Consider the following 122,500-nt stretch of genomic DNA (forward strand, 5'->3'; position numbering starts at 1 on the left):
AAATATATTTTAGATTCTTCAAAGTAGCCAGTTGATAACAGCTTTGCAAAATCTTTTGCATTCTCTCAACCAGCTTCACCTGGAATGCTTTTCCAACAGTCTTGAAGGAGTTCCCACATATGCTGAGAACTTGATGGCTGCTTTTCCTTCACTCCACGGTCCAACTCCCAAACAATCTCAATTGGGTTGAGGTCAGGTGATTGTGGAGGCCAGGTCATCTGATGCAGCACTCAATCACTCTCCTTCTTGGTCAAATAGCCCTGACACAGCCTGGAGGTGTGTTGGGTCATTGTCCTGTTGAAAAACAAGTCCCACTAAGCGCAAACCAGATGGGAAGGCGTATCACTGCAGAATGCTGTGGTAGCCTTGCTGGTTAAGTGTGCCTTGAATTCTAAATAAATCACTGACAGTGTCATGAGCAAAGCACCCCCACACCACAACACCACCTCCTCCATGCTTCATAGTGGGAACCACACAGGCGGAGATCATTCGTTCACCTACTCTGCGTCTCACAAAGACACGGTGGTTGGAACCAAAAGTCTCAAATTTGGACTCATCAGACCAAAGAACAGATTTCCACCGGTCTAATGTCCATTTCTCGTGTTTCTTGGCCCAAGTCTCTTCTGATTTCTTTGCAGCAATTCGACCATGAATGCCTGATTCTCCTCTGAGTCTCCTCTGAGTAGTTGATGTTGAGATGTCTGTTACTTGAACTCTGTGAAGCATTTATTTGGGCTGCAATTTCTGAGGCTGATAACTCTAATGAACTTATCCTCTGCAGCAGAGGTAACTCTGGGTATTCCTTTCCTGTGGCGGTCCTCATGAGAGCCAGTTTCAACATATTGCCTGATGGTTTTTGCGACTGCACTTGAAGAAACATTCAAAGTTCTTTACATTTTCCGGATTGATTGACTTTCATGTCTTAAAGTAATGATGGACCGTCGTTTCTCTTAGCTTATTTGAGAGCTTCTTGCCATAATATGGACTTGGTCTTTTACCAAATAGGGCTATCTTCTGTATACCACCCCTACCTTGTCACAACACAACTGATTTGCTTAAACGCATTAAGAAGGAAATAAATCCACAAATTAACTTTTAACATAGCACACCTGTTAATTTAAATGCATTCCAGGTGACTACCTCATGAAACTGGTTGAGAGAATGCCAAGAGTGTGCAAAGCTGTCATCAAGGCAAAGGGTGGCTACTGTAACGGTCGTCGTATGTAATGGACCAAGGTGCAGCGGGTTGAGTGCTCATTTTAACTTTTATTGAATACTTGAAAAATAAAACAAGAGAACGAACGAACGAACGAACGAACGAACGAACGAACGAACGAACGAACGAACGAACGAACGAACGAACGAACGAACGAACGAACGAACGAACAGTAATGCAGGCTACACACACAGCAGTGCAAAAACAACTTCCCACAAATCCCATGACAAAAACACCCCTCTTAAATAAGACCTTCAATTAGAAGCAATGAAGAGCAGCTGCTTCCAATTGAAGGTCAAGCCCATCAACTAAACATAGAAATAGAAAGACTAGACTAGAACATAGAAATATACTAACAGAACGTTAACCAAAACCCCGGAACACTCTAAACAAACACCCCTCTACATAAACACATATCCCAACAAACCCCAAACCACATAAAACAAAAACCCCTGCCACATCCTGACCAAACTACAATAACAAATAACCCCTTTACTGGTCAGAACGTGACAGCTACTTTGAAGAATGTCATGACTTCTACCAAAGTCGGTGACTCTCCTTGTTCGGGCGGTGTTCGGCGGTCGACGTCGCCGGTCTTCTAGCCATCGCTGATCCATTTTTCATTTTCCATTTGTTTTGTCTTGTTTTCCCACACATCTGGTTTTCAGTCCCTCATTACGTGTTGTGTATTTAACCCTCTGTTCCCCCCATGTCTGTGTGTGGTACTGTTTGTTGTAAGTGCTTGTGCACATTTGTTTGAATGGTGCACGTCGGGTTATTGTGCCCATATTTTGTATTTCTAATGCCGTTGGTTTTACTATTAAACTGCTCCGGCTATTATCAAGTTCTACTCTCCTGCGTCTGACTTCCCTGCCACCAGTTACGCACCCCTTGACAAAGAATCTCAAATATAAAATATATTTTGAGTTGTTTAACACTTTGGTTACTACATATGTGTTATTTCATAGTTTTGATGTCTTCATTATTATTCCACAATGTAGAAAATAGTATAAAGAAAGAAAACCCCTGGAATTAGTAGGTGTGTACAATCTTTTGACTGGTACAGTATGAAAATGTGATATTTCAGTTTTGAATTTTTTATACATTTGCGAAAATCATTATGGGGTATTGTGTGTAGAATGATGAGAAAAAAATATATACAATCTATTTTAGAATAAAGCTGTAACGTAACAAAATGTGGAAAAAGTCAAGGTGTCTGAATTCTTGCCGAATGCACTCTACGTATTAAGAGTTTAATTCCAAAAAGCTATATCTCAATTTTTTTAAATGTTGTAATTAGCTTTTATTTTTTTGATGCATTTTAAAAGAGATTGGTGTGTTTTTTCACTATCTAATCATAGTATGGGGTTGTTCAATGACAGATATGTATTTGTTTAAAATCTTGATGGTTTCACTTCATTGAAACAAATAATTATGTTTTTTACTAAATACTACATATCCACCTCCCTCTCAGATAAATAAGTAGTACTGCTAGATTTTACACTGTCAAATGAAGGTACCCATAAGCAATCATTTCTGACGAAAAAACAAAATGTGTGGGGATAGCATTTTGGAAGTAAACTCTTCTGTTACACATAATGCTGCACTCTATGGCTTAGCCCTTGACCCTTGACCCCCGGAACGTGCAAACTGCCTCCGAGGAATATTCCTAGGAGGGACTGCAAAAATATGCCACTCCCCCCATCCCCCCACACCTCCAACCCAACCCCACCCTACCACCACCTCCTCTTTCTCTCAGTGCCTGCCTGTTTTTTTCTGCAGTGAAGGGACATGTGTGTTCGATTAAGGTTGGCTCTAAGTATTTGTTTATTGAGGACTCTTTCGCTCGCTCGCCGTCTCAGGAATTCTGGTTCTCTAAACGTACAAGTTAGAAAATCCCTTTTTCGAGTTCAACAGGATAACTGTATTACTTGAGATTTGAGTCAAGGGATGAGAAGAAGAAACAAGTATTACACTCCCCTCCATATTTATTTGGACGGTGAAGCAAACATGTGTACATGTGTCTCTATATTCCAGCATTTTGGAGATCAAATGTTTCATAACAGTACAGAATGTCACCTTTTATTTGAGGGTATTTTCATACATATCTGTTTTGCCCTTTAGAAATTAAAGCACTTTATGTATCTAGACCCCCCATTTGAAGGAGTTTTATTTCCATAAGTGCTAACCTCTCACCATGAACAATAACAGGGAAGGTTAGCATGTCTTGGGGGTATGATCTTTGTTCCTCTGTAACTTTCTCACTCATCATTATTCATGATTAATTCATGATTATCCATACACACATTCACACGCACACACAAACAACTTGCTCTCACAGTCTCACTTCAGAATAATACGTTGATCCATGTTTCTCAAACGTCAAATTTCGAAGTTCTTCCAAATGTCAAAGTGTTTAAGGTTAAGTTTAGGCATTAACTCTGAAACTTTAAGCTTAGTCATTCATTAACTCCACATGGTTAAGGTAAAGGCTAAGGTTTGGGATAGTCTTATAAAAATGATAAAACATTTCTTTCTATAGCTGGATTCAAACTTTCAACCTTTGGAATTAGAGGCTCACACACATCAGTCAACCTGTCCACAACCCCATAGCAAAACCAAAACCTACTTGAATGTAACAACGCTCACTGTTGCCCATAGTGTCCGGTTTCCACGGCATCTCCCGACATCCTCAGGCATGCATGGATGTCGAATATTGACTTGTATCTCGGGTGACCTGGCTGCACACAAACACATACACACACATACACAAGGTGCTCTGAACCGACTGTAATGTCAGCCTCTGTTGGTTGAAAGCACTACTCTTTCCGTCATGTATGTGTGTTTATCATATACGGGTCACACAATGGAAAACGTAATACAACCTTTTGCAACAGAAATGAAAATGAGTCCCTCTCTGTTTCAGTACAAATGTTCAATTTGGTGCCTAATGAACATGGTCCAGGACTTGGTGCCTAATGAACATGGTCCAGGACTTGGTGCCTAATGAACATGGTCCAGGACTTGGTGCCTAATGAACATGGTCCAGGACTTGGTGCCTAATGAACATGGTCCAGGACTTGGTGCCTAATGAACATGGTCCAGGACTTGGTGCCTAATGAACATGGTCCAGGACTTGGTGCCTAATGAACATGGTCCAGGACTTGGTGCCTAATGAACATGGTCCATGTGTCTTTTCAGTGTAGATAAGAGCAAGAGCTTTAATATTGCAACTAGATATGGAGTTCTATCAATTTAACCGTTTGTATTATTTCTAATCCCCTTTTGTTTTTTATCCAGATGTCCACATCTTTCCCAGTATAATAAAATGTTTATATTTCCTTTTGCAATACATCCCTCCATTTTACTGTGATGTCTTACGGCAATTAACTTAACATGCCTGCATGAAATTAAGCCATAAGGCCAATGAAATCAGGTACTTGATGCGTAACAAATCGGAAGAGAATAAAATCTTCCAAACTACAAAACTATAGATGTAATCTGATGCTTTATTATGTAATAAAACAACTCACTGACTTGTTCTGAACAAAAGCCACAGAGAGGACCCCAAGCTTGGTGCAAGAGCAGAAAGCACCACAGGGCCAAGTTTTCAGTTCTCCTCTATGAGAGAGATGGCTAGGCGAGGCTGGGGTCTTTTAGGCCTCTGTGGCCTTCCACAACCCTCTCAAGCTATGGGAAACATTACTCTGTCTCACTCCTCAAGCTACACTCCTCAAGCTACAATGTTGTGAGTCCTAACCATGTGCTTAAACTGGTTCTCCAGGATCTAGGTAAACACAGTGAGAACAGTCTCCCTCCCTCCCTACCTGCCTCCCTCCACCTTTCTCTCTGTCTCCCTCCATCTTTCTCTATCTTCCTCTCTCTCTCCCTCCCTCCATCTTTCTCTCTCTCTCCCTCTCTCTGTCTCACACACACACACACACACACACACACACACACACACACACACACACACACACACACACACACACACACACACACACACACACACACACACACACACACACACACACACACACACACACACACACACACACACACTCTCTCACTCGCACGCTCTCCTCAAACTCACACACACTCACAACACCTTCTTTCTCGCCCTCTACCTTTCTCTCTCTGTCTCTCCCTCCCCCTATCCTGCTCTCTCTCTATCTCTCTCACACACAGGCCCTACAGTTCCTGTTTAATATGAAGGAGATATGGGGAAGTATTGAAACTACAAGGACCTACACTACACAGCAAGGGCTGTGGAGGTTCTCAAGCAGAATGGTAGGGTGATTTCTTAGAGAGGGTACAAGCAGCATTGTAGGGTGATTTCTTAGAGAGGGTACAAGCAGCATGGTAGGGTGATTTCTTAGAGAGGGTACAAGTAGCATGGTAGGGTGATTTCTTAGAGAGGGTACAAGCAGCATGGTAGGGTGATTTCTTAGAGAGGGTACAAGCAGCATGGTAGGGTGATTTCTTAGAGAGGGTACAAGGAAAAGTGCTTGTTGGGAAAGAGTGTTCTCAATCTCCTGGGTCTCTCTTTACTGCTTCTCTGACAAGACTTCAGGGGCCACACAACTACAAGCAGAGACTCTTCCTCCAATGCTGACATGGTGAATATGAAGGGGGTAGAGATTCGACGTGCTGCTTGTATCTAGAGACCTGTGCCATGTACTGTAGATCTCTATCCAGAAATGTGGCATATCTCATCAAACAGACTTCTCAACATTTACTGCCACTTGAATGATATAGATTGAAGTCACTATGATAGAAAATGTGTGTACATATTCACACATGCACGCAAAAAGTATGTGTGTATGTGTGTGTTTGTGCACGCGTGTGTGTGGCTGTGTGTGTGTCTGTGTGTTCTGCATGCATGTGTGTATGGACCTTTATGCAGTCATTCATATGTACAAATACGCTGTCAGTTTGGTCAATTCATGGTCATCAAATTGGTGTGCTGCTTTCAGGAACTGTGGTTTAATATGTGAGATCACGTTCTGCTGTTTGATCACGTTCTGCTGTGTGATCACGTTCTACTGTGAGATCACGTTCTACTGTGAGATCACGTTCTACTGTGAGATCACGTTCTACTGTGAGATTACGTTCTACTGTGGGATCACGTTCTGCTGTTTGAGTAGGGAGTGGGATGAGGTGGACGTGAAGCATGTGACTGTAATGTTGCATTCACTTTTTAGATGAAGTTCCTCAAGGAACACACCCTTTTGGAACATATATGTAACAATCCTGTACTGAAACCTAGGTCCCACTTTACATTACAGTGCCCATATTACAGTGTAATTTGTCATGCAATTGAAGTGTATTTTAATAACTCATTGTTACTATACTTACAGGTTGGTTTAGGGCCAGGCCAATCCAGGGATAGCGGTACTGCTGTTAATATATTGTAACAAAGCAATATTACAAGAGTTATAACACTGTGTTCCCAGGAATAATTACACACAAGAACAGCACTCATGTAAAGTGTATCCGATGTGGTATCCGATGTGGTGATTGACAATGTTCCCTCTCAATTGCTACAGTGATATAGATAGATTACTTGTTGTAACTATAGCAGTGTTTTGGGGCTGTGCCTGTACTCCAATCTGGTCTAAGAAAAGTGTTTTCTTCCTGATATGAGATAAGTTGTTTCATAATGAGTCTGGTCCTGACTTTAGAACCAGAAGTAGGACGACATCCTATTGGTTGGTTGGTTGCTAAGTTCCTGAATGTTGCTGAACTACTTTTAACCTTGTTCACCCTGCTGTTGACTGTGTGGGTTTGATCTTGTATGCCAGACGATGCCTAACACTTAAAATGTGTTTGCTATTGAAAGTGTGATCCCTGCAATTCTAATCAGGATATGTTTTCTACACAAGGTTTACTTGTAGGTCACTATACATTGCATTACATTACATTGAATTGACACCAGTTATACAAGTAACTCATTTGAAACAGAATTTGATTCATTTCCGTTTATTACAATGTATTCATTATTCTATGTACGTAACTGCAATAACTGTACATTGACTTCATTCCAGTTACCTCAGTAGTTATAGAGTAACTACTTGAGGTACATAAAGGTGGTCGAAATCCCTGAGGCCCAATAGGACCACACACTCAAGAGTGTGGCCATATCTGGACTGTTTCAGAAAAATTATGAATCTCTAACAGTTTCAAAAAAATAATGTGAGATTCTATAAGAACCCGAACTAACAATTGTTAAGACAATTACTGACCATGTTTGTGGGGAAATTGTTTTACTCTGTTGCTTTCATTGTAAATAAGAATTTGTTCTTAACTAACTTGCCTTGTTAAATAAAGGTTAAATAAAAAATACAAATGTTGCTTTCATTAGGCCTATCAATAACACCACGACTGAGGAATAAAAACACACCAACCCACTTGAATCTAGTCGAAAAGGTTAGACTGTCTCTCGGGTGTCATCAATGTGCTATCTGAAAGCCTTCCTTCACAGCTCAGAATACGTCCTTTCTGTGCATGGCAAATCCCAGGCATAAGCATGATGTCTGACCGTGAGGCACTGGCTCCATCTCAATTCCTCTTTCCTCGCCTCCTATCTCCTGGCCGCTTATCTCCTTGCCCCCTTCTGAACCATATTGGAGGAGAAGGTCCAAGGTCTCTCCCCTCAGACCTTGTTATCCAATGTGTTTTGTGAAGGAGGCAAGGAAAAGGAAAGACGGATTGAGAAAGAGCCATTATTCACCAACACTTAGCGAATTAGGAGTACAGAAAAAAGGGTTCCAAAAGGTTTCTTCGGCTGTCCCCATAGAATAACCCTTTTTGGTTCCACGTAGAACTCTTTTGGGTTCCAAAAGGGAACCGAAAAATCTTCGACCTGGAACCAAAAATATTTCTTCAAAGGGTTCTCCTATGGGGACAGCCGTAGAACTGTTTTAGGTTCTAGATAGCACCTTTTTTCTAAGAGTGTACGTTGGAGTTAGCCATTAGTCAGAAGGTCAGAACCTTCTGCGGCTAAGTTGTATCGTTCTTGGTCTTAATTAGACAAAGTGATTTCATTAAGATGATTAAACACCCCCTAATGGGTTGCTAGAGTGCTTGGGACATATGATAGCATTGTGCTAAACGTGAGGGTTTTCCACTCAATGAGCGCCAGAGGTTGTCTTTAGCTTAGATGCTAACCCGAATGAGCCACATTCATTTATAGAGTAGGGCAGGTTCACTTTAAGAGACGTAGGAGGCATGAAATCAGGTGAGACATTGAAAATGGTTAAAATAGAGATGGTATGTGTAGAACTGACATGATTCCAGGATATGTGGTCTAGAATATTGTGTGCAATCCTGTACGAACAATTTTTATCTGCAATAATCTCTATTGCTTACCTAACGTGTAGGTCTATATACCTCACATCTGGTGATTCAGACACAGGTATGACACATAGTATTGTCCAAAATCTGTAGCAAACCAAGATCACGTTATGTACAATACACCAAAGAAATGTTGATAGATAAAACCCAAATCTATAGAAGTAGCAATTCAACTAAATAAGCATGAGATATGAAGTTGGGTGCAGGTTTTAGGAATTTACCCTCACAGTGTACTTGAAAAAGATACATTTATTCACAAAACCTTCAGTCACATACAGGTTTTTAATCACACAAAAATATTAGTTATTAAATAGTAAAACATTTATTAAATTGTAGATGTTGGGCAACAATGCATTGGGAATTTGAAAAAGTATATTGACATCAGCACATGTTTACTCTTTTCTCCACTTCCTTTTATAGTCACCTAACTAGTTTATGGACCACATCTGGGGAGCCAATCAGAAAGCAGCATATGACCCACTGTTGACACATCACCAAGAAGAACAAGCAGGAAGAGTGAAGAAAAACACAGATGGTTGATGCTTGTAGGTACAGTGCTAATTATCACAGTTACATACAGTGCATTCGGAAAGTATTCAGACACCTTGACTTTTTCCACATTTTGTTACATTACAGCCTTATTCTAAAATTGATTTTTTTTTAAATCCATCAAACTTTTTCCACATTATCTATACCTGATAATGACAAGCAAAAACTGATTTTTAGATATTTTTGCAAATTCAGACCCTTTACTCAGCACTTTGTGGAAGCACCTTTGGCAGCGATTACAGCCACAAGTCTTCTTGGGTATGAAGCTACAAGCTTGGCACAACTGTATTTGGAGAGTTTTTCCCATTCTTCTCTGCAGATCCTCTCAAGTTCTGTCAGGGGCTTGTCGCTGCACAGCTATTTTCAGGTCTCTCTAGAGATGTTCGATCGGGTTCAAGTCTGGGCTCTGCCTGGGCCACTCAAGGATATTTAGAGACTTGTCCCGAAGCCAATCCTGCATTGTCTTGACTGTGTGCTTAGGGTCATTGTCCTGTTGGAAGGTGAACCTTCACCCCAGTCTGAGGTCCTGAGCGCTCTGGAGCAGGTTTGCATCAAAGATCTCTCTATACTTTTCTCCGTTCATCTTTACCTCGATCCTGACTAGTCTCCCAGACCCAGCCGCTGAAAAACATCCCCATAGCATGATGCTGCCACCACCATGCTTCACCGTAGGGATGGTACCAGGTTTCCTCCAGACGTGACGCTTGGCATTCAGGCCAAAGAGTTCAACCTTGGTTTCATCAGACCAGAGAATCTTGTTTCTCATGGTCTGAGAGTCCTTAAGGTGCCTTTTGGCAAACTCCAAGCGGGCTGTCATGTGCCGTTTACTGAGGAGTGGCTTCCGTCTGGCCACTCTATCATAAAGACCTAATTGGTGGAATGCTGCAGAGATGCTTGTCCTTCTGGAAGGTTGTCCCATCTCCACAGAGGAACTCTGGAGCTCTGTCAAAGTGACCATCGGGTTCTTGGTCACCTCCCTGACCAAGGCCCTTCTCCCCCGATTGCTCAGTTTGGCTGGGCGTCCAGTTCTAGGAAGGGTCTTGGTGGTTCCAAACATCTTCCTTTTAAGAATAATGGAGGCCACTGTTTTCTTGGGGACCTTCAATGCTGCAGAAATGTTTTGGTACCCTTCCCCAGATCTGTGCCTAGACACAATCCTGTCTCAGGGCTCTACAGATAATTCCTTTGTCCTCACGGCTTGGTTTTTACTCTGACGTGCACTGTCAATTGTGGGACCTTATATAGACAGGTGTGTGCCTTTCCAAATCATGTCCAATCAAATGAATTTACCACAGGTGGACTCCAATCAAGTTGTAGAAACATCTCAAAGATAATTAATAGAAACAGGAAGCACCTGAGCTCAATTTCAAGTCTCATAGCAAAGGGTCTGAATACTTATGTAAGTAAAGTATCTGTTTTTTATGTTTAATACATTTGCAAAAATGTATAAAAACATGTTTTCGCTTTGTCATTATGGGGTGTTGTGTGTAGATTGATGAGGAAAAACATTTATTTAATCAATTTTAAAATAAGGCTGTAACGTAACAAAATGTGGACAAAGTCAAGGGTTCTGAATACTTTTCCAAATGCACCGTATACTTTAAGATCAAAATAAGTTAAAGTCCTTGGTAATTGACGGTGTTCTTATGACTGAGAAGAAACATACAAGATACTGAGTTTACTCTGCCTTTCTGCAGTGTCTCATTCATTGGCTTGGAAAGGTTGAGCAACAGTGGTGAATGGCACTACTTTCTCCCAGTTCAGCCCCTACTTCTCAGCAGAAGAAAAACAGCTTGCGTGGCGAACGCAACCCGTGTTCTCTGCTGTCACTGTGTGTAGTGTTGACATGGGCGGCCTGCGCATGCTTAGATTAAAGATGCTCAAGATAAAGAGATCAACTAACTCCACCGTGAGTTTGTTTCCCAGAACTTTCTTTATATTGGGGCTACACTAGTGCTCTTTTGGAGACAGGACAACATGTGTCATGTTTATAAAGGGGTTGGAACATGGCAGCCTGTCACGTTCATCGTAATGATTGGACCAAGGCGCAGCATGAGTAGCGTTCCACATCTTATTATAATGTGAAACTTCAGCAAAATATAAAAACAATAAATGAACAAACAAACCGTGAAGACAGTGAAGTGCAAATAGGCACCTACACAAAACAAGATCCCACAAACACAGGTGGGAAAAATAACTACTTAAATATGATCCCCAATTAGAGACAACGATTACCAGCTGCCTCTAATTGGGAATCATACAAATCACCAACATAGAAATAGTAATCTAGAACCCCACATAGAAATAATAAACTAGAATATCCTCCAGTCACGCCCTGACCTACTTCACCATAGAGAAACAATGGCTCTCTATGGTCAGGGCATGACACAGCCTACTTACCATAATCTCTTATAAAGATAAATAAATAAAAACTGTTCAAGTACTCCATTACTGCACTTACTGACCGGTTACTGGTTACTTTATCATTTACTTTGCATGTGTTTACATTCCAGATGGATGTACGATAAGTACATTTAAATGAAACAGACATAACACATTATCATGATCATTGCAGGAAAATCCTAAAAAAAAAGTTTGCACTGCCAGCAAAAAAGCACAGTGTTATTAAAAATCAGTTAAGTATCATAAGTAATTTTGCATTAGTAAGGCTGACAAACGTGAATGTTGAGTGCTCACAATACGATGGTTATAAAAATGCTGTTACACTGGTTTAAGGCTGAATACAGTAGTCTGCATGTGCTATCATTTCCACTCTCCTTCATTCCTTAAATGACAATACATGGCAGGTTAGTGTTTTTCCTCCAATTCATACTGGAAGTCTAAGCCCTTAGATCATGTCTACTAAGCTAACATATAAAATTGTTTTAACATGGTCATAAAATGTATCATTTAGCCATTTAAAAAAAATTTTAGGACCCAGTATGTATAAAAAAACATTCAAATCTAACATTTATTTTATGAAACATTGAATTTGGCAGATGATTTCGTGACTAATTTCTTGTCCGGATCCTATCATGTGTAGAAAAAGGCCGCTTTCACAAGCCCCATGTCATTAAATAAGCGGAAAGAGGGGTTTGAGCTGCAACCACTACAAGACACGATAAGTCTCTAGCATAAACACAAGGGGAGCTATTCAATATTCAAATGATGTCACCATGTGACGCACTGGTGCGTCAATCGACTCTAGAGGGCATATTAACTGACATGCAGTGCACACATTGTGTGTGTGTGCGCGTGCGCATGAGAGAGAGTGAGAGAGAACAAACAAGCAGCCAATCCACATTTTTCTGCCTCTCTAAATCAAATCAAATCAAAGTTTATTGGTCACAGTTCAGCAGATGTTGTAGCGGGTGCAGCAATATGCTTATGTTACAAGCGCCTAACAATGTAGTAAAATGTCAAACGCATACACAAATAATTAAACAAATACAAGAAAAATAAACAAGAAATCAAGAAATGTCGTAATGAATCCAACTAACATCCCAAATAGCACTGTAACAGTAATCCAAATGCAATCTACAGGTATATACACCGGATGAATTTACACCCCCCCCCCCCCACTCTATTTCCCTCACTCCCACAACCCCCTCGCCCCTCCCTCACTCACTTATCCTCCTGTTTTCTCTATCCCCCCCCCCTCTCTCTCTGGCTGATTTTCAGTTGTGGGCGGGCCGCTGCCTACAACACACCCCCAGTTGCAGACAGACAGTCAGACAGACAAACAGGCAGGCAGGCAGACAGACAGACAGACAATCAGATAGACAGGGAGGCAGACAGACAGATGAACAGGCAGGCATGTAGATGAGTCTGAACAGGTCACAGGAAAATAAAACCACATTCCATCCTGGCCGCTGCCTGCCTGCCTGGGAAAGTAGCGAACACAGGAGAGCACTGTGGAGCATGACACTAACACTACACGAGAACAAAGAAATAAACACACAAACATACACACAAACACACACACACACAGAAACACAAACATACACACACAAACATAAACACACAAACAAACACACACACACACACACACGAACATACACACACACACACACAGAAACAAACACACACACAGAAACACAAACATACACACACAAACATAAACACAAACACACACACACAGAAACACAAACATACACACACAAACATAAACACACAAACAAACACACACACACACACAGACACACACAAATTGCATAGCGATATATGCACAAACAAACAAGTATGCACACATACACACGGACATACACACGGACACACACACGGACACACACACGGACACACACATGGACACACACTGACATACAATATAAAACAGAGGAGTCACACACACACACAAACACACACAATTAAAGTGTATGTATGTTGTTCACTGCTACACAACTACTATCCAGTTTAGAGTAATGATAACATACATCTATAGCGTAGCTGTACTATGCACATCCAATTGGGTTACAGTAGTACTATGCACAAGGTTAGGAAAAGGGTGAGCGAAAATGCTCTCCTAACCTGCTACGAAAAGTCACTTCCAGATGTAGCTGTATCGAAGTGGCGTGTTTTTTAAGGGAGTCCCATTCGGATAATGGTAGGAGAAAACGTATTTCTGACCATTGCCTCCTAGACCCACTTTACGGGAATGGGAACATGTTTGCGGCTAGAGACATCTCCATGGAAACTAATCCATTGCCGGAGGGGGGTGGAGGGGATGTGGAGGGATATGGAGAGGTCAAGACGTGCTGTTTCCTTGGAAACTGTGCACATAGCTCAAGCCGTGAGCCCGCCCTTTCCCTGACTGGCGCTCACGAGGGGGGGTCAGGATTTTTTAATTGGCTGGAATTCTGCCTCTAGGCTTGACACCTCCTCCATGACAGGGTCTCCAGCTCTTAAAGGGGAAAGGAGAGACAATCCTATATCCAATTCATTGGGCGAGTTTGAGTGATAAAGCTAAAGCAACCGACTGTAGATGAAAAGTCGAGGAGTGGAGTTGGAGGAGGTGCATCTGCGACAGTGAAAGTCAGACACTAATGCAGTTTTCAACAGCAAGGCTCAGATCAATGTCGAAATAAAGAAGTATCCTAATACCACACACACACACTAACTGAAATAATAATATAATGTGTGTACGTCACAGTTGGGCTCAATCCGCATTGAAGTCTCCTTTTCAGTTTACTGAGAGGTCATTGAAAATAGATGCCCTTTTATCAATCATTGAATTGGAATTTCAGTTTACTTCCTGAGCCCAACCCTGGTGTACATTGTACAATCACTTAGTGAGAGAGAGCCTCAAATATCACATTTATTTGTATATGTCCACTGTACACATAAATCGAGGAAAATTGGTTCCTGATTGGTTGACAATAGAGCCTCCCACAATGCAGGCGATGGCTGCAGGATGAAGTTGGTAAAGAGCAAGTGCAGAAACTTGCAGTCAAAACTTCATGACCTTCGTTCAAATATTTTTTTTCAAGTTGCAGTTGACATGTAGGTGCAAGTCAAACCATTTTTATCCCCAGAATGCATCACACTTTAAGCTGCAATATGTAACTTTTTGGCCAACGCCACCAAACTCACACAGAAATGTGAGTTATAGATCTGTCATTATCATTGAAAGCAAGTCTAAGAAGCATTATATCTATGCTTCCCATTCTTACATTTTTTTCTTTGTATCTTTTACTTTGGGTTTTATACACCAGCTTCAAACAGCTGAAACAACAATATTTGTCGGTTATGGAAAATATAATTCACAGAGGTTTAGATGGTACAATGATTATCGCCACTATACTTGCTTGTTTTGTCACATAAACTGAAATTAGGCAAACTATTAGCATTTTAGCAACCAGGAAATGGTGGAGCGATTTCTGCATAGCGCATCTTTAATAGGCAGTGACCAACGATGGTCAATGACTTGACAAAAGTGATCTGCTCAAACGCGCCTATTAAATTCGTGATTCTGTGCCACTTCACCAAGCACAAATATTAAAGTCGGTGTAGTTCCTTTAATGGTTCCTATTGGTTGTTTTATGGAGTTTGCATGGACTAAAATAATGTAAAAACAAACCCCTTTCAAGCTATGTATGCTGTAGTTTAGCTCCCTACACAAAGTATCTTTCCCAATAATCCATTGAAAAGAGACAATATAAGGTTATTATTTTTCCTTGATCATGTTGTGGGTATTTATTTAATCATAAACCTAGGTAGCATATTAAAAGTATATTAATGCATGTGATAAATCGGCAATATGTCACAGCTGGGATTGTACAAGGCAAAGCCTTATCAATCAACAAGCATAACGCATCATATGGTTTATACGCTAACAAAAGAGCTCATTGGGAGATTTTTAAATTCAGAAATCACAAGACGAGGATATACATTGCACAACATATATTTATTTATCTAGAGGACTCTTGCAATAAAACATGAATTGTTCGATAAAGACAGAGGATAGAACCTTACCGTAAGGTTACAACACATCATCGTCATAGGCTACGACGCATCGGCTAAAGGCTATCTACATCTAACCAAAAACAATCAAAGAACTGTGCTATTTGGGTCAATAACGTTACTTTTATCTGACCTATCCAAAATCAGTCACATAGATACCAGATACAGGTCGAGGGAAAATAGGCTTCTTCTCTGCAAACACGGTTCGCCCTGTGGAAGTTTCCTGTCCAAAATGACCCGAAATAAACTGAACGGAGGCTGACAGCACTATGAACCAGCAACTGCCGATTTATATTTAAGTTGATTACTTTGCCTTTAAGTTCAGAAAACATCTATCTGCCAAGCACCGCCCCTGATATTTTACCTTGAAGTCATCCTGCCATCGGTGTGCCTGCGAGTGTCCAGGGTAAGACAAATCACAACTTCAATTCCCACAATGCTTTCATGTGAGGTTTCCTAAAATTGACCGACCATAAAGCGGGACTTGTAGTTTTCTGACTGTTAATTTTGGGGGCTTTTGACGAATGAGGCGTCATATCGCACTAATATTCCATGTTGCGTCACTTGCAAGAGTTTGAGTTCACGCGTTATGTTATTTCAGCGCATTTGTTATGTCTGGAGTTATGGTTAAAAAACAAGCATGCATATGATGCAGGAATTCTATAAGTAGTTAATCTTATATAAAAGCATTTAATAATATTTCATTATGAAATCGATGAACAAGTATTTAGCTCCATGTTACCTCCAAACAGTTTATCTGCACAGTTGTGCATGATTTGTGCATGAAAACGTTACATTGAGTAATATGTTATAGTCATAAAAATGTTTAAGACTACATTCTTGCAAGACAGGTGTCATGTATGAAAGACACACGTGTGAAAACATGGCTGCTGTATTGTCAATAAACAATCGACTGACGTGATGCGTAAAGACGCATGTCAAAAAGTCCATTGCACATTCTAAACCCAGGCAAGTCAACTCATAGTAAGCTAGTCCCACACTAATTTAGAATGTCTCTGAAATAGATTTATATTTCAACAGAAATTCACGGTTAACATGCATGGGTGATCACAAATACATAGCCAATTTCTAGACTATTTATATGCAACTAACCAAAAAGACTAAGGTTCCATGAATTACAGGACTGGGTTGACAAACTGATGTAGCCCACATTTCCGATTGATGCTGTGCCAAGAGTACATGAGATCATGTGTTTATAGGTGTTATGTAGACTTAATTTGAGCCCGTTAGCTACAGCAAGAAAATTATCCTGCAGCAACAGGAAATGTGAATTATTGTTTGGATTATAATTAATTGATATTTTTTAGGGGTTGATTCATTTTTCGTAAGGTAAAATCAAGTCTGAAATTTTAAAGTGGAAATTACAACTTCAGAAGCCTTATTAAACTTCAAATATACTACACGTTTTACATTAAGATCTGTACAAATTTTCAGGATGGTCACCCGTGATACAAGTCAGTATTCGACGTCTATCCATGTCCGAGGACGGGCATAGTCATCTGCCTCTGATTCCAAAGATTGCAAGTTTGAATCCAGCGACAGGAGGTTTTTGATATTTTTGCTTTAAGCCTATCCCTTACCTTAACCATTCGGAGTTAATGTCTAACCTTAAGAATTCTGAGTTAATTCCTGAACTTAATACTAGCCTTAAACGTAACCTTAAACACTTAAAAATGTGATGTTTTGAACAACATCGAAATTTGATGTTTGAGAAGCATGGATGAACATCTTATTTTGACGTGAGAAAGTGAGAGCTGGATGAAATAAATGTGACATTTATTATAATCGGTCTACCAAAAGGCCTCATGCAGGGACAGGGGCTGGGATTAAAAAGAATTTCAAAAATAAAATACTAAAAAAATATTATTGAGGACAAAACACACATCATGAAAAGAGAGACAACACTACATAAAGAGAGACCTAAGACAACAACATAGCATGGCAGCAACACATGAAAACACAGCATGGTAGCAACACAACATGACAACAACATGGTATCAACACAACATGGCAGCAGCACAAATCATGATATAAACATTATTGGGTAGGGACTACAGCACAAAGGGAAAGAAGGTAGAGACAACAATACATCACGCAAAGCAGTCCACTGTCCAAAGTGGAAAAAGGTTGCATGAAGGTTGCACAAATGGGGTAAAAACATTTAATACAATTGTAGAAGAAGATAGGTAGACAAATAGAGCCATTTCCTGTGAGCAGCACCATGGAATTGATGATGAAATGGTTGGCAATCAGAATTATTCAGATTAGTGTGTTCCAAACACAAAACAGAACAATGAACTTATAACATTTGCCTCACTTGGTTGGTTGACAAACATTTAGACATTTGAGAGAGAAATGTAATCATGTCTTATTTACCTCAGAAAAATAGCATTATAGTACGGTGGAGTTATTCAGAACAGACAGAAATAGAAGGGAATGTAGACAGGATTGGAGAGAATAGTGTTGTTGTGTAGAGCTGTGCGTCCCAAATGGCACCCTATTCCCTGTTTAGTTCACTACTTTTGACCAGGGCCCATAGGGTAGTGCACTAGGCCCATAAGGCTCTGGTCAAAAAGTAGTGCACTAATAGTTAAAGGGGTGCCATTTGGAATGCAAGGTTGTTATAATCAATCTCAAGGGTGCCAGCAATTAGTTTCAACAGTACAATTCATAGATTTGTGAAAGGTGCAGATATCTGAAACAACTTACTTTTTCAACTTATTTCGTATAGAGTGGCATCTGAGGAGGTCAAGCACTAATAACATTAAATGTACAGAACAAAGCGGTTTGGACCTCTTGGCATAACGGTTTAGGTGTTGTGTTAACAGTTGACAGTTCCACTGCAAAAGTAGAAGTGTGCAGTTTGGTATAGTAAAAACATGCAATCTTCCGAAGGGAATACTTTGGAGCAATTTAAAAGGAATATTTAATAGCAACAAGAAAACAGTGACTATCTTCATGTTTCCAAATAACTGACAGTCACATGGCAGGTTATTATTTGTTGTTTTCAAATATGGTATGTTATCAATGTAGCCTGTTAACCTTGACAGTAAAGGATGACACTAGGTATATTTCATATACATTCATTAGGCCTTATTAGAACACCTACAGTAAAGTGGTACTGTTTTTCTAACACTATACATTCATTAGGCCTTATTAGAACACCTACAGTAAAGTGGTACTGTTTATCTGACACTATACATTCATTAGGCCTTATTAGAACACATACAGTAAAGCGGTACTGTTTATCTGACACTATACATTCATTAGGCCTTATTAGAACACATACAGTAAAGCGGTACTGTTTATCTGACACTATACATTCATTAGGCCTTATTAGAACACCTACAGTAAAGTGGTACTGTTTATCTGACACTATACATTCATTAGGCCTTATTAGAACACCTACAGTAAAGCGGTACTGTTTATCTGACACTATACATTCATTAGGCCTTATTAGAACACCTACAGTAAAGCGGTAATGTTTATCTGACACTATACATTCATTAGGCCTTATTAGAACACCTACAGTAAAGTGGTACTGTTTTTCTAACACTATACATTCATTAGGCCTTATTAGATCACCTATAGTAAAGTGGTACTGTTTTTCTAACACTATACATTCATTAGGCCTTATTAGAACACCTACAGTAAAGTGGTACTGTTTATCTGACACTATACATTCATTAGGCCTTATTAGATCACCTATAGTAAAGTGGTACTGTTTTTCTAACACTATACATTCATTAGGCCTTATTAGAACACCTACAGTAAAGTGGTACTGTTTATCTGACACTATACATTCATTAGGCCTTATTAGAACACCTACAGTAAAGTGGTACTGTTTATCTGACACTATACATTAAGTTGCTATTATAAACTGGGTGGTTCGAGCCCTGAATGCTGATTGGCTGAAAGCAGTGTTATATCAGACTGTATACCATGGGTATGACAAAACACGACGTTGCGTCGTGCCTAAGAACAGCCCTTAGCCGTGGTATATTGGCCATATACCACACCTTCTCAGGCCTTATTGCTTAATTATACCTGTGTAGTAACAATGTAATTACACAAGTAACAAAATGTAATTAAAGTTTTGTTGTATAAGTCTAAAGCAAATAGACTTTGGCCATGTCCAGAAACAAGCCTGACCACTACCCCTTTAGATTGGATAGGTGTGTGAACATCATGGCAAAATAGTATCTGGCCTATCAGAGAGCAAAGTGGAGCTACATCCATAATGCTTACACCTATCCAATTATTTCAGATCTACATGGAGTACCTGTGGTGCAGGGACTGGGGATATGGGTTGTTTCTGCTTATACAACGTGGGTCTAATCCTGAATGCTGATTGGTTATTAAAACCCCCTTCCACATGGTGTGTATTCCACAAGTTACCACCGGCTAAATCTATGACGTTAAAATGCCTATTTACTCTGTTCCATCTGACTGCGCAATCCACTGTCTCATCAGCCCAGCCAGGCAATGTATAAACTTGATAAACTTGAACCACCATAAATTAAAAATATAATAATCCTGATAATTGATATTATTTGAAGATGGATATGCTTTGGCAACACTTTGTAACATTGTCGTGAGCTTATAATGTCATATTATGATCTCATAATGCTCCTGACTTAATAGTAGCCATTTTGACTGAGTCACAAGACATTATAGATGCTTATAACATATCATAGTGCATTATACCCATTATACCCATTATAAGTAAAGTGTTACAGATTCTTTCCCTAAGGATCATGTTATTGAGCTGCAACACTGCCAACAAAAAGCTATGATATCAGTTATTACAACACCTCAAATAATCACCAGAAATACATTGATGTGTGTGTGTGTCTGTGTGTGTGTGTGTGTGTGCGTGTGTGTGTATTGGGTCAGTGTAGTGGTGTTGTGTAGAGAAGTGTTGGCAAGGTGTGATAATTGTACACTTTCTGTGATGGATTCCGTATCGAAAACACACCTTTCAAAACACATACCTTGTTCAATAAGGGCCAGCAGGGAAATGCTTCACCCCCCCTCCCCACACTCTCTGTCTCTCTCTCTCCCCCCTCCCCCCCAAACACACTCTGTCTCCCCCCCCCCACACACTCTCTGTCTCTCTCTCTCCCCCCTCCCCCTCAAACACACTCTGTCTCCCCCCCACACACCCACACTCTCTGTCTCTCTCTCTCCCCCACACTCTCTGTCTCCCCCCCACACTCTCTGTCTCTCTCTCTCCCCCCTCCCCCCCAAACACACTCTGTCTCCCCCCCACACACTCTGTCTCCCCCCACACTCTCTGTCTCTCTCTCTCCCCCCCTCCCCCCCAAACACACTCTGTCTCCCCCCCACACACCCACACTCTCTGTCTCTCTCTCTCCCCCACACTCTCTGTCTCCCCCCCACACTCTCTGTCTCTCTCTCCCCCCTCCCCCCCAAACACACTCTGTCTCCCCCCCCACACACTCTGTCTCCCCCCCACACTCTCTGTCTCTCTCTCTCCCCCCCTCCCCCCCAAACACACTCAGTCTCCCCCCCACACACTCTGTCTCCCCCCCACACTCTGTCTCTCTCTCCCCCCACACACACACTCTGTCTCTCTCTCTCCCCCACACTCCCTGTCTCTCTCTCTCCCCCCACACACTCTGTTTCCCCCCCACACACTCTGTCTCTCTCTCCCCCCACACACCCACACTCTCTGTCTCTCTCTCTCCCCCCACACACTCTGTCTCTCTCTCCCCCCCACACTCTGTCTCTCTCTCCCCCCACACACACACTCTGTCTCTCTCTCTCCCCCACACTCCCTGTCTCTCTCTCTCCCCCCACACACTCTGTTTCCCCCCCACACACTCTGTCTCTCTCTCCCCCCACACACCCACACTCTCTGTCTCTCTCTCTCCCCCCACACACTCTGTCTCTCTCCCCCCCCCACACTCTGTCTCTCTCTCTCCCCCCACACACTCTGTCTCTCTCTCCCCCCCACACTCTGTCTCTCTCTCTCCCCCCACACTCTGTCTCTCTCTCTCCCCCCACACTCTCTGTCTCTCTCTCTCCCCCCACACTCTCTGTCTCTCTCTCTCCCCCACACTCCCTGTCTCTCTCTCTCCCCCCACACACTCTGTTTCCCCCCCACACACTCTGTCTCCCTCTCCCCCCACACACCCACACTCTCTGTCTCTCTCTCTCCCCCCACACACTCTGTCTCTCTCTCCCCCCCACACTCTGTCTCTCTCTCTCCCCCCACACTCTGTCTCTCTCTCTCCCCCCACACTCTCTGTCTCTCTCTCTCCCCCCACACTCTCTGTCTCTCTCTCTCCCCCCCACACTCTCTGTCTCTCTCTCTCCCCCTCACACACACTTTGTCTCTCTCTCTCCCCCCCACACACTCTCTCTCCCCCCCACACTCTGTCTCTCTCTCTCCCCCTCACACACACTCTGTCTCTCTCTCTCTCTCTCCCCCCACACTCTCTGTCTCTCTCTCTCCCCCCACACTCTCTGTCTCTCTCTCTCCCCCCACACTCTCTGTCTCTCTCTCTCCCCCCACACACTCTGTCTCTCCCCCCTCACACTCTGTCTCTCTCTCTCCCCCCACACTCTCTGTCTCTCTCTCCCCCCCACACTCTCTGTCTCTCTCTCCCCCCACACTCTCTGTCTCTCTCTCTCCCCCACACTCTCTGTCTCTCTCTCTCCCCCCACACACTCTGTCTCTCTCTCTCCCCCCACACTCTCTGTCTCTCTCTCTCCCCCCACACACCCACACTCTCTGTCTCTCTCTCTCCCCCCACACTCTCTGTCTCTCTCTCTCCCCCCATGCACTCTGTCTCTCTCTCTCCCCCCACACTCTCTGTCTCTCTCTCTCCCCCCACACTCTCTGTCTCTCTCTCTCCCCCCACACTCTCTGTCTCTCTCTCTCTCTCCCCCACACACCCACACTCTCTGTCTCTCTCTCTCCCCCCACACTCTCTGTCTCTCTCTCTCCCCCCCACACACCCACACTCTCTGTCTTTCTCCCCCCACACTCTCTGTCTCTCTCTCTCCCCCCACACTCTCTGTCTCTCTCTCTCCCCCCACACACTCTGTCTCTCTCTCTCCCCCCACACACTCTGTCTCTCTCTCTCCCCCCACACACTCTGTCTCTCTCTCTCCCCCTCATACCCACACTCTGTCTCTCTCTCCCCCCCACACACCCACTCTCTGTCTCTCTCTCTCCCCCCACACACTCTGTCTCTCTCTATCCCCCCACACTCTCTGTCTCTCTCCCCCTCACACACACACTCTGTCTCTCTCTCTCTCTCTCCCCTCACAACCTCTGTCTCTCTCTCTCTTCCCCAAACACACACACACTGTCTCTCTCTCTCTCCCCCACACAAACTCTCTCTCCCCCACACACGCTCTCTCTCTCTCCCCCCCCACACACACACTGTTTCTTTCTCTCTCTCCCCCCACACATGCTCTCTCTCCCTCTCTCTCCCCCACACACGCTCTCCCCCCACACATGCTCTTTCTCTCACCCCCATACACACACACTCTGTCTCTCTCTCCCCCCACACACACTCTCTCTCTCTCTCTCCCCAACACACACGCTCTCTCTCTCTCTCTCCCCCACACACACTCTGTCTCTCTCTCCCCCACACACGTGCTCTCTCCCCCCCACTCAAGCTCTCTCTCCCCCCACACACGCTCTCTCTCTCCCTCCACACACACACACTCTGTCTCTTTCTCTCCCACCACACACGCGCTCTCTCTCCCCCCACTCACGCTCTCTCTCCCCCCACACGCTCTCTCTCTCTCTAACCCCCCTACACACACTCTGTCTCTCTCCCCACACACACTCTCTCTCTCTCTCTCCCCCACACACGCTCTCTCTCTCCCCCTACACACGCTCTCTCCCCCCCACACACGCTCTCTCTCTCCCCCACACACACACTCTGTCTCTCTCTCTCCCCCCACACATGCTCTCTCTCTCTTTCTCTCCCCAACACACACTCTCTCTCTCTCTCTCCCCCACACACACACACACTCTGTCTCTCTACCCCCACACACACATGCTATCGCTCTCTCTCTCACACACACACTCTCTCCTCCACACACTCTCTCTCTCCCTCACACACTCTCCCCCACACACACTCTCTCTCCCCCACACACACTCTCTCTCTCACACACACACACACACACACACACACACACACACACACACACACACACACACACACACACACACACACACACTCTCTCTTACCCCCACACACACACTCTCTCTCTCCCACACACACACTCACCACACATACCCCATCCCATTGTGGTTGGTAGGCTTATCACCATTCCAATTTGGTAGTCTGTCTTAGTTACACATGCAGTTATTGATTTCTTCCCACCCTCCCCTATCTCAATGCATAGCTAAGAGAAGAGAAAGGCCCTGGGTTCTCAAGCATTGTTAAGATGCAGTGGCGTTACTCTCTCTGTCTGAGGAGGAGGAGCTGAGCAGGAGCACCATCGGAGGCAGCGCTGCAATAGATCTGCTGTATCTGCATGATTCCCCCATCACTCCCTCTGCCCTTCCACGCCACTTCCAAGCTGAGGGAGGGAGGGAGATAAGAGGTAGCTGGGTGAGGTGTGTCTAGGGGGGTAGGGGGAGGTGCTATGTGTGTGTGTGAGAAAGAGAGAGAGAGAGAGAGAGAGAGAGAGAGAGAGAGAGAGAGAGAGAGAGAGAGAGAGAGAGAGAGAGAGAGAGAGAGAGTAGGTGTCTGAGGTGTGGATAAGGTGGGTCATTTTGAATTGAATTCTGATATTGGGTAACACTATGTTACAGGTGTCACTGTTTGATATCGTCATTAATAAGCTATGAAGCCTTTATACAAAAAAATGTGGGTCATGACCCTATTCATTGTCCAGGTGGGTTGTAGGCCTTTTTAAATGCCCACTGTTCAAATGAAAAATCCTATTTCTTTAAAAATAAATATGTTTGACATGAATGGGATGCAATACATAATATACAGCTTTCTGGTTTGATGATCAGACATGCACTACCTTGGATAGACGTGCACTACATCACATGCATGTTTTAACATGAGATACATTGGCCAGACATGCATGTTTTAACATGAGATACATTGGCCAGACATGCATGTTTTAACATGAGATACATTAGCCAGACATGCATGTTTCAACATGAGATACATTGGCCAGACATGCATGAGACACAGAGATAATTAAGGTCACACCACATCTAAGGCTAATGTAAGGATAGTGTAAACAGAAAAGTTGTATATTTGATATTGAAGAAAGGCAGATCTTACTGCACATATCTTATTAATGTAAAGATAGCCAAAGACTGTGAGAAAAGATTCTCATTCTATAAAATAGAAAAGTATAGAATATTACAGTATAGAAAATAATATAATAAAATAGAATGGAACAACTCTACTTTCTACTTCCCTCTGATATAACTATTCTTAATACATGTCAATATATAAACTGAGATGGTACGCAAATAATAATATAATAAGTAAGTAGAAATTGAATGTAGGCTGTCTGTCAGTCTGCGGTTATCTGAATCTTTATTGGCTTGTTTTTTTTTTAATGCACAGAGGTGGCTTGCAACATTATAATATTCATTATCATTTTATAAAAGCCATTTCAACGGCATGTACCATTATTTATTATAAGCTGGGTGGTTCGAGCCCTGAATGCTGATTGGCTGAAAGCCGTGGTATATCAGACTGTATACCATGGGTATGACAAAACATATATTTTTACTGCTCTAATTACATTGCTAACCAGTTTATAATAGCAATAAGGCACCTCGGGGTTTGTGATATATGGCCAATATACCACGGCTATGGGCCTTATTGCTATTATAACATTATAATAGAGATGCAGTATCACATGCATAGGGAAAAACAAAGTAATAATACAAATGAAAACAGATCATTTAACAATGAATGAATCAATCAGATTAGAAATGAATTATTTTATTATTCTAAACACTCATGTTAAGTTGCCTAGACTTTATTCTTTGTTTGTGGCAGAATTAAGATCTGAAACGAATTCATTATTTAAGATTCATGTACTATATATTACTGGCATTTTTTTGTTTAGATGAATCTATCAGAAAAGTTGAATTCTCATGTAGGCTTGTCACAGAGACACACACGTACGCTACTATTTGACCAGGCGCTCTAGCCCAGTGAGTCTCATGAGAGCATTCCAGTTTGGTAGTCAGTTTGGAATTTGAATAGCACAGAAGAACCGCCTCTGTCTGATTGGCCCTGAGCACCACATATGGGTGGAGTTTGCATGTCAATCAATAGGGAGGCCGGGTCCTCATTGGCGCAAGCGGAGATGGGCCGACTCCTCCTCGAAATATATATACTCTGGCTAAGTACCCCTAGCAAATGATTGCTTGCTCGCATACAGAGGGAAGCGGACAGCCGTGTTCAATGTTTCACTACCGAGCTGACTTAAGCCTTCGCCCCCGAACGAAATATCGTGACTTCCACTGAGAGAAAGTCGCTTTTCTGAGTCGGAGAGGAGCGAAAACGACTATATCACCACCATGATCAACACGATGGAGTGTGCAGTGGATGCACAAAGTCTAATCTCAATTTCCTTACGGAAGATTCACAACTCCAGGACGCAGAGAGGAGGCATCAAGCTGCACAAAAACCTCCTGGTCTCCTATGTACTGAGGAACGCCAGACAGGTTTACATGAACGAGAAGTACGCGGAGATCTACAGGATGCAGCAGTACGAGGAGGTGATGACCGTCTGCAACGAGATCCAGGAGTTAAACCCGCTGGATTTGGCCGAGGACTGCGAGGAGCAGAGCGGGGATTGCTGCGGCAACGACGGGGTGAGCGAACCGGCGAGTCTCTGCTGTGCGCTGCTGCCAGTAAGCCACCTAACAGCAGTGCAGTCAACGCATATCCAAGCCCCATCCGCCTGCTCCGCGCCTCTCTCTCTCCAAAGCGACGAGGTCTGCAAGGAGACAGAGCCCTCGTTCTACCGGAGCTGTTGTGCGGAGGCTTACCCTGTATCGAATTGTGACTTTTCCACGGTGAACAACAACCTACACTGCAACAAAACGACAGTGCTCGATCTGGACACGCACGTAGTGACCACTGTGGAGAATGGGTACCTTCACCAGGACTGCTGCGCGTCGTTCCAACAGTGCTGCCAGGGCGCACAGTCCCCAGCCAAGAAACGCAAGGTTGACTTTGAATATTATATATCCGATATTGAGGATGTACCGGATTTTACGCCATGTAAAAGGGCGAAATTCGAGGACTGTTCCTACGCAAATTCGGAACACTTGGACACGTCAAACATTTCCAATCTGATCTCGATTTTCGGCTCGGGGTTTTCGGGGCTGGTGAGCAGACAGGCGGACTTTGAGCAAGCCTTGAACGGACAGTTCTGTAGCAAACAAGCCCTAGCGAGCCTAGGGGCATGGACTAGAGCTATTGTAGCTTTTTGACTCCATGGTCAACTAGAATCAAACACTTTATGAAATTGTACAAAGTCTAAATCAAATTGACTTTATTTTTGCAAGAAATGCTATTTAAACATTGAACAGTTTTTGTTTGTTAACTCGTTTTTACGGAGAGATGGTTGTGCTACATGATGTGCAGGCGTTTCCTTTTAAACCGAACATGTCTACATAACACATTTTTACATGGTAGTTGTGAATTTTATCTAACGAAGTTGATTTCGTTGCCTTAAACCCAACGCATACTACTGCTAGCTATTGTTGCAAACATTGAAAGTGGTTGAATGTCTCGCTCGCGGATTGTTTTGATTTGATCTCTCCTACAGAACACTTTTGAACACAATGTATCGTTTTTAAGACGCTCCACAAGTATTGTGACTGAATAGCAAGCATTTAATGTAGCCTCGGCTCCAGGCTAAATAGAAAAGTGTGTCCATTGATGGCTTTGCAACATGCTTTTGTTGTGCGTAGTGGTTTAATACGGTAAACAACTAACAAAAAGTTAAACATATGCTACACAAGTACTGTTGTGTTGTACTTGGTTTAATATCTTGTATTTCTGGGTTGATATTTAAACCTTGGATATCGAAACTCATTCTTAAGAGTCGGACACCAGTAGTATGCTATGTTACATGGAAACTACATGGCACATTCTGACCACACATAAATTGACAGGTGAAGGCGCAATGGCTCAGACTTAAATTTCCCTCTCAAACTCGTGGGTGCATTAACTGAACCAGCTTGCTGCGTCTCTCTATTGATGTACTTGTTGTAGGCTACCCAACTTCCCACCTCATCTCTGATCAGAACCATTAATTCCTCCAAATCCCAGAATGCACGTGTAATCGAATCAATCCAGGTATTTTTTTGACAGTTCGATCTGTTGAGCGTTCCCCCTGAACCTATAACAAAAAGTTACTGATCAAGCCTTCACAGTAATTCATGATGCCAACATGGCTTGGTTTTGTGAGTTTTGTTTTCAAAAATGTTAAGACCTTTTGTTCTAAAAAGGCAAGCTCATAATTTTGCCATACATCCACACATTATAAGCACTATGTGTACTGAAATAAAGATGTCTTTCACTCGTCCTCTCCATATTTTGTTGCTATTCTTGTATTTTTGTGCATATTAAATTGTATATCACCGGGTAAAACTGTTTTAGAACATATTTGTTAAGAATTTATAATCTTAATAAAAATTTTAAAACAAATCCACTCCTTCCTTGATTTATTGTTTGAATGGTATGCTGCCCAAACTGTGTTGGAAGTCATATTTTGTCTCATATGTTTATTATTCCCTGAAACTACAGTCAGAGCCATAATCACCTGATGTTTGAGGGATTCTGTCCCTATTGAGACAGTCAATCACATGCTGCAATAAGGGAGAGATGTAGGCCTATTCTGTAACCAGTGTTACAAAATAGGATTGGGGGCCTTCATTCTTATGTTGCATACACCATTCAGTTCCTCTCCTCATACCACTGTGGGTAACTTAATAGATATGCAGATGTATCAACGGCAATTTTTAACACTTCCGCTAGATCAGAAAGGCCTGGTTATCAACACAAAGACATCCATGACATTTATTATGTATTTGGGGCTACTACATTTCATTTCATGAGCCTCGTAGTCTAAAGACTGTCTACGAGGCCTCTGCTTTTTGGACTAGGCTATTAACTTCAGGTTATTGATAAATGGGGGGACGGGGGGGGGGGGGGGGGACGGTGTAAATCCAAAACAAAAGTAGCCTGTGAGTTTTGATACCATTTGAACGAATTGGTTGTTAGAATCATGTGGAGTGCAGCATTGTAACAATGCAGGATATATTTTGTTTCTAATAGAGATTGTGTTTAAAGCTGGTCCATTTGAGAAAAGGCAGTGGTTCATTTCTAGTCCAAACTCACATATGACTGACTGTCTACGTGTGCTTGGTTGCAGTGCACACTCTTGCTGACTGGGATTTTGCTGTGTGCTCTGAGCTTTTTTTGCCAGGCATTCCCCCCCAAAACTTGCAGTCGTGTTATCTCCGCTATATGCCACTTGGTGGTGTTCTTCAAAATCAATGAATGAAGGTATTAGAAAGCCTATGTAGCGGCACCTCAGGCTGACCTCGGCTTCGCTGCTCCCTCCCTCGCCACCCTCCCCAACCTCATCCCTCCTCATTCATTCCGCTTCCCATCCCTCCTCCTCTCTCCCTGTCTCCCTCGTTTTTATTCCAACCCGAAACCTCTCGACTCCTCTCAATTTGAGATAGCGCAGTAGGCTACGTCCAACACATAAACGCAGCTATACCTTTAGCCTAGGCTACTCTTTCAAGTCTCGGTTGCCGGCGCTGTTTTCCATTTGCCGTTGTGCATAATAATTTGGTATAGGTAGGTCGTAAGTAGAAAGCATCACTATGCGCGTCAGTTTTATTAGATTAGACTACTGTTTAGCATGATTTTAGGATACTACGACTAATAAAGATCAGAATGCGTTTTATATAGGTTACAATTAATGTAGCCATTTTAGCCAAACGGGTAATGGAGATCTGATTGTGCTTTTTTAATTATCTCTCTATTTCGATTATTATTTGGATAATTTGGTCGTGGTTTCATCTCCAAAAAGCGATCTAGAAAATATTTTTTATATAAAGCTTTAAAATGAGAGCGTTCTCCTCCCACTGTGACAAATGTTGTGGATTATGGTTCGTTTAGTGGTGTAGAGCGAGCTCCTCCGCGTGGATTCGAAATGAATAGCATCGGTCCCACAAATAATTCCAAAGACTGGTGCAGTCGGGAGAATGTGGTTTCACGTTACAATTTTGTAACAACACTCATGTATAGTGACACAACTGGCTTTACTACAATAGTCGTATAACAAACACATAGAAAATGGGTAACGTACGTAGTGTGCACTGGCCCTTGGCAAAATGTTGAGCAGTTGCTCTTGTCATACACGCAAGTGCCTCTGTTCAGGCGGTTTCGTTCGTTTTGAGAAGTTTATATCCTATCATCACTAAGAGTATGCGTGTAGTTTCTTTTAACCCATTGGAGTGACAGAATGTTGCTTTACCCGCGCGCATGGTCTAAGAGCCCCTCCACCATCCCCATCCTTATCTGCGTCGCCAGCGGTTGATGATCACAACACAGCAGTCACTCCACGCATTTAAATAGGTGGGGGCTGGGATGAATATAGGGTGATTCCGACCGATATGCTCAGTCTCCTCTCCTCCCTTTAATTATGCAGCAGCAAGCGGCACTTTCAGGGGCCACTTTTTTTTGGAACGCGCACTACCGACAGTGACGAGGCAGAAATTAAGAATGGAATTTGCGTGGAGAATTCGGATCTACTGCAGAGAGAGGGAGAGACAGAGCCCTATGCGTGTTTACATTTAACTATGACATTATGAATGCCTGGATCTATCTATTGATAGGCCTATACAGTTGAAGTCAGAAGTTTACATACACTTAGGTTGGAGTCATCGTTTTTCAACCACTCCACAAATTTCTTGTTAACAAACTATAGTTTTGGCAAGTCGGTTAGGACATCTACTTTGTGCATGACACAAGTCATTTTTCCAACAATTGTTTACAGATTACTTCACTTATAATTCACTGAATCACAATTCCAATGGGTCAGAAGTTTACATACACTAAGTTGACTGTGCCTTTAAACAGCTTGAAAAATTCCAGAAAATGATGTCATGGCTTTAGAATCTTCTGATAGGCTAATTGACATCATTTGAGTCAATTGGAGGTGTACTTGTGGATGTTTTTCAAGGCCTACCTTCAAACTCAGTGCTTGACATCATGGGAAAATCTAAAGAAATCAGCCAAGACCTCAGAAAAAAAATTGTAGACCTCCACAAGTCTGATTCATCCTTGGGAGCAATTTCCAAACACCCAAAGGCACCACGTTCATCTGTACAAACAATAGTATGCAACTATAAACACCATGGGACCATGCAGCCGTCATACCGCCCAGGAAGGAGACACGTTCTGTCTCCTGGAGAGGAACGTACTTTGGTTCAAAAAGTGCAAATCAATCCCAGAACAGCAGCAAGGATCTTGTTTAATCCAGCATCTTCACAGGTACAAAAGTATCTATATCCACAGTAAAACGAGTCCTATAATCGACATAACCTGAAAGGCCGCTCAGCAAGGAAGAAGCCACTGCTCCAAAACAGCCATAGAAAAGCCAGACTATGTTTTGCAACTGCACATGGGGACAAATATCATACTTTTTGGAGAAATGTCCTCTGGTCTGATGAAACAAAAATATAACTGTTTGGCCATAATGACCATCATAATAACCAAGCCGAAGAACACCATCCCAACTGTGAAGAACAGCGATGGCAGCATCATGTTGTGGGGGTGCTTTGCTGCAGGAGGGACTGGTGCACTTCACAAAATAGATGGCATCATGATGAAGGAAAATTATGTGGATGGAAAGTTATGTGGATATATTGAAACATCTCAAGACATCAGTCAGGAAGTTAAAGCTTGGTCGCAAATGGGTCTTCCAAATGGACAATGACCCCAAGCATACTTCCAAAGTTGTGGCAAAATGGCTTAAGGACAACAAAGTCAAGGTATTGGAGTGGCCATCACAAAGCCCTGATCTCAATCCCATAGACAATTTGTGGGCAGAACTGAATAAGCATGTGCGCGCAAGGAGGCCTACAAACCTGACTCAGTTACACCAGCTCTGTCAGGAGGAATGGGCCAAAATTCACCCAACTTATTGTGGGAAGCTTGTGGAAGGCTACCCGAAACGTTTGACCCAAGGTAAACAATTTAAAGCCAATGCTACCAAATACTAATCGAGTGTACGTAAACTTCTGACCCACTGGGAATGTGATGAAAGAAATAAAAGTTGAAATAAATCATTCTCTACTATTATTCTGACATTTCACGTTCTTAAAATAAAGTGGTGAGCCTAATTTAACTAAAACAGGGAATTTTTACTAGGATTAAAGGTCAGGAATTGTGAGAAACTGAGTTTAAATGTATTTGGCTAAGGTGTATGTAAACTTCCGACTTTAACTGGAGATCCTTTGTGGTACCTGGCCGTCCATAGGGACAAAAGGTTGGGTTTACAAACTAAGCTCATCCTATCAGCACATTGACGACAGGATTTCACCTTATGTAAAATGTGCTCCACAAGGTGTACATTTCCGGTTATTCTCCACTACCAGGAAGAAAAATAACCAGTACTCCAGATCTGTGTGTTCAAATTGAAATATCCTATAGCTTCCACTGAGTAAGCCCCACCTCTTCTTAACTTATCAATCATGTGTGTTGTTACTGGTGACCTACTGAGCCCCAATATACCAAAGTCTGGTTGATAATTGTGTACCATCAGTGGTATGACTATAACCCTTTTAACAATACTGAGCAGACCCATACCCAAGCTGAGAGGAGCTGTACTGCTCTGGCATGGTTACACATCCACCATGGTTGCTGGAACAGGGTTGGAAAAGACAAGGCCTATGTGAAAGAAAGATGACCAAGCCAGCACGGTACAGTTCAGGTTGGTACAATAGTGTCAAAAGGGTATATTCACATTGTTTTAATGTTTAATTTCTAACCCTATTTCATTAGAATAAGTTCTTTGAGAACGTTGACATTTTCAAAACCAACCACCAGCTTCAACGAAATAATGACCAAACACCAAAATTAACAAATTATTATAATATGACTTACAACTTGGATGTTCATACAGGCAATAATGACAGACATTATGCAACAAAACTGAAAACAGTTGGCCAAAACATTAGTGGACACTCAAAACAAAAATCAGAACTGCTAAAGAAATTAGAATATCTCAAATAATCAGAGAAACACATTTATATCACAACTCGTTGTAATGAAGAATCAAAAAAAATAAAAAACAGCTCTGTATCAAGGACTCAAGAGTCCAGTATGGGGTAGGAGCTATACACATCAGGCCACTCACAGTAAAGCCAAGCTCTTGTCTCGGCAATGTTTATCCAACAAGGCTAACCTATCCCCGCTACACCAGGGGCGTGTTCATCAGAGCACACAATGGAAAACGTTCCAAAATATTACGCAACAGAAAACAAAAAATGTGTTACTTATTGGACAAGTTCAGGTAGTCCCCTCTTTCAGTCCATTTTCTTCCATTTGGTGCCTAATGAACACGACCCTGGTCAGCATTCGTACATTTATAGAAATAAATAAATAGACACACTAGTAAAGGTGTACACACTCTCAGTATTGCATTGAGAATGACTGACAGCTTTCCATAACACGCTTACTCACAGAGACACACACAAAAACGCTTCAATCTTCAGGGGGATAGAAAGACAAAACAAAACGGAATTGAGTCACTGATGATCGTGGTGCCGTCATTGGCAATTTGGGGAGGGTATTTTTTGTCTCTTTATTTTGGGGTTGGTGTCTGTGCTAATATTAGGGATGAAGTTGGGGATCTTTCTTGGGTGAGGATCGGGCGTTCATCCTCAAGGGATGTTGGGAGTTTGGTCTCTCCGTCACACACATGGTTTCTTTGGATGGCCGTCAGGGCTTCACAGGCTGGATGGAGATGAGACTGCCAAACTTGAAGTGCTGAATAACAGGGAACTTCTCCAAGCACTAGGAATAGACAAGGAGAAAGAGAGAAGGGAGGGAATTTACAAGGATGAAGGGAGATAAAAAGATGGTCAAAGAGAGGGAAAGATAAGGAAGAGATTTGGGGGGTTAAAAAGAAAGAGGGAGACAGGAAAGAAAGAGATGGGGTATCAGAGATGAGAAACATTTGAGATATTTGTTTAACCTATGAGAAATAGACAAAGCGAATAGAGGACCGGTGGTGAAGAACAGAAATGGTACAATTTGACGCTTGCTTTACTTCATCTAGTGCAAACTTGGTTTAGCATCATCCATACACACCAACCAAAGCCAAAGCTATGGACTTGTCTAGAACAAGCAACTTCGTGCAATTCACATAAGGTGGTCTATGTCCTGAAATAAAGCAAAAATCTCCACTTATGGATGTTTCTTCCAAACAGCCTCTAAAAAAGCAAGTTGGTGGATTTGTTATCCAGCAAGGTGTCAAAGCTTGCTAGCAAGAGCTTCCAATCACTGATGGTTATCACAAATTTGCATCGCTGATAATTTGCTTAAATGTTCAACTTTCCCGGCTCTAGCATAATACAAGGGAAGCTTCAGAGACTGGAGCTACCACAGGACAGCTAGCATTAACCCTTATCAGGTCATCTTTCATCTCATCCACAGCTGCCAGTCCTGGCTCAGTTACCTCTGGCTGTGACAATTTGGTCACATTTACATTCGTCTAAACATTGAGAGTTGTATCTGCCTTTCGTATGGCTAGCTAGCCACTTCCAGACCCGACATTGCTATTTATACTCTCCATGGACGTCTCAAAATGAGGGCTGTTGTACGAAACAAATTCATCATTGGATCGTCTCTAACCAATCAGAGTATCAAAGCCAATGATGGCTCTGGCACAACCCATCGGAATCTTGGGCCAATTAGAAGAGTCAGAATGTGTTTGCATTCTACAAGGCGTCAGGTAGGAAAACTAATCCAGACTCATTGTGGAGAAGAAACACGACTGGGCGTGGCATTGGGCAGCAGCGAACCAGCTAACTTCACACTCAGATCGCAGGCATATGAAACTTTGATAAATAAAATGGGAGTTTTTGAGTACAGTCATTGTTGGCCTCAAATCCATGCCTGTTTCTACGATCGTGTGATCGCCATTAAAAACAATTAAATGGAGACGGCCGCACCTGGCAGGTAGTTCACACTCCTAGAGGTGATAGACTGTTGGGGTGATTGAGTTGCCCAGTTCCAAATTGAACACTAGTCCCTAGTCAAAATAAATAAATATATCAATAAAATATATATAAATAAAAAGAAACACCTTGACCTCTCACAGATGACTAACATTGCTTCTGCTTACTACTTTGTAATACCACATTGCCAAAATCTCTGTGGGTGTATCTTCAGAACAGCCTGTAAAACTGGTCTAAAACTAGTCTATCAAGCAATGTGTCAAAGCTTGCTAGCGAGAGCTTCCTTCCACAGATTGTTAACGCAATGTTGCGTCGCTGATCATTTGCAGCCCTGAAGAATGCACAGTGTGCCGAAGTGTTTGTTTACCATTAAAATGTTGGGAACATATACAGTGTGACTTTTTTTCTTTTTATACACTACATCTCTAGCTGCCAAGAGTGAAATGATTCAATGTCTCCTTGTGCCTCCGTCCATTGAAAATGACTGATATACGGTAGTTCAGTGGCTCAAAGTAATAAACAATGTGAATCAACAGCAAATGCTAAAGATTTAGATGTGTGGAGTCAAAATTATTATTGCGCAACCTTGGGTAACACTTTACAGTATTTACCTAGTATTAGTGCTCACCGATTGACTGTTCTTTAAACAAGTAATTGACTGAAGTCGGTTCAATTATTAGAATTCCATTTCGTTTTTCTGTGAGCTCCATGCGCATTTTCTCACTGCAGTTTCTCTAGCAATAGATCAAGCCCGAACTGTGCAATGTAGTAGGGAGTTATAGTTTCCAAAAGCCCAATATTAAACATAATTACCACGTTTTCTGTGCTAAACTAACTACAATGACCATAATCCATTGCGTGTCTACTTGTTTGGTCTGTGTGGGGCAGAGACAGAGAAGAACAGGGGATGTATCTCTACCTGAAAATGCATGATCTAAGTGATCAATAGTTAGTATTCAGAAGTCATAAAATATGCCTTTTTTACTTTGAAGAACTACTAAAACAGTGATTTTGTCAGACAGCATAGGCCTAGTTAAATAAAGGTTAAATAAAACATGTAAATAAATAGAGATGATATGAGTTGGAATGAAATAAAAGCCATCAAACAAATGTAATATACACAACTGAAATATTTGATTAAGTAATGTGAATAAATAATGGTTAAGTGATAAGCAGTAAAAATAATAAAAAATGAACTGTTATTTTTTGTCATTACATGGTAATAGCATAACACCCAATAATAACTATTTTAGTTGATTTGTGGTTCATACAACAGGCACCTTGACATACTACACTGGTATCAAGTATCAGAGGTCTCTAAAAAAGGTAAGTACTTCTTCAATCCGCATTTGTTCAGTCTTTGTCAATTGACTTTATAACGTCTGTAAATTAACTCCCCCAAAAAAGTCCACACCAGGGTCAGGATAAACATTTGAACAGAACGGCTTTTCTGAGAGTTGCATATTTTGTTGTTGTGCCCTAGCAGAAGTGGAGAAATTGCGAAAGGGCTGAGGAGGGAAGCAAGCAGCAGGCTAGAGGCAGGACAGCGGTAGAGAGAACCAGAGAAAAGAGGGAGCGAGACAGAGCACAGAGCTGATTCCCTATGTGGGGCCGGGGGAGGGAGAGTGGAATGCGAGCCTGGGAAGGATGGGGGGGGGGGGGGATGGGTGGGTGGGTGTTAGCAGACAGCTTGGCCCCTCAGCTCTGGGAAGACTAGCAGGCCCACTCTTGAAAACACAGGATGTGGGCTCAGGCAGGAGAAGGGGGTGGGGCCAGCAATACTCTCTCACACACAGACACTGTTCCGCTCTCTCAGTTCCTCTCTCGTTTAACCCTTGCCTGCCTCTAACTCTTCAATAGAATCATTAGCCTACTCGCTCTTCAGAACACATTTACAGTTATAGTCACACTTCAAGATAGGAAATGACATAACGCTAAGTTATATTTGAGTATTAATAAACAAGATTTTTATTTATAAGTCTCTTTCTTCCGTTCCACTTGGGAGGACTACACTTCTGTTTGAATGACCTTGTAAACATTAATGATTAAACTACTTTCATTACCCCTGACATGAAATTGAATCCCTACTCTGTAGTACCTCAAACGGCCACTGGGGAAATCCAGATAACAGAATTCATCTTTAAAAAGCACAGTCTGATTTCAACTAATGAAATTTACCCCTTGATTTGGGAGAGTATGACTCATTAATATCTTAATGGGATAAGTACAACTACCTTGTAACCTGACTGACCTATGACTCCACTGTTTATGTCTTGGTTGTCATAGGATACTGTGTTAACTAAAATATATACATCTTCAAAACGTGTTAGAAACCAAGTGCAATTTAACTGTTAATGGGACACATTTTCTTTATCGTTTACCTTTATTTTAGGGGGACCCACTGTCAAGGTTCATCATACACTTTTAAGTGTAGATTTAGATTGTTCTCACTCTATGGGGTGTCTCTCCTCTTACCTCTGCCTTGTACATTCGGATCAGGCCCTGGTTGACTTTGGACCAGGTGGGGACAGCACTGATGTTCCACAGCTGATTGGAGTGCTCAGCAAACGGACCAGTTTTCATCTGGGGGGAGGGGAGAGAGAGTGTGGGGTGGGGGGGTAATACAGAAAGAGAGAGGGGGGAGGGGGAAGAGCGTGAAATATATGTTAAATTCATCCATTAGCTAACCAGCCAATAAGGAATATATAAGCCTAAAACATTACAAGACATAATGACAGGCAGGTCAACAGTTGTCCCACTGTCCATCTCATACTTTTTGGGGTGCCAGTGAGGAGAGTGCATTTCTTTCTTTGTGTGTGTGTGTGTGTGTGTGTGTGTGTGTGTGTGTGTGTGTGTGTGTGTGTGTGTGTGTGTGTGTGCCCTTATATTAACCCCAAGGGAAGAAAGAGAGACAGACAGAGACAAAGAGAGTAAGAGGGGCCCTGAATGAATGTAGTGGTAGTGTTTGGACACTGTCTCCCTCCACAGCACCTCCCCCCCACCAAAACCCAGAGGACGGCTTGTGACCAGGGCAGGAACCCAACCCTAGCCCCTGGCTTCCCCCGGGCCTCCACCAGAGAGGGGGAGGGAGAGAGGGATGGGGGTGGGGTCTAGTGAGGGTACCCTGAAGGAAGGAGTGACTCACAACAGCATGTGGGGAAGGAAATGACTCTGGTGAGTTTAGTACACTACACACAACCTCCCAGAGAGGCTGAGACTGTGTATATATATGCACATTTGTGTATCAGCATGTGAGTGTTCGCACGTGAGAGAGAGAAAATATGCAAGCAGAACAACGGTTTGTCTGAGAGACCTTACAACACACACACAAACAGGAGAGAGAGAGAGAGAAATGTGCTTAAGGCACACATCCATACGCAAAATAAACCTGCATACATCTCCCCCCTCCTCCAGGGGGACAAACATTATCTGGAGGTGACTGTATTTCCTCCCAAATATGCCCTCCAAGACGAAACAACCAACAAAAACTCCTGCAGATCTGTCGCACGCTGGGTCTGTACATAGTCAATGGTAAGCTTTGAGGAGACTCCTATGGTAGGTACACCTACAGCTCATCCCTTGGCAGTAGTACTGTGTTCCCAGAGTCTCAGAGCGTTCACAGTCTACTTGAACGGAGCAACTCTCAATCATGAGGCGTCAAACGACACAATATTAAGAAATGCTATAGATGAAGACCTACCAACCAACCGAGACAACTTCCTGGACAAAACATTTCAGTGTAATAGTGAAAGTGTAAACTCCGCAGTAAAAAGCCTATCCAACCAAAAACAGAGACCTAGAAAACCTGAGCCTACGTCTTCACTATGGTGAATCACTAAAACAATACAGAAAAAGAACAGCACGTCAGCTCAATGTAATTGAAGAACCCATATAATCTAACCACAGTTATCTATCCAAAACAGAGATGTATGGATAAACCACTTCCCCAATCTTTCTGGCTCTATAACAAAGAACAAAAACATATACATGATCAATTACAAATCTTAGACTCAGCTATTAAAGACTACCAGAACCCACTGGATTAACCAATTACCTTGAATGAATTAAAGGACATAATGCAACCCTTCAACCCCAAAAGGCTTGTGGTGTTGATGGTATCCTCAATTAAATGAAATGATCAAATATACAGACCACAAATTCCAATTGGCTAAACTTAAACATCCTCCTCAGCTCTGGCATCTTCCCCAGTATTTGGAACCAAGGAGTGATCACCCCAATCCACAGAAGTGGCGACAAATTTGACCCCAATAACCAGATATGCGTCAACAGCAACCTTGGGAAAATCCTATGAATTATCATTAACAGCAGACTCGTGCATTTCCTCAGTGAAAACAATGTACTGAGCAAATGTCAAATTGGCTTTTTAACAAATTACCATATGACAAGCCAAAACAAAGCCAAAGTCTTCTCATGCTTTGTTTATTTCAAAAAAGCTTGACTCAATTTGGCATGAGGGTCTGCTATTCAAATTGATGGAAAGTGGTATTGGGAGAAAAAAAAAAACATTAAAAAAATCAATGTTCACAAACAACAAGTGTGCAGTTAAAATTGGCAATAAACACACAGATTTCTTTCCACAGGGCCGTGGGGTGAGACAGGGATGCAGCTTGAGCACCACCCTCTTCAACATATATATCAACGAATTGGCGCGGGCACTAGAACAGTCTGCAGCACCCGGCCTCACCATACTAGAATCTGAAGTCAAATGTCTACTGATGATCTTGTGCTTTTGTCCCCAACCAAGGAGGGCCTACAGCAGCACCTAGATATTCTGCACAGATTCTGTCAGACCTTGGCCCTGATAGTAAATCTCAGTAAGACAAAAATAATGGTGTTCCAAAAAAGGTCCAGTTTCCAGGACCACAAATACAAATTCCATCTAGACACCGTTGCCCTAGAGCACACAAAAAAACAATACATACCTCAGCCTAAACATCAGCACCACATGTAACTTCCACAAAGCTGTGCACGATCTGAGAGACAAGGCAAGAAGGGCCTTCTATGCCATGAAAAGGAACATAAAATTCAACATACCAATCAGGATCTGGCTAAAAATACTTGAATCAGTTATAGAACTCATTGCCCTTTATGGTTGTGAGCTCCGGGGTCCATTCACCAACCAAGAATTCACAAAACGGGACAAACACTAAATTGGCACTCTGCATGCAGAATTCTGCAAAAACATTCTCAGTGTACAACGTGAAACACCAAATAATGCACGCAGAGCAGAATTAAGCCAATACGCACTAATTATCAAATTAAGAAAAGCTGTGTTAACTTCAACAACCACCTAAAAAGGAAGCAATTCCTAAACCTTCCTTAACAAAGCCATCGCCCACAGAGAGATTAACCTAGGGAAGAGTCCCTTAAGCAAGCTGATCCTGGGGCTCTGTTCACAAACACAAACAGACCCCCAGGACAGCAACACAATCAGACCCAACCAAACAAAAAGAGAATTACTTGACACATTGGAAATAATTTATTTTAAAAAAACAGAGCAAACTAGAATGCTATTTGGCCCTAAACAGAGAGTACACAGTGGCAGAATACCTGACCACTGTGACTGACCCAAACTTAAGGAAAGCTTTGACTATGTACAGACTCAGTGAGTATAGCCTTGCTATTGAGAAAGGCAGCCGAAAACAGACCTGGCTCTCAAGAGAAGACAGGCTATATGCACACTGCCCATAAAATGAGGTAGAAACTGAGCTGTACTTCTTAACATCCTGCCAAATGTATGACCATATTAGTGACACATATTTCCCTCAAATTACACAGACACCAAAAAGAAATAGAAAACAAACTCAATTTTGATAAACTCCCATATCTATTAGGTGAAATACCACAGTGTGCAATCACAGCAGAAAGATGTGTGACCTGCTGCCACAAGAAAAGGGCAACCAGTGAAGAACAAACACAATTGTAAATACAACCCATATTTATGTTTACTTCTTTTCCCTTTTGTACTTTAACTATTTGCACATCGTTATAACACTGTATATATGAATAATATGACATTTGAAATGTCTCTAGTCCTTTGAACATTTTGTGAGTGTAATGTTTACTGTTAATTTTGTATTGTTTATTATCTATTTCACTTGCTTTGACAATGTAAACATATGTTTCCCATGCCAATAAAGCCCTTTGAATTGAATTGAATTGAGAGAAAAAGTGAAAGAGAGAAAGAGATCGGGAGAGGGAGGAAGGGAGGGAGGTCCCCGCAGCTGCAGCAGCTTTTTGCCTTTCGGGGGAAGGAACAGGACATAGCAACACCTCCTCCCTTCCCCTCCTTTTCTGCCACAGTCTCAAAATCACATTCCCCTCTCTCTGCCACTCCACCCAACACACCCTCTTCTGGTCAGGTTTCCTGGCTCACTTATGGGCTACTGTCTGTGTGTGTGAGTATCTTGTCGGTGGAATGGCTTACACAAATCAGTTCTTACTTTTCTTGCATTAACACTGGCCTTATGACTTAACACTGAATTTGCTTATAGCTGCTTTAGTCGCTATGGCTGAGATGTGGTTGTCGTACCTAGCTACCTTAAGATGGATGCACTACCTGTAAGTCGCTCTGCTAAATGACTAAAATATATTTAAAAAATACATAAGTCCAATTCCTCTGTCTCACAAAATGATGATCAGAGTTGTGAACCAAAATTCAGTCAACTCAATTCAATGATTGAATGAACACATCAGAAATCCCCATAGAATGCAATAGGGAGAAAATATCAATTCACGACCCGCATCACACACAATTCATTGTGTGTATGCACTGAACTGCGGTGGCATGGACACTGAACCCTGCGGAACACCCATTTTCTGTTTTTCCTTCTGCCTAAATGTCCCTCTCACCTCATTAATGAATTTGATGCACTCCAGAAACATGTAGTCGTGGTGATTCTCGTTGACCACTTTCTCATCGACAAAGTGCTTGGGCTCCAATGTGGGGTGGTCTGGGACAAAGGGAGGAGGAAGCAGAGGACAAAAAAGAAAAAAAACGAATTAGACACACCGACCACTGGGTGTCACTCTTTCCCTTGCCACACTGCAGTATAGCCTTTATAACTATCAAATATGCATGACACATATTTTCAAATACTGTCGCTGTGCATGGGTGAAGTAGGCTTTGCCTGGGCTAGTGGAGTAGGCCTCTTACCTACAAACTGGGAGCTGCCCCATATGAAAGGTAGAAATTGGAAATCGTCCAACCCCCAGACCCCCTGGCTGCCAGCAGGCTCCATTCTGTAGGTTTTCTGAAGCTTGCGCATGACCACCAGATACCTGGTGTGGTTTTAAAAAGAAAGTTGTAGTTTCATTTATAGTCCATACGAGGCACATACAATCGTTTACAGATTGTGCACACACACACACAAAACAGTGCCTGTCTCACCTGTCAAACACCTTGAAAATGATGGCCAACTGGTCATCTACCCGGAGAGCTCCGATCTTGCAGAGACAGCAGAGGAAGATGGCAAAGGCAGCCTCATGACCTGGCAACACAACAACCTGTGTCATTCATGGACAGTCACACACACATATGTGATAAATATAAGTATCTCCAATTGTTACTAATAGAGTTGTAGTGGGCAATACCAAAGTCAAAGGCAGAATATATTTGTAAAGGACAGCGTTCTGAAGAGGGAAAGAATGGGATTTGTGTTTCAACAGTGCCCTCTAGTGGGCATATGAAACAGGGACACACACACACATTAAGGATGTGTCTGTCTGCGTGTGTTACCTGTTCCATAGTCTATCCTGGTGGAGTTGCCCACCGCCTCCTTCAAATACACAGCTATCTCTGGGGCCGCAGCTGCCTTGTCTTCTGGGATGACTGCTGCAACCAGGCCCTCTGCTTCCTACACACACCATTTTTTACATTTGTGTCATTTAGCAGAAACTCAGAGCGACTGAATATCACAACAAAACCTTTCACATACAAACAATTTCAATTCTATCTATTTTATTAAAACACTTCTGGATAGTGTAAACCCTTTGTGTGTGTGTGTGTGTGTTTACCTGGTCGAGCTTGGCGTACCAAGTCCTGTAGGCCTTGTTGCCGAAGCGAGAGGGCTGGTCTTCAGGAGGGGTCTCATCTATCCAGCGGTCCAGAGTCCCCAACAGAACCAAAAGCTTCTCTATGGTCTGAAATGAGAACAGACACACAGAAATATTCACAAAAACCCTGCTAACATATTTAACTGTTATTTGGATACAAATGATTCTTATTAGCACTTCAGCAATTTTGCCAAGAAGGATAGTTCATTATTATTGAGGTGACATGAAAGTTAGTGAAGACCTATACAAAAAGACTCAAAACTGTAATTGTTGCCTAAGGTGCTTCCCCCATGTATTGACTCGGGTAGGCGCTATACTTCAATATGATCAAGATATGTTTTCATTTCAAATTAATTCATATATTTGCCATCAATTGTTACTTCAAGGCTTTAAGGGAAATAAATGTGAAAAGAACACAAAGAGGGTGAATTATTTTTGTTTGTGTACCAACAACAGCAACAAAGGGGTTGCCCATCTTTCACACTGACTGACAGCCAGCTTCGCTGTAGATGGCCCTCCCCTTTCACCTCCCAAACTACTCCATAAGTCATGAAAAGGAGGGACAGTAGTAGTCCGTGTATGTGATGCTACCAAAGGCAAGAATACAATATAATGGATTTCCATGTATTTTTTACGCATGGAATTAGCGCCTGTTCGGGTGGGATGGAGGTTTTGACAGACTGCATAACATCACAATCTGAATAGTCTGACCAACGACCAGTCACCTTTTATTTTCATATGCATCTTCCTACTTTGTAGGGGTAAGTGGGGTAGGCTCTAGAGAACGGGGTAGCAGGTAGCCTAGCGGTTAAGAGCGTTGGGCCATTAAACCAAAAGGTCGCTGAATGAATCCCTGAGCTGACAAGGTGGTAAAATGTGCCGTTCTGCCCTTGAGCAAAGCAGTTAACCTCCAACAACAACTGCTCCTCGGGTGCAGATGACGTGGACGTCGATTAAGGCAGCCCCTCGCACCTCTCTGATTCAGAGGTTTTGGGTTAAATGCGGAAGCCACATTTCGGTTGAATGCCTTAAGTTTTGCAACTGACTAGTTATCCCCCTTTCCCTTCGTGTCTAGACGATCCTATCTGCCAATCTGGGCCGTGTATGTAAATATATTTAAATTTGTATCAACACACCCACACGATCAGATTGAGCATTTTAATGGCTAAAGGAGGCTCAAAGGGAAACAAATTATTTAAAATATACAGTGCCTTAAGAAAGCATTCAGACCCCTTGAATTTTTCCACATTGTTACGTTACAGCCTTATTCTAAAATTGATTAAATAAAAAAAATCCTCAGCAATCTACACATAATGACAAAGCGAAAACAGGGTAGAAATTTTGAATATTTATTACAAATAAAAATGGAAATACCTTAATTACAAGTAATCAGACCCTTTGCTTTGAGACTCGAAATTGAGCACAGGTGCATCCTGTTTTCATTGATCATCCTTGAGATGTTTCTACAACTTGATTGGAGTCCACCTGTGGTAAATTCAACTGATTGGACATGATTTGGAAAGACACACACCTGTCTATATAAGGTCCCACTGTTGACAGTGCATGTCACAGCAAAAACCATGCCATGAGGTTGAACGAATTGCCCGTAGAGCTCCAAGACAGGATTGTGTCGTGGCACAGATGTAGGGAAGGGTACGAAAACATTTCTGCAGCATTGAAGGTCCCCAAGAACACAATGGCCTCCATCATTCTTAAATGGAAGAAGTTTGGAACCACCAAGACTCTTCCTAGAGCTGGCCACCAGGCCAAACTGAGCAATTGGGGGAGAAGGGCCTTGGTCAGGGAGGTGACCAAGAACCCGATGGTCACTGACAGAGCTCTAGAGTTGCTCTCTGGAGATGGGAGAACCTTCCAGAAGGACAACCATCTCTGCAACATGCCAACAACCAGGCCTTTATGTTACAGTGGCCAGACAGAAGCCACTCCTCAGTAAAAGGCACATGATAACCTGCTTGGAGTTTCCCAAAAGGCGCCTAAAGACTCTCAGACCATGAGAAACAAGATTCTCTGGTCTGATGAAACCAAGATATAACTCTTTGGCCTGAATGCCAAGCGTCACGTCGAAGGAAACCTGGCACTATCCCTACGGTGAAGCGTGGCGGTGGCAGCATCATGCTGTGGGGATGTTTTTCAGCTGCAGGGACTGGGAAACTAGTCAGGGTCGAGGTAAAGATGAACGGAGCAAAGTACAGAGAGATCCTTGATGAAAACCTGCTAAGGACCTCAGACTAGGGTGATGGTTCACCTTCCAACAGGACAATGACCATAAGCACATAGCCAAGACAGAGCAGGAGTGGCTTCGGGACAAGACTCTGAATGTGCTTGAGTGGCCCAGCCAGAGCCCGGACTTAAACACTATCAAACATCTCTGGAGAGCTGAAAATAGCTGTGCAGCAACGCTCCCCATCCAACCTGACAGAGCTTGAGAGGATCTGCAGAGAAAAATGGGACAAACTCCCCAAATACAGGTGTGCCAAGCTTGTAGCATCATACCCAAGAAGAATCAAGGCTGAAATCACTGCCAACGGTGCTTCATCAAGGTACTGAATACAGGATCTGAATACTTATGTAAATGTCATTTGAGAATTTAAAAAATAAATAATTATCCCCCAAAAATGTCCCTTGTTTTTGCATTGTCATGAGGTAGTGTGTAAATTGACGAGGAGAGAAAAAAACAATTTCTTCAATTGTAACAAAATGTGGAAAAAGTCAAGGGGTCTGAATACTTTCCAAAGGCACTGTATATACAAAAAAATTGTTTATAGAACATAGCTATTTTCATTAAATAAACAGTGATTTAGACACAGTGATGATTTAAACAGACTGCATGGGGGCTTTAAATGAGCGGTGTGTGTGTATCAATACACATGTAATAAGAAACATTGTTTCCATCTGAAGGGATATGTCACTACATACCTCAGACACTTTGTATTCACATGTAAGTTTCTTCCCCTTCACTCCCTCGTTCAGCGTCAGAATGAATCCCATGTAATCAGCATACGCCTTTGAGGAAGAGAGTGAAAGATGGTTAGTACTCAATGGAGGACCTGACTTTTCTAGTTCTCCAATGCTGTCATTACAGGTTATATATACCCTTTGTATATTCGGTTGGGATAATAAAGACTAATCTACTTGAACATGACTACCTGGGTTGAGGCATGCCGACTACCTGGGTTGAGGCATGCCGACTACCTGGGTTGAGGCATGCCGACTACCTGGGTTGAGGCATGCCGACTACCTGGGTTGAGGCATGCCGACTACCTGGGTTGAGGCATGCCGACTACCTGGGTTGAGGCATGCCGACTACCTGGGTTGAGGCATGCCGACTACCTGGGTTGAGGCATGCCGACTACCTGGGTTGTATTCATTAGACTACACAACAGAATACTTTTTAAAAGCTTTTACAATGGAAAACTAAAGAGTTTGTCCCAGTAGTCCCTCCCTGTTAAGTCAATTTTCTTCCATTTGGTGCCTAATGAACAGGCCCCTGGAGTGTTTCCATTTCCATGTAGTGGGTGTCTAAACCCTCTGGGCTATAGATAGGTTTAGAATTAAACCCATCATAGGTGTGGCGTACCTGGGAACGTTTCCACTTCCCCATATCAGGAAACATGCTGATCTCCTTTTTGGGCACCATGAAGTTCTGACAGACAGGGATCGGTGGAGTGTCATCTTCGGGGGAGGAGCCTGAAGAGTAGACGGGGAAACTAGTCATGGCATGTCAGCTGTGTCCCAATAGCTTGAGTTGCATGCTAGCTGTTCCAGTCATTGCACCATTAGCAATGGCTTGCGAAATTACCATCAACTTCCTTCAAACTGCACGCAGAGACATACAAATGGTATCCATGGGTTCATCTGACTCTGGGTAAGTAGAAAAATAGCTAAATTGCCAAAAACTTGCACTATCCCTTTAACCAGATTACCATATCCAAACTCTGACCATGTAGGAGCAACATCTGCTACTAATTCTAATGCTGCACTGTGTTAGAGGCCTGATTCTGAGACATAATACAATACTGTCCGCTTGAGTAATCCCTCTGGAATAAATAAACATTTAAGAATAACCACACACAAAAATACATGACACACAGTACACATGCACTTTAAATTATTTCATGTTCTGGGTTTCTAACTTAAGGCATAACAAGCTTGTTTTTTTCCACCCAGCAAAGTGACAGGGCAAAATAAACAATCTAACATTGTAGAGTGCAGGGGAGTTTTCCAGTTGCAACCAAATACACAAAAAATATTTCAAGGACTTAAGGCCTACAGTGACACACCTACACCATGCAGCCTATATATGGGATACACCTCAAGCATTGGAACGCCATCCATACAGATTTTTCGTCATCACTGAGCAGCACATGAACTCATTGATATAGTCTAACTAATGTCAGTGTGCCCTGTATAAACTATGGCACCATGTATGACACAGCCTGACATCGAAAGGCGGGGACAATATTGCCTTTTTTCCATCCATTGACTTCATGCCCAAATGGCTATCTAGTGGCAGTGCATTAGCACATTCTACCAATAGCTAGCTAGCTATTGCAAATTACATAGCTAGTGTAACAGTCATTTGCCATTAATTGGCTCATGCTGATTGTACAAAATGAAAGTAGCTAGCAAGCATCTATATCACGGGTGGGTCTAATCCTGATTGGTTAAAACCCCATTCCAGCCGGTGTCTATTCCACAAATTACCACCAGCTAAATTTACAACGTTAAAATGCCTATTTACTCTGTTCCATCTGACTGCGCAATCTGCTGGATCATCAGCCCAGCCAGGCAATTCATAAAATTGATCTCATTATAAAAAGCATCTAGACATTCTCACATTTCTTTTAGACTAACATTAGGTTTTCAACAGCAGAGATTTGTATAAACCTTGCTGTCTGTCTCAATGACATTTGCAACATTGTTTCAATATTCAAATTCGATCTCCAGCTGTCCCATTGTAATGAATGTGTCAGGAGTTGGGACAAGACAGACGGGCAGTGTCTCAGCCAGTCGAAATCCTGAATCAGCTGGCATAATTTTTATGGATATATACAAAGAAATGTCAATTGAAAAAAGGTACAACGAAATTAAGTGCAGATATTTTGCAGACTTTCCAGCTTAAGTGATTTATTTAACTAGGCAAGTCAGTTAAGAGCTAATTATTTATAATGCTGGCCTACCCCGGCCAACCCCTAACGACTCTGGGCCAACTGTGCGCCGCCCTATGGGACTCCCAATCACGGCCGGTTGTGATACAGCCTGGAATCAAACCAGGGTCTGTACCAGGAACAGCGGCTCTAGCACTGCCTTAGACCGCTGCGCCAATCGGGTGCCCTGATTGTGTTAGCTGTGTTGTTGGCTAGCTCCTCTGAACAACAGCGTCCTGACGAGTGAGCACATTTTCTATGCCAGGCGTAATCGCACCTCATTAGCTCATTGTTAAGATATATCCAAATTAGTGTCACCAGAAAACAGCTTCAACAAATGCAAATACGTTGTTGTTATTCTGGGTGCATATTTCGACGTGACTAAGTTAGCCGTAGTTGGCTAGCTATCAAGCAAGGGATAATAACGTTGCCAGCCAGTATGACAATAGAACATTTAGAACGTCGAATCCATAGAGACTAGGTCGCTTCTCTAGCAACCAAACTGATAGACCAGCCGGCTTGGGTAGCAACCCTAGATGTGTCGGGCCAAACACCCATACAAATATATCCTCCAAAGACTGGCTTCTCGGGCATTATCACTTAATTATACCACGGGTGGTTCTAATCTTGAATGCTGATTGGTTAAAACCGCATTCCTGGCGGTGACTATTCCACAAATGACCACCTGCTAAATCTATGACGTTAAAATGTCTATTTAATCGGTTCCATTTCACTGTGCAGTCCACTGTCTCCGGTGGTAATTTGTGGAATAGAAACCGATTGGAATGTGTTTTAACCAATCAGCATTCAGGATTAGACCCATCAGTTTTATAAATTATGAAAACAGTCATTAATGAGCAGCACATGAACACATTGACATAGTCTAACTAATGTCTGTGTGCCCTGTATAAACTACGGCACCATGTATGACACAGCCTGACATCGAAAGGCGGGGACAATATTGCCTTTTTCCATCCATTGACTTCATGCCCAAATGGCTATCTAGTGGCAGTGCATTAGCACATTCTACCAATAGCTTCTATCTAGGTTAGCATGTTGCATTGCTAGTGTAACAGTCATTAGCCATTAATTAACTCATGCTGATTGTACAAAATGTATTTAACTAGCTATCATCTATATCATGCAATAGATGATACAAGGTTCTATAATTTGCTCATTACTAGCTAGCGCCTCGAATTAGATAGCTACTTAACCACGAACAAATAGTCTAGCTAGCTACATTGCTAACCAGGACCCATTCATTGGCTCACGAAAAGTTACGAGCAGCATTGTTCCACATGGGGAATCTCCTTCTACTTCTTTCTTATGAGCAACCATTGCATTCATTTTAATATTACAGAAAACTCAGCATTAAACGATTAAATCAGCTACCTGAATGGTGTTCAGTCTCCGCCATGTTTACAAGAGTTGCCGTACAACCAGATATCTCACCGGATGTATAAATGTGAATCATCCGGTTGGCGTTTCCACTCACTACCAAATATGGTGATGAGAGGAAGCTAATGGAGAAGATGGCGCGAGATTGATTTTGGCCGACATTCTGCGAAAATTTTCTCATCGATGAAAGATTTAATCTCAATACAGTTTTCTGTTTCCAAAAATAGACTCAGACTAAGTTTTGTAGACTTTACCCTTTGGCAAAGGTTTTTTTTATTGCGCACGCGCACTTCACATAGTAGGCGTTCCAGAACGTTCACAGAACGCGCCAATAGGATCTCGCTAGCTCGTGCTTGGCTCTGCCCACCTCCTTGCTTGTTCTCCCCACTATGATTAATTTGCTCCCATTGGAAACTACACGTTGTTGTCTATCTTGGGGAAGTTATACACATCTTTGGTTTAGGTTTTGACAACATCAGTCACCTTTCAACTTTCACCCTAGTCTCGAGCGTCTTTTGCAGCGCCCTCGTGCGTTGTTGCGGTGCCCTGCAGCGACTAGCGCGTAGGCACCATAGATGTAGATATAATCGGATTTTTGTCCTCTATTTATCATATGTATCGAATATAACAGGTGTAGTCTTTACAGTGAACTGCTTACTTATGAGCACTTTCCCAACAATGCAGAGCTAAAAACGAAGAAAATATTTGCCAAAAAAAAGGAAATATGAACACAATAAAATAACAATAATGAGGCTATATAGGAGTACCAGTACCGAGTCAATGTGAAGGGGTATGAGGTAGTTTAGGTCATTAACATTACATCTGCATGTGGGTAGGGGTAAAAGTGTCAAGGAAATCAGGATAGAAAATAAACAAGAGTAGCAGCAGACTCGTCTTTATATCTGTGCCATTATAGCATCTGTGACAGCATGGGCAGCGCCATTGAGGCTACAACCCATAGGAATCCCCACCCAGTTGACTACTCCAAAATGGCAGAAGCATGGTGGAAGCCCTCAACGGCCCTGCACATGCTAAATTGGCCATTTGGCCACTAGAGGCCTTTATTGGTCTCCTGAGTGGTGCAGTGGTCTAAGGCACTGCATCTCAGTGCTAGAAGTGTCACTACAGACCCTAGTTCGAATCCAGGCTGTATCACAACTGGCCGTGATTGGGAGTCCATTGGGCGGCGAACAATTGGCCCAGCATCGTCTGGGTTAGGCCGTCATTGTAACTGACTTGCCTAGTTAAATAAAGGTTAACATTGTATTTATTTATTTACAAATGGTAGCGTAATTTTCTACAAACTCTTGGTGCTTTCAAGACAACTTGCAACTCCGGAAAAAAAGGAGGTTTTCAAATCATGACATCAGTGATCTTCAAGTCGGAGCTCTAGAATGACGCCAGTTTCCGACTTGGAAACAGAGTTGGATGACCATTCAAAACTATTTTTTCCCAGTCGGAGCTCGTTTTTCACCGAGTTCCTAATTGTCTTGAACGAACTGAACTCGGAAGTCAGAGATTTTCTAGGTCGCGGTTGTTTTGAACGCATACTTAATGCAGACGCAAGATTCGGAGTGTTGTAATGTCGTTTTTCGTCACAAAAGGGGCGGCTCCTTGTAGATCCGGCACTCGATATATTTTTTTACTACCTGAAAATTGAGATACGCCGTATCATTCCTTCCGCAGCATGGGGGCAGTGTTGTCACTTAGTGTTTTGATCTGATCTACGCCACTCGGGAGCATAAACCACGTTTCCATCCAGTTTTTATGCGAGTGAAGTCATACCATAATAAAACAAATCACTACAGCTGTGAAGAAAACAACACCTTTCGGTACAATTGTATAAATGCCGACAGATTAGTTCGACATGGTGGGATCTTTTTTGTGTTGGTAAAATGTTTTATGCGAGAAATGGCGGTGGAAATGCCTTTATGCACAAATATTGATAAAACTACCATCATATCGAAGTAAACTTGGACTAGTCACGCCATGACATGGTGCGTGGTCCCCCCACTACGACTTGGGAAACAGTTTGTTAACATATTAAATAATAAGGTATTATGAACTTCATAGGGTGGTGAAAGTGCACGGTGATCTTGATGCTTCTTTCATGACATGATGATCGATGCTTGACTGCCGTTTGACAAATAAATATATTGCCACTCTTTCCCATAATAATCTGTAATGGAAATTATATGATTAAAGGTTTGACTAAATTATTTCACTCAGAAACCATATAACCTGTTGAAATGTATTAGACAATTATAAGGCTATAATAATATGTTAACTATAATCGAATACTGTGTGTGAGTAGATGGGTTAAGACTAAGACACTGTTACCACTTCAAAATAAACAGGGCAGAGTTGATAAGACGACCTTGGGAAGGGAACAGGAGAAGAAGCCTCCCTAAATTAGGGAGAGAAACAACGGCCTGGGAACGGCTTAGTTGGCAGGAGATTAGAAGACAGGTGGCAAGGTTGATAAGGAATGTATGTGTACTGTGGAAAAATACAGCCGCCTAAAGTGGGGTGGAGTTCTCTACTGATGTAAGTTTATGTGTGTGTTTAATATAAAATACTTTGTACATTGTAAGGATTTCAGAGCTCTCATAAATAAACGCTGGTTCTCCGTCTGCTTCATTCAACCAGAATCTTACACACTCTGGGGGGGGGGGGGGGGGCAGACTGAGTAGTTTAATTGAAGTTCGGTTTAAGAACATTGATAACTTAATTCTCATAACATAATCTCATAATGTACTCTAGACTACCCGCACTGTATCTACAAGCCGTTAGCTAGAGCGCACTTGTCAAGACCTGAGTAGGCACATTTGCTATTTAACGCAAAAACAAGAATTGAAAATGCTATGGAAACACATTGAACTTGAGCTAAAACGTAAGTATTGTGCGCACTAGGTCATCACGCAACAAGTCCGTTTGGTGGAAACACCACTGGTTGGAAAACGCGCATATTTTCTTTATGCGGATTTTACAAAGTTCGCATGAAAATATTTCGCCAATTGGATGGAAACCTAGCTATAGACTGACTAGGTGAATCCAAGTGAAAGCTATGATCTCTTATTGATGTCACCTTTTAAATCCACTTCAATAATTGTAGATGATGGGGAGAAGACAGGTTAAATTTGGATGTTTAAGCCTTGAGACATGATTGTGTGCCATTCAGAGGGTGAATGGGCAAGACAAAACGGGGTATGGTTGGTAGTAGGTGCCAGGCACCCGGTTTGTGTGTCAAGAACTACAACGCAGCTGGGTTTTTTACGCTCAACAGTTCCCCATGTGTATCAATGGTCCACCACCCAAAAGACATCCAGCCAATTTGACACAACTGTGGGAAGCATTGGAGTCAACATGGGCCAGCAACCCTGTGGAACGCTTTAGACACCTTGTAGAGTCCATGCCCAGACTAAATGAGGCTGTTTTGAGGACAAATTGGGCTGTAACTCAATATTAGGAAGGCGCTTCTAATGTTTTATACACTCAGTGTATAGGCTATGAGAATTAACGTAACAGGTTAGGAGACTGATTGACATCATCATTCAACTAAAATATAACTTCATTTACATTGAACATTTTGCAAAAGTAAATCGTGCATCTATTTATCTGAAACCCACAACATGAACGATTCAGAGTAGCTTTGCGTTCCTAACAGTGTTGTCCACATTATCCTGCTTTTTATTCCCATGTTCTTTGTCCTATTTCTGTCTTAAAGTTCACAGGCAACAACTGCCGTTTAGATATTTTTGTGATCTAACTGCGCCACAATCCAAAGTAATAGTCTATCAAAGTAATTACACCAATTATTTTACTAAATTTAACGTTTACTATATGTAAGTGCTTTGCTTTGAATAGTAAAGTAAACCCTTTAAGAGCTAAAGAACAACATCTAGTTTATAATTATACATCTGATTATTTCACAAACGTTTAGCTAACCAAAGCAACTTGTGAATGGAACTGGGACCGGCGAGGAGATCATGTTACCAAAACGTGTCAACGTAGTGAAGCTGTAACTGCGCAGCTAGTACTATCTTTGGCGTAGCTGTCTTAACGATGGCAGAGTTGTTGTTTTGAAGGGTGTTCCTGAAGTAACTATTCGCCCTTGAATACGCTTTGTGGTCCGTTCATTGGAGTTGAACTGGGAATGAGAAACCGATTCATTCCTGTACTTTGAGCACCGGGCATTTGTGGGCGGATCTTTCCGAATCATCCAGAATGTTGGGCATTTTAGCCAGGACGATGGTGAGTACACAATCAACCATGTTAGCTACAATAGCTCCCTTGTAGCCCGCAAAAGGGTTTAGCAAGGAAAAACAAGTGTTCTTGGGGTGTGTTCTAGTTAGCTAGTTCTATATCGAAAACAATGGGCATTGAGTCAAACTCTAGCTAGCTAACGTTACGCAGTTACAGCCTCGCTGCGTGTCAAGCAATGTGTAACACGTTAACTATTCGGGGCAAAGTCAAGCTGGAGATTTGCCTTACTGATATCGTTGCTGTGGTGTAGTTAAAATTATATTACATATTCACTTTGCTCGTTAATACCAATTAAACAAAATGCGCAAGAATGGTATAAATGACATTCTGAATCAGCTGACTATAGCGAACAAGTAACACCCCTTGTTTTTGCACTTCGGTTTCGTTTTTAGTTTTTGGGGTCAAAATGTCAAACCGTTGCTCTCCGCTGACGCTTAACGCGGGACCGTCTTAACACTGCAACGCCTACTTTTGCGTGTTAATAAAACATGTCTATAGCTTCACAACCACATAAAATATCGCTCTCAAATCAATTTGACATTGTTCAGAGACTTCTCTCGAATCCACTGCAAATTGTTTTTTGTTGTTGTTATTTTACGTCATTTTTTTTTATTCCCTTTACAGAGAAATGCTTCCACCTTATAGGACTTACATGAATACAAACAACTGTGATTAGTTCAGAGACCTCGCAATTACTTTAGTATTTCCCAAAAAACTTTGGCTGTTTTTCAATGAATACATTAAAAAAAGAAAATAATGAAAACTTCAACAGCTTCCACCCCATGTCACTTGCATGAATTCAACCAACTGTTATTGGTTCAGGGACCTCATCAATACAACTTAAGGCAAATGCTTTTGTATTTTTAGAATTTGGCTATCTTCAATTAATTGAAATTGAACTTGCATAAATATGTCCATAACTTCAATAGCGTCCACCCCATATGACTCATGAATACAACCAACTGCTATTGTTTGAGGGACCTATTCCCCAATCCACGCCAATTACTTTTGGGCTTTTTGGCTTAATTAAAAAAAAAAAGTCTATGTTAATTGTATTTACATGACATACTTCCTTCAATTACTTCCACCGTATGACTTGAATGAATGGAACAATTACAGTCCAGCTTTTGCTCCACTGGCTGTTTCAGAGCAGTGTGTCACCATTTGGCTATCTAAAGAGGGTCATAGTTACTCCCGCCCTTTATTGAATGATAGAGCTCTGGAGGGCCATGGAGTGCTGGGGTTCCAGATGGCCCCACTCCATCCAGCCAGCCCCCTGCCCCAGGGACATTTGGGAGAAGGCCAAGGAGAGCTGAGGCCTACCCAGGGAGAGGGGACCGACCTGTGACCTCCAGGGGCCACCACTCAGTCCAGCCAGCTCTCTGCCACCAGGGACATTTGGGAGAGGGGACTGACCTGCAGCCTCCAGGGGCTGCCACTCAGTCCAGCCAGCTCTCTGCCCCAGCAAAAGGATCAGGGAGGGCTGGCCCACTCACAAACCTTCTCCCTGGGGCCTACCTGACCTCCAGGCAGCCACTGGTGATGTCTCCCCCACTCAAGGCACTCCTGTCTGGTGCTTACTCCTACTTCACCTTCTCTGGAGCGCCACGCCTTACACTGCAGCTCCACAGCCTAAGTCCAGACCTCTAGACCTACACTCCCTGCCTGCACTGCCTGCCTACCTGCCCTCTCCCTTGGCTAGTCCAGCTTATTCCTACCCATGGAGCTCCACTTTTTCCTCTCCACAGCCTGTCCAGACCTCCAGGCCTCTAGGTCTGCTCTCCCTGCCCTGTCTGCCCTCTCCCTGAGTCCAGCTTACTCCCAGGGCCTCCAGACTTACTCCCTACTCTCCCTACCCAGGCAACATCCCTCTCCCTGGGCATCACCCATCACCACGTCCCGGCCAGGGCTCACCCACCTCCAGAACCTCGCAAACCAGGGAACCCGCACTTAACCACCCCCAACCCCCCAATCAGACCTTTATAGCTCCTCTCCCAGGAACCACAGGCACCTGGTGACCCAAACCCATTCTCTGCACCTGATAAACCACTCAGCAGGTAAAGTTCAGCCATGCATCTGGTGGCTGCGCTCCAGCACAGCATCAGAGACTAAGCCCAAACATTAAGGGTAGGGGGTCCTGCCCCTGTCCGAGTCTGGCTGCCCTTGCCCAGACTCTGAGCACCCCTTTACTTTACATTCAATGTAAAGTAAATTGAAATGTATAAAATCTATACGCCCAAAAGTAATTGCTGTGGATTAGAGGGAAGAAGTCCCCGAATCAATATTAGTTGGTTGTGTTCATGAAAGTCATATGGGGTGGAAGCTATTGAAGTTTTAACCAAGTACAGTGCCTTCAAAAAGTATTTATACCCCTTGACTTATTCCACATTTTTCTGTGTTAATTAAGGCCTTAATTCAAAATGGATTAAATATTTTTTTCTTTCTCACCCATCTACCCTTATGACGAAGTGAAAACATGTTTTTAGACATTTTTGCAAATTTATTGAACATGAAATACAGAAATATCTGATTTAAATAAGTATTCACAACCCTGAGTCAATACTTTGTAGATGCACCCACCATTGGCAGCGATTGCAGCCGTGAGCTCTCTGGGTAAGTCTCTAAGAGTGTTCCACACCTGGATTGTACAACATTTGCCCATTTTTATTGTTTTCAAAATTCTTCAAGATCTGTCCATTTGGTTGTTGATCATTGCTGGACAAGCATTTTCAGGTCTTGCCATAGATCTTCAAGTAGATTTAAGTCAAAACTGTAACTCGGCCACTCAGGAATATTCACTGTCTTCTTGGTAAGCAACTCCAGTGTAGATTTGGCCTTGTGTTGTAGGTTATTGTCCTGATGAAATGTGAATTCATCTCCCAGTATCTAATGGAAAGCAGACTGAACTAGGTTTTAATCTAGGATTCTGCCTGTGCTTAGCTCCATTCCATTTATTTTCATTATGAAAAACTCCCCAGTTCTTAACGATTACAAGCATACCCGTAACATGATGCAGCCACCACAATGCTTGAAAATATGGAGTAATGTGTTGTATTGGATTTTCCGCAAACATAACACTATGTATTCAGGACAAAAAGTTGTTGCTTTGCCACATTTATTGCAGTATTCCTTTAGTGCCTTGTTGCAAACAGTATGTATGTTTTGGAATATGTTTATTCTGTGCAGCAGTATTTCCCAAACTCGGTCCTGGGACCTCAAGGGGTGCACGTTTAGTTTTTTGCACTAACACTAGATAGCTGATTCAAATAATCAAAGCTTGATGATTACTTGATTATTTAAATCAGCGGTGTGGTGCTAGGACAAACAAAACGTGCACACCTTGGGGCCCCGGGAACCAAGTTTCGGGAAACGCTACTCTCCTTTTCACTCTGTCATTTCAAATCAAATTTTATTTGTCACATGCACCGAATACAACTGGTGTAGACCTTACTGTGAAATGCTTACTTACAAGCCCTTAACCAACAATGCAGTTCAAGAAATAGAGTTTTAAGAAAATATTTACTAAATAAACTAAAGTAAACAATAAAATAACAATGAGGCTATATTCAGGGGTACCGGTACTCAGTCAGTGTATGGGGGTACAAGTTAGTCGAGGTAATTTCTACATGGAGGTAGGGGTAAAGTAACTGCACAGATAATAAACAGCGAGTAGCAGCAGTGTACAAAACAAGTGGAAGGAAAGGGGGTCTATGTAAATAGTCTGGGTGGCCATTTGATTAATTGTTCAGCAGTCTTATGGCTTGGCGGTAGAAGCTAAGGAGCCTTAAGTTAAGGAGCTTTTTGGACCTAGACTTGGCGCTCCAGTACCGCTTGCCGTGCGGTAGCAGAGAGAATAGTCTATGACTAGGGTGGCTGAAGTCTTTGACCATTTTTGGAGCCTTCCTCTGACACCGCCTACTATATATAGGTCCTGGATGGCAGGAAGCTTGTCCCCAGTGATGTACTGGGCTGTACACACTACCCTCTGTGGCGCCTTACGGTTGGATGCCGAGCAGTTGCCATACCAGGCGGTGATGCAACTGGTCAGGATGCTCTCGATTGTGCAGCTGTAGAACTTTTTGAGGATCTGGGGACCCATGCCATATATTTTCAGACTCCTGAGGGGGAATAGGTGTTGTTGTGCCCTCTTCACAACTCTTTTGGTGTGTTTGGACCATGATAGTTTGTTGGTGATGTGGACACTAAGGAACTTAACTCACCACCTGCTCCACTACAGCCCCGACGACATTAATGGGGGCCTGTTCGGCCCACTTTTTCCTGTAGTCCACGATCAGCTCCTTTGTCTTGCTCACATTGAGGGAGAGGTTGTTGTCCTGGCACCACACTGCCAGGTCTCTGACCTCCTCCCTAAAGGCTGTCTCATTGTTGTCAGTGATCATGTCTACCACTGTTGTCGTCAGCAAACTTAATGATGGTGTTGGAATCGTGCTTGGCCACGCAGTCGTGGGTGAACAGGGAGTACAGGAGGGGACTAAGCACCCACCCCTGAGGGGCCCCCGTGTTGAGGATCAGCGAGGCAGATGTGTTGTTACCTACCCTTACCGCCTGGGGGCGGCCTGTCAGGAAGTCCAGGATCCAGTTGCAGAGGGAGGTGTTTAGTCCCAGGGTCCTTAGCTTAGTGATGAGCTTTGTGGGCACTATGGTGGATGCTGAGCTGTCCATGAACAGCATTCTCACATTGGTGTTCCTTTTGTCCAGTTAGGAAAGGGCAGTGTGATTGAGTTTAGTATTGTAACTAAAATGTTGTTGATCCATCCTCAGTTTTCTCCTACCACAGCCATTAAACACGGCAACTGTTTTAAAGTCACCATTGGCCTCATGGTGAAATCCCTGAGCAGTTTCCTTCCTATCCGGCAAATAAGTTAGGAAGGACGACTGGGTCTATTGATAAAGTGTAATTCCTAACTTCACCATGCTCAAAGGGATATTCAATGTCTGCTTTTTTTTTTTAAGTGTCTACCTTCCTTTGCGAGGCACTGGTAAACCTCCCTTGTCTTTGTGGTTGAATCTGTGTTTGAAATTCACTGCTTGACTTAGGGACCTTACAGTTATCTGTATGTGTGGGGTACAGAGATGAGGTAGTCATTCAAAAATCATGTTAAACATTATTATTGCACACAGTGACTTATTATGTGACTTGTTAAGCAGATCTTTACTCCTGAACTTATTTAGGCTTGCCATAACAAAGGGGTTGAATACTTAGTTACTCAAGACATTTCCGCTTTTCCTTCTTAATTCATTTGTAAAAATGTCTATACACAATTCCTCTTAGACATGAGGTATTGTCTGTAGGCCAGTGACAAAAAACAAATATATATTACATTCGGGCTGTAACAGAACAAAAAGTGAAAGTCAAGGGGTGTGAATACTTTCTGAAGACACTGTATTTTTTTTAAGACGGTCAAAAAATACAAAAGTAATTGCCGTACATTGTGCAAACAAGGTCCCTGAACCAAAAATAGTAGGTTGTATTCATGCAAGTGATATGCCGTGGAAGCTATTGAAGATTTAAGGAAGTATTTTAGACATGTGATCCACCATCTCTTTTCAGTCATATGCTTCACATTGGATAAAAGTACACACCCAGAGCTTCACAATGGCATGTCATACACTGTAGTTTAAGGAAACATGGGGAAGTAATGCTGCTTTAAAAGTTGATACATTTATAATCCCATTTAGGAGAAAAGGGCATTCAAATTTTTTTGCTGTGATTTTCACTCTTGCTCTACATTAATCCTTGGGAAACATATATTTATAAAAGGAATACTTGCACCAAATTGCCAAAAATGATTATCTGAACATTATCTCACCAACCTTTTCAACATGCATCTGCAAAATGATAGTCAAGAAACTAAAGCTTTTGGTTGTCTTTCTCTCAGGCTTCCATGTCTTCTCCCTGGACCTCCTCAATGTCCACCTCTTGAACATCAGACTCTGACACCTCATCTTCACTGTCACTTTCCAACCTTGTTGAGGATGGCTCGTTGACAGGCTCAAAAAGCCTCAAATTTGCCCGGATGGCCAACAATCTTTCAACTCTTGTATTGGTCAGCCTGTTGCGTGCTTTGGTGTGTGTGTGTGTGTGTGTGTGTTCCCAAAGAAGGACCGGTTGCGCTCTGAGGCGGCTGATGTTGGTGGGATTTGGAGGATTGAGGCAACAGGGGAAAGAGCCTCAGATCCACAAAAGTCCTTTCCACCAGGTGGCTGATGAGATATTGCATCTCCATCCCAAAGCCTTTGCTTGGAAGTGTACTTCACCAGACTGCCAAGAACCTTGCCCTCATGCAGGCCAAGGTGGCGAGACACGGTAGTGATGACACCATAGGCCTTGTTGATCTCTGCACCAGACAGGATGCTCTTGCCAGCATACTTGGGGTCCAACATGTACGCTACGGTGTGTATGGGCTTCAGGTAGAAGTCTTCATGCTTTTTGATGTATTTCAGAACTGCAGTTTCCTCTGCTTGGAGCAACGGTAAAGTGGGCAGGGCAGTACGGATTTCTCTTACATCTGCAACAGAGTCTGAACATCAGACGAGATAGCATTGTCTCCCTCAATCCGTGCATTGCCTACTGCTACAGGTTTCAGGCTGCTTACCACTCTCTCCCAAAATGCATCATCCAGGAGGATCCTCTTGACGGGGCTGTCCGTATCGGCAGACTGTGATATGGCCATTTTTTGGAGAGACTCCTTCCCCTCCAGGAGACTGTCAAACATGATGACAACACCACCCCAACAGCTTCAATGTGATGCTCTTATTCTTCTCACTTTGCTTGGTGAGGTAGATTGCTGCTATAACTTGATGACCCTTCACATACTAACGATTTCCTTGGCTCTCTTGTAGAGTGTATCCATTGTTTTCAGTGCCATGATGTCCTTGAGGAACAGATTCAATGCATGAGCAGCACAGCCAATGGGTGTGATGTGAGGGTAGGACTCATCCACTTTTGACCAAGGAGCCTTCATGTTCGCAGCATTGTCTGTCACCAGTGCAAATACCTTCTGTGGTCCAAGATCATTGATGACTGCCTTCAGCTCATCTGCAATGTCGAGACCAGTGTGTCTGTTGTCCCTTGTGTCTGTGCTCTTGTAGAATACTGGTTGAGGGGTGGAAATGATGTAGTTAACCTCTCTGGGAAATGTGGGACGCTCCACCCGCGGGACACACTATTCAACAAAACTCAGAAATAACATTATAAATATTCACTTACCTTTGATGATCTTCGTCGGAATGCACTCCCAGGAATCCCAGTTCCCCAATAAATGTTCATTTGTTTCGATAAAGTCCATATATATGTCCAAATACCTCCTTTTTGTTCGCGCGTTTGGTAGAGTACTCCAAATGCACTGTGCTCGCGCAGTTAAGTTCAGACAAAGTCAAAAAAGTTATATTACAGACGATGTATAGAATGTCAAACGATGTATAGAATCAATCTTTAGGATGTTTTTATCATAAATCTTCCATAATATTCCAACCGGATGATTCCTTTGTCTTCAAAAAAGAAAAGGAACACAGCTAACTCTCACGGGAGTGCGCGCCACTGAGCTCATGTCATTTTCTCACTCATCTACTTCCAGGAGCTCTTATTCTCTCCCTATTCACAGTAGAAGCATGAAACAACGTTCTAAAGACTGTTGACATCTAGTGGAAGCCTTAGGAAGTGCAAAATGTACCCTAAGTCACTGTATACTGGATAGGGAATCACTTGAAAAACTACAAACCTCAAATTTCCACACTTCCTGGTTGGATATTTCTCAGGTTTTTGCCTGCCATATGAGTTCTGTTATACACACAGACATCATTCAAACCGTTTTAGAAACTTCAGAGTGTTTTCTATCCAAATCTACTAATAATATGCATATCCTACCTTCTGGGCCCGAGTAGCACGCAGTTTAATTTGGGCACGTCATTCATCTGAATTTCCGAATACTGCCCCGTCACTAAAAAGTTAACTTCCTAGAGAAAGTTTCCGACCCTTTGCAACCCTAGTCATAAGCCCATCTTTCTGTAACGGGTCACATATGACATTTCATTTAAAATAGCGGGGAAAAAATGGAAAAAAAATGTAATTACCATAGATTAAACAGACAAGATCCACAAACCAATAACAGTTGGTTGGATTCATGCAAGTGATGGGTTGGATTCATGCAAGTGATAGCTTCAACCCCTATCTGACAGCACAGCAACAATTGTATTTGGCTAATTCATTGGTTTACCTAATTCCTGGCTAAAGCTAGCCTTTCGCAATTTGCTGTTTTTATATGTTGAATGTCTCTGACAGCTCTGACATGTTATGTGACGTCTCACAATTACATTTTTTTCATATCACTTTCTCTTCACCTTTCACCATTCTTTCCTTCATTGGTTTGTTGGGGAGTGTATTAGCCAATGAATATTGCCTATGACAACCAGTAGGTAGTCATGACGTCTTCACAGAGCTAAATTCTTCGATACCAACTTTAGTAGTCAACATGTAATTACTGCAGAATACCTAGCTACTAGTCATACAGTATTACAGGCTAAAGAGAACGTGTTTTCATGTCTGCATAGCTACAGAATACAATATAACTAACTATATTACAGTAATTGATCCTCAGGCTCTGACCAGTATTTCCCCCACCTCACTCTCTATTTCCCAGGCTAAGGACCTATGGTACAAGGTGAAACCTTGTGGCCGCCTGGTTAGGCCTGTGGCGCCCACGCGCATACCCGGGCGCTACCTGAGCCACCAGGAGGGCCTCCCCAAGCTCCCAGTGCCCTCCCTCCAGCAGACGTGCGAGCGCTACCTGGCCATCCTGGAGCCCATCGTGGATGAGGAGGAGTTGAGCCACACCAAGGAGCTGTTGGCAGAGTTCCAGAAGGCTGGGGGGGTTGGGGAGAGGCTGCAGAAGGGCCTGGAGAGAAGGGCCCGCAAGACTGAGAACTGGGTGAGTTGGCTGAAATCAAACCCTAACCCTGTATTAAGATACAGTGATATGATAGTTTGGCCATATCGCCCAGCCCTACTCAAAGGCAAGACTAGCAATTTGGTGTTGTTGTACAAGTGGCCTATGGTTATAGTGTCAGAGACTGCTATTGTTAAAATAAAATCGAATGCCACTTTTATCTATGATTAGAAACCTGTACCATGGATTAATTCCACAAACTGAACAGAGATACATTGTTATTAAACAGGAACATTCTTTAGACAAGACCAGATTACAATAAAAACGTGTCAAGGGCAAAGTTGAGAATGGTTCACTCTTATTTTGTATTTTCTTTTATGCATCTCTTCATTTGGCCATTCTTTCTCTCTCCGTCTCTCCCCAGCTGTCAGACTGGTGGCTGACTACAGCCTATCTGGACTACCGGATGCCCGTAGTGGTCCACTCTAGTCCCGGGGTGGTCTTACCCCGCCTGGAGTTCAGCGACCGCCAGGGACAGATGAGGTGAGATGTACCAAGCCCTCCCCACATAGACGCCAGTAGGGACAAACATAACACTCAACTTTGTACAAATTCCTCACTACTACCGCTACATCGTTACCATCTTTACCATTAGAAACACCTTTGCTACAGAATCCTTGTATGTACTGTATCTAGTCAAATGGCTACCCAGACTATTCACATTGCCCCCCCCCCCTCTCCACACCACTGCCACTCTCTGTTGTCATCTATGCATAGTCACTTTAATTATCTCTACCTACATGTACATATTACCTCAACTAACCGGTGCCCCCGCACATTGACTCTGTACCGGCACCCCCCTCTATATATATATATATATTTTTTTACTGCTCCTCTTTAATTACTTGTTACTTTTATCCCTTATTCTTATCCATATTTTTTTAACCGGCACTGTCGGTTAGGGGCTCGTAAGTAAGCATTTCACTGTAAGGTCTACACCTGTTGTATTCGGGGCCTGTGACTAATAAAATTTGATTTGATCTATCGGTAGTCACAATCTAGCAATTACTATGTTGTGTATATGCTGTCTCCTGCAGCTATACTTTAGGTAACTTAGGGTGCATTTGTAAATTCACTCTGGAGTATCAGAGTGCCCTCTGGGCATTCGTAAATTCAGAGCGTTGTCAGATTGTCCGTAAATTCAGAGCGTTTCACTCTCGGCGCATTCAGAGCGCACACTGGATGCTCTGGTTGAGAAGTAGGGTTGATCCGAGCGTTCTGGCCTCACAATGGCAGTCAAGCACCCAAGCTAACTGGCTAACGTTGGCTGGCTTGCAAGCTACTTCCAGACACAAATGAGAGAGCTGGTTAGGCTGTTTTCTTGTTATCTAGAGCATTGGTGATTATCTGTGCTGCTAGAAACAATTTAATTACGCTTTTTTGCCAACGCTTAATGACACCGGCCATATTCAACTGGTGTTGAGCTTCCGTAAATGAATCAGTTATTCTGCGCTCTGGCACACTCAGACGAGAGTGCTCTGAAATCGGAGTAGATAGCCAGAGTGAATTAACGAACGCACCCTTACTGTCATGTAAATACAGTCCTCTCTTGCACTGCTGTCGTGTGTTAGCAGTCATTGCTAGTCATTACTCCTGTGTTACAACCTTCACACTTTCTCTAACACCATTTCTACTCACATATAAACTCGTGTGTATTTTCATGTAACAGACATGTCACCATGACACAAAACCGGGCCCTGTGTCATTCACCTGCTAATGTGTACTCAAGCTACCATTCACCTTTCCAGTACATTGTTGCCAATTGGGTGACATTTCACTATGGGGTCAGCTGAGATTCATAAGACCTTTGTACACACTACCCTTCAGACTGCACCCCCCCCCCCCCCCCCTCTCGCTCTCTCTCTGAAAATATATATAAATAAAAGTGCAGTAGAGGATCACTGAAGTAAGCACTGCAGCACATGGGCCCCTGTTGACATGGGTTACATGTATAAAGGATTTAGATGGCCTACTGACATGGCAGAGAAATGGCTTGTTGTCTGACCTAAGACCATGTTGTTTTCACCTCATTGATCACGCTAATAATCCCCTGGGGGGTTTTACCAAATGTATTAGGCCGGACAAAGTTGAATCACTGTTTAACGGATGCTCCGCCTTACTTTTCTCCACACCCCTGTTATTTTTGGGCAATATATGCAGCGCCTTGTTTATAATGCACTGTCCGCTCTCCCTTGAGGCTTTCCCAAGTTGATGCACAAGAGACCAAACAGCCTCAGATCATGTTCAAGCCTTGGATTGGACAGTGAAACACACGCTCACACCGTCATGATTGAAGCCAGTGCAAAGTCCTACTATTTATGTGTCCAGGCTAAATGTGGGACGTCCCTCATTATAAACAAACAGTCAAGGTTAAATTCATTGTTAAATAGTGAATCAATTTTTGCTGGCCTAACTCTTATGTAATTTCTACTACTTTTTATAAGGGCCCTTTTCTGTTATTATATCTCACTGCAATTAGGTTGTGCACTGTTCAGAATATCACACTAGCAATATTTTTTAGGATTTATTCCAGGCATAGTCATTGCGCATCTCTCGCCAACTTAATTGTCTCGCAGCAATAACATGAATGAATGAGTTGTTTTACTCAGTCAGCTGAATTTGCCGTTCAGTTCATAGAACCGTGGTTACCTGAGTAACCTTTGATATCTGTGGCTGGGACTAACGGAGCAGTAAAAGCATATTCTGGCGCGTCTTTAAATAATTTTCTTCCTAAGAATTCGGCTCAAGATTTAGAATGGTTGGAGCTAATACCATTCCTGAAAGCTAGGATTCTCAGGAACACATGCGTGTCTTCTGTTTTGCGCATATGATGCAAGCTGTGAGTGATGAATCTGCACAGAATAACTGAGGGAAATGTATTGATTCTCCACAAACGATCATTCACAAAGATTGTTTGATGATCATCCCTGATGTTTTCCTGAACTTTTCAATACCGTTCTTACTTCAGCTTTTATCTTATTTTATTAAGATAAAAGCAATAAGGCCAGATTCAAAAGATCCATCAAATTATTTTTGCGCATGTTTCTTATACCTTCAAGTGTCCTAGAATAGTGTTTGAGAATCAAAATAACAAGCAATTAATTATCCATAGCATTTTTAGAATCATATTTTGTACCTATTCACTCAAATACATTGACCAAACATCGAACTGGTATGGGAACTGCTCGGCATCTGACCCTAAGGTGCTACAGAGGGTAGTGCGAACGGCCCAGTACATCACTGGGGCCAAGTTTCCTGCCATCCAGGACCTATATTATAGGCGATGTCAGAGGAAAGCCCATAAAATTGTCAGAGACTCCAGTCACCCAAGTTACAGACTGTTTTCTCTGCTACCGCACAGCAAGTGGTACCGGAGCACCAAGTTTCTACCTCCAAGCCATTAGACTGCTGAACAATTCATAAAAATCGCCACTGGGCAATTTACATTGACACCCCCCTGTACACTGCTGCTGCTCGCTGTTTGTTTGTTACCTATGCATAGTCACTTCGCCGCCACCTACATGTACAAATTACCTCAACTAGCCTGTACCCCTGCACACTGACTCGGTACTGGTGCCCCCTGTATATAGTCCCGTTATTCTTATTGTGTTACCTTTTTTATTATTACTTTAGATTTTAGCCTACTTGGTAAATACTTTCTTATTCTTGAACTGCACTGTTGGTTAAGGGCTTGTAAGTAAGCATTTCACGGTAAAGTCTACAGTTGTTATATTCGGCGCATGTGGCAAATAAAGTTTGATTTGAACTTGTAATAACATCATCTTGCTCAAATCTCTCCACCCAGGTTTGCGGCCAAGTTGATCGCTGGCGTTTTGGACTTCAAGACAATGATTGACAAGTGAGTGCCAGTGCTCCTCGTCTTGTCTTTCTGACACGATTTAATCCGAGAGCAAAATCCAATACAAGGAAAGAGCCATGTCAAATTGACTCAGATTGTACCATGACTCAGATTGTACCAGGATCTGATTTCCTGCCCCTAATCCTGCTAACCCTGATTATAATCCTAATCCTGCTAACCAGGAACTATTTTATTCATACATACATACATACATACATACATACATACATACATACATACATACATACATACATACATACATACATACATACATACATACAGTACCAGTCAAAAGTTTGGACACACCTATTCATTCCAGGGTTTTTCTTTATTTTTACTATTATTCTAAGACATCAAAACTATGAAATAACATATGGAATCATGTAGTAACCAAAAAAGTGTTAAACAAGTCAAAATCTATTTTATATTTGAGATTCTTCAAAGTAGCCACCCTTTTCCTTGATGACAGCTTTGCACACTCTTGGCATTCTCTCAACCAGCTTCACCTGGAATGCTTTTCCAACCGTCTTGAAGGAGTTCCAACATATACTGTGCACTTGTTGGCTGCTTTTCCTTCGCTCTGCAGTCCAACTCATCCCAAACCATCTCAATTGGGTTGAGGTTGGGTGATTGTGGAGGTCAGCACTCCATCACTCTCCTTCTTTGTCAAATAGCCCTTACACAGCCTGGAGGTGTGTTGTCATTGTCCTGTTGAAAAACAAATGATAGTCCCACTAAGCGCCAACCATGCTTCACAGTGGGAACCACACATGCAGAGATCATCCATTCACCTACTCTGCGTCTCACAAAGACACGGCATTGGAACCAAAAATTTCAAATTTGGACTCACCATACCAAAATACAGATTTCCAACGGTCTAATGTCTATTGCTTGTGTTTCTTAGCCCGAGCAAGTCTCTTATTGGTGTCCTTTAGTATTGGTTTCTTTGCAGCAATTCGACCATGAAGGCCTGATTCATGCCGTGTCCCCTGAACAGTTGATATTGAGATGTGTCTGTTACTTGAACTCTGTGAAGCATTTATTTGGGCTGCAATTTCTGAGGCTGGTAACTCCAATCAACTTATCCTCTGCAGCAGAGGTAACTCTGGGTCTTCCTTTCCTGTGGTGGTCCTCATGAGAGCTCGTTTCATCATAGCGCTTGATGGTTTTTGCGACTGCACTTGAAGAAACTTTCAAAGTTCTTGACATTTTCCGGATTGACTGACCTTCATGTCTTAAAGTCATGATGGACTGTCATTTATCTTTGCTTAATTGAGCTGTTCTAATATGGACTTGGTCTTTTACGAAATAGGGCTATCTTCTGTATACCACCCCTACCTTGTCACATCACAAGTGATTGGCTCGAACGCATTAAGCAAAGAAATTACACAAATTAACTTTTAACAAGGCACACTTGTTAATTGAAGTGCATTCCAGGTGACTACCTCATGAAGCTGGTTGAGAGAATGCCAAGAGTGTGCAAAGCTGTCATCAAGGCAAAGGGTGGCTACTTTGAAGAATATCTCAAATATAACATATATTTTGATTACTACATGATTCTATGTTATTTCATAGTTTTGATGTCTACACTGTTATTCTACAATGTATAAAATAGTAAAAAATAAAGAAAATCCCTGGAATGAGTAGATGTATCCAAACTTTTGACTGGTACTGTATGTACAGTGCCTTCGGAAAGTATTCAGAACCTTTGAAGTCTCCGCATTTTGTTACGTTAACAGTCTTATTCTAAAATGTATTTAAATGTATTTTTTCCCTGATCAATCTACACACACTAACCCATAATAACAAAGCAAAAACAGGTTTTTAGAAATGTTGATAATTTATATTAAAAAATATAACATTTACATAAGTATCCAGGCCCTGAAATGATCTTTTGTCAGCGATTTACAGTATCGTGTCATCTTGGGTATGACACTACAAGCTTGGCACACCTGTATTTGGGGACTCACATTCTTCTCTGCAGATCCTCTCAAGCTCTGTCGGGTTGGATGGGGAGCGTCGCTGCACAGCTGTTTTCAGGTCTCTCCAGAGATGTTCGACTGGGTGTAAGTCCGGGCTCTGGCAAGGCCACTCAAGCACATTCAGAGACTTGTCCCGAAGCCACTCCTGCATTGTCTTGGCTGTGTGCTTAGGGTCGTTCCTGTTGGAAGGTGAACCTTCGCCCCAGTCTGAGGTCCTGAGCGCTCTGGAGCAGGTTTTTAATCAAGGATCTATCTGTACTTTGCTCCATTCATCTTTCCCTTGATCCTGACTAATCTCCCAGTCCCTGCCGCTGAACAACATCTCCACAGCATGATGCTGCCACCACCATGCTTCACCGTAGGGATGGTGCCAGGTTTCCTCTAGATGTGACGTTTGGCATTCAGGCCAAAGAGTTATATCTTGGTTTCATCAGATCAGAGTCTTGTTTCCCATGGTCTGAGAGTCTTTGGGTGCCTTTTGGCAAACTCCAAGGGGGCTGTTGTGCCTTTTACTGAGGAGTGGCTTCTGTCTGGCCACTCGAGCATAAAGGCCTGATTGGTGCTGCAGAGATGGTTGTCCTTCTGGAAAGTTCTCCCATCTCCACAGAGGAACTCTAGAGCTCTGTCAGTGGTCATCGGGTTCTTGGTCACCTCCCGACCTAGGCCCTTCTCCCCTGATTGCTCAGTTTGGCCTGGCGGCCAGCTCTAGGAAGAGTCTTGGTGGTTCCAAACTTCCTCCATTTTAATAATGATGGAGGGCACTGTGTTCTTGGGGACCTTCAATGTTACAGAAATGTTTTGGTACCCTTTCTCAGATCTGTGCCTCGACACAATCCTATCATTGAGCTCTACGGACAATTCTTTAGACCTCATGGCTTGGTTTTTGCTGTGACATGCACTGTCAACTGTGGGACTTTTTCTAGACAGTTGTGTGTGTGCCCTTCCAAATAATTTCCAATCAATTGATTTTACCACAGGTGGACTCCAAGTTGTAGAAACATCTCAAGGATGATCATTGGAACCAGGATGCACCTGAGCTGAATTTCGAGTCTCATAGCAAAGGGTCTGAATACTTATGTTAATAAGGTATTTCTGTTTTCTATATTTAATACATTTGGTAAAATTTAAAAAAAAAAAACTTTTCGCTTTGTCATTATGGAGTATTGTGTGTAGATTGCTGAGGATTACAGCCTGTAACGCCTGTAACGTAACACTTTGAAAAACTAAAGGGGTCTGAATACTTTCCGAAGGCACGGTATGTAAGGTATGACAGCAATCCAAGCTTTGGTTTTATTTAGCTGGTCACTGTTTCAAATGCTAACTTAACATTTGTGGCTCAATTAAGTTACTTTTATGATTTGGACATGGATCACAAAAATGGCAAAAAATAAATACCATTAACTTGCATTGAATTTGTGTCACAAATGCTAAGGAGATAGTGTTTGAAAGTTAGCATTGAGAATACAAAACATTATGAACACCTGCTCTTCCCATGACAGACTGACCAGGTGAAAGCTGTGATCCCTTATTGATGTCACTTGTTAAATCCACTTCAATCAGTATAGATGAAGGGGAGGAGACAAGTTAGAGATTTTTTTTTTAAGCCTTGAGACAATGGAGACATGGATTGTGTATGCGTGCCATTCAGAGGGTGAATGAGCAAGACAAAAGATTTAACTACCTCTGAACGGGGTATAGTAGTAGGTGCCAGGCTCACCGGTTTGTGTCAAGAACTGCAATGCTGCTGGGTTTTTCACACTCAGTTTCCTGCGTGAATAAATTATGGTCCACCACCCAAAGGACATCCAGCCAACTTGACATAACTCTGGGAAGCATTTGAGTCAACATGGGCCTGCATCCCTGTGGAACGCTTTTGACCCCTTGTAGAGTCCATGCCCCAACAAATTCAGGCTGTTCTGGGTGCAACTCGAAATTAGGATAGTGTTCTTAATGTTTTGAACTAGAGGTCGACCGATTAATCGGAATGGCCGATTTTTAATTAGGGTCGATTTCAAGTTGGGTCGATTTCAAGTTTTCATAACAATCGGTAATTGCCATTTTTGGACACCGATTATGGCCGATTACATTGCACTCCACGAGGAGACTGCGTGGCAGGCTGACTACCTGTTACGCATGTGCAGCAAGGAGCCAAGGTAAGTTGCTAGCTAGCATTAAACTTATCTTATAAAAACAATCAGTCTTAACATAATCACCAGTTAACTACACATGGTTGATGATATTACTAGTTTATCTAGCTTGTCCTGCGTTGCAGATAATCGATGCGGTGCCTGTTAATTTATCATCGAATCACAGCCTACTTCGACAAACGGGTGATGATTTAACAAGCGCATTTGCGAAAAAAGCACTGTCGTTGCACCAATGTACCTAACCATAAACATCAATGCCTTTCTTAAAATCAATACATATACATATATATATATATATACATATATACATATACTGCTCAAAAAAATAAAGGGAACACTAAAATAACACATCCTAGATCTGAATGAATGACAATCTTATTAAATACTTTTTTCTTTACATAGTTGAATGTGCTGACAACAAAATCACACAAAAATAATCAATGGAAATCCAATTTATCAACCCATGGAGGTCTGGATTTGGAGTCCCACTCAAAATTAAAGTGGAAAACCACACTACAGGCTGATCCAACTTTGATGTAATGTCCTTAAAACAAGTCAAAATGAGGCTCAGTAGTGTGTGTGGCCTCCACGTGCCTGTATGACCTCCCTACAACGCCTGGGCATGCTCCTGATGAGGTGGCGGATGGTCTCCTGAGGGATCTCCTCCCAGACCTGGACTAAAGCATCCGCCAACTCCTGGACAGTCTGTAGTGCAACGTGGCGTTGGTGGATGGAGCGAGACATGATGTCCCAGATGTGCTCAATTGGATTCAGGTCTGGGGAACGGGCGGGCCAGTCCATAACATCAATGCCTTCCTCTTGCAGGAACTGCTGACACACTCCAGCCACATGAGGTCTAGCATTGTCTTGCATTAGGAGGAACCCAGGGCCAACCGCACCAGCATATGGTCTCACAAGGGGTCTGAGGATCTCATCTCGGTACCTAATGGCAGTCAGGCTACCTGTGGCAAGCAAATGGAGGGCTGTGCGGCCCCCCAAAGAAATGCCACCCCACACCATGACTGACCCACCGCCAAACTGGTCATGCTGGAGGATGTTGCAGGCAGCAGAACGTTCTCCACGGCGTCTCCAGACTCTGTCACGTCTGTCACGTGCTCAGTGTGAACCTGCTTTCATCTGTGAAGAGCACAGGGCGCCAGTGGCGAATTTGCCAATCTTGGTGTTCTCTGGCAAATGCCAAACATCCTGCACGGTGTTGGGCTGTAAGCACAACCCCCACCTGTGGACGTCGGGCCCTCATACCACCCTCATGGAGTCTGTTTCTGACCGTTTGAGCAGACACATGCCCATTTGTGGCCTGCTGGAGGTCATTTTGCAGGGCTCTGGCAGTGCTCCTCCTGCTCTTCCTTGCACAAAGGCGGAGGTAGCGGTCCTGCTGCTGGGTTGTTGCCCTCCTAGGGCCTCCTCCACGTCTCCTGATGTACTGGCCTGTCTCCTGGTAGTGCCTCCATAATCTGGACACTACGCTGACAGACACAGCAAACCTTCTTGCCACAGCTCGCATTGATGTGCCATCCTGGATGAGCTGCACTACCTGAGCCACTTGTGTGGGTTGTAGACTCCGTCTCATGCTACCACTAGAGTGAAAGCACCGCCAGCATTCAAAAGTGACCAAAACATCAGCCAGGAAGCATAGGAACTGAGAAGTGGTCTGTGGTCACCACCTGCAGAACCACTCCTTTATTGGGGGTGTCTTGCTAATTGCCAATAATTTCCACCTGTTGTCTATTCCATTTGCACAACAGCATGTGACATTTCTCAATCAGTGTTGCTTCCTAAGTGGACAGTTTGATTTCACAGAAGTGTGATTGACTTGGAGTTACATTGTGGTGTTTAAGTGTTCCCTTTTATTTTTTTGAGCAGTGTATATATATATTTGTAATCATGACAATTACAACAATACTGATTGAACACTTATTTTAACTTAATATAATACATCAATAAAATCAACTTAGTCTCAAATAATGAAGAAACATGTTCAATTTGGTTTAAATAATGCAAAAACAAAGTGTTGGAGATATATCGTCCGATTAATCGGTATCAGCCTTTTTTGGTCCTCCAATAATCGGTATCGGCATTGAAAAATCTTAATCTGTCGACCTCTGTTTTGAACACACAGTGGATATTATTAAACAGTGAGGATGAATCAGATTATTTTTTATTATATCTGTATAATATATTTGTTTATACTATATTAAGTATATTTGGTTATACTATATTTATTACTATACCATATCTCTCAAGTGTGTGTGTGTGCGCACGCTGTCTGGTTGGCAGCAGACTGCTTTATCTAGCTTTACTTAGAGATCACAGTTTAATCACTGTGTTAAAGCTGCAGTATGTAACTTTTTGGGTGACCTAAGGAAAAACAATCACGTAGAAATGTGAGTTATAGACCTGTCATTCTCATTCACAGCAAGTCTAAGAAGCAGTAGATCTGTTCCATGTCCTCTATTTCTATGCTTCCTATTTTAAATCTTTTACTTTGGGTTTTGTACACCAGCTGAAAATACAATAACAAAAATATATTTCACAGCGGTTTAGATGGTACAATGATTCTCTATACCATACTTGCTTGTTTTGTCACATAAACTGAAATTAGGTGAACTATTCAAATTTTAGCAACCGGGAAATTGCGGAGCGATTCCTGCGTAGTTCATCTTTAAGTTTATTGCCACAAGTTGACATCAGTTGTCGTTACTGTTTTGGATAAGTCCTGAGTCCTATGTTATAATTATGGAATCATCACGTAAGCCTTATGACTGAATGTTCAAGAACATTTCTCCCTTAATAGTTGAAGAACTTCAATGAGTCCGTAAATGTATGTTTGACCATCCACCTCTCATTGCTCGGTCCACAGTGAGACGTTACCAGTGGAGTACCTGGGTGGGAAGCAGTTGTGTATGAACCAGTACTATCAGGTCCTGTCCTCATGTCGCATCCCCGGCCTGAAGAGGGACTCGGTGGTCAACCACGCCCATCGCTCCAGGCCTCCCACTCACATCACTGTGGTGCACAACTTCCAGGTAAACCAAGAAAGACCTATGGAACTTAGTGTAGTCCAAAAGTGTTTATTTCACACTTTGTCAATGTGTAATTACAAAGAAAATAATTCATCTACACACTCTTTAACTCTGATGCAGTTGATTGTTTAGACATCACAGCTACTGTACACCTTGCCAAATCAGGGCGGTGGTCATTATTGTACGCTACAGGGAACATGCATCTGAAAACTGAGCATTTTTTTTATTGGACAAGGCCAGGTAGTCTCACCTTGTTTCAGACCGTTTGGCTCATGACCCAGGTTGAGCATTTTCTTCTGTCTACAAGTTGATTGTGAATACATACTTTCTCTCTCTCTCTCCTGTCTCTCCTCCATCAGTTCTTTGTCCTGGACGTGTACAACAGTGATGGCACCCCGCTGACGGTAGACCAGTTGTACATGCAACTGGAGAAGGTCTGGAGCTCGTCCCTGCAGACCAACAAGGAGCCCATCGGCATCCTCACCTCTAACCAACGCAACAGCTGGGGCAAGGCCTACAACAACCTCATCAAGGGTGAGGAAACAAGTAGATGAAGTGGTGCAAAGGCAGATGTTTAGTTTTTACTCAGTTTGTCAGAACCTAATGGACAACTAAGGAAAGCTCAAACCAAATTTATTCACCCAATGGGTCAGACAGCTGAACAGACAAAGACATATTTACACAAGCACTGGTATTTAAACCTTCCTCCTATGCTGAGTCTCCTCCTTACACATCTGGACAGCCAATACACCTCTGTTGCTAGACAGGACTTTAGTGATATCTGTTCTTTCTTACTTCACCTGACCTCGGCCCAAATTCCTCAAGCCTCCCCAACTCACGGCTTTCCTGTTGACTTGTACCAGACTGTGGCCTGTTCCCCTTTCCATAGGATATATGATGTCTAACATGAACATGTTCTGCCAGAATGTAAACATTCTACATTCCCCTCTCTCCCTGAGTGACATGAATAAGGATATTGAATTTTTTCAAGTTTAGTTGTCAGAACCCATCACAGGGAAAGGGGCTGTGTCTCAATATAGTGGTTTCCTCTCTTTGAATCCATTCACTTCAACTGTGCTGATATGGAAGAACTGGGCCAGAGGTGAGAAGTGGTTTAGAACTGGAGTCAAATTAGATTAGAACTGTGTTTACAACTGGGTTTGGGTAAGTGTGAATAACAAGTAGGTTGCTGTCTGTCCTTTTCTCCACTTAGATAAGACAAACAAAGACTCTGTGCAGGCCATCCAGAAGAGCATCTTCACAGTGTGTCTGGATGCTCCCATGCCCTGCGTCTCAGACGAGCTGTACCGCAGCCGAGCCGCTGTCCAGATGCTCCACGGAGGGGGCAGTCGCTGGAACAGTGGCAACCGCTGGTTCGACAAGACTTTGCAGGTGACGCCACACACACACACACACACACACACACACACACACACACACACACACACCGATGCTCCACGGTGGGGGCAGTCGCTGGAACAGCAGCAACACACGTACACTCACTCACACAGAATACACACATACAGAATACATACACAAACACACTGTATGTATCTTCCCCTTCTTGAAGTAGAAAATAGTAAAAATAAAGAAAAACCCTGGAATGAGTAGGTGTATCCAAACTTTTGTTTGGTACTGCTTTCTTTTTTTTTAAACACTGAACTTATTCGACTGAAATCCCTGAGTCTGTGTTGTCAAGTGTTCCTGACTTTTCCCGTTTCCCTTGTTTCCAGTTTATCATTGGAGAGGACGGGTCATGTGGTCTGATGTATGAGCACGCCCCTGCTGAAGGCCCGCCTATTGTGTCCTTGATTGACCACGTTGTCGAGTACACGTAAGTACACCACTGTTGGGTCATCTCATTCATTTACATAACACGGTCTCTTCAATCACTCGCTCATCCCTGTTGTGATGGCTTTGTGTAGAGCAGCAACAAATGAGATCTGCTTCTGTCAATCTTTGGCCAACTCTACTTCAGACATGTAAAATAATTTATTGATGTCAATGGAAGATTTGTGGGAAATGTTGATCTGCGCCATCGTGTCTGCAGGTCTAATTCCCTTAACAAGTACCATGCCCTGAGGGTTTCCTGTCATGTTTATGATCTACCAGGAAGAAGTCTGAGATGGTGCGTACCCCCATGGTCCCCCTGCCAATGCCTCAGAAACTACGCTTTAACATCACGCCAGAGATCAAAAAGGACATCGAGAAGGCCAAGCAGAACATGAACATGTGAGAGTGTAGATACAGTTGAAGTCGGTAGTTTACATACACCTTAGCCAAATACATTTAAACTCAGTTTTTCACAATTCCTGACATTTAATCCTAGTAAAAATTCCCTGTCTTAGGTCAGTTAGGATCACCACTTTATTTTAAGAATGTGAAATGTCAGAATAATAGTGGAGAATGATTTATTTCAGCTTTTATTTCTTTCATCACATTCCCAGTGGGTCAGAAGTTTACATGCACTCAATTTGTATTTGGTAGCATTGCCTTTAAATTGTTTAACTTGGGTCAAATGTTTCGGGTAGCCTTCCACAAGCTTCCCACAATAAGTTGGGTGAATTTTGGCCCATTCCTCCTGACAGAGCTGGTGTAACTGACTCAGGTCTGCACACGCTTTTTCAGTTCTGCCCACACATTTTTTATAGGATTGAAGTCAGGGCTTTGTGATGGCCACTCCAATACCTTGACTTTGTTGTCCTTATGCCATTTTGCACAACTTTGGAAGTATGCTTGGTGTCTTGTCCATTTGGAAGACCCATTTGCGACCAAGCTTTAACTTCCTGACTGATGTTGCCATCTGTTTTGTGAAACGCACCAGTCCCTCCTGCAGCAAAGCACCCCCACAACATGATGCTGCTACCCCCAGTGCTTCACGGTTGGGATGGTGTTCTTTGGCTTGCAAGCCTCCCCCTTTTTCCTTCAAACATAAAGATGGTCATTATGGCCAAACAGTTCTATTTTTGTTTCATCAGACCAGAGGACATTTCTACAAAAAGTACGATCTTTGTCCCCATGCAAACCGTAGTCTGGCTTTTTTTATGGCGGTTTTGGAGCAGTGACCTCTTTCTTGCTGAGCGGCCTTTCAGGTTATGTCGATTTAGGACTCGTTTTACTGTGGATATAGATACTTTTGTACCTGTTTCCTCCAGCATCTTCACAAGGTCCTTTGCTGTTGTTCTGGGATTGAGTTGCACTTTTCGCACCAAAGTACGTTCATCTCTAGGAGACAGAACGCGTTTCCTTCCTGTGCGGTATGGCGGCTGTGTCGTCCCATGGTGTTTATACTTACGTACTATTGGTTGTACAGATGAACGTGGTACTTTCAGGCATTTTGGAAATTGCTCCCAAGGATGAACCAGACTTGTGGAGGTCTAAAAAAAAAAAATCTGAGGTCTCTGATTTCTTTAGATTTTCCCATGATGTCAAGCAAAGAGGCACTGAGTTTGAAGGCAGGCCTTGAAATGCATCCACAGGTACACCTCCATTTGACTCAAATGATGTCAATTAGCCAATCAGAAGCTTCTAAAGCCATGACATTTTCTGGAATTTTCCATGCTGTTTAAAGGCACAGTCAACTTAGTGTATGTAAACTTCTGACCCACTGGAATTGTGATACAGTGAATTATAAGTGAAGTAATCTGTCTGTAAACAATTGTTGGATAAATGACTTGTGTCATGCACAAAGTAGATGTCCTAACCGACTTGCCAAAACTATAGTTCGTTAACAAGACATTTGTGGAGTGGTTGAAAAACGAATAATAATGACTCAAACCTAAGTGTATGTAAACTTCCGACTTCAACTGTATATACAGTACATAGGCGTGTTCTAGTTCTATGTGTGAGAGCTAGCTACATGCTACATACCAGAGGAGGCTGGTGGGGGAGATATAGGAGGATGGGCTTACTGTAATGGCTGGAATGGAATTATGGAACGGTATCAAACATATGGAAACCGCATGTTTGACTCCGTTCCATTAATACCATTTTAGCCATTACAAGGAGCCCATCCTTCTATAGCTCCACCCACCAGCCTCCTCTGCTACATACATTCCTTGGTCCTGGAGGGCTACAGGGGTTCCCGGCTTTTGTTCCAGCCCAGCGTTAACACACCTGAATCAACTAGTCTTATTTTCCAGACCTTGGTTAAATATTATACAGGCCTATGGATATTTTTCAGAAAAACTGTTTGGATGTATTCAATTATGAATGAATATATTTGAATAGGCCTAACCTGTAATATTCTGCGTTGTGACATCTACCCCCCAGAATGGTTCATGACCTGGATGTCAAAGTCATTGTTTTCTCCCACTTTGGCAAGAACGTCCCCAAGACCCACAAGATGAGCCCCGATGCCTTCATCCAGATGGGACTACAGCTGGCCTACTACAGGTGAGGATGCGCACTATGCTAATAATGTTTCCATTCTTATTTCAGTTACACTGCAAATAGTCTCATGTAGCCACACCTCCAAAATCGCGTTGTCATGCCTCCCTTCGACGTTTAGAGAATTTTTGTCTTAGTCAAAACGGTTTGAATGGAACGCTGGCTTCCAGCAGCAAGATTTTTTATTGGATGTTACATTTCAACAACCCTCTCCCACATGCCCATTAGTGCTCACTGCTGGTGCTACTTGTTTTAGACTGGGTAGGACACATTTTGCGGCGTTGTTCAGTATGCTAGTTTAAAACAGTGCAGGAAATGGAAGAAACCCTGGTGGAAAAGCTGAATTGTGTTTTGCCAAAAGTGTGTCCTACACACACAATCGACATTGATCAACAAATGTTGTGATTTAATCAGTGATTTCCAGGCCATTCTCACACACTGTTGCACATACGACATTAATCTAGTAAGCACCTTTGATTTAAAGCAGGTTCCCACCCCTATTTAGCTATCTTTCTACCATGAACTTCCCCAGGCTTCACATTTAGCGAATCCTGGTTTTCAACGAGGATACACTGCAAAGACCTATGTCATGGCTGCATTGTTTAATAAAAAACATGAGCTGGCGCACACCCAAAAAATGTATTTTGTGTGGAGGTGCGAACGGCGAACTAACGGCGAATAAACTATAAAAATAAAGAGTCGGACACTCTATATAAACTCCCAGTAATTTACTGGGTAAATCACAAATGTTTCGGCATCACTGTGCCTTCTTCAGGGTAATGTCATGATAACAAACAGTGCAACCAATGACAATAGTGAGGGGTGTGTAATAATGATTAAGTTAATTAAAATAAATTGAGTGAAACTGTTAAACAATAGTTTATGGCATATTAAATATATTAGGCTATCATATGCAAACATAATTGAGTATGGTACATAATATTAGCATCAACATACATTATTGTTTAATTAAATTTCACATATTTAATTGTTTCCTATTTTTATTTATATTTGTTACATGTAATCTTTTGGTTCAACCTTAATGCATAATAAGCATCATCAACAGGGGAACATATTCGGTATACGCTAATAAGCTGTAGAAAGAATATATCCATTTATAAGACTTGTTCATAAAATAGAGAATTGTTCATAAGGGACTGAGTCAAAGTCAATATTCAGACCACTAGATGTCAATGTTTTTAGATAGGATATCCAGTAAGCCTCCTTTTGTAGGATCTCAATGTTACCTCTTCTCCTTGGTAGAGCGACATCCGCAGTGCCTGTGAGGGAGGAGATTGGATGGTTAGCTTCAACAAAGTGAGCTGCTATTGGATAGTCAATGTTCTTACACCTGATTGAGCTGTGGTGTTCAGCTATGCATTGTTTTTTTAATTGTCTTTTAGTTTGCCCTACGTAGGCTTTTCCACATGAACAGGAGATATGAGAGATTACTCCCTTGGTCTTGCATGAGATGATATCCCTTTAATTATTTGTTGTTCTTATCTCTTACAAAAAATAAGTATTTTCTTAAAACTGCATTGTTGGTTAAGGGCTTGTAAGTAAGCATTTCACTAAGGTCTACACCTGTTGTATTTAGCACATGTGACAAATAAAATGTGATTTAACAGGGATTTTTCATGCCTGCATTGTTTGACAATGACCAGTTGAGGGCACCAGAGAGCAAAATATTCCCTAACCTAACTCCTACCAGCCTTAAACTGTACCAATGCAATATAACTGGGATCTCTCTCTCAGGATGTATCAGCGGTGCTGTGCCACCTATGAGAGCGCGTCTCTGCGTATGTTCAAGCTGGGTCGCACCGACACCATCCGCTCCTGCTCCATCGACTCTGCTAATTTCGTCAAGGCCATGGACGACCCATCCAAACAGAAGATAGAAAAAGTGACCCTACTGGAGAAGGCTGTGAAAGCCCACCGGGCATACACTGACATGGTGAGTGAGTGCTGCACAGTCTAATAGAAAGGATAGATACCCGCACAACAGGCTTGGGGTCAATTCCATTTCGATTCCAGTCTGTTAGGGTCTGACAAACAAAAACTCTCACGGATGACTAATAAAGCTCAAACCAAGTTTATCACATACTGAGTCACACAGCTGCATAAGACAATGACATGTTTACACAAGTACAAATGTATACCCTCTACTGGGCGCAGTCAACTCCTTGCACATCTATCAAATCAGTTTATTTGTCATGTGCGCCAAATACAACAGGTGTAGTAGACCTTACAGAGAAATGCTTACTTACAGGCTCTAACCAACAGTGCAAAAAAGGTATTAGGTGAACAATAGGTAATTAAAGAAATAAAAATAACAGTAGCGAGGCTATACACAGGCACCGGTTAGTCGTGCTGATTGAGGTAGTATGTACATGTAGATATGGTTAAAGTGACTATGCATATATGATAAACAGAGAGTAGCCGTAGCGTAAAAGAGGGGTTGGCGGGTGGCGGGACACAATGCAGATAGCCCAGTTAGCCAATGTGCGGGGGCACTGGTTGGTCGGGCCAATTGAGGTAGTATGTACATGAATGTATAGTTAAAGTGACTATGCATATATGATAAACAGAGAGTAGCAGCAGCGTAAAAGAGGGGTTGGGGTGGGATTGGGGGGGGGGGCACACAATGCAAATAGTCCGGGTAGCCATTTGATTACCTGTTCAGGAGTCTTATGGCTTGGGGGTAAAAACTGTTGAAGTCTTTTTGTCCTAGACTTGGCACTCCGGTACCGCTTGCCATGCAGTAGTAGAGAGAACAGTCTATGACTGGGGTGGCTGGGGTCTTTGGCAATTTTTAGGGCCTTCCTCTGACACCACCTGGTGTAGAGGTCCTGGATGGCAGGCAGCTTAGCCCCAGTGATGTACTGGGCCGTACACACTACCCTCTGTAGTGCCTTGTGGTCAGAGGCCGAGCAATTGCCGTACCAGGCAGTGATGCAACCCGTCAGGATGCTATCGAAGTTGCAGCTATAGAACCTTTTGAGGATCTGAGGACCCATGCCAAACCTTTTTAGTTTCCTGAGGGGGAATAGGCTTTGTCGTGCCCTCTTCACAACTGTCTTGGTGTGTTTGGATCATGATAGTTTGTTGATGTGGACACCAAGGAACTTGAAGCTCTCAACCTGCTCCATTACTGCCCTGTCGATGAGAATGGGGGCGTGCTCTGTCCTCCTTCGCCTGTAGTCCACAATCATCTCCTTAGTCTTGGTTACGTTGAGGGATAGGTTGTTATTCTGGCACCACCCGGCCAGGTCTCTGACCACCTCCCTACAGGCGGTCTCGTCGTTGTCGGTGATCAGGCCTACCACTGTTGTGTCGTCTGCAAACTTAATGATGGTGTTGGAGTTGTGCCTGGCCATGCAGTCATGAGTGAACAGGGAGTACAGGAGGGGACTGAGCACACACCCCTGATGGGCCCCCGTGTTGAGGATCAGTGTGGCGGATGTGTTGTTACCTACCCTCACCACCTGGGGGCGGCCCGTCAGGAAGTCCAGGATCCAGTTGCAGAGGGAGGTGTTTAGTCCCAGGATCCTTAGCTTAGTGATGAGCTTTGAGGGTACTATGGTGTTGAACGCCGAGCTGTAGTCAATGAATAGCATTCTCACATAGGTGTTCCTTTTGTCCAGGTGGGAAAGGGCAGTGTGGAGTGCAATAGAGATTGCATCATCTGTGGATCTGTTTAGGCGGTATGCAAATTGGAGTGGGTCTAGAGTTTCTGGGATAATTGTGTTGATGTGAGCCATTACCAGCCTTTCAAAGCACTTCATGGCTACAGACGTGAGTGCTACGGGTCGGTAGTCATTTAGGCAGGTTACCTTAGTGTTCATGGGCATAGGCACTATGGTGGTTTGCTTGAAACATGTTGTTGGTATTACAGACTAGACATCTAGACAGCCAATACATCTGTTGCTAGGCAGGAACTTCAGTGGTGCCACTCCTCAGTGTAGTCATGGCCCTGTCTCCTATGTGTGTATGTCATAGGACTGTTCCTTCTCCCTTCATCTGACCTGACCTCGACCCACATTCCTCACTCCTCCCTAATCCACGGCTGTCCTACCTTATCTGTTGACTGAAACCAGACCGTTACCCTTCTCTCCATAGGATACATGATATTTAACCATAACATGTTCTGACAGAATGGAAACTTTCTCACTCAATAGATTTCCATCTTCTCAGTTCTAATAGTGTAAGATATTTCAAATTAGATTCCAACAAGTCAATTCAGAAATTAAACCATATTCCAAATGTTCCTAATTGAAAAGCACTGAGGAGAATTGTAATGGAATTGACCCCAACCCTATGGCACCCTATTTAGTCAACCTTCATCAGTGACAAAGTACTGCACTCACTAGTGCTGAGCGATTAACCGATAGTTAGTTATTATAGTTATTTTTTTTAAACATCTAATTGACAAACGTCGGTTCAATAATTTTAATTTAGTTTTATTTTATTTTTTCTGTGAGCTCATTGCGCTGTAGTTTCTCTAGAGATAAATAAGATCAAGCCCGAACTGTGCAATGTAGTAGGGAGGCCAATATTCAAAATAGTTTTTCACAGAAAACATGGTGATTAACTACAATGACCATAATCCATTGCGCGCCCGCCTACTCATCCGTTCTGTGTGGAGATTACTATACCTCAGTGGTGTGGAGCAGACGCAGAGAACGTGTGATCGAGAGGTATAGAAAGCAGCTACTTCGAGGTATCTCTACCTGAAAATACAAGATTTAAGTGATTGATAGTTAGTATTCAGAAGTCATAAAATATGCCTTATTTACTTTGAAGAAATACTAAAATAGTGATGTTGTCAGACAGCATAGGCAGCAGCTCTATAGAGATGATGACTGAATGAAATAAAATCATCATTACATTAAACCAATGTAATATACACAACTGAAACATCTTATTAAAGTAATGTGAATAAATGATGGTTAATACGGAATTAGCAGTAATGGACAGTCACTACCATCATTTTATTAATTGTTTTATTCTGTGTTACAGCATTCAATCCACGTAGTACATTTCATGTAAAAAAAATATATATTTTAAATTACGAATCAAAAACGTGATTCTTTTTTAAGAACCAAACCGACCTCAAAAATCACTATTTGCTGAGCACTAGCAGTCCCTTATAATAAAATACATTAAAAGGTTTGAAGTGCACAAGTCAAGTTTGTTTGGATCAATGATATAGCCTAAACACATCATCAATATGTATGAATATTAGATATAAATATGTATGTCTATGGTTTGGCTGTGTCCAGGCGATCCATGGCCAGGCCATAGACCGACACCTTCTGGGGCTGAAGCTGCAGGCCATCGAAGACCTGACCTCCATGCCTGAGATCTTCATGGACACCTCGTACGCTGTGGCCAACCACTACAACCTTTCCACTAGCCAGGTAAATAGCTAGCTAGCGGGACATGGAACTTTTCATTCTCGATCATTGTTGTTTTCCGATCTGGCAACACAATATGGTGGCCGAACAACCATATGACAGTGTTTTATTAAACCATTTTGGTTGAATTACTGCTAGTCTGACGTAATTGGTTGATAAAACACTGTGCCGTACTGAAGTACTCTTTCCTTGCGTGTCTGTCTGCCCTGCACGATTGGGACAGGTGATGCGATGCCAAGCTTAACAATTAGCTATTGAGCGAATGTTGTCAGTGGCCGATACTTGGGGTCAGCCAAGTGTCATCTTGGTTAGCTAATTTTTATACCTACATTAGCAAGCTTAGTCATTAGAAGTTAGCTACATAGGGATCTAGCTACTGAGGCTTCTTAGGGGGTCTAGCTACTTAGGGGGTCTAGCTACTGAGGCTACTTAGGGGTTCTAGCTAATGCTCATACCGTAAGGAGTAAGCTTTCCCGCTCCCCCCTTCTTTCTCCTCCCTCAAAGGTGCCAGCCAAGACGGACTGTGTGATGTGCTTCGGGCCCGTGGCACCCGACGGCTATGGCGTATGCTACAACCCCATGGCAGAACACATCAACTTTGCCGTGTCGGCGTTCAACAGCTGCAATGAGACCAATGCGGCCCACATGGCCCAGAGGCTGGAGGAGGCCTTGCTGGACATGAGGATGCTGCTGGAGAGCACCCCCAAGGCCAAGCTGTGAGAGGAAAACCGAGATGGACCTAGTTCAGGGTCAGACTAGGCTTGGCTGAACACTGCTTCAGACTTAGGCCACCACAGACTGTCTGATACAAGACCGCTTAAGACCGCTTCAGATGGTCCAAGGCCTATGCCACCATTGACATCTTGCCTCAGACCTGGTTCAGAGCCCGGCCAGGCCACCACAAACGGATACAAGATCGATTAATACCGCTTCAAACCAGATTTGGGTGTTTTAGCTAGTACATGGTTGCCATCATTACAGTTGCGGTTTGGTGTACAACAGTTTGATGGCGTGTTGTTTTTATGACAGATTGAATGATTTATTGACTGTAATATTAAGACTATTAAATTCACGTTTATTGTTCATAAAAAAATAAAATTCAGGTTTACTTGTACAGATCGAATCATATTCTTTGTATTACAATCATCATTGTGGATGAGCCTGTGACAAAACAATAGCCTGGTCCCAAATGTATTTCTGCACAAGACCATAGGTGTTGGCAAGACGGCACAAACAGATCTGGAAACAGGTTGCAAAATAGAGTTTGAGGAGTGGAGTGGATCACTAAAAAGAGATCGAATCATTATGGCTGTGTTTAAATTGTGTATAATTAAATGAAGAACAGTATGTTTGAGATTGTCGCAAATACAGTGCATGTTATTTGGAAGAGCAAGTGTGTGAGTGGGATACTGGAACTTTGTACCTGCCTTGCCTTCTGGGATTTCCTTTACATTTTTTTACACTAATTGTGTAAATACCAGTGTTGGGGAAGCTACTCAAATATAGTTTACCAAGCTACCAATTACTTCACACTGGAAGAAGGTAAGCTACACTAAAGTTACCCATAATAAAACTATAGTTACTTTGAAAAAGTAGTTCAGTACATCCAAACTACTTTGTGAATAAGTATATGTAAATACTGCAAAATGTAGTTCATTTACTAGTTGAACTATGTGTAGTTCACTACTCCCCAACACTGGTAAATACAGACATTTGAATTTTGATGGTACTTGTGTGTCTGTCTGGGTTCTGAATGCTGTAAATAACACTGGTTATGTACTTAATGCTGGTGATTAACATTAAACAATTATTTGTGAAAATCATCCAAGTTTCAAGCCTGGTATATGTACACTCAAATGTTCTTTTTTTTATAATTATATACATTTTTTTTTTATTTATTCCAAAAACAAACGTGAATAAGTATATGTATATATACTTGGCGTGCTGGCTGAGCTCAATCTTCATCACCATCTTCCTGAGCGAAGCTCCATAACGCGTGCCATATTTACCCACAATCCCCACCTTCTTGGTGCGCTTAGCCATTGTTGCTGAGGAGACGTTGGTCCAAAGATGACAATGACTCCATCGTCTGTCTCCGCATCCTCCCATCCCTAGTGCATGCATTATTGTTTGCCACTTGGCCTTAAATTGTACAAATTTGTTTTTCCTCACAATGGAAAATCAAATGAGTTATTGAAATAGCATGGCCCATGCTATTTCAATATTTAAATAACTCATTTGATTTTCCATTGTCAATGATGGCGGATTGATTGACTTCCAAGTTTTTTGTATACATTTATATCAAAAGAATAACATTTTAAAAGTACTATGAAAGCTGGTTTAAATAGAAAGTGAGTGAGTTCCCCCCAACCTTCTTCACTGAGCTATGCTGACAGTTTAGATTAGAACCATGGACAGCACCCCACCACTTCATAAGTGTCAAGTTCCCCTGTGTCTAAGGTCTTGTTCCCCTACTCAGACGTTGCTGACACATGCCAAGATATGTATTTTACGTATCAGCTAACCACATGTTATGCGTTGAAGACGACTGGGAAAAAACTAGGTCAAATCATGACGTTAGTGATTTTCACGTCGGAAAGTCAGAGCACTAGATAAGATGCCTGCATTTTCGACTTGGAATTCCGAGTTGGATGACCATTCTTCCCAGTCGGATCTTGTTTATTCCCAAGAGTTCCCAGTTGTTTTGAACGCAGCATTATAGCAATCTGGTGCCTGAGGGCACAGTCAATAACGTGGACCGCAACAATTGGTTGATGCATGCAACATCTAAGTAGGGGTACACAACCTTGATGTGCATTGCATCAACCAATAGGAGAATTCCTGCAGGTTCAAAGTGGAGGAAAAAAGTGTTGTCCCCAAAAACTTCCTTGCTGAGGGATGTGGAGTCAACGCCTGCATCGGCAAGATGGAAAGAGGAGCAGAGCATCGAGTGTTATGCTAATTATCGCCATATAATCAGGAGTTGTGAAATGCAGCCAGTTGCCAATGCCGTGTGCTAGGTTAGAAGACAATTAGCCCAAACAAAGAGAAACATGGTTTTTTTTTTAAAGCTTGTGCCTCCAGGTATAATTGAGGGTGAGTCAAGTTATTTCAATTACATTTGTCATATGATTTAATACATGATTGTGCTCCATTTAAAGTAGAAATTGAATATATACACTATATATAGTTATATATATACTGCTCAAAAAAATAAAGGGAACACTTAAACAACACATCCTAGATCTGAATGAAATAAATAATCTTATTAAATACTTTTTTCTTTACATAGTTGAATGTGCTGACAACAAAATCACACAAAAATAATCAATGGAAATCCAATTTATCAACCCATGGAGGTCTGGATTTGGAGTCACACTCAAAATTAAAGTGGAAAACCACACTACAGGCTGATCCAACTTTGATGTAATGTCCTTAAAACAAGTCAAAATGAGGCTCAGTAGTGTGTGGCCTCCACGTGCCTGTATGACCTCCCTACAATGCCTGGGCATGCTCCTGATGAGGTGGCGGATGGTCTCCTGAGGGATCTCCTCCCAGACCTGGACTAAAGCATCCGCCAACTCCTGGACAGTCTGTGGTGCAACGTGACGTTGGTGGATGGAGCGAGACATGATGTCCCAGATGTGCTCAATTGAATTCAGGTCTGGGGTACAGGCGGTCCATAGCATCAATGCCTTCCTCTTGCAGGAACTGCTGACACACTCCAGCCACATGAGGTCTAGCATTGTCTTGCATTAGGAGGAACCCAGGGCCAACCGCACCAGCATATGGTCTCACAAGGGGTCTGAGGATCTCATCTCGGTACCTAATGGCAGTCAGGCTACCTCTGGCGAGCACATGGAGGGCTGTGCGGCCCCCCAAAGAAATGCCACCACACACCATGACTGACTCACCGCCAAACCGGTCATGCTGGAGGATGTTGCAGGCAGCAGAACGTTCTCCACGGTGTCTCCAGACTGTCACACGTGCTCAGTGTGAACCTGCTTTCATCTGTGAAGAGCACAGGGCGCCAGTGGCGAATTTGCCAATCTTGGTGTTCTCTGGCAAATGCCAAACGTCCTGCACGGTGTTGGGCTGTAAGCACAACCCCCACCTGTGGACGTCGGGCCCTCATACCACCCTCATGGAGTCTGTTTCTGACCGTTTGAGCAGACACATGCCCATTTGTGGCCTGCTGGAGGTCATTTTGCAGGGCTCTGGCAGTGCTCCTCCTGCTCCTCCTTGCACAAAGGCGGAGGTAGCGGTCCTGCTGCTGGGTTGTTGCCCTCCTACGGCCTCCTCCACGTCTCCTGATGTACTGGCCTGTCTCCTGGTAACGCCTCCATGCTCTGGACACTACGCTGACAGACACAGCAAACCTTCTTGCCACAGCTCGCATTGATGTGCCATCCTGGATGAGCTGCACTACCTGAGCCACTTGTGTGGGTTGTAGACTCCGTCTCATGCTACCACTAGAGTGAAAGCACCGCCAGCATTCAAAAGTGACCAAAACATCAGCCAGGAAGCATAGGAACTGAGAAGTGGTCTGTGGTTACCACCTGCAGAACCACTCCTTTATTGGGGGTGTCTTGCTAATTGCCTATAATTTCCACCTGTTGTCTATTCCATTTGCACAACAGCATGTGAAATGTATTGTCAATCAGTGTTGCTTCCTAAGTGGACAGTTTGATTTCACAGAAGTGTGATTGACTTGGAGTTATATTGTGTTGTTTAAGTGTTCCCTTTATTTTTTTGAGCAGTATATATATATATACACAGTTGAAGTCAGAAGTTTACATACACTTAGGTTGGAGTCACTAAAATTTGTTTTTCAACCACTCCACACATTTCTTGTTAACAAACTATAGTTTTGGCAAGTCGGTTACATCTACTTTGTGCATGACACAAGTACTTTTTCCAAAAATTGTTTACAGACAGATTATTTCACTTATAATTCACTGTATCACAATTCCAGTGGGTCAGAAGTTTACATACACTAAGTTGACTGTGCCCTTAAACAGCTTGGAAAATTCCAGAAAATGTCATGGCTTTAGAAGCTTCTGATAGGCTAATTGACATCATTTGAATCAATTGGAGGTGTACCTGTATTTCAAGGCCTACCTTCAAACTCAGTGCCTCTTTGCTTGACATCATGGGAAAATCTTTTAAAAAATCAGCCAAGACCTCAGAAAAACAATTGTAGACCTCCACAATTCTGGCTCATCGTTGGGAGCAATTTCCCAAAGCCTGAATGTACCATGTTCATCTGTGCAAACAATAGTACGCAAGTATAAACACCATGGGACCATTCATTTACGTCATTTAGCAGACGCTCTTATCCAGAGCGACTTACAGTAGTGAATGCATACAGTTTTTTTCCTGTGCTGGCCCCCCGTGGGAATCGAACCCACAACCCTGGCGTTGCAAACACCATGCGTTGCAAACACCATGCTCTACCAACTGAGCTACAGGGATGGCCGTAGCTCAGTTGGCACAGCTGTCATACCGCTCAGGAAGGAGACGCGTTCTGTCTCCTAGAGATGAAGGTACTTTGGTGCAAAAAGTGCAAATCAATCCCAGAACAACAGCAAAGGACCTTGTGAAAATGCTGGATGAAACAGGTACAAAAGTATCTATTTCCACAGTAAAACAAGTCCTATATCGACATAACCTGAAAGGCTGCTCAGCAAGGAAGAAGCCACTGCTCCAAAACCGCCATAAAAAAGCCAGACTACAGTTTGCAGCTACACACAGGGACAAAGATCGTACTTTTTGGAGAAATGTCCTCTGGTCTGATGAGACTGTTTGGCCATAATGACCATTGTTATGTTTGGAGGAGAAAGGGGGATGCTTGCAAGCCGAAGAACACCATCCCAACCGTGAAGCACGGGGGTGGCACTGAAATTGCGTGTGCGAGCAAGGGGGCCTACAAACCTGACTCAGTTACACTAGCTCTGTCAGGAGGAATGGGCCAAAATTCACCCAACTTATTGTGGAAGGCTACCTGAAACGGTTGACCCAAGTTAAACAATTTAAAGGCAATGCTACCAAATACGAACTGATTGTATGTAACCTTCTGACCCACTGGGAATGTGATGAAAGAAATTAAAGCTGAAATAAATCACTCTACTATTATTCTGACATTTCACATTATTAAAATAAAGTGGTGATCCTAACTAACCTAAGACGGGAATTTTTACTAGGATTAAAGGTCAGGAATTGTGAAAAACTGAGTTTAAATGCATTTGGCTAAGGTGTATGTAAACTTCCGACTTCAACTGTATACACACACACAAAAGTATGTGGCGACCCCATCAAATTAGTGGATTCAGCTACTTCAGCCACACCTGTTCCTGACAGGTGTATAAATCAAGCACTATAATTGCAGTTGAATAGCCTTACTGAAGAGCTCGGTGACTTTCAACGTGGCACCGTCTTAGCATGCCCCTTTCCAACAAGTTAGTTCTTAAAATTCTACCCTGTTAGACCTGCCCCGGTCAACTGAAATATCTGTTATTGTGATGTAGAAACATCTAGGGGCAACAACGGCTCAGCCGTGAAGTGGTAGGCCACAAGCTCCAAGAACAGGGCCCCCGAGTGCTGATGCGGCGTGGCGCGTAAAAATCGTCTGTCCTCGGTAGCAACACTCACTACCAAGTTCCAAACTGCCTCTGGAAGCAACGTCAGCACAATAACTGTTTGTCGGGAGCTTCATGAAATGGTTTTCCATGGCCGGAGTGATGAATCACGCTTCACCATCTGGCAGTCCGACGGACGAATCTGGGTTTGGGGGATGCCAGGAGAACGCTACCTGTCTAAATGCGTAGTGCCAACTGTAAAGTTTGGTAGAGGAGGAATAATGATCTGGTGCTGTTTTTCATGGTTCGGGCTAGGACCCTTAGTTCCAGTGAAGGGAAATCTTAACGCTACAGCATACAATGAATGACATTCTAGACGATTCTATGCTTTCAACATTGTGGCAACAGTTTGGGGAAGGCCCTTTCCTGTTTCAGCATGACAATGCCCCCGTGCACAAAGCGAGGTCCATACAGAAATGGTTTCTCGATATCGATGTGGAAGAACTTGACTGGCCTGCACAGAGCGCTGACCTCAACCCCATTGAACACCTTTGGGATTAATTGAAATGCTGACTGCAAACCAGGCCTAATTGCCTAACATCAGTGCCCGACAGCACTAATGCTCGTGGCTGAATGGAAGCAAGTCCCCACAGCAATGTTCCAACATCTAGTGGAAAGCCATACTGTATCCATTCCTTTCAACAGTTCTGTCACACTGTACCAGCCGTGGTGAAAAGCGAGAACAATGCATTAGTCACTCACACTCACTACCGTTGTGCCCTTGAGCAAGGAGTCAACCCCTACAATTGCTCTGACACCAGGTCCTATGTACCAGGGCTGATGCTGTACCGCTCCTAGCTTTGTGTCAGTGTGGGAAGATGGGTATTGTGGACGAACTATACAAGAAGTACAGAATGTGTTATGGACACGCTGTACACAAAGTAGAGAGTATCTAAAATAAATGTGACACTTTCTCATTACACACATCAGACCAACAAATAACAAATACTGAAAGTACACAACAATGAAAAGAGTTAGGTCCCTATTTAATCAAAATCCGTTACTGGGTTTCTGGGAAGGATTAAACCTAACATTCTTCTTGCGCAGGTGCAGGAAAGCACATTGACTAATTAGCAAATATGGAGTTTCATTTTGGTTAACAACGAAATTTGTGTTTTTACAGACAAAGAAGACACACCCCGCCAAAATCTAGTTTTAAAACAAACTAATAGCCTAACCCCAAAGGCACAATCTAAAGTCAATAATACCCTGGACCTCATACCCTGGTTCTACCTATATCGGTCTGTGTATTTGGGTCGTCCCAGGTTATCAGACCCTGCTTTGAAACCTGGGTCTGCTTCAGTGGAACCCTGGATTCTCCTATGTACAGATCCTTATCCCTGATTAGTATAAATATTTTACCATTCTAACCCAGCAGGAGGCATACATGTTCTTCGGAGACATATAGTAACAAAAATATAAAACGCAACAATTTCTAAGAGTTTACTGAGCCTACAGGTCACATAAGGAAATCAGTCAATTTAAATAAGTTCCTTAGGCCCTAATCGATGGATTTCACTCAACTGGGCAAGGGCGCATCCATGGGTGTGCCTGGGAGGGCATAGGCCCACCCATTGGGGAGCCAGGCCCAGCCAATCAAAAATAATTTCCCCCCACAAAATAGCTTTATTACAAACAAAAATACTCCTAGCTAGCAAGGGTAATCATGTTAGCATATTTCTTACTGAGATTACTGGTCAAATTTTGGGGGGAGGATTTAAAACAATCAAACTTTATCTGAAAGTTTCAGTATTGAGTGAATTAAACATGTTCAATTGCTTTCATTAGCTAATTCTCTCACTTCCATGAGTTTAAGACAAGGGTTTAGCTATCTTGGAGTTAAGAACATTTCCACAAAGAACTCCAATAACTTTATTCTCAAGAATCTTATTTCTTAGGAAGAAACTAAAAATATTTTCAATAACTTTGAGGAATAATAACTTTTCATACTTTTTCCCTGGGCTCGGATTCACAAAATCTTCTTAAGAAGAAACGTATTCTGAAGTGCCATTTTCCCCAAACTTTATACTTAAAAAGAAACTTATGAAAAGTTGCTATTCAATAAAGTTCTTAAATGTTCTTACAGTGCCTTGCAAAAATATTCACCCCTCTTGGCATTTTCCCTATTTTGTTGCATTACAACCTGTAATTTAAATTGATTTTTATTTGGATTTCATGTAATGGACATACACAAAATAGTCCAAATTGGTGAAGTGAAAAAAATTACTTGTTTCAAAAAAGTAACAAACAATTCAGGGAAAAGTGATGCGTGCATATGTATTCACCCCCTTTGCAATGAAGCCTCTAAATAAGATCTGGTGCAACCAATTACCTTCAGAAGTCACATAATTAGTTAAATAAAGCCCACCTGTGAGCAACTAAGTGTCACATGATCTCAGTATATATACACTGGTTCTGAAAGGCCCCAGAGTCTGCAACACCACTAAGCAAGGGGCACCACCAAGCAAGCGACACTATGAAGACCAAGGAGCTCGCCAAACAGGTCAGGGACAAAGTTGTTGAGAAGTACAGATCAGGGTTGGGTTATAAAAAAAATATCTGAAACTTTGAAGATCCCACAGGGCACCATTAAATCCATTATTAAAAAAGGGAAAGAATATGGCACCACAACACCCACGGACCAGGCAAGGAGGGCATTAATCAGAGAGGCAACAAGAGACCAATGATAACCCTGAAGGAGCTGCAAAGCTCCACAGCAGAGATTAGAGTATCTGTCCATAGGACCACTTTTAGCCGTACACTCCACAGAGCTGGACTTTACTGAAGAGTGTACAGAAAAAAGCCATTGCTTAAAGAAAAAAATTAAGCAAACACATTTGGTGTTTGCCAAAAGGCATGTGGGAGACTCCCCAAACATATGGAAGAAGGTACTCTGGTCAGATGAGACTAAAATTTAGCTTTTTGGCCATCAAGGAAAACGCTATGTCTGGCGCAAACCCAACACCTCTCATCACCGAGAACATCATCCCCACAGTGAAGCATGGTGGTGGCAGCATCATGCTGTGGGTGTGTTTTTCATCGACAGGGACTGGGAAACTGGTCAGAATTGAAGGAATGATGGATGGCGCAAAATACAGGGAAATTCTTGAGGGAAACCTGGTTCAGTCTTCAAGGGATTTGAGACTGGGACGGAGGTTCATCTTCCAGCAGGACAATGACCCTAAGCATACTGCTAAAGCAACACTCGAGTGGTTTAGGGGAAACATTTACATGTCTTGGAATGGCCTAGTCAAAGCCCAGGCCTCAATCCAATTGAGAATCTGTGGTATGACTTAAAGATTGCTATACACCAGCGGAACCCATCCAACTTGAAGGAGCTGGAGCAGTTTTGCCTTGAAGAATGGACAAAAATCCCAGTGGCTAGATGTGCCAAGCTTATAGATACATACCCCAAGAGACTTGCAGCTGTAATTGCTACAACAGGTGGCTCTACAAAGTATTGACTTTGGAGGGGGGGGGGGGGGGGGGGGGTGAATAGTTATGCACGCTCAAGTTCTGTTTTTTTGTCTTATTTCTTGTTTCACAAGAAAAAATATTTTGCATCTTCAAGGTGGTAGACATGTTGGGCAAATCAAATGATACAAACCCCCTAAAAATCTATTTTAATTCCAGGTTGTAAGACAACAAAATAGGAAAAATGCCAAGAGGGTGAATACTTTCGCAAGCCGCTGTAAGTTTCTTCCTAAACCCTTGTCTTAAACTCAGGGAAGTGAGACAATAAGATAATGAAAGCAATTGTGGATTTAAATATGTTCAATGTTTTTTTCGCAAGTAATCTCAGTAAGAAATATACTAACATGATTGCCCTTGCGTGCTAGATAGCTATCTAGCTCAGTTGCCTATGGAAAATCATCAAGACAGTTAAGTTATTTGAGAAGTTTGTAAGAAAATAATGAATCCTGAAAGAAATGTTTGATGAATTGCCCTTACGAACCACCATACATTTTTGCATCAGAAGTGTTTTGTGAAACTGGGCCCAGTGGCCATTTCCAAGTAGTAATCCAATAACTTTATTTTCAAGAATCACATTTCTTCTTAACTTTTTTGCTAAGGAGAAACACAAGGAATAACGTAAGAATATTTCCAAGAATCTTCTTGAAGAATATCAAGTTTGCTTAACTTTCTTCACAGGTCTATAGCTAAGGAAAAAACAGCAGGTTTTGTGAATCTGGGCCCATATCCTTAGCTCTGACCTAGACCAGAGCTATGGATTTGTCTGGACCAGTTATACAATTTATTTTAAAAGGTGGCTAAGGTTTAGGCTTACCTTCTACTTCCGCTATGTCGTCATTCCCATCATTAGACCATGACATGAAATGTGGCCATTTGTTACATAATTTGTTAAGCATTAACAGCACTAGTCCAATAATTCTATGTCTGAACTCTAATTCAACTTTGTGGGTGGTGATGCCTGTTTGAAACAGTACAGAATGTTTGTGTTTTTCATCAAAAGTAATAGTAGGCTTATTGCTTCATAAAAATGTTATTTAACTTAGTGTTTTTCATTACAAAAATAACAAATGTGCTTGAAAAGCAAAACAAACAAGCATCCAATAAAATGACATAATAGTAGTCTATACATGCATCAACAGTTTGGGGTCACTGATGAGTGATTCCAGTCACACTCCAACATTACAGCATTGCATGTCAATAAATTGAGAGTAAACAGTGATAGTCCCATCAGGCCATCTGAGTTATTGGAAGTTTGTTTATAGTCATACTCAAATCAAGCAAGGATCAGACACCGACCAGCACTTTTTAAAAGTTTGTCTCTTTTGCGTAGCCTACTGTGTTCTCTTGTATGAACCGTGACCTATTTGAAAGATTGTATTTTGGTATTGTGTGAGAAATCAGTTAGACAGTTTTGATAGTAGCCTACAATACACGACTGTGCACTGTAGTGCAACAAGTAGTCTTGGAAGCACAGGATGTATTCATTATGCCGATTCTGTTTCAAAACATTTAGTCTAATGCAAAAAGTTTTTACCACAGAGACCGTTTACTCCAAACAGAAAACGTTTTGCAACGAAAATGAGAGTTTCTATTGGACAAATCCAGGTAGGTCTGTCCCCGTTTTGTTTGGTTCTTAAACGGTAAACTGTTTCCGTTGCAAGACACCCATGGAGTGTATTCATTATGTCTTGCAACATAGTAAACAATGGAGTAAACGTTTTCAACAGATTCTGCGTAATGAATACAACCTGGCTACACTACTACACACTAGCTGACTGACTGATCTACAAATAATAATAATTTATTATTTATGATGCAAGGTGATTTGTAGATCAGTCAGTCAGCAGTCGTTTTGATGCCCTCCAACACGGCCATTGACTGTAGCTACTACAGCACCATAGCAAAGATTATGGAAATACTGACAAGATACATGTCTCTCCACCCTAACAATAGAGTACCACGGAATGAGTCATAATACCCATAAAACCTAGTGGTCAAACAGATAAAATGGTTCCAATTGTTTTTCCACCATACATTTTTCCTATAGGGGATTTTAGAAACACAAAATAAGGGCTGTGTTTCATGTAGGCTTACCGTGGCGTGACATTTTGATAACCATGTAAATCTCTCTAGGACAAGGTGACTTATCAATATATTTGCCTGTATTTACCCCCCAAAAATGAAACACTAGTTAGCTGCCAATGTAGCTATCACTACAAATGCCATGAAACTGCAGAATCGAGGTAAGAATCTCTGGATTAATTATCTAATGTTAGCTAAATGTAGTAATGAATAAATTGTCTACATTATTTTAAATGTACATTTGTGAACTGTCTTGTGCAAGTTTTAAAATGACACAATACCTGTTAGCAGCTAGCGACATGCAGAAGCTTGCAGGGATTTGTAGTTTTGCATGATGTCTACTTTAATGCTAATTAGCATTTTCGAATCTGAGCGTAAATAGAGCCGACTATATTGATAAAAGTCACCTCAAAGCGTCACACCAGGGTTAGCCTACACGAAACACTGCCCTTATGTTAAGTCTTTCTAAAATCTCCTATGGGTTCAAATGAATGTTGGAAATACAATTGGATCCATTTCTTTGTTTGACCGCTAGGTTTTATGGGTATTATGACACCTCCACTGTGGGGCTCTATAGGAGTTGTTGTCCACAAAGCGGCAAACGGGCTGTCTAGCTCTTGTCTATCATTTCTTTCGGATTGGTGGTCTCATTATCATTTTCAAAATATCAGATAAGGGTTGTTAACGTCAACTTCCTGTATGTATTCAACGGAGAGAGATGCTATACTATTATACACTCGTTGTTCTCCATACAAAAACAACTAAAAACGCACCTGCTGGAGGGAGACAGGTTTTCCGCCGAGTTGGGCCTCTCGCTTCCATTTTGTAAAGTTTGAAAGCACAAAGACTACATTACCCACCTCGCTTCCTCTTTGGTAAAGTTTGTGAAAGCACAACGACTACATTACCCATCTCGCACTGGGCACGCACGGATCCGACGAAACAAACAAGGATGCAGCGAGACAAAACAGGAAACGCCGCCGGGGCTGAAAAGTATGAATATATTCATATCTAATGTCCATTGTGTGATTTAACGTTGTTTAGAACATATTATCTAATTCTGCTTGATTTGGTGTACTTATATTAGAGTAAAATTATGAAATTCTGGCGAAACCTTTCTAACGTGACCCTTTACTTTTCTCAGGCCTGACCGGGAGGCCGCCATTATGTCCAAATACTACGACGGAGTCGAATTCCCTTTCTGTGATGAGTTTTCTAAATATGAAAAACTTGCCAAGATCGGCCAAGGGACCTTTGGGTACGATTTCTAGTAGTTATTTGGTGAAAAGGTTGCCGACAACATCACTAACGTTAAGGATAACGTATGTTGTTAAGTTCGCTTTAGCCTGACGGCAAGCTAGCAACAGTAGCTTGTTTTCTTGAAAGACAACTAACGTTAATATATCCAGCTAGTTTAGCAATCTAAAATGCATTTGTCGACACCTGCATGTGCTGTTTTATCCACACCTGTGTTGATAGTGACGTTAGGTTCTGAGTTCATAACCGGAATATAAACATAGCTAAGGTAACTAACGTTAGCTAGTTTCAGAAGAACACTTAACATATTTGATATTCTTGTCATTGGCATACGTTAAATATTTTCATCTTACCATGCTTTACCTTTCCAGGGAGGTGTTCAAAGCCAAGCACAGACAGACTGGGAAGAAGGTAGCACTGAAGAAAGTGTTGATGGAGAATGAGAAAGAAGGGGTAAAGAGGGACAACAAAGCCACGTCTCTAACTATCTGCCCTGCATGAGATCAATATAAACATTCCAACTTTATACACACAGGAGATGTATGGTGTCAGAGGCTGTATAATTTTTTATTGGATAGGCTAGTGGTAAACAATGGCACTCTATAAACATACATGGATGCTAATAGTAATCTTTGTCCCAGTTTCCCATCACTGCTTTAAGAGAGATCAAGATTCTGCAGCTCTTGAAACACGAGAATGTTGTCAACCTCATAGAGATCTGTCGAACCAAAGGTGAGTGTCAGTCATGCATTCCCAGTAGCAACCTACAGCTTGCATGGGGCAGTCCATATTGTTCGTGGTCAAAAAGCAGTATTGGATTACCAATCCAGACTAGTGTGTGGAGTGGTTGCGCGTGTGAATACGAAATGTTGTGTGTGTTTAATTACTCAATCTTCTCATCAACACACAGCCACCCAGTTCAACCGCTACAAAGGAAGCATCTACCTGGTGTTTGACTTCTGTGAGCACGACCTGGCGGGGTTGCTAAGCAACGCTAATGTGAAATTCACCCTGGCTGAGATCAAGAAGGTGATGCAGATGCTGCTAAACGGACTCTACTATATCCACAGAAACAAGGTGAGGCTACGGTCCATTTATGACAAGACTCCCATCCATAGTCACTACCCTAGAAAGGGAAAAACAAATGATCATAGCCAGCACAGTAGGGTTTGTATCAAAGCCGTAGTTTGAAAAGGGTAAAACGGTTTTAGACTTAATTTGATTCCTATTGTACAATACAACAAACCTGTATCATCATTGCTGGTCTTTTCACCAAATGCACTGCATGTTGAATTCAGCCATGTAACACTGTGCTTCTCGGTGGACACCTTCCTCCTCTCAGATCTTACACAGAGACATGAAGGCGGCCAACGTGCTCATTACCCGAGACGGCGTGCTGAAGCTGGCAGACTTTGGGCTGGCGCGAGCCTTCAGCCTGGCCAAAAACAGCCAGGGCAACCGCTACACCAACCGTGTGGTCACACTCTGGTACAGGCCCCCAGAGTTGCTGCTAGGTAAGGAACCCATCTGTCTGGAGCATAGTGTAGGGTACATGCCCAAATCCCCTAGTGCAGCGTTTCCCAAACCTCTCCTCCAGTACCCCCAGCCAGTCCACTTTTGTGCTGTATTCAAGAACTAACACAGCTGATTTAACTAATGAAGGACTTGATAATTAGGTGACAATTTTGAATCAGCTTCTGGAAAACATCAAGTAAGTGGGGGTAGTCAAGGAGAGGTTGGGCAAAGGACATTTTTTCAGAATGTGGTATTTCTATAAAAGCTATATGTAACTCTATAAATAACTGTTATTTTTTTTACACAATCCCAGGCTATTTATACAGTTCCAAGACATTGAGATGCCGAGCTTGCTTGTAGCAATATGTGTACTTTAATGGCATGTAAACCGAGAGCTACATTGTTTTGTCAGGCGAGAGAGACTACGGGCCTCCCATTGACCTGTGGGGTGCAGGCTGCATCATGGCGGAGATGTGGACACGCAGTCCCATCATGCAAGGCAACACAGAGCAGCACCAGCTCACACTCATCAGTCAGCTGTGTGGCTCTATCACGGCAGAGGTATGCACACAAACCACACTCAAACCATATCAGGGTCAATTACAGTCAATAACATTCAGCCGTGGGCTGAGTTTTCCTTGAGCTGATGGTAGGGGTGTGGGGGGTCATTGTTATAAATAACTTGTACACTGAAAATTGAGCTCAAGAATCCCAAACGAGTATTTGACAAAAACAATCGTTTCCAACCTTTATTACAATGGGATACGATCACATGTTCCTCTATTTATGCATGGGACTACTTGAACAGATTACATAAAATAAAATTGATTTCTGACACTGAGCTGATTTCTTTGATTTTACTTTCTTATGTCCAAGGAAAATAATAAACACCTCAGTGTAACCACCAGTTTAACACAAACAAATTATCATTCAATTCCTAACCTGAACTCTTCCCCCATCAGGTATGGCCAGGCGTGGACAAGAAGTACGAGCTTTACCAGAAGATGGAGCTCCCTAAGGGCCAGAAGAGGAAAGTGAAGGACCGCCTCAAGGCCTACGTCAAGGACCCGTACGCCCTGGACCTGATTGACAAGCTCCTAGTCTTAGACCCGGCACAGAGGACGGACAGCGACGACGCTCTGAACCACGACTTTTTCTGGTCGGACCCCATGCCCTCAGACCTGAAGAACATGCTCTCCACACACAACACGTCCATGTTTGAGTACCTGGCCCCGCCCCGCAGGAGAGGTCACATGCCCCAGCAGCCGGCCAATCAGAACAGGAACCCGGCCACGACGAGTCAGACGGAGTTTGACCGGGTGTTTTGATTGGACGATAGAGTTGGAGGAGGGCAAGTGGCAGACTGTTGCAAGGCAGAAAGTGGCCAGCCCCAGTTGGCGTAAGACTGATTTTAGGGAACTGTAGCGTTCTTTCCAAGTGGAGACTTTTGTGGGGGCAGCACAAGGAAAATGTGGACGTTTCTTCAAGCAGTATTGTTCTCCTGTTAATGTTCTATCACATTAGTCTGTCCTCTGCCTCGGACATTTGATAAAGCGTTGAGATAGTACTGTGTTATTGGGTGGGATTTCAATTCAATAACTCATTTGCTTCTTATGCTTACTTGACCTTGTCTTGGAAGATGTGAAAGGTTTTATAGGGTGTAAAGGATTTGTGAGGAACTAGGCCTCCGCTTCAGCTACGTGACGGCTAGATGGAGCTGTTGCTCTTTCACAAAACCTGCCCGGTCCTTTGAGTCAAAGACAGGAAGCAAATTATTGGTTTGGTATCCAGCCCTCCATGGGCATAGAACATGCGTTCAGTGGGTTGCTCCGAGGACAATTCCTCTAGTGTTGTACAAAGAACCACATACAAAGGATTGACACAAGCCATCAAGACAGCGATTCTTATCGCTAGAACCAATAGTTTCCCCTCTTTTTTTTTTTCTTCCGCTGTTTTGTTCATTTTAAAACATTTCTTTTTTATATTGTACCATCGTGAGTTTTGCCAGGTATCTTTGTGGTGTATACGATACGTTGTCAGTATAGTTACACTAATAAACCTCACTGATACACTGCCATTTATTGTCCTGGAATTATTGTCCTGTCTGACATCACCCTATGGAGAATCGCAACATGGAATCTTATAGCAGGTTTATAAAGCATATTTCCACTTAATTTTTTAAAATCTAAGAATTGAGACAAGTGAGCCATTTGACTATAAAGCCACCCTATATGTGCATTGATAATGGTGGTTTATAGAACATTTCACCAAAATAACTTATCGTTCCCAAACAACCATTTGGCACTTATTTCGGTATAGCTAGAGAGAGTTAGGCCAGGATTCAATCCGATCACTCTTTGTACCATTTTAAAGGTCATTTTAGAGTGAGCCGACATGCAGCATTCACCGTGAATGCAGTCTGCTAATACGGGAACATTGCATAGCCAACCGTGATCGGATTGAATCCCGGCCTTAGGGTTCAGGTAAGCAACGGTTCCAGGCCTCAGAATAGTTGAAGTGGAGCTTTACTATTGCTGTCACCTACTTGCTCAGATGGATGTAGTAGAATCTAGATGTGCTTGGGATAAACAAAAAAAATGGACATTGGCAGATTCCCTGTAACTATATGGTATACCATTACAGTACTTCTGTTTACAGTTGTGGATAGAATTATTACCCATCTTTTTCTGAGAACTGTCCAGGGATGGGCAACTGAACTGTAGGCCTGCAGATCCATTCGGGTCTCAACATCTTATGAGTTAAATTAGTAGAATTGACAAGGTGAAATTTGGTCATGCATCAGCAGTTCTGTTATGTCAGTCACTGACAGTCACTCAATTAGCCCATGTCAGCTAAAAGTTTTATATTGAACAAAAATATAAACCCAACATGTTAAGTACTGGTTTCATGAGTTGAAATAAAAGATCCCAGAAATATTCCACAAGCACAAATAGCTTATTTGGAGGAGACGGGAACGGATTAGTATTTCTGTCTGTAATAAAGCCCTTTTGTGGGAAAAAACTCATTCTGATTTGCAGGGCCGGTCGTTGCCGCTCTGCCGCCATCTTAAATTTTAAAAAAATCCTGACGGAGTTATGTTCAATTTAGGTTCTGAATTAAAGGTGAAAGGTATGTTTGAAGACCTTTTCCAGGACGTTGAAAAAGCTTCTTTTCCAGACCTTGAAAAATAGGTATTTTCCGGATGTTGAAATCAGATATATTTTCAGTTCTGAATGAAAGTTGAAAATATGTATTTTCCGGATTTTGAAATCAGCCTAATTTTTGGTTGAAAAAAAGTCATTTATAGACGTCTATGTTTGGGCCAAATCAAGGCTGGTCCAGACCGGACAAAATCTGAACCAAACATAGACGTTTATGATTGGTTCAGATTTGGTCCGGACTATTTGATCAGAGAAACCTGTATGATGTAAAAAGTGTCAGTCTCATTACATTGTCATACATTTAATGTCCAGCATGTAGGCTACAGAAAAGAACACATACTCTTTCTACCTCATCCTATATCTGCTACATGATTTATGGAAGATCATTTTTTGGACGGAACATTGGTGGAGCACTAGAGAGATGCATCTCTCCAACAGTACCCTGGAGAGGCACGCTGGGAATGGACAAGCAAAATATTTTGCGCCCCTGCCTTTGACAAAGTTGCCACTGTTTATCAAAGGGCGGCATCATCATCTTTGAAATTGTTGCATGTTGCGTTTATATTTCTGTTAAGTATAGATTGATAAATTAGAACTAGATTCAATCAGTTCTGCGTTAACCCGCGATATCCGACAACTGCATAGCAGTTTCATTGTTTTTATTTAGGCGATCTCAGAGGTGTTTTACCGCGTTGGGGCTGTCAAATCAGCCAATGGCTCCTGGCGTTATACCTATTGCTGACATTGCCATTGGATGCACTGACTCGCATTAGCAATAATCCCATGCAACCTTGTTACAAGTTGAAACACTGGAATGTGTGATGTAATATACACCTGCGTTAGGTTGATATGAATCCTTATTTTGTTGAATGATTTTCATGTGAGTGTCATTATTTCTATATAGCAGACAATTTCTCGTTCTGAACTTCTTACGTGAGTGGGACAGGTGTAGCTTGGTGACAATGACCACTCGAACAGACGCTCACCGATTTCACAGCTCGCAGTTACACCTTTTATACCGTCAAAACACCAGTTATGTGGTTGTCGGCTATCGCCAGTTAGCGCTTGATCGGATTGAATCTAAGCCTTAGTCCAGCTATCTAACTTGTAGTAATCATGGTAGAATGACTGACCAGTGGTCCCCTCATTGATTTTGTTAGTTACTCTTACTCAGATTTGTAAATGTTGCTTAGGGCCCCCCAAAGGCTAAGGCCCGTTCTGACTGCATGTGTGGGTATGGCTGTAGGTACGTAGACCCGCGAGTCACTGTGGCTCCTCATGAAGAGTTCAGATTTTTTGTGGCCCCCCAACACAATCAAAGTTGTGCTTCTCTGCCATTAACTAAAGCGCTATGAGGTCAGCTTAGAAGATGTTGTCAAAACGGTACAATAAGATGGTTTGGGCTAATTAGGCTACATCTAAACAGGCAGGCCAATTCTGATATTTTTTCCACTAATTGGTCTTTTGACCAATCACATCAGATCTTTTCACATTATATATTTTTCTGAGCTGATCTGATTGGTCTGCCTGTGTAAATGCAGCATTGGCGGTTCATGGCAGAGAAAAATGTTGGGTACCGCTGGTTAAGTATCTGTGGCTTGCATGCTTTTAAGGAGCTTTGGCCCTTCTCATTTCATGAGATTACTCTGGACCCTGTGGTCTCCTACGGTGCTATGAGAGCACTAGGGCCAGAGATGATTTATATTCATTTGGGTTTTGGGGGGTGGGATAGTTGACCTCCCTCTTCAGCTTGACCTGGATAGAGACTCTGATCATCCAACCATGTGTGTGTGACTGAGTGGAAATTCCTCCCTCAGTACACAGCGTACTCAATAAGCACCATCATACCACTGACCCAGAAAAGCTATGGTGTTTTCTGGATCCGAGACGACTACTTCTAGATCTCAAGAAGGCGGTACTAGTGATGCATTTATCCACCACTCTTTTGACTTCCTATTCCAGTGACCTCAGCATGAATCCATGTATGATCCCGGTCACGGAACCACTGTGACAGTGGAAATTCTGACTGGACCATGAACTCTCACCCTTTTGCACTGTAACACAACCTACTCAAGAGGCACAGTCTGGAGGTGTGTGTCTGTGTGTACACACACACACACAGCTCTCGTCATCTTTTCCCACAGTGGTTAAGCCTGTTAGTGAACTATATGGAGCCACACTCGAGGGGTCTAAGGGATAAAATAACATACACTACATGACCAAAAGTATGTGGACACCTGCTTGTCGAACATCTCATTACAAATCACAGGCAGTAATATGGAGTTGGTCCCCCCTTTGCTGCTATAACAGCCTCCACTCTTCTGGGAAGGCTTTCCACTAGATGTTGGAATATTGCTGCAGAGATTTGCTTCCATACAGCCACAAGGTCGGGCACTGATGTTGGGCGATTAGGCCTGGCTCGCAGTCGGCGTTCCAATTCATCCCAAACATATTTAATCGGGTTGAGATCAGGACCAGTCAAGTTCTTCCACACTGATCTCGACAAACCATTTCTGTATGGACCTTACTTTGTGCACGGGGGCATCGTCATGGAAAGGGCCTTCCCAAAATTGTTGCCGCAAAGTTGGAAGCACAGAATTGTCTAGAATGTCATTGTATGCTGTAGCGTTAAGATTTCCCTTCACTGGAACTAAGGGGCCTAGCCCAAACCATGAAAAACAACCCCAGATCATTATTCATCCTCCAGTTCATCCTTATTCATCCTCCAGTTGGCACTATGCATTCGGGCAGGTAGCGTTATCCTGGCATCCGCCATACCTACAATTGTCCGCCGGACTGCCAGATGGTGAAGCGTGATTTATCACTCCAGAGAACGCATTTCCACTGCTAATGGCGAGAGTCTAATGGTGCCGAGCTTTACGCCGTTGTTGCTCCAAGACGTTTCCACTTCACAATGACAGCACTTACAGTTGACCGGGGCAGCTGTAGCAGGGCAGAAATTTGACGAACTAACTTGTAGGAAAAGTGTCATCCTATTATTGTGCCACGTTGAAAGTCACTGAGCTCTTCAGTAAGGCCATTCTACTGCCAATGTTTGTCTATGGAGACTGACTCGAGGAGATGTGAAAGGTCCATAACAACAATCACCCCTTGTATTAAAGTGACTCCGAACACCCTGCACCCCCAAACACAGCATATCCAAGTATTCCCTTTGTAGAACTGTAGTATTTATTATAGACGTTAGTAGTATCTTTCTCTTCTACTGTATATATGTAATACATTGCCATAACTATTCCTGCATACTGCTGTGTAAACTCACCTCAGTCTTCAGAGTAAATCAACTTTATCTTGAATACAATCCATGTCTACTTACAGTATTTGCTACTTATTTACTTTCCAACAAATTAAAGTTTAAATGATGTAAAACACCATTATATACATAGGTAAAACAGCTAGTAATATCTATACCACATTGCAGTTCTGAGCATACTACGCATTTCATATTCTACTACAACGAATGTTCCAGGCAGGGTCCTGAATGTTCTTCAGCTTGTGAGCCTCATCTTGTTTTGGGCAATGGCAGCTGGTCTGGCAGAACTTCATGAGCTCCATGACCTTAGACATCATTTGTAACAGTAAGATTGTAGCTAGTTACTTCCAAATACATCTCTTGAATATCACAATTAGAGGGACACAACCCTGCAATATTTGCTAGAACAAGAGGGCAAATAATTTACAGTTGGAGGAACATTGGGGAGAGCAAAGAAATGAAAATGAAACGAAATAATATAATACACTTTGGCTCCTGCCAGCCCTGTGCAGTCTTTTCCTCTTCCGAGTCAGATGATGTTGAGCTTGTTCCTGGCTGGAAGCTTTCATCCAATGGGTCAACAGGATTTGTACTATTAAAGCTGGTGTCAGCGTCATCAGCAGTAGGATTAGTCAGTAGGACACACAGTAGTCAGTGATTAGCCACCATTTTACTACTTTGTCCCTATCAATACACACTCAAACAAAGTACTATATCCACCCGTTCCCCTCATGTCAATCGATCATGCATACTAACCTTAACACACAATACCCACCCCCAAAACACACCAATTTAGACCTTAATCTTTGCATAATCAATCAATCAAATGTATGTATAAAGCCCTTTTTACATCAGGTGATGTCACAAAGTGCCATACAGAAACCCAGCCTAAAACCCCAAACAGCAAGCAATGCAGATGTAGAAGCACGGTGGCTAGGAAAAACTCCCTGGAAAGGCAGGAACTTAGAAAGAAACCTAGAGAGGAACCAGGCTCTGAGGGGTGACCAGTCCTTTTCTGCCAGGTGGAGATTATAACAGTACATGGCCAAGATGTTCAAACTTTCATAGATGACCAGCAGGGTCAAATAATAATAATCACAGTGGTTGTAGAGGGTGCAACAGGTCAGCACTTCAGGAGTAGATGTCAGTTGGCTTTTCATAGCCGATCATTCAGAGTTAGTGACAGCAGGTGCGGTAGAGAGAGAGAGAGTCAAAATCAGCAGGTCCGGGACAAGGTAGCACGTCTGGTGAACACGTCAGGGTTCCATAGCTGCAGGCAGAACAGTTGAAACTGGAGCAGCAGCATGACCAGGTGGACTGTGGACAACAAGGAGTCATCAGGCCAGGTAGTCCTGAGGCATGGTCCTAGGGCTCAGGTCCTCCGAGAGAAGAGAAAGAGAGAGAATTAGAGGGAGCACACTTAAATTCACACAGGACACCGGATAAGACAGGATAAATACTCCAGATATAACAGAGTGACCATAGCCCCCTGACACATAAACTATTGCAGCATAATTATTGGAGGCTGAGACAGGATCAACTTGGCTTCCATAATACAGAGACAACTTGTAACGCCCTGGCCATAGAGAGGGGTTTTTTGTTCTTTATTTTGGTTAGGCCAGGGTGTTACATTGGGTGGGCGTTCTATGTTCCTTTCTCTATGTTTTTGTATTTCTTTGTTTTGGGCCGTGTGTGGCTCCCAATCAGGCACAGCTGAAGCTCATTGTTGCTGATTGGGAGTCACACATAAGGAGCATGTTTTTCCTTTGGGTTTTGTGGGTAATTGTTTCTGTTTAGTGTTTGCACCTGACAGGACTGTTTGGCTGTCGGGTTCTTGTTTTTGTCTAACGTGTTCTTTCTTTAATAAATTCCTGAAGATGAACACATCCTCCGCTGCACCTTGGTCTCATTTGAACGACGGCCGTTACAGAATTACCCACCACAAGAAGACCAAGCAGCGGAGTAAGGAGCAGAGCAAGGTTAAGAACCAGGAGAAGACTTATCTGGAGTCGTGGACTTGGGAAGAAATCCTGGATAGGAAAGGACCATGGGCTCAAGCTGGGGAGTATCGCCGCCCGCAGTGGCAGATCGAGGAGGCGAGAGCTGAGAGGCGCTGGTATGAGGAGAGGGAGCGCAACAGGCACGAGAAGCAGCCCCAATTTTTGGGGGGCACACGGGAGATTGGCGGAGTCAGGCGGTAGACCTGAGCCAACTCCCCGTGCTTACCAGAAGCAGCGTGGTACTGGTAAGACACAGTGTTATGCTGTGGAGCGCACGGTGTCCCCAGTGCGCGTTCAAAGCCCGGTGCGCTACATACCAGCCCCCCGCAAGTGCCATGCGAGTGCAGGCATCGAGCCAGGGCAGATGGTGCCAGCTCAGCGCGTCTGGTCTCCAGTGCGCCTCCTCGGTCCAGGTTATCCTGCGCCGGCGTTGCGCACTGTGTCTCCAGAGTGCTGGGAGGGTCTAGTTCGCCCAATGCCTGCTCTCCACCCGTGCCGGGCCAAAGTGGGCATTCAGCCTGGAGTGTGGATAAATAGCGTCCGTACCAGAACTCCAGTGCTCCCCCACAGCCCGGTTTATCCTGTGCCTCTTCCTCGGACCAGGCCTCCAGTGGGTCTCCCCATCCTGGTCAGTCCTGTGCCTGCTCCACAGACCAGGTCTCCAGTGGATCTCTCCAGCCTGGTCCATCCTGTGCCACCTCCCAGGACTAGGCCTCCAGTGGGTCTCGCCAGTCCGGAGCCGCCAGAGCTGCCCACCAGTCCAGAGCCGCCAGAGCCGCCCGCCAGTCCGGAGCCGCCAGAGCCGCCCGCCAGTCCGGAGCCGCCAGAGCCGCCCGCCAGTCCGGAGCCGCCAGAGCCGCCCGCCAGTCAGGAGCCGCCAGAGCCGCCCGCCAGTCAGGAGCCGCCAGAGCCGCCCGCCTGTCCGGAGCAGCCAGAGCCGCCCGCCTGTCCGGAACCGCCAGTCAGGAGCCGCCAGAGCCGCCCGCCAGTCAGAAGCCGCCAGAGCCGCCCGCCAGTCAGGAGCCGCCAGAGCCGCCCGCCTGTCCGGAGCCGCCAGAGCCGCCCGCCTGTCCGGAGCCGCCAGAGCCGCCCGCCTGTCCGGAGCAGCCAGAGCCGCCCGCCTGTCCGGAACCGCCAGTCAGGAGCCGCCAGAGCCGCCCGCCAGTCAGAAGCCGCCAGAGCCGCCCGCCAGTCAGGAGCCGCCAGAGCTGCCCGCCTGTCCGGAGCTGCCAGAGCTGCCCGCCTGTCCGGAGCGGCCAGTCAGGAGCCGCCAGAGCCACCCGCCAGTCCGGAGCCGCCAGAGCCGCCCGCCAGTCCGGAGCCGCCAGAGCCGCCCGCCAGTCCGGAGCCGCCAGAGCCGCCCGCCAGTCCGGAGCCGCCAGAGCCGCCCGCCAGTCCGGAGCCGCCAGAGCCGCCCGCCAGTCAGGAGCCGCCAGAGCCGCCCGCCAGTCAGGAGCCGCCAGAGCCGCCCGCCTGTCCGGAGCCGCCAGAGCCGCCCGCCAGTCCGGAGCCGCCAGAGCCGCCCGCCAGTCCGGAGCCGCCAGAGCCGCCCGCCAGTCCGGAGCCGCCAGAGCCGCCCGCCAGTCAGGAGCCGCCAGAGCCGCCCGCCAGTCAGGAGCCGCCAGAGCCGCCCGCCTGTCCGGAGCAGCCAGAGCCGCCCGCCTGTCCGGAACCGCCAGTCAGGAGCCGCCAGAGCCGCCCGCCTGTCAGGAGCCGCCAGAGCCGCCCGCCAGTCAGGAGCCGCCAGAGCCGCCCGCCTGTCCGGAGCTGCCAGAGCCGCCCGCCAGTCCGGAGCCGCCAGAGCCGCCCGCCAGTCCGGAGCCGCCAGAGCCGCTCGCCAGTCCGGAGCCGCCAGAGCCGCCCGCCAGTCCGGAGCCGCCAGAGCCGCCCGCCAGTCAGGAGCCGCCAGAGCCACCCGCCTGTCCGGAGCCGCCAGAGCCGCCCGCCTGTCCGGAGCAGTCAGAGCCGCCCGCCAGCCCGGTGAGTCCTGTGCCTACGCCTAGGGCCAGGCCTCTTTCATGTCTCCCCAGCCTGGTGAATCCTGGGCCAGAGCAGCCATCGCCGCCCGCCAGCCGGGCGCAACCAGGGTCGCCCGCCAGCCAGGCGCAACCATCACCACCCGCCAGCCGGGCGCAACCAGGGTCGCCCACCAGACCTTCGGCGCGGCCAGGTGCGCCACCTAAGAGGGCAACGCCAAGGGTGGAGCAGAGGCCACGTCCCGCACCTGAGCCGCCGCCGTAAGAAGGCCCACCCGGACCCTCCCCTTCAGAGTCAGGTTTTGCGGCCGGAGTCCGCACATTTGGGGGGGTACTGTAACGCCCTGGCCATAGAGAGGGGTTTTTTGTTCTTTATTTTGGTTAGGCCAGGGTGTTACATTGGGTGGGCGTTCTATGTTCCTTTCTCTATGTTTTTGTATTTCTTTGTTTTGGGCCGTGTGTGGCTCCCAATCAGGCACAGCTGAAGCTCGTTGTTGCTGATTGGGAGTCACACATAAGGAGCATGTTTTTCCTTTGGGTTTTGTGGGTAATTGTTTCTGTTTAGTGTTTGCACCTGACAGGACTGTTTGGCTGTCGGGTTCTTGTTTTTGTCTAACGTGTTCTTTCTTTAATAAATTCCTGAAGATGAACACATCCTCCGCTGCACCTTGGTCTCATTTGAACGACGGCCGTTACACAACTAAAGTAGAAGTTGTAGCTACACTACTTGTAAACACACCAGCTATGACAAGACACAGACCATGTTTATGCCTAGCTCCAGTATATTTATTTGCTCATTATGGAATCATGGAAAGATTTAGAAAAGGTAACACACTAGCTCATAGGACTGGAAATAGCCAGGGACATCACAATATGATATTATCACAATACTTAGGTGTCAATACGATATTTATTGCGATTCTGACGATTGTGTATTGAGATTTGATGTTCCAAACATATTGCTCACCATATGTCTGCTGCAGAGGGACAACAGAGAGCCAGAGAAAACAAGTTTTGATCAGTCATGGAAATTGAAAAGCTGAAAACAAATTGGCTCCCTATTTAAAAAGAAGATGGAGAACAAGCTATGATGGAAAACGTTTTGATGCAGGTGCAGCCAACTAGCGCAAAAATAATATTGCGATATTTTCAAAACGATATGATAAATCATCAAAAACAATATCCCCATATGTAACTATCGATTTTTCCCCCATCACTACTAGTTCCTGGTGCTGAGCTTGATGCCACTGTAGATCTTTATGGGATCAGACTCTGTAAATAGAACACATAGGCCAGTAACGTTAGCCTCTGTGGTAGTTAGTTAGCTAGCTAACAGTTAAGTACAGTCCTGTAGGCTGTAGCTAACATAACGTTAGCTTGCAAAGTTACAAATCACTTCACCAGATAGCAGCTGGCTAATTACAATTATTTGCCTTGGAATGTCTAGCCAGCATATTATGAAAGCTAGCTAGATTTTGGTTTAGATAAACAAATGTAGTTTGCTAGCTAGTTAAGTTAGCTACATTACCTATGCTCGACTTCTTAGTAAGACAACCAATGAAATGTTACCCTTGCTTGTAGTTTGCATACCCAGGTACTGAGCACCACACCACACCATGACTAAACTTTACATTTGTTGTCTGCACAAAAATACAAATAAATAGTTATTCGCAAGCTTATGTTCTATGAATGAGTGTCTGGTCCAGTGAGTAATGTTAGCTACCTGTTGACATCCATTCTCAACTGGATCCACCTCAACAGGGGTGGTACTACGTCCTGACATTGCTATTCATTCTGGATATTGTGGTTTGCTGTCCTTCACCTACCGGTGACCTGTCCTTGACCTATTGGTATGAGTTGCTGTGGCAGATGTGAGAAAGTTCAACTGCCTTTGGCCTACCAATGAGTGTGAGCAATGCTGATATGTCAGGAAGGCCTGACACAAGCCGAGAGATCACACAAATAAAGAGAGATACTGTGTTCTTGGAATGCATTGTCTCTCAGAAGAGGTAAGTCTCTCTAGTAAGACTGACATGAAGTCCACAGAAAGAACAACATAATGAACAACATGTAATGCAATGGCAGCTAACCATACATATGACAACTGACGTCACTGTCTCGACATTTGGCAATGACAAACATTGGAATAAAATGTACCTATTATTGCATAATAACAGGGCTACATTGGTTTATACGTAACCATATTGTCAAGTCGCATTAAGATGATGGCTGTTCTAAGGTTTTGAAGTTTTAGCCAATAAATGTCCACAGCTGCAGGGTACAACAAATGCCGCCGGAAAATACAAGACTTTGGTACAATTTCCTAAGCAAATACCTGGTAAGTGTGAAATGAATAGCTACCAAAATACCTATTTAAATTATCCTGTAGTTTTATTAGCAACGTTTTGACCGTGAAAGATCTTTGTAAGGCCTTAGTCTTATATTATTAATACCCTGTGCTCTCTACCCTGGCCCTGACCTGGCCGTGCCTGGCCCTGACCTGGCCGTGCCTGGCCCTGACCTGGCCGTGCCTGGCCCAGACCTGGCCGTGCCGTGGCCCTGATACCTGGCCTTGCCGTGGCCCCGAGACCTGGCCGTGCCGTGGCCCCGAGACCTGGCCGTGCCGTGGCCCCGAGACCTGGCCGTGCCGTGGCCCCGAGACCTGGCCGTGCCGTGGTCCTGACCTGGCCGTGCCGAGGCCCTGACCTGGCCGTGCCGTGGCCCTGAGACCTGGCCGTGCCGTGGCCCTGACCTGGCCGTGCCGTGGCCCTGACCTGGCCGTGCCGTGGCCCTGACCTGGCCGTGCCGTGGCCCTGACCTGGCCGTGCCGTGGCCCTGACCTGGCCGTGCCGTGGCCCTGACCTGGCCGTGCCGTGGCCCTGACCTGGCCGTGCCGTGGCCCTGACCTGGCCGTGCCGTGGCCTTGACCTGGCCCATCTTTACCACTTATAAAGTGGAGTGAATAAAGCATGCTGTAAATCAGCCTGCAAGAAAGAGAAGAGCGGAAGTGAAGATAGGAAGAGAAGAGAGGAAGAGAAGACAGGAAGTGTGAAGTTTCAAGTTCAAGCCTTTTAATACCCACATTGCAGTCATAGACACTGAAATACATAAGTATGGATAACATAGTGGCTGGAGTGTGTCAGCAGTTCCTGCAAGAGGAAGGCATTGATGCTATGGACTGGCCCGCCCGTTCCCCAGACCTGAATCCAATTGAGCACATCTGGGACATCATTTCTCGCTCCATCCAGCAACGCCACGTTGCACCACAGACTGTCCAGGAGTTGGCGGATGCTTTAGTCCAGGTCTGGGAGGAGATCCCTAGGGAGGTCATACAGGCACGTGGAGGCCACACACACTAGTAAGCCTCATTTTGACTTGTTTTAAGGACATTACATCAAAGTTGGACCAGCCTGTAGTGTGGTTTTCCACTTTAATTTTGAGTGTGACTCCAAATCCAGACCACCATGGGTTGATAAATTGGATTTTCATTGATTATTTTTGTGTGATTTTGTTGTCAGCACATTCAAGTATGTATAGAAAAAAGTATTTAATAAGATTATTTCTTTCATTCAGATCTAGGATGTGTTGTTTAAGTGTTCCCTTTATTATTTGAGCAGTGTATATATAAATCTGTACTTTACTTTATAATTGATATATTTTACAACTTTTACTTCACTACATTCCTAATGAATTTTACTCCTGTACATTTCCCCTGACACCCAAAAGTACTCGTTACATTTAGAATGCTCAGGCAGGACACCAATATGGTCCAATTTACGCACCTATCAATATAACGCGTTGTCATCCCTACTGCCTCTGATCTGGCGGACTCAATATAACTACGTTTTCTCCTGGCCCAACTCAATCACTCCATTACAACTTCATTGGTGTCATGATTTGATGCACATTAAGGGCCGTCTAAAGATATCCTTCAGTAGCTTGGTCACAGATGTGGATGTGCTTGCCTTCATCCAACTCCTTCAACTAACTATTAATGTCATGACAATGGGAACACGACAGGCAGTGAGGAGTTGGCCAAAGCACAAACAGATTGGAGCCAGGCTAATCTTTCTGAGAATGTTCCTATGACTCGAGTTGTCTGTGCCAGCCTGGGCTCTCAAATGTTCCAGCATGTCTTTGCAGACATTCTAGACATTCAAGTTGTTCCCACAACTGTTCCCACAACTGTTCCAACAACTGTTCCCACAACTGTTTGTCCTGTTGCATCTCTGGGTTTTCCATTTGTATCTTAGCAATGAGTAACACTGTGATAGCAATCCTATCGGAAAATGTGACGCCTTCATCTCTGAACAGAAAGATGTATGCCTGGATTCAATCCGCTCACGCGTTTTTCAACAGTGCCCCTTTTAAAAAGGCAATGTTCCCGTGTTCGCAGAGATCGCATTCACAGTAAACTCTGCAAATGTCGGCTCAACCGGAAATTACCTTGTAGTGTCAAGTTTGCTACCACACGTGATCGGATTGAATCCCGGCCATAGACACGATTTTGACTGTCAAAAAGTAATCCAATTTCAGAGAAACAATGATGTCCAGCACTGACAATAAAGCTCGGAGAAAGTTTGAAGAAGCAAATTATCAAGCTTAGAGAAACATCAGGCATTTCTCTGCGTGTGGGGCGAGTTCAGTCTTTAAATTTGAAAAGCTACTTAGCCCCTTAGGGCCACCGTACTTGTGACTGCTGTTATGCCATAAAACAGACGAAACAACCCCTTTTCAGAGCTCTGACAGTCTTTATTCAATAGCAACCTGCCGTTACCACCCAGGACCAAGCCATACCACAGTCGCAATGTTCACTGCTGTGCGTCAGTCTGTCAACTCCTCCATGACGGCTCTGAGGGCTCTCATTGAAGCGGTTCCTTTAACGGCCCCAGTAAAGCGTCTAAATGGACGCCAGTTGAATGGCTTTATTGCACCTCTGATTAAATCAGCATAAGCCGGTCAATAGCCCGTAAACGGCCTTGTGATCAGACAGGCAAAGCCCAGTTCTGGCAGCTCCCAGGGGGTGAGATCTGGGCCAAAACGTTTGGAGCTCTCGCTGCTCTACTGTACTGTAAGGGAAGTGCTGTTTTAGGATTACACAACGCCTGAGGTGACATATTGTACGGACTTCAGTCACTGAGACAATGGCTGGATGGTTCTGTTAACTCACTGGAAGAACGGCAACCATGTTGGGATAATCGGAGTTGAAGTCAATTCAATTATTTATATATACACATCACTGGGTCAATTCCATTTGCATTTTTAGGAACTATTAATTAATGGGAATGAAATGTGTTTATTTTTTAGGAATGCTCCTAGACAATAGGAGTATCAAGTCATTGAGGTCATATATATCATCATATAATGCTCATCAATTGTTGAACTAGAATTCACCCCCACCTCTTCCCCTCTATAAAAGATGTCCCCTCTCCGTTCTGGCAAGACGGGCCAATTACCAGGCCCTGAGTGCTCTCCCCCAAACTCTTCTGGCAAAAAGGTCACAAGACAACAAGGTGAAGAGTTTGAATATGTATTTTTTGAAGTGTCTAATTTACTCTCCCAAGATTAGTAGAGGAACTCAGAAGTGCCTTTGCAGAGTCTTTGTAGCAGGGACGGCTCGCTGAACCAAAATACTTGCAACCTGGAGGCTTTTGTTGGCTCCCTGAGCTAGCTAATGCATTGGTCGACATTTTCAAAATGCTAAATTGTTCAACAATGTGTGATATGAAGAGGCGACTATGTATCGCTCAGTAAGCTATAATCGCCTCCTATTGACATTTTTGAAGAAAATGTTCAAAGTAAATCATAAATCATACTGTGAGATTATAATGAGGTTTACGGTATTTTTCACTTTTCAGATTGCTTTTGCACTACGAATATGTCACCCCTAGACTTTAACTCAGCAGGCAAACACATTCTGGAGGCGACACAGGTTCGAACCCAGTCAGTCACATCCAGACAAGGACATTGTTAGTGTATCTGCCCTCAGACTATTTAAACATGCGGGGATTGTTGGGGGAAGAGACTCTCTGACTCATTGTCTTTAGACGTTTTTGGCTTTGACTTTAAGCTTCGTAAAGGGCTAACAGATTTTAGCTGTTCCTAAGCTGTATTGATGTTGTTGTGGCCTGATTGACTCTTGTTACAGCGTCGTCCGGGTTTGGCCGGGGTTGGCCGTCATTGTAAATAAGAATTTGTCTTTATCTGACTTGCCTAGTTAAATTAAGGCACCTCCCATTTTTGACCATTCAGGTTATCACTCCCGGACAGTGAGGGAGTGACTCCCCTTTGACTTCTCTGTACAGCTCTTCCATTTGTTATCTTGTTGACTTGGCATATCTGATGAAATACTTAAGACAAATTAGTTTAAAGGGGAGCGCTTGACAGTATGATTAAAATTGCCACATGGTTTCTTCTTCTTATAGTCTCAGGTTTCATAAAAAATGGAATGAACAGTTTTAACCTAGAGTGTTATCTATGAATGAAGTGGTGTAAATACTCCACAGTAGAGCCAGCATAAACCCAAAAGTGATCTAGGGAAATGTGAAGGATGATTATTAAAGCGACAATTGGTGGCTACAACAATCAAACTAGTAGTACTTCTTTAAAGGGTAATAAAAAATAACTGTGGTTCACATTGTCATAAACGTATCGTTCTATTTATCGTTATCGCATCAATTCAGGCAATTTATCACAATATGGACTTTTTGTCAATATCGCCCAGCTCAACTACACAGGAATGTAGTGTGTGTGTGTGTGTGTCTAAGTGAGCGATCTTTTTTGAGGTCGGTTCGAGAAAAAAAAAATCAGTTATCAAAATTTTGGTTACATTAAAGGCACTATGCATTATGTGGGTTGAATGCTGTAACAACACAGAATAAAGCAATTAATAAAATGATGGTAGTGACTGTCCATTACTGCTAATTCCGTATTAACCATCATTTATTCACATTACTTTAATAAGATGTTTCAGTTGTGTATATTACATTGGTTTAATGTAATGATGACTTTTATTTCATTCAGTCATCATCTCTATAGAGCTGCTGCCTATGCTGTCTGACAACATCACTATTTTAGTAGTTCTTCAAAGTAAATAAGGCATCATTTTTATGACTTCTTAATACTAACTATCACTTAGATCATGGTTTCCCAAACTCTGTCCCCCCCCCCCCCCCCGGTGACGTTATGTTTTTTGCTCTAGCACTACACAGCTGAATCAAATAATCAAAGCTTGATGATGAGTTGATCATTTGAATCAGCTGTGTAGTACTAGTGAAAAAATGAAACACACACCGGGGGGCCAGGACAGAGTTCGGGGAACCCTGACTTAGATCATGTATTTTCACTACCTCACAAAGCAACTGCTCTCTATCTCTCTTGATTGCGTGTTCTTCCGTCTCTTTTATGTAGCAGGTGTGAAAGAAACACAGACTGGACAAGTAGGCACGCAATGGATTATGGTCATTGTAGTTAATGACCTAGTTTTCGGCGCTTAACTATGTAGAATATTCGCCTGTTGGAAACTACAACTCCTTACGACTCAATCATGGACAGTCTTACTGACAGTTGTGGCTGCTTTGTGTGATGTATTGTTGTCACTACCTTATTGCCCTTTGTGCTGTTGTCTGTGCTCAATAATGATTGTACCATGTTGTGTGCTGCTACCTGTTGTGTTGCTACCATGCTGTGTTGTCATGTGTTGCTGCCTTGCTATGTTGTTGTCTTGACAGTAAATCTTTATGTAGTGTTGTGTTGTCTCTCTTGTCGTGATGTGTGTTTTGTCCTATATTTATATGTTTAAAAAAAAAATCCCAGACCCCGTCCCCGCAGGAGGTCTTTTGCCTTTTGGTAGGCCGTCATTGTAAATAAGAATGTTTTCATAACTGACTTGCCTAGTTAAATAAAGGTTAAATAAAATAAAATACTACATCGCACAGTTCAGGCTTGATCTGATTTATCTCTAGAGAAACTGCACAATGTGTGCATTGAGCTCACAGAAAACCCACGGAGCTCACAAAACCCCCCGAAAAATAATAGACATTTCAGGTAATTGCTCAGCTCTAGTGAGTGTGTGGGCCTGTGTGTGTCATGGGTGTGATCTAAACCCAGGTCTCCTATGGGACAAACCAACGCCTTGACCATTAGACCAAGAGAAAATTCCTCTTGTGATAATGGTGACACTTATTTTGTATCGCAGTTTGTGCGTGTGCGTGTGTCCACACGTGTTGTTGGTGAAGTTTGCTAAATGATACCACACTTTGGTTTCAATCTCGGTCAGGAGGAGTGAGTAAGTAACCGAAGGTCCTGTGATTTAGCCGTCAGACATTCATCCTGGCTATCCGTTTGCGATAAAAGACTGTCTTCTCAAGGATGCCTCAAGAAAACAACCAATTTACCTCCTCCCTGATGAGCTGCAGGCATGTGTCATATCATGTTTCGGCACACTCTGCATTCCAAGATCCAGAAAAACACCAGGATGTCCTGTGAAATCTGCCGAAAAAGAGATCCTGAAAAGATTACATTGTAAACAATCAAATAACATAAAGTACGTGATTGAAGAGATTAACAATAGACAGACAGGCCTCCCCCTTGCAACAATAGGACATTTTCCCATTCATTTTCAATTCCTGATTTCAACTGAGTTGAGATGGAATTGACCCAAAACCATTAAAAGAAGATACAAGTCCAAGCCAAAGCAAAGTTACCACTGTTGTATGCTCAGTCGATATCTATACCCTCTCTTCCTCAATATCTGTACCCCCTATTCCTCAGCATCTGTTAAGTGATTTCACCAAAGCCCCATATACTACCCACCACTGCAACCTGTATGCTCTTGTTGGCTGGCCCTCGCTTCATATTCGTTGCCAAACCCACTGGCTCCAGGTCATCTATAAGTCTTTGCTAGGTATAGCTCCGCCTTATCTCAGCTCACTGGTCACCATAGCAGCACCCACCTGTAGCACGTGCTCCAGCAGGTATATTTCACTGGTCACCCCCAAAGCCTATTCCTCCTTTGGCCGCCTGTCCTTCCAGTTCTCTGCTGCCAATAACTGGAACGAATTGCAAAATCACTGAAGCTTGAGACTCATATATCCCTCACTAACTTTAAGCATCAGCTGTCAGAGCAGCTCACAGATCAATGCATCTGTACATAACCCATCTGTAAATAGCCCATCCAACTACCTCATCCCCATATTGTTATTTATTTATATATTTTTTGCTCCTTTGCACCCCAGTCTCTCTACTTGCACATTCATCTTCTGCACATCTATCACTCCAGTGTTTAATTGCTAAATTGTAATTACTTTGCCACTACGGCCTATTTATTGCCTTACCTCCCTAATCTTACCTCATTTGCACACACTGTATATAGATTTATTTTCCTATTATGTTATTGACTGTACGTTTGTTTATTCCATGTGTAACTCTGTGTTGTTGTTTGTGTCACACTGCTTTGCTTTATCTTGGCCAGGTCACAGTAAATGAGAACTTGTTCTCCTTCTGGCTTACCTAGTGAAATAAAGATGAAAAAAAAAGAAGTAAAAAGAAGTAAAATAGAATATAAATTTTTTTAAGAGCCCCTTATATAGCCTACAGTAGGGATGTGGGGCTGTCTGTCTGTCTGTCAGGAAGGGGGGCAGTCTGACCTTTTCCGTGTCTTTAGGCTTTCTGGATAAGATTGGCTGCTGTCTGTCTTGTGCCCTGTGCTATGACATGCAAACACACACTCAGACACGCAAACATGTATGCACACATGAAGGCATGCACACCCATATGCACACGTACTGTACATACAGTATATACAGAAACACACTCACATACAGTACCTGCACTCACACACAGCAACAGTTTGCTGTACCACACAGAAACAGTTTGCTGTACCACACAGCAACAGTTTGCTGTACCACACAGAAACAGTTTGCTGTACCACACAGAAACAGTTTGCTGTACCACACAGAAACAGTTTGCTGTACCACACAGAAACAGTTTGCTGTACCACACAGAAACAGTTTGCTGTACCACACAGAAACAGTTTGCTCTACCACACAGAAACAGTTTGCTCTACCACACAGCAACAGTTTGCTGTACCACACAGAAACAGTTTGCTGTACCACACAGAAACAGTTTGCTGTACCACACAGAAACAATTTGCTGTACCACACAGAAACAGTTTGCTGTACCACACAGAAACAGTTTGCTGTACCACACAGAAACAGTTTGCTCTACCACACAGAAACAGTTTGCTGTACCACACAGAAACAGTTTGCTGTACCACACAGAAACAGTTTGCTGTACCACACAGAAACAGTTTGCTGTACCACACAGAAACAGTTTGCTCTACCACACAGAAACAGTTTGCTCTACCACACAGAAACAGTTTGCTGTACCACACAGAAACAGTTTGCTGTACCACACAGAAACAGTTTGCTGTACCACACAGAAACAGTTTGCTGTACCACACAGAAACAGTTTGCTCTACCACACGGAAACAGTTTGCTGTACCACACGGAAACAGTTTGCTGTACCACACAGAAACAGTTTGCTCTACCACACAGAAACAGTTTGCTCTACCACACAGAAACAGTTTGCTGTACCACACAGAAACAGTTTGCTCTACCACACAGAAACAGTTTGCTGTACCACACGGAAACAGTTTGCTGTACCACACAGAAACAGTTTGCTCTACCACACAGAAACAGTTTGCTGTACCACACAGAAACAGTTGCTGTAGAAAAATATTTTGTTTTTTTACACCAGATTTAAACAGCGGAAATTTTTTGGGGTTATTGAAAGGATATTTCACAGACGGTACAATGACTCTCTACGTTGTACCATCATAAACTGAAATTAGGCAAACTATTAGAATTTTAACAACCAGGATCTGCGATTTCTGCATATTGCACCTATATTAATGTACATTTACACATTTAGTCACAATCTTACACACATAACATTCCTCTCTGTAGTCCCCGCTAGGTGTTGTACGGCTGAGCGATAAGCCCAATGTTCACAAAGGAGCCATCAAGCTGCTGAGGCCGCGAATGACCTAGTGGCTAAAACCTGGACCGGATTCACTCCTACTAATACAACTCCAGAGGGTCAAGTCAGGCTAAAAATGCTACATTTATCCCCCTGGATTGGATGGCTGTACCATTGTATGCGGCCATTAAGAAATATGGCATGGTATTAGCCTTGCAGACTCATATATTTGGAGTGACCACTGACGAGGACTAGGTTGGAGTTAAACGATTTGGTATGTGGTATTTTTTTCTCCAGTTAATTAGGAATTTGAATTGAATGTATGAAAGGGATGTTAGGTCTTTTTTTTAAAATTCCAAACGTAATGCCCAATGACTGAAAACTGTCAGGGACTGAAATTGCATTAACTGTGCCATCACTTTACACATTAAAAAATAAGCTTTAACGTTGGTAATCATGACCAGTTGCAATTGATATCCCCTTCCAAGAATAGGGTTAACCGCAGTAACTATTCATAATGAGGAGGGATAGGGTAAGGTGAGGTAAGAGGGGTGTGCGAGAAGAATCCACCCCAAGTTTACTGATCTGTGCCTTGTTTTCCTGCCCCCTCCCTCCCCTACCGCTTGAATACACTCTCTCACTCTGACCAGGCTGTCTCTTCAGGCTAATGTTGCTCTCATTACCAACAAAGCATGGGTAGTCAGTAGCATGCCAACAGCAGAGCAGGGCAACACCAAGAGACTCACTAACTCTTCTAACTCCAGAATACCTAGACGGGTGCTATTAAAGTGAAAAAAATATATTCTTTTTTGCTTCTTTAACTCCCAGGTCATTTGTTTCACCATGGAATTTGGGAACATTTGTTTGAATCTCAAAACAGTGCTGTTGACCATGATGATGTTCAAATGGGGTAAGTCTCTCATTGCAAGTGATGGACATGACGCTACGGGACGGGGTGTGAATGTATCATAGTGCAAAAATGACATCCTGTAGAGCTTTCTTTAAAGTGGCAATATGCACTTCAAACAATGACAAAGAAGTGAGGAATGAGACTGAAGAAATGTAACCACTCTCAAATTCATAGACAAAACTGTCTGGTTCCAAGGACTGAACATCCATGATATAAAAATGATCATCTTAACCATGTTTTGAGGCTATACAGTGTTTGTTTACATTTACATTGTTTACAAGCATTGGAGTAAAACAAGCTTATATTCTGGGTTCTAAAGGGGTACAACCGTTGAACTAAGCTCATGAGGCATTTATAAGTTATATTCTTTAAGAATCAATGGTTCTATATTATTAATTTAAAAGTACTTAAATGGAGGTAGCAATTACAGATTGCCTCTAAATTGGAGAAGATTTTGAATGTGAAGGGAAGGTATGGCAGGGGTGTAAGCCCTTACAGAGGAACAAGTGCGCCAGTTGTTGTGGGCGGCTTGTAATCTCCTTTCCTGAAAGCAACAGGTTGTGTGGAAAGATTATTGAAGGAAGCGAGTAAATATCTTAATGCCCCACAACACATTTCTGAAGTAATTTAAATCAGAAGCACCAACAGAAAAAGTTAACTAATTATTTTCTAAATGGCAAAGTAATTAAATATATATATATATTTTGTCATATGTTTCGACATATGCAGTTGCTTTACTATTCTACTTTAAATAAATTTCTTCCCAAATATGAATGATATTCTACATCACAAGAAACACAAAAATTATATTTCCTACAGTTTCCAAACATTGTCCGTGTTTGAGAGCATCAAAACTAAATTGTGGCTGAGTAGTTATTTAGGATGCAAGGTGATTTGTTTTTAAACTTGTCGCCTGAGCTTTGTGTTCCCCTGTTGTCGCAAATCCACTGTGCCTTTGGTTTTTGACTCTCCTTGGCATTGGTTTGCATGGAACCCTAGTGCTAACTCTTCAAAATAATTGTTCTAAAGAATTCCCCTTTTTTCCCTTGGTTTCAACTGACGCTAGTACCTCCAACTCTTTACAACAAGTGGCCTGAAGAATTCCCCCTCGTCTCCCTGTTTTGATAGATGGTGCTCGATGGTACAGGGGCAGGGTCTATTCATTACGACGATTCTGTTCCAAAATGTTCCTTAAACGTAATGAAACGGGGAGGGATCTACCTGCATTTGTCCAATAGACACTAATTTTAGTTTACAAAACGTTTGATTTTGCAACTGTTTGGACTTATGATTTCACCCCAGGAGTGGTTCTCAGGGTGGGGCTTGGCTGCTTTATGCTAATTTCGCCCCACACACCCCCATCTGAAAGGGGAATCTGAAACAGAAAGAGTGGGGTGGGTAGGCAACTACGCGTTCATTGTTGCTCATAACCATGACAACGGGGCCTCAGACTAATTTCCAGGGTATTATCGGAGGGCCTCAAAAAAAGATTAGAATTTGAGGATAATCACTTTAAGCAACATTGTTTGCTTTGATGACGTGGAACCCAGTTGAATGAATATCTTATCTGGGGCTCGTTAAAATCAGGCGCTTGATGAAAACGTTGTATTATTGACACAAAGCTCAAGATATTAGTGATTAGAGTGAAGACTTTCCATGAAATCAAGGTGTATC

At 43.1% G+C, this 122,500-nt stretch overlaps 5 protein-coding genes and 1 long non-coding RNA gene across 6 annotated transcripts in view; 4 read left to right on the forward strand and 2 right to left on the reverse strand.

The window, feature by feature from the left end:
* The first annotated feature begins 25,975 nt into the window (after positions 1 to 25,975).
* ier5l (immediate early response 5-like) lies at positions 25,976 to 28,296 on the forward strand. The gene has a single exon (XM_014143424.3). It carries the CDS (start codon positions 26,154 to 26,156, stop codon positions 27,072 to 27,074), a length of 921 nt encoding a protein of 306 aa, XP_013998899.1. The 5' UTR covers positions 25,976 to 26,153; the 3' UTR covers positions 27,075 to 28,296.
* Positions 28,297 to 32,745: 4,449 nt separating this feature from the next.
* Positions 32,746 to 49,519, reverse strand: ptpa (protein phosphatase 2 phosphatase activator). Its single transcript, NM_001141756.1, has 10 exons — positions 49,487 to 49,519; positions 46,525 to 46,634; positions 45,864 to 45,950; positions 42,888 to 43,013; positions 42,610 to 42,727; positions 42,262 to 42,361; positions 42,028 to 42,152; positions 41,724 to 41,824; positions 37,326 to 37,433; positions 32,746 to 33,684 (listed from the first exon to the last, which is right to left on the reverse strand). Exons 1-10 carry the CDS (start codon positions 49,509 to 49,511, stop codon positions 33,610 to 33,612), a joined length of 975 nt encoding a protein of 324 aa, NP_001135228.1. The 5' UTR covers positions 49,512 to 49,519; the 3' UTR covers positions 32,746 to 33,609.
* A 3,980-nt stretch (positions 49,520 to 53,499) lies between these two features.
* Positions 53,500 to 85,385, forward strand: crata (carnitine O-acetyltransferase a). Its single transcript, XM_014143433.3, has 13 exons — positions 53,500 to 53,746; positions 62,419 to 62,706; positions 63,089 to 63,207; positions 66,530 to 66,583; positions 73,594 to 73,759; positions 74,116 to 74,290; positions 74,970 to 75,148; positions 75,490 to 75,590; positions 75,869 to 75,988; positions 78,029 to 78,151; positions 79,901 to 80,099; positions 83,428 to 83,565; positions 84,067 to 85,385. The coding sequence occupies exons 1-13, from the start codon at positions 53,720 to 53,722 to the stop codon at positions 84,280 to 84,282; spliced, it is 1,905 nt and encodes a 634-aa protein (XP_013998908.1). The 5' UTR covers positions 53,500 to 53,719; the 3' UTR covers positions 84,283 to 85,385.
* LOC106570871 (uncharacterized) lies at positions 79,246 to 96,588 on the reverse strand. The gene is made up of 3 exons (XR_001320794.3): positions 96,530 to 96,588; positions 82,801 to 82,875; positions 79,246 to 79,425 (listed from the first exon to the last, which is right to left on the reverse strand). It is a non-coding gene; the product is annotated as an uncharacterized LOC106570871 (long non-coding RNA).
* Positions 96,589 to 96,714: 126 nt separating this feature from the next.
* cdk9 (cyclin-dependent kinase 9 (CDC2-related kinase)) lies at positions 96,715 to 100,605 on the forward strand. Its single transcript, NM_001139765.1, is given in 8 exon segments — positions 96,715 to 96,749; positions 96,901 to 97,014; positions 97,385 to 97,466; positions 97,655 to 97,745; positions 97,924 to 98,090; positions 98,356 to 98,527; positions 98,941 to 99,089; positions 99,491 to 100,605. Coding segments are annotated over 7 exon segments (1,119 nt in total). The 5' UTR covers positions 96,715 to 96,749; positions 96,901 to 96,922; the 3' UTR covers positions 99,857 to 100,605.
* A 19,979-nt stretch (positions 100,606 to 120,584) lies between these two features.
* crb2a (crumbs cell polarity complex component 2a) overlaps positions 120,585 to 122,500 on the forward strand; it is a 37,153-nt gene continuing 35,237 nt past the window's right edge. The window contains exon 1 of the mRNA XM_014143448.3: positions 120,585 to 120,826. Within this exon, the coding sequence (XP_013998923.3) occupies positions 120,760 to 120,826 (67 nt within the window). The 5' untranslated portion in view covers positions 120,585 to 120,759. The remainder of the gene's footprint in view (positions 120,827 to 122,500) is intronic.

The sequence above is a fragment of the Salmo salar genome, chromosome 01, assembly GCF_965601325.2.
Source record: "Salmo salar chromosome 01, fSalSal1, whole genome shotgun sequence".
Classification (NCBI taxonomy): domain Eukaryota; kingdom Metazoa; phylum Chordata; class Actinopteri; order Salmoniformes; family Salmonidae; genus Salmo; species Salmo salar.

What these genes read in the sequence shown, in the direction of transcription:
- ptpa (NM_001141756.1), bottom strand. Translation starts at nt 49,511, where the DNA reads ATGGCGGAGACTGAACACCATTCAG. An exon ending in GTGAATACAAAGTGTCTGAG is followed by an intron (nt 43,014 to 45,863) that starts GTATGTAGTGAC and finishes TTCTCATTTCAG; the next exon opens with ACCATAGAGAAGCTTTTGGT. An exon ending in GGGCAGCTCCCAGTTTGTAG is followed by an intron (nt 41,825 to 42,027) that starts GTAAGAGGCCTA and finishes CCTTTGTCCCAG; the next exon opens with ACCACCCCACATTGGAGCCC.
- ier5l (XM_014143424.3), top strand. Translation starts at nt 26,154, where the DNA reads ATGATCAACACGATGGAGTGTGCAGTGGATGCACAAAGTCTAATCTCA.
- crata (XM_014143433.3), top strand. Translation starts at nt 53,720, where the DNA reads ATGTTGGGCATTTTAGCCAGGACGATG. An exon ending in GACCGCCAGGGACAGATGAG is followed by an intron (nt 63,208 to 66,529) that starts GTGAGATGTACC and finishes CTCTCCACCCAG; the next exon opens with GTTTGCGGCCAAGTTGATCG. An exon ending in GACCACGTTGTCGAGTACAC is followed by an intron (nt 75,591 to 75,868) that starts GTAAGTACACCA and finishes ATGATCTACCAG; the next exon opens with GAAGAAGTCTGAGATGGTGC.